The sequence below is a fragment of the Mustela nivalis genome (genome assembly GCF_964662115.1).
Source record: "Mustela nivalis genome assembly, chromosome: X".
NCBI lineage: Eukaryota > Metazoa > Chordata > Mammalia > Carnivora > Mustelidae > Mustela > Mustela nivalis.
Window position 1 is genome coordinate 28,889,684 of NC_139040.1, and position 128,011 is coordinate 29,017,694.

Below are 128,011 nucleotides of genomic sequence, written 5' to 3' on the forward strand. Positions count from 1 at the left end.
CAGGGTCCTGGGATGGAGTCCCGCATCAGGCTCCCTGCTCAGCGGGGAGTCTGCTTCTCCATCTCTGCCCCTCCCCACTGCTCATGCGTGCTCTCTCTCACTCTGTCAAATAAATAAATAAAATCTTAAAAAAAAAAAAAGAAGAGGAGGAGGAGATACCAGAGCCAGCCCTCTCCTTCTCTCCGCAGGTACACAGAGGAGAGGCCATTTGAGGACCCAGCGGAAACTCGGCCATCTGCCAGCTAAGGAGAGAGGCTTCACTGGAAACCAATCCTGCTGGCACCTTGATCTTGGACTTCCAGTCTCCAGAACTGTGAAGAAACACATGTTTGTTGTTTAAGGCACCCAGTGTGTGGTATTTTGTTATGGCACAGCAAACAGGCTAATACAAGGACGAATGCACACCGCAACATTTGTGAACCTTGTAAACACTTCTCTAAGTGAAAGAAGTTAATTGCAAAAAACCACATATTATATGATTCCATTTATATGAAACATCCAAAATAGGGCTGGGAGGCTGAAGAGATAGGGAGTTAATAGCCAAAAGTATGGAATTTATTTCTGAGGTGATGAAAATGATCTAAAATTGAATATGGTGATGGCTACATCACCATAGTTTGGCTATTTAATCATGCCAAAACCCACCAGTTGTACACTAAAAATGGGTAAAATTTATGGGATGTTAATTATATCTCAATAAAGCTGTTAAAAATATATATGTAGTGGTACCTGGGTGGCTTGGTTGGTTAAGCTTATTTATTGTTTGTTTGTTTGTTTGTTTGAGAGAGAGAGACCATGAGAGGGGAGAGGTCAGAGGGGGAAGCAGGCTCCCCACTGAGCTGGGAACCCAATGTGGGACTCGACCCTGGGACTCCAGGATCGTGACCTGAGCCGAAGGCAGCTGCTCAACCAACTGAGCCACCCAGGTGCCCAAATAAATAAAATCTTTAAAAAACAAACAAACTTGTTTTCACTTTAAAAAGAAAGAAATATGATTTTTAGACTTAGTCCCTCTAGGGGCACTTGCATGGCTCATTCAGTGAAACGTCTGCCTTCAGCTCAGATCATGATCTGGGGGTCCTGGGATCAAGTCCCGCGTCAGGCTTCCTGCTCAGTGGGGAGCCTGCTTCCCCTTCTCTCTCTGCCCCTCTGCTCCTGCTTTCTCTCTGTCACACTTGCTCACTCTCTCTCTCAAGTAAATAAATAAAATATTGAAAACGATAAAATTTAGCCATTCTAGTGAATGTGCAGTGATATTGCACAATGGTTCTAATTTGCTTTTCTCTGATAAAATTGAGGACATTTTTTGTATGTTTTTGGTCTTTTGGATTTTCGCTTCTGTGGAGTAACTTTTTGTGACTTCTTGCCCATTTTTCTTATTTTCTTATCACTTTCCAACAATTCTGCATATGTCCTAGAACTCTATTTGTGAGGCATATATTGCAAGTATCTTCCGCTACTGTATGCCTCAGTTTTTCATTCTCTTCATGGTGTCTTTTCTATGAACTGCTCAGTTTTATTGTGGTCAAAGTCATCCATTTTTTCCTTCTATGATTAACAGTTTTGCATACTGTTTAAGAGGTTCGTCACTACCCCAAAGTTGTGACTATAATCATGTAGGTTTTATTTTATTTATTTATTTATTTTTTTTTTAAAGATTTTTATTTACTTATTTGTCAGAGAGAGAGCGAGCAAGAGCGAGCACAGGCAGACAGAGTGGAAGGCAGAGTCAGAGGGAGAAGCAGGCTCCCTGTGGAGCAAGGAGCCCGATGTGGGACTCGATCCCAGGACGCTGGGATCATGACCTGAGCCGAAGGCAGCTGCTTAACCAACTGAGCCACCCAGGCGTCCCGGTTTTATTTTTTTTTTTTTAAGATTTTATGTATTTATTTAATTGACACACAGAGAGAGACAGCGATAGAGGGAACACAAGCAGGGGGAGTGGGAGAGAGAGAAACAGGCTCTCCTCTGAGCAGGGAGCCCAAAGCGGGGCTCGATCCCAGGACCCTGAGATCATGACCTGAGCCAAAGGCAGACGCTTAACTACTGAGCCACCCAGGAGCCCCAATCATGTACATTTTAAAAACATAATTTGGCCCTCTAAATTTAGACATATAATCTACTTGTAACTCATTTGGGTGCATTCGTTGAAGTAAGGGCCCGATCTCTTTCCATTTTTCCGTGTCAGTACCCAATCATCCCAGCACCATTTTTGAAAAGAACCATCTGCTCTGCTTGGCTCTTTTTTGAAGAAGAATTTGCCATCCAGCTGCCAAGAGAGCAGTGAGCAGTCGGCCTCAAGCTGCTGCACCTCGGAGGTCTGCTGGAGCATTCTTTAAACAGAAGCCAAGCCCTTCCCGGGTGGGCCCCAGCCACTGACAGAGTCTGGCAGGTATACTCCAGCCCCAGCCCACCAGCTCCCTGAGCAGTGTCCCTAATGCGCTCTCCTGGATGCCCAAACTCTCAGTCTGAGGTTCTCCATTCTCCATCTTTATTTTTCACAGATGTTACCCTCTAAGAAGTTATCTATTCCCCAGCCCCAGGCCCTCTGCCTCTCCACCCTTAGAAGCTGCACAAGTGCCCCCCTCCTTCCTTGACTCAGGGAGTCAAGAAGATTAACACAGTATGGTCTCTGGGGCCATAGAGATGGACAGCCAACAAGGGTGTGTGTATATATGCAGGGGTCTGGGCAAACTCTTATCCTTTGCTGAGTCTCTGGATCAGTGTCAGGTTTTGCAACTCATTGACTAATGGTCCCCAGAAGGAAGGACCCTAAGTCACCAGGACAATTACATACCATACACTAGCCCCGGTTCTTCCCCAAAGGGCCCTATGGCTATTTATATGGGTGGTTGTACGCTGGGGAAAGGGGGAACATTTAGAGGACTGCTGAACATTAATACCCAGGTCTGCTGGGCCTGTAGACCTACCAGGTGGTCATTTCCCTGCTCACTGAGTCTTCAGTGGCAATGACATGCTTAGCAGCTGGAGTAACCTCTGCTTATGTCTTTGTCATGTGTCATAAGAACTCCAGCAGTAGAAAGGCCAAGTCAAAAGTTCTGAAAATGCAGCCCATAGTTGGCATCAAAATCAATACTCAGCCCCCTGCCCTGGGACAGGGTATGGCATAGATCGGGCCACCTTTAAGGATCTCAATGATGAAGGGACAGTGTTCCCCATTCGATACACCAGTATAGACCCTGCAGAAACTGAATAGGCCTTGAAAGATAACTAGAAATGACTGCAAGCTCAAGAAAGTAGAAGCCAATCACAGCTTCTGTGGTAATCATGGTACCTTTGCTAGAGCAAATTAATTTGGCTTCAGGTACATGATAGATGCCCATGATTTGGCAAATGTGTTCTTTACTATCTCAATCAAGAGAGAGAATCGGACAGAGCTCACATTCCTGCCAAATGTATAACAATCTTCAGTTATAGTTTTGTCCAGGGATGTGCTATATCTCCTGCCTTCTGTCATAACATAGTTCAAAGAGATCTAGCCTTTCTGGACATCTGCAGAACATCACATTGATCCATTACATCGATGATCTCATTGTGCTGATTGAGTGGGATGAGCAAGAGATGACTAGCACTCTGGGGGCTTTGGTAAGACACATGTGCTCCAGATTGTAGGAGATAAATCCTGTAAAGATTTAATGATGTTTTAAAGAATCCAGTGGTCAGGGGCATGCAGGAAAATCCCTACCAAAGCAATAGACAAATTGTGGTATCTTGTAATCTCTACCACAAAGAAAAAAAGCACAACACCAGGAAGGACCATTTGGATTTTAGAGCAAGTCATTCCATACCTGGGAATACCTATCCACTCCATATACCCAGGGATGTTGAAATCTACCACTTCGCAGTAAGTCGCAGTAAGTCCTTCTTCGCAGGAACTCTGGGTGGTAGAAGCAGCCCAGCTGCTTAACTTGCGTGATCCAGCAGACCCTATGGAGTGGGAAGAGTAAGGGGTGAGAAGACACGCATTGTAGAGTTTCTGGCAAGTCCCAGTGGCCTGCCGTTACAATGGGGACAGAATAAAACAGGAATGGGGCTTCTGTAATCCGTTTGGACAACCCTTGGTGCTCCTTTTTCCTTGCTCCATTTTAATTGCAAATAGGCAAGGGCAGCAGCTCCAAACTGAGGTGTGTGTGGTTACTGGGGCTCGGGTTTCTCAGTAGTGAGGTCTTTACTCACTTCACCAAGTAAGGCACCGGGAGTAGCAGAGGCGATAGTGGAGGGTGAGAGTTGCTGAGGATGGATAGTGAGAGAGGAGACAATGGACTCCAGCTGTAGTTCTGGGACAGACTGTTATGGGTTTTTTCCACTAACTTCCCTCTTCTAAGTTTTACTCAGGAAGAGAATCCCATGGGAAATCTACAAAAACTTGTTCCCAAAAATGTATGGAGAAATTGATCCACTCAGCACCAGGGATGTACTATGGCAGCCATGGAGAAAGAGAATGGGAAAGAACTTGCCGTTGAACTTGGAGGGAGTGCTCCATCCTGGCAATTCTGCCCAATGTGGGGACCCCTCTAACTGGTCATCTTTGCTCTAGAGCTCCCTGTTGGACTGGCCAAAAATTGATCAGGTATGTATCACAGTTTGAGGCTCTTTGCTGCACAATCCTGCTTCCTTCTCTTTGATCTTTCACAGGTGATACTCACCCCACTCCCAATAAACGTCCCACATTTCTAACTCCACTTCAGCATCTGTTTATCAGGGGTCTTGAAATGACAAACCATCGTCTCTCCATTTCTCTGCAGTAGCATCTTTGTCATATAACAAGTCTCCATATATGTGGGTTGTTTTAGGGCTCTCTTTTGTCTGTCTGTGCCAGTATTATACCATCCTGTTTACTACAACTTTATAATATGTCTGATATTTGGTAAAGTAAGTCCTCTTACTTCTGCTTCTGCTTCTTTAAAAGCATCAACAATACCTTTTGTGTTTTTAGATACATTTAAAATTTAGCTTTTAAGTATCTCTATCCTTTCTCTGTGTTCTCTCTCTCTCTCTCTCTCTCTCACACACACACACACACACACACACACAAATCATGAGGGGTGGTGACTGTAATTTCATTGAATCTGTATTTGGGGGAACTGACATCTTTACCATATGAGTTTTCTTATATCTCTTCTATGTAGATCTTCAGTGTCTCTCAGTAAAGCATTATAGCTTTCCATATAGAGGTCCTACACACATTTTATTGAGTTTATTCCTAGGATTTTAAAAAAGGTTTTATTTATTTGAGAGAGAAAGAGAGAGAGCACGAATAGAGAGAGAAGCAGACTCCCGACTGAGCAGGGAGCCCAACATGGGGCTCCATCCCAGGACCCTGAGATCATGACCTGAGCCGAAGACAGAGGCTTAACCCACTGAGCCACCCAGGCATCCCTATTCCTAGAAATTTTAAAAACTTTTTATTTTGAAGTAATACCAGACTTATAGATAATGTGCAAGAGTGTATTCTATACCCTTCACATACACAGACTGCCCAAATTACCAATTTACAACATTTGCTTTCTCTTCCCCCATATATTTTTCTGAAACATTTAAAATGTAGTTGCAGATTGGGCGCCTGGGTGGCTCAGTTGGTTGAGCAACTGCCTTCGGCTCAGGTCATGGTCCCGGAGTCCCGGGATCGAGTCCCGCATCAGGCTCCCACCTCCATGGGGAGTCTGCTTCTCCCTCTGACCTTCTCGCTTCTCATGCTCTCTCTCACTGTCTCTCTTTCAAATAAATAAATAAAAATCTTTAATTAAAAAAATGTAGTTGCAGACTTGATGTTCCTTCTCCTCTAAATAAGTATTTCTTATAAACAGAACTTCTCATAAATAACTACAGAACAATGATCAAAATAAAAAAACTAGCACTGATATACTTTAATCAAATGTACTAATCTTAAATTTAAATTTCACCAATTGTCACCCTGGTCTTTTTTAGGGCAAAAGGAAAAACATCTGGTCCAGGATATAATCTAGAATCACACTGCATTTAATTGTCTTTTTAGACTCCTTTTAATCTTTCTTAGTTCCTCATTCTTTGTCTGGACCTTGACTTTTTAGAGAGTACAGGCCAGTTATCTTATAGAATATCCCCCAATTTGGATTCTTCTGCTGATCCCTCATTATTAGATTGAAGTTATGCATTTTTGCCAGGAGTAGCGGAGAGTGATGCTGTGTCTTTTATAGAACATCAAATTAGAGATACATGATAGTGCTTTGTGCTTTTGCTCACGATGTTTATTAACCGCAACCATTTGGTTAAGGTGGTCCCTAACAGACTTCTGCACTGTAAAGTTACATTTTACTCTTGGTAATTAATACATATCTTATGGAAAGATGCTTCAGTACTGTGTAGATATCCTTTTTCTGGTTATATTCTCACCCTCCAGTCTTAGCATCCACTGGTGATTCTTGCCTGAAACAAGTATTATTACGGCGGCCACCAAATGGTGATTTTCTAGTTCCATCATTCCTTCTACATTTATTAGTTGGAATGCTACTGTAAGAAAGGCTTTCTGTTTGTATCAGTTAGACTCATCAATGTTTGTTATATTCCATGGTGGGTTTTATTGTGAGTTTGTTTTTGTTTGTTTCTGTTTTGTTTTGATTGTTTTTTTGTTTTTGTTCTTATGGGGTTTTTTGTTTGTTTGTTTTTGTTCTTTGTTTTAGTTTTTTTTCCCCCCAGAACCTAGGCAAATCAGCATGGTAGCAAATCTGTTTATGGTTGTAGCTTGGGGCGGTTATTATAGTTCCTTTGGTAAAATCTATATTTCCTTTCTTTTTTTTTTTCTTGTTTACTGTTTTACCTAAATCTTACTATCTGCGCTCTCTCTCTATATATATACATACCCTACACACACTCACAATGTTTATAATAGTGCGATAGCAGAATGTATCTTTTTTTAAAGGTTTCCCTACTTTCCAATTTATTTAAAAATAGTACTTTTGAATGTACGCATTTCAAATACACGACTAAGAGTTTATATTTCATGGGTAGTTTACATCTGGTTGGAGCAGTCTGCAGACATTAGAGGTAGCTTAGCATTCTAGAAAAGGCTGTTGTCACAGTGTCTAGAGCAGTACTGTATGCTTCCTGGGCCACAGTATGATGAATTTGAAAGAAGCAAACAAGATATGGCTTTATCTTCTCCTTGACACTCCCTTGGACTAATTTTGAGCCTCAGTGGGAAGTCACTCAGTAGGTTCGTAATGTACATGACAGAAGTAAGCTTTACATACTGGTTTACCTTCCTTTAGCTTCAGAAATTTACCCTTGCCTTAGTTTGGAAAGTAAATTTTAGTCCTTTAATTCTCATTTGTAACAAACACATTAAAGACTACATTAAAATAATGCCTACAAGATTGTTCTTACTTAAAAAAGACTTGTTCCTACAATAAAAAAAATTTTTGTGCATATTCTATGGGTTACATTTCACTACTATCATTATTCTGTTCATCAAATTATCCCATATCAGAAGTCATTTCAAGCTAACTTCATTCTTTGAGTAGCTCCTTATTTTCTGGCACCACAAGATATTTCTGTTGTCCCAGCCTTGGAATCAGCCATTTCTCCATGTAGCCCTGGTTCTTTTTACTAAGGAAGAGTAGATCTCAGATTCTGGGCATTAGATGTGCCCAAAGTCATTAGAACATTATCAGTACTTGGTCTTACCAGTTGACAGAGCCAGAAAATATGCAAGTGAAACTTATTACAAGCCATGAGTTCAGACTGGTAGCTCGGATTGAAATCCAACACCACAGAGTTCATTCTAGCTTTCTTCCCTTCCATATTGTAGCTTGAGAATTTTTAACCTATACAACTGAAAAAAAGCCATACATACTAACTAGAGTATACTATTTGGTTACAATTATTTTGTTTGAGGGTATATAGTCAAAAAAATGTGTTCAAACGTTTCTTGGGTTAGTTTTTTCTCCACCCCAAACCCTAAAGCATTTATGTTATCTGTTTGAAATATGTCATATTCATTTGTTTCTTTTTGTATTCCATTTGGGGTTTCTGTCCTGCAGAGAGACATGCGAAGAAAAAAGAAAAATTGACTCATACAAAGGGGAAATAAGGTAGTCAACAGAAACTGTCCCTGAGAAAGCCCAGACGTTGGAATTACTAGACAAATGTATGTATTTTTTAAGTAGGCTCCATACCCAATGTGGAGCTTGAACTCATGACCTCAAGATCCAGAGTTGCATGCTCTACTGACTGGGCCAGCTGGGCATAGTAAGATGACTCATTATAAAGTGCTGAAAGAGGGGTGCCTGGGTGGTTCAGTGGGTTAAAGCCTCTGCCTTCGGCTTGGGTCACGGTCCCAGGGTCCTGGGATCGAGCCCCGCACTGGGCTCTCTGTTCATCAGGGAGCCTGCTTCCCTCTCTCTATCTGCCTGCCTCTCTGCCTACTTGTGATCTCTGTCTGTCAAATAAATAATCTTTTTTTTAAGTGCTGAAAGAAAAAGACTGTCAACTAAGAATTCTATATCCAGCAAAAGCTTTCTTGAAAAATAAGGGAGAAACCAAGACATTCCCAGATGAAAACTAATGGAATTTATTGCTGGATTGCTGGTAGCCCTGACCTACAAGCAATACTAAATGGAGGTTCTCAGGCTTGAGTGAAAGAACAGTAGATAGTAACTTGAATCCACATTTAAAAAACTGATAAACTTCATTATATAGGTAAATATAAAGACAATACAAGTGGGTTTTTTTCTTTATAATGCCTTGTCTTAATCACCTCTTCTTCACCCCATCTGTGAAGAATGGGTTCCCCAGTGTGGAATTATGAGGATGGCCAAACACATGACACCAGACTGTATGTAGATGAGACTAACGGTAGTTTCTAAGTCACATATACTCACAGTCCAGGGGAAGAGGACACCACTTGCCATGGATGGACATATGGGGTTTGCACTTGAGAACAGAGTGAACAAACAGGGTCGGTGGGAGGCAGACTTTCTAGTATCAAGAGGGTGAGGTGACCCTTGTTTCCCACAAAGGATGTGATTGGCTTGTTTGAATAATTCCATGGGCTGGCAGGGAACTGAGCCCAGGTACTCAGGGATAAACAAGAACTGTGCCAGCTTCCCCATGATGATAAGAAGTGTTTTGTTTTGTTTCTTTGGCTAGGGGACCTTATCCATGGGAGCAGAGTGGAGAGGTGAATTTGTGGTTAGTCTATTTGAGGCTTTCCTGATTTTACCAGCTGTCAGGGCAGCACAGAATATTAATTTTAGGACTGACATCACACCTGACCCATGAATGTCTTATCAATTTCAATCTTGGTTATGACTGAAGTCTTTAGGGAGTAGAAGAGCCTCCCTAGGAAGTGAACTAAGTACTTGACCAGGAGGAAGAGGGCCATGTGATGAAATGATGGTCAAAAAACATGAACTTTAGAGGGGTTCCCCTTTATGTCCCAAAAAGGCATTTGAGGGACCTGTGTGGCATTGGAACGGGGAGTGCATGCCCCCAGAAGCCATGAATTTAGACTAATCAATGTCTATGGATATAGTGACACCCAGTGGGGGGGGGGTCCATTTGCCACTCTGTAACTTAAATAAAAGTTATCTGAGGAGCCCATAATGCCTTTCAATTAAATCAACTCCCTGCGCCCTATAGGGGAAATTGCACTGAATGCCTTCTTTAAGAGCCAGCATTGTATATTCTGAGAAACGAAATGAGTGCCCTTGTCACTAACAGTAATATAACAGTAATATAACAGTAATATCACCAAAGGTGATAAGGAACATCCTGGTAAAGCCTTGCATTTTGTGTGGCCTTAGCATATGTAGAGGCACGTGAGCTTCATTTATATTTTGGATATCTGTGAGGGAAGAGATTTCCAGAGTTCTTTACTCCAAAGGGGGCAACTCTTTTTTTTTTTTTAAGGAGAGTCATATTTATTTATTTATTTATTTAAAAGATTTTTATTTATTTATTTGACAGACAGAGATCACAAGTAGACAGAGAGTCCGGCAAAGAGAGAGGGGGAAGCAGGCTCCCTTCTGAGCAGAGAGCCCGATGTGGGGCTTGATCCCAGGACCCTGAGATCATGACCTGAGCCGAAGACAGAGACTTCAACCCACTGAGCCATCCAGATGCCTCCAAAAGGGGCAACTCTTAGGCAGTGGCCCAAGGGTTTTTAAAAATGTGCAAATGAGGGGCACCTGGGTGGCTTAAGTTGGTTAAGCTTTTGCCTTTGGCTTGGGTCATGATCCCAGGGTCCTGGGATTCAGCCCCTGCAGGGCCCTGGGATCGAGCCCCGCATTGGGCTCCCTGCTCAGTGAGGAGTCTGTTCCTCCCTCTCCTTCTGCTCCCACCTCCTGTTTGTGTTCTCTCTCTCTGTCAAATAAATAAATAAAATCTTTTTTAACATGTGCAAATGGTACTATTTGCTGGCCAAGCATCCAATGTTAAAATGACTACCTGAAGTATGGCCAGTTGTACTGACTCTTGGTGTTGCCATCCTTTTCAGGGACTCTCCGTTATGGAATGAAAACGATCAACATTCTACTGAACTGCATCATGTATGATGGTGCAATACCATCCATAAAGTGTCTGGACTCCCATTCCTGGTCACTCAGTTGATCCTAAAAGAGTCTCTAGGTAGCCAAGGGTCTGGGAGAAGTTTGACCTCCTTTAGCACCATGGCCTCTAGCAAGTGACTGAGGATAGAGAAGGCCAGCCTCCTGTATGTGGGATCTACCAGAGGGTCCAGGGTTGGCTCCACCTAGTAGCGAGGAAGTCTCAGTAGCTGTGATCTGCTTGTGGAGTACTGCTTCCATGACACAAAGCATAATGGGCAGCTGGGTGTAGAATGTTACAGGCTAAGGGACTGTGAGAGCCTTGACTTTCAGGAGATCTCTGTTTGTGGCCAGCAAATTGCTGCCCAAATAGTATAGTGCATGGCTATGAAGGGCAGTTTCTTATATTAGAAGCCTATGGACCACTTACTGTCATCATAGGTTGTCTGGAGATTCCAGAAGGCATGAAAGGAGGCATGAAGGAGTGTCTGAGGACACTAATAGGAGTGCTTGTTGATTTCAATTTGGACAGATTCTGGAGCTTTTTGTTGGAACCAACAAGGTGGCTCCAGTTTGCAAGCAACAACATGAATGAAATAAAGTAAAATTTGTAAATGAAGAATATGGTATCTCCAGAACACCCCCCCCCCACAAAATCCTAGAAGATATTGGACTTGTATTAACATTGCGGGTGCTAAAGGGTCAACAGGTATTTTCTTAGGTGTCAGAGAAGGAAAAACCCTCAGTTTACTAAAGAATTTTCGGGAATGCAACAGAGATGGCGGGGCCTTGCACTATGTGTGGCAATGGTCTGTCGCCTTTTTGTGAAGTCCTTTATGAGTATTTGTATGTTGTTAGCAAATGTGTTAAATGAATCTCCCTGGAGGAGGTGGTCATCAGGGTAACATCGTGTCTGTGTTTCTAGAGAAAGGTGGTTGCAGTTAGGATCCCGCTAGCAAAGACCGTGTGTAATGGCAAGGCTGCTGAAGTACCCCATGGGTAGCCTGGTAAAGTGTGTCCTTTCAGAGGTGAAGGCAAACAGCAGCTGAGAGCCTGTTGAAATAGACACTTTACAGAATATATTATTCAAATCTAACTAGCAAAATATTTCCTAGTGGATGGAGTCAGTCATTCCAATAATCAGTATTGGCTACGGGGGTCTTGATGGATGGGGTCAGAGCACTGATGAATTCATTCCATTCATTCTTTCCAGGTTTAAGAACAGGCCAAACTGAGATGTTAAATGAAGAAGCAGTGGGGATAATCACCCCTTCACTAATTAGGTCTTCTATAATAACTTTTAATCCTTCAGGGCCCTGTTTTAAGTTGCAATGGGCCATCTTAACTTTTTAAACTGGGGAATCCATGGCATCTCACTTAGCCAAGCCAACTGATAAGGGCCAGAGACTTTATATAATTTTCACTTTACTCAATTGGTCAGAATGTCTGTTTTTAAAAACCCTTAGGACACTGCCTAAGAGTTGCCCCTTTTGTGGAGCTGGACCAGAGTGGGCAGAGATGGTATCCAAAGTTAGAAGACACTTTCACTAGCACACAATAAACCATCGTTGCATACTTGCTATGTGCCAGATGCTAGAAATAGATAAGATTCAGATCCTGCCCTCAAGGAGTAAACAAGTAGGGGAGAGAGATTTGTAAATAAATTAAAAAAAAAAAAGATAATTTCAGCACAGAAAACTAGATGCAGTGGTAAAGGTGTATGCTGGATACCGAGAAAGGACTGAGAAGGGGTTTCTAACCCAGGCAAAAGAGATGAGAGAAGTGGTGCCTGATTTAAATATTGACTTAAGACTGACTCATTCATCCATTTTCTAGGATGTAAGTCCCATGAGCTCAGGGACTTGTTTTGTTTACTGTTGTAAGTCTAATGCCTAGATCCGTACCCAGAATGTGGTAGGAGCTCAATATTCACGGAAGAAATGAATACATGCCTACTAAGTGCCAAGTGCTTGGGAGATTTGGGGGAGGGGTGATGGAAAGGGAAGAACCAAGAAAGATTTCTAGGTTTCTGGCTTGCGCAAAAGGATTGTGTTAAGTCTTCTTTAAACTTCTGGTAGCATTCACCAGTGATGCTTTCTGGTCCTAGGCTTTGTTTTGTTAGGAATTTTGACCCCCGGTTTGATGTCTTCACTTGCACAGGTCTACTCAGACTTCCGATTTCTCTGAAAGTCAGCTTTGGTAACTTGCATCTTTCTATAAATTCCTCCATTTCATCTGGTTATCTAATTTGTTAGCATACAACTGTTTATAGTATTTCTTTTTAAAAAAATTTCTAGGGGTGCCTGGGTGGCTCAGTTTTTAAGCAGCTGCCTTCAGTTCAGGTCGTGATCCCAGGGTTCTGGGATCGAGCCCCAGATCGGGCTCCTTGCTTGGCAGGAAGCCTGCTTCTCCCTCTCCCACTCCTCCTGCTTGTGTTCCCTCTCTCACTTCCTCTGTTTCTGTCAAATAAATAAATAAAATTTTTAAAAACATTTCTATATGTTTGGAGGTAATGTCCCCAACTATTATTATTGAATTGTTTATTTCTCCCTGCAATTCTTTTTTTTTTAAAGATTTTATTTATTTATTTGACAGAGATCAGAAGTAGGCAGAGAGGCAGGCGGGGGTCGGGGGGAAGCAGGCTCCCTGCTGAGCAGAGAGCCCTATATGGGGCTCGATGCCAGGACCCTGAGATCATGACCTGAGCTGAAGGCCGAGGCTTAACCCACTGAGCCACCCAGGCACCCCTCTTCCTGCAATTCTGATGGTGTTTACTTCACATATATGGAGGTGGCCTGTTTTTAGGTGTGTATATATTTATAATTGTTGAATCTCCTTGAATTATTGACCTTATTATTATTATTATTATTATTATTATAAAATCTCCTTCCTCGCCTCTACTAACAATTTTCATCTTAAAGTCTATTTTGCCTGATATTAGGATCTCCATTCCAATTCTCTTTTGGATACTATTTTCATGATACATCTTTTTCAGCCTTTTAGTCTGAACTTAATTGTGTCTGTGAATCCAAAGCACGTCTCCTGTAGACAGCAAATAATTAGATCATGCTTTTTTATCCCTTCTTCCAATCTCTGCCCTTTGATAGTAGTGTTTAATCTATTTGGATTTAATGTAATTATCAAAAAGGTGAAATTCACGTCTGCTCTTTTGCTATTTGTTTTTTCTATTTCATGTCTTTTGTGCTCATCAGTCCCTCCATTACTGCCTAATTTTGTGTTAAATGGATAATTTTCTGGTCTACCATTTTGATTACCTTATTGGTTTTCTTCTTTTTTTTTTTTTTAACTATATTTTCAGTTATTTTCTTAGTGGCCTCCCCGGGTACTGAAATGAACACATTGACCTATAAAAATTGAGTCAAAATTCAAGAACTTTGCTCCAAGAGAGCTCCATTGCCTCCTGCCTCCTTTGTACACTAGATGCCCATCAATACAGGTTAATCATGATTGTTTTGTGCAGTTGCCTTTTAAATCAGAAAGGGGAAAAAGGAATGAGATACATAGTCTAAAATTAATATTGCATGTTGCTTTGACATCTGGGAAACTTCGGAATGCCTCCAATGGCCTAATGGCAAATTTCTGTCCCCACTCTGCTTCCACAGCTAAGGACCTCTGGCCAAACAACCCTCCTTATCACGGAGACCAGGCAGGGTGCCTACTTATCCCCGAGTAGTGGGCTTTCATTCCCTGCCAGCCCATAGAATGATTTCAACAAGCCAATCACATTCTCCCATGGGAATCAGGGGACACACCATCCTCTTGATACCACCAAGCCTGCTTCCTTCCCACAATGCTTGGTTGTTCATTCTGATCCCACGTGCAAACTTCGTATGGCTCTATGTGACATACAGTGCCCTCCTCGCTCAGGCTATAAGTGTCTATGACTAATAAACAGGGTCAATCTCATGTGGCCAGTGTTGGGTGTTGTGTGTTCAGTCATCCCCATAATTCTAGGGAAGAATCCCTCCCTCATCAATGAGGTGAAGAAGAGGTGATCAAAACAATTGGCATCCTGAAGAGGATAGACCAACCATGACCATAGACAGCTGGTTAGTTTTAATTAAGGGGTCATGGCTAATTAACTGCTTCCATGATATGGCAAATGCTGTCTGGGACAGAGATGCCAATTGCTGATGAACTTACTCTTCAGCTTGTGGGACACTCTATGCTCTTTGCCAGGTATTGGTGCCTCTTCTCACTCGAAATGCTCCAATCCTCATGACAAGCATTGCTGCTAATTGACTTTACCCTAGTATGACATACCATCGGGTTTGGTCTGGGGTTGGCAGCCGGTACCTGAGACTTCTGACTGTGAAAGCAGCACACGCAGTATCCTAATCATTTGGCACTTGAGTCCCAACTACCAAGGATGAGGCTATAGCACTCTGGTGACTGTGTGTAGCCTGGTTATTGTCACTGGCTGCTTGGGCAGCCATGTCAAACTTGTCTGTGATTGTGCACTGCCAGGATGGGCCTGGGGACACCTCTTCGTAAAATTTCTGGAAAGGAAGGAGGCCACCATCCTGGGAGAATGAAACATGGCACCTCAGTTGCCTAACCATCATTGTTGTTCAGACGAGTATCTTTGTTTCTTTCAGGAGGTGCTACTTCCCTTGCTGTTGTCATGTATGATCTCCTGATCCCCCCAGAGATATTGAGGTGCACATCCAGTGGTAACCCATGGCCCGGGTACTGACTTTTAAAAAGGGAAGGGGTGGGGCGCCTGGGTGGCTCAGTGGGTTAAAGCCTCTGCTTTCAGCTTGGGTCATGGTCCCAGGGTTCTGGGATGGAGCTCTGCATTGGGCTCTCTGCTCAGCAGGGAGCCTGCTTCACTCTTCCTCTCTCTCTCTGCCTACTTGTGATCTCTGTTAAAAAAAAAAATCTTTAAAAAAATTAAAAAAAAAATAAAAAGGGAAGGAGTATGTTGGTACTTAATTGCTTTCCCAATGCATAAGCCCCCAGAGTGCCTGGACTTTGCCTAACACTGCTGCTCACCAGTGCGCCAGAGGGCTAAATTTGTGATCATGGAACTTGCTGGATCCCATGCAGGTCACAGACAAAATGATTTTACTCTATGTGTACCTCAACCCAGGGAAAATTCACTGGCATTCTCTGGAGGAAGAGAGAGCTCCCTATGGGGCAGGTCTCGGGGTCCCTGAACATTTCCCCAAACCACCAAGAAGGTCCACATCACAGATGAGTGGGCAGAAACAAACTAAAAGTTGAGGCTTTACTTGGCTAGAAATCTAAAAATTTTTAAAAAGATTTTATTTATTTAACAGAGAGGGAGAGAGCACACAATAAGGAGGAGGAGCAGAGGGAGAGGGAGAAGCAGGCTCCCTGTGGAGCAGGGACCCCCCCAAGGCAGAGCTCAATCCCAGGACCTCAGGATCATGACCTGAGTCAAAGGTAGCTACTTAACCAACTTAGCCACCCAGGTATCCCAAAATGTAAATTCTTACTAGGGACTTTTTACAGAGAGAAAAATAGGAGAACAAAGGGAAGCCCTTGTGGGGAAAAGAGTAGGATCATGGTGGAATTGTGTACCCAAAGCTCTTCTGCTACACCATTCTGTTGCTTATGGCTCGATGGCAACCAAGAGCTCACTCCTCAGAGCTACAAGAAAAAAAAACTAAATTGAAACAAAGGTACACAATTTGACACTATTGGAAATCCAAAATTTACTAAAAGAATTATATAGCAAAAAGACAAAAGGGCACTGATTGGTTTTGCGCCCCCATAATATAGGCTCTGAATTAATGTCAGCATTTGCTGAAAGGCACCAATTGGCAAACCTACATGGACTTGATCAATACTGAGACTCAAATTACAGTTATACCTGGGGACCCATTAAATTTAAACAAGGTACTCTCTATAATCTTCAGGGAGTTACTGAATATAAAAGAAAGGACAAATAGGTATGACTCACCTTAAAGATTAGAATTATTATTTTATCTAAATTCCCATGGTCATAGCACCTATTACCCTAAAATATCATCTAATTTTCTGTGCTGAAATTATCTTTTTTTTTTAATTTATTTACAAATCTCTCTCCCCTACTTGTTTACTCCTTGAGGGCAGGATCTGAATCTTATCTATTTCTAGCATCTGGCACATAGCAAGTATGCAACGATGGTTTATTGTGTGCTAGTGAAAGTGTCTTCTAACTTTGGATACCATCTCTGCCCACTCTGGTCCAGCTCCACCTCTAGGCCTCCCCAAAAGCATACACAACTTAATGCGGCTGGGAACACTCGTCAGTTTTTTGTTTTTCCTGGATTCCAGATTCCTTTCACATATAGGGTCCCAGGGTGTTGCCTCCAGCAAAGCCTAGAAGTGAGTCTTGCTTTCTCTCTCTCTCTCTCTCTCTTTCTTTCTTTCTTTTGAAATCCTTGTTTTATTCTTTGGCTTCCCCCTTTCTTCTTCAAAATAACTATTTTTCTGTCGCTCTCTCCTTTAATCACTGGCACAGTGGGAATTCCCACTCCCCAACCTGTGCATTGTCCCACCGGGGAAATCCTTCCCTACCGCCAAGACAATAGAAGGCAAGATAGCAGCTGCACCCACCTCCAGCGAGGGAAGCTTTCTCCCCCATGCATGGTAGCAGGAAGGTGGTGCTGGTGGAGGCTGTATTTTTCCTGTTGCTTCTCCCTTGACCTTTTCCATGTCTCATTCCTCCCTCAAGGCTAGGAGTCATAAAGTACTCTCAGCTACACGTGGAGAAGATACTGCTCAACGCTTTCTTTGAGCTTAGAGAGGGTTTGGGAGATGCTACCCATTTTAATCTTCTTGCTTCCAAAAGGCTACCCTTTCCAATGTAAACTGGGTCCTTAATAATTCCAATCACTGCCCTCATCCCGGATCGGATCCCCGTGGTGATATGAGAGTACGCTCTGGAGGGGTTGTATGGCCATTTTTCCAAACTAGGAACCAAAGATCAGCAAGAATTTGTGCCTAGGTCATTCAACCTCTTTCTACTCCTGGGGCAACATCTCACACCACAGATACTGTTGAGGACAGTGCAACAGAGTCAGTTTGGATGTAAAGCATACTGTGTCATTTGAATGGTGGGACATAGCAGTCACCCTGCAGACTCCCTGTCTGTTAGAGAATGTAATACTGATGACAGAATTTCTGCGAGTCAGTATAATAGCCTCTGTGCTTCTGATGGAAAAGTAGGCCAAGAAGGGTTAATTAGACCAGGGGACTCTGGCCATTTTATGAGGAGAGGCCATTTTTCATTCCACTGAAGCCTTGAGAACACCTCTGGGGGGGGGGGCGAAGTGGGGGAGGGACGCCTGTGTGTATGGGCGAGCGTGTTGGAGGAGGCTGTCAGGGAAGGCCTTGAAGCTGGGGAGGGGTCGCACGACAAATGACGGATCTGAGGGACCCGGGGAATGGGTAATAATGATAGGAGGGGGTTAAAGGAGCAGACAGGAAAGACCCCGGGGGTTAGAGGGAGGCTGACAGCCAAGGTCCTCGGAGCGGGCAGGAACTGACAATCTGACAGTGATGACCCACTCAAGAGCCAGAGGGGGGCTGCCGGTGCTTGCTGCATTTCCTTACTAGTTGATCCAGTGTCCTAGTTGGGGCCCCCTGGGCTGGACTAATAATGTACGTGCCCCACTACAATGCCAACATATCAAACAAGCCACCATTAGAACAGGATCATTTTCCTGCAGGCAGCTGCTTGCTGCAATCATTCTGCTGATTAAATTTCATTCTGGAAAGTACTGCACAGACATTAATCAGGTGTCACAGCCCCTCCATCCTATAGAGCCAAAGCCTCTCTGACCTTTAAAAATACACCCAACAGTTGCTAGAACACATCTCCCAGGGGAGGACTGGTCCTCGGGCCAGCTCTCAGAAATCCATGCTGTCCTCACCCTCCTTCCTCTTCCCTGGTGACAGAAAAGGGTAACAGAGACCTTTCTGACATTTTTGCCTGGGGATTCTGGTCAGTCTTCTGTCCTGGTGGTGCCAGCAACCCCCTGCGTATGTGGATTTGAAGTCTGGAAGGGTTTCCCCATCTCAAAATAGCTCCCCCCCCCCCCGGCCTGCTCCATGGCCTGACATTTTCGCTATAATAGGCACTCCTCCCTGTTAAAGCACTATAGTCTCCAGAAATCCCCTCTTCAAACAAACACAAAATAAAGCTGGCTTAGCTGGAGGAAGAATCCATAAATAATAACGGCACCTTATACCATCACGGAACACTGTTCCTTGCTTTCAGTGTGCTTTGCTGTACGCTCTCTCATATCATCGCGCATCAACCTTGTGAAGAAGGTACTTGTATTAGCCCCATTTTGCAGATGTCAAAATGGAGGCTCTGAGAGATCGAAGTGGTCCAAGGCCAAGGGCTAGAAAATGGTCTCCTGATGCCAAGCCTTCAGCACTGTCATGCTAACACAAATGAATCCTGGCAACTGAGAATTCTAAAAAAAAAAAAAAGAGAGAGATGGGCTTTGGTGGGGGTGCAGGCAATGATTGAGATCATCCCCAAATAGGGGGGCAAAGAAAAAGCCTTTTACATAGCCAGAAGGCATGGCGGAGACCATCAGCACCTGGGTAAGAGGAGGCAGAGGGGGGTGGGGGGTAGGAGCGGGGTGGCAAGAGGGGGCGGCAAGCAGCCTGATCTCCTACCATGCGGGTGTTGGCATTTGTGCTCCCCTATTTCTTTCCCTCAAGCCAGTAGGTAGGCAAATAAGGTGACTTGCTCTCTAGCTGGGCTTTCCTGCCAGAAGTCGTGGAGAGAGACTGGAAGTGAACGGAGGGAAGGTCACATATTTTGGTCCCCGGGCTGGGCTGCCCTGGGTGATGGTGCCGGGTCCGCCCACTCTCTTCAGCCTGTGCGCATTCAAGTAACCCTGCATGAGTAATGTAAGACTGCGCAGGGTCCTCAGCGCGGAACGTCGCTTAAAATGCAGAGGGTAGCAGACTGCAACTTAATTGGCAAGGATGCCTTGGACCATTCGGGACGCTACAGAACATTTGGCATAGCCATTAAAAACTGTTCTCCAGAGCCCAGGAAACTAATTGCAAATGGTTAGGTAATGCACAGCTGATGGAAAGAAGATTTCCCCTTAAATTGATTCCATGGTATATGTACAGGGATATTTACTGCAGTACTGCTTGTAACTATGAAAAACTGGAACTAAATTAAATGTCCAACCACGGGGGGTTGGTTAAATAAATCTGAGACGTTCACACGGTGGAATGTTAGGCAGCTGCTGGGGGGAAAAAATGAGGTACATCTATACAAACTGATGTAGAAAACTGCCCATGAAACAGAATTTTTTTTTTTTTTTAAAGTTAGTTGCAGCATAAGAGTTACAGTTTGGCTCTATTCTTGTTCAATACCTACGCGTGTAAATGTGTGTGTGTGTGCAGGTGCACACCTGTATATGCATAGGAAAAATGGAAAAGTCTGGGAAAATACACACCAGACTTTGAACAGAGGTTGCCTCTTAAAAGCGAGATGGGGAAGGGAAGGACTTTCCCCCTGTAGTTTATACACTTCTGGGCTGTTCAGCATGGAGGTGTCGGCTGTTTGCTCAAGGAAAGCAGGCTTTTTTGAACAACCCCTCCTCGTTATAGCGGGTCTCTGGGCTCCTGGGCAGAGCCGAGGGCCAGGTCTGGAGTGAGGGGCATTCCATCTTCAAGGGAACTTCTGACGGTTCCAACTGAACTGCAAAGCTGTGTTTCTTCTGAGCAGTCGGACGCTAAAATGCAACCTTACCAAAGGCGCCCTCGCTAATAAACAAAGCTGCTTCTTTTCTCCCTCTCTCTGTTCTGCCTTTGCCTCAAATTCCACCCACCCACCCCAACCCAGGCAGAGTTCCTTTTATCTTCCCAGACAGGTCAGTCTCTGAGAAAAGCTCTTCCTTTCAGGCAATCCGCAGAGTAGATAGCCCCCTACCGGCGTAATTTCAGGGGCATAGAAAGAGCTGGACCAGAAAAAGTACTTGGCCCCTGCCAGCACCAACAAGCCTTAATAATCATGCGATGAAAGGGAAATACAAATTTCTTTGAAAGAGGTGACAGGTATTGTCTGAAACTTGCACATTGTCTGAAACTTGCACTCGGGCAAGGACAACTGAAAGCAGAGCCGTGTGTTTGTGTGTCTGTCTGTCTGTCTGTGTGAGAGACAGAGAGAGAGAGAGAGACAGAGAGAGAGGGAACCAAATCAGGGGAGTCCTGAGCAGCCCCAAGCCCATACTGCAGGGAGGACAGAGTGTAATTTATGAAACATTCACAGGTCTATTTAATTTGTTCATAAACTAGAATTTGCAGGGGCGGGGGGGGCTCATGTTGATAATACATGCTCACTGAACATATTTGGAAAACACAGAAAAGTCTAAAAAAGAAGGTAGTCATCTATAATTCCACTCCCCAGAGTTAACTACAGTAAATATCTTCATGACATTCCTTCTGGTCACTTTTCTCTGCAGATATATGCAATTTTAAACAAAATTGAGTTCAAAATATACAACCCACTTTTTCACTCATTACTGGGGATATTTCTATGCCCTTAACATTGGAAAACACAATATTAATAGCTATATAACATATGCACCATATGGCTGTGTTATCTGGTTAATCATATCACTAACTTGGGGCATTTCAGGGTTTTTTTTTTTCAATTTTTTCCCTTATTATAAAGAACATTGCCATGGACGTTCTTGCACATAAATCACAGTTCAGACTTCTCCTTCCTTAGTGCAGATTCCCAGAAGTGGAATTAATGGGTCACGGAGTGTAAACATTTTTAAAGGCTCTGTGGGGCAGTTTGAATTGGGAGCAGATCTATTGATTCCCAGAAACTACTGAACACAAAAATCCTCTCCAGTTCAAACCTGAACCAAGCAGTTGGATGCCCCCTCCCCCACCCTGCCTGTGACAATGCCACATCTAATTAGATGTTTAATGGATATTTTTTGATGGGGATACAGGGAAAGGATGTACTCAGCTCTGTAATTAATTAGAGGAAGGAAACAGGGCAGTTACAGCTCAACTGAACGCTATTCCGCCGTCCCCAGCAACCGCCATTTCTAGCAGGTAAACCAGACATCCAAACTGTGAGACCCACCAACTGATCCTCCAACCCAGTCCTGTGGCCTTAAGGCCGCTCACTCTCATCCCCTGCCCTTTTCCCCCTGATTAAAAAGTAATGTGTGGTGAATTTTTCTGTATGGATTTTCCTTCGATAAATAGTTTACTGTATAAAATATGGTAATGATGTTTACCCACTGACCAGTCTCGCTCTAACCTTAACATTCGGTGACTATTAACCTCTGTTAAATTTATTCGAAAATTCACAAAAGCATTATTTAGCCTTTTCGAATATCAAGATTTCCCTAGAGTATTCATTGATGCATGCGTTATTGTTCTGTGTTGCTGGTTTATGCCTTCAAATTAGGGAAGTGTGAAATTCTGTGAAAAAACAGACTTTGATCTTAAAAAGAAACCCTCCCTTTGGTAGTAAGAAACAGATGTTTTTCTGAACTTTCCTATCAAGAATACACTGGAAGCATGTATACCTCTCGTATTTGGACGTTTTTGTTAATTTTCCAAGCAATGTGCTTTGAAATCACAACCATTTCTTTTTTTTTTTTTAAGATTTTATTTATTTATTTACAGAGAGAGACACAGTGAGAGCAGGAACACAAGCGGGGGGGAATGGGAGGGAGAAACAGACTTCCCCCTGAGCAGGGAGCCCTAGGCGGGACTCGATCCCAGGACCCTGGGATCATGACCTGAGCCAAAGGTAGGCACTTAACCCACTGAGCCACCCAGGCGCCCACAACCATTTCTTTATATTCATCTTCATAGACTTCATTTGATGCTCTTCATCACACATTAGTGATCAGATACGAGTTGTAATTTCCATTCCTCGCTCATAAGAGCTAAGTAGTTATTGTAACATAAATTGAAGAGAGTTTTGTTGTGCAAGCATCACTACTGTTGGGTTTGATGGACTGAAGATGAATGCAGTGTATTTGAGCACTATTAAATGGAACTTATAACGCTTAACAAAAAAATATTTTCTTTTATTATTGAAAAGTTTGCTTTTAAAAATGGAGTATTTCATTCTCAAACCGACAAAGGCATGCGTGGAGAAAAAAAATCAGGGAAATGCATCTTAGCCCCTAAATTGTTATCTCTGGAGAGTAGAATTGAGGGGAAGAGGGTAATTTGCTGCTTCATGTGCCTCTGCAGGTTGGAGAATTTTTACAGTGTCATGTTTTAATCCAGGAAGCAGAAAAAAAAACAACAATGATTTAAAGTGCCCTATATTCAGCAGGTATTTAAGTCCCTACTACAGACTAGGCATGACTAAGTGACCATTACAGAAATTCTGAAAGCTACGGAAAAAGAAGACTTTGGGGTGTGTGCTACACAGCACAGTGATGAACACAACAGGGAAAACAACTAAGCAGTTGGAGGTTTCTAAGGTTCTTGCGGAGGGTGACACTGTGTTTTCTCCCTACTGGGACTGCTCTCAGCCTCTGCCTCCTCGACCTGTGGTTCCCACCCAGTGTACTGGGCCGCTGAGCTCCCACCGAGCTTCCCGGCTCGCCCCTCCCATCGCTGGCTGTAACCAGGTGTGTCTTAAGTGCACAAACATCTCCTGCACAAGGCAAAGCCAAAGCCAAAGCCAAGAGACTGTGGGGATCCACACACGTGCTGGACATGCTGAGGGTGGGAAGACCCTTTGCTACAAAATACTTTGGAGGACAGTTTGGGAATATGGATGAAAAGCCTTAAAAACATTCAGCGCCTGGGTGGCTCAGTGGGTTGGGCAACTGCCTTCGGCTTAGATCATGATCTCAGGGTCCTGGGATCGAGACTACTTCTCCCACTGCCCCTCCGCCTGCGCATGCTCTCTCTCAAATAAATAAGTAAATAATCAATTGTAAATGAGCAGCTGACAAGGGGAACCAGTCAAGCCTCGAGGGGGAAATCAGACCCTCAAGCAGGCTCTCCTCGGTGACGATTCCGCTGTTTGTGGCATAGGCACTGGGGACCAGGCATTGACCTAAAGTACAACTCCAACCTCAATTAGGGATGTTTGGACTCTTTGAGGTTCTAAAGGATTCTGAAGCTCCCTTCTATTCTTACTCTACTCAAGCCTACGAGCAGAAAGGTGGGTGGTGCTAACCAGAGTGGACGGACAATGGCTGGGGCGTTTCCATGCATGTGCGTGCGTGCTTTTGGGAATACTTGTGTGGCCACCATTCCAAACACGCATGAACGCCCTGACGTGCATGTATCCCTGTGGACAGGACTCCTCCAGCCCACATCTCTCAAATTTGGAATCAGGAAGGCTCTACAGTGATTTGGTCAAACTGATCTTCAAAATAAGGCAGTGATGGAGCGCTGCGGCTACACCCAGAGTGAATGTGTGAGAGACAGAGCACCCTCTGGCATTTTTCTAGTGGTCCAAAGGCTTCCGGGGAATGCTCTCATCATCTGAAGAAGATGGAGAGAAGCAGGCGCATTTCCTCGTGCTATAAAACAGTTTGCAACCTAGGGCAACATCATATGCTTGATTAAGCTTGCAATGAAAAGGATTTATTTTAAGCCATTTTAATAATTTCTTCTTTATCAGAAGCTAACCAAGCAGTTTTAATAGTAGCCTTGTGGCATGAAAGACCTGTTCCTTCATCTAGGTGGCTCTCCTATTGGTAGATTTTACTATGAGCCTATTACCGTATAAAATATACATGCGTTCTATGAAAAAAAATCTATGAAAAAAAATCAGGGTGGAGCCCATGAAAAAATTGCCTCTTGCTTTCTAATTGTCCAGATCATTCAGAGTAAAATACACTTTTTTTTTTTTTTTTTTTTTGAGGAAAGGGGGTCTTTGTACCAGGCTTGGTTGAAATGTGGGTTGGTTTTTTTTTTTTTCCTCCTTTTCTTTTCCAAGCTCCCATTCTAGTCCCTCCCCTTATCCCAGATCCTCTGTTCAAATAAGCACACCATCTCTGGAGAGAGGACTGCCACTACTCACTGAGCGGCTGCGGCTGCAGCTGCCGCTACGGTCACTGCTCCTGGTCTCAAAGTCATTTTTAACTTGACTGAGAGCCTGCTGTGTTCCAAGTCCCATAAGGTACCCCAAGAGACAGGATGAAGGAAATATAAGTAGGCAGTTCTTCTAAATAGCCAGCTCCTCTCATACTTTTTAAAAAATACCTTTTAATTTTCATGCAGGATTTGGGAATACAGATGTTGCATAAAGCAAGCCCCCCCCCCTTAAGGGTACCTCACTCGTTTATGGCTTTGATTATGGCTTCAAATTACATGGGCCCTCTGTGTCATTTAATGGGCAGTGTGCTAAAGTTGGAAAGGCCTCTGTCCACCGACACCAGCACAGTAACAAGTTTCTATTTGGCTTCTTTGGGGATCTCTAGCTCTCTGGTTGCTAGAGGGGAGCCAAACTCTCCAAAGAATGTGGAAATCTGTCTTTCCCAGCCTGTGTAAACCCTCGTTTCTTTCTTTCTTTCTTTCTTTCTTTCTTTCTTTCTTTCTTTCTTTCTTTCTTTCTTTCTTTCTTTCTTTTAAAGATGTATTTACTTGACAGAGAGATACACAGCGAGAGAGGGAACACAAGCAGGGGGGAGTGGGAGAGGGAGAAGCAGGCTTCCCGCTGAGCGGGGAGCCCGATGAGGGACTTGATCCCAGGACCCTGGGACCATGATGTGAGCTAAAGGCGAATGCTTAAGGACTGAGCCACCCAGGCACCCCTAAACCCTCGTTTCTTCAAGACTAATTCCACAGAAACAAAACCAGTTAGCTATGAAGTACTCCTGAGAAATTAGCGCTGGTTGCAGGAGATCTTCACATTAGGTACATGAGATACTTAGCGTGAAGAGGGTGGGGAGAGATAAGTAAACAGGACTGAAGACAAACGTGGCAAAAATATAAGTACAGGACTGTTGTCTGCCCTTGTGGGGCTTACGGAGACTAACACTCGAGCCAAGCATGCTTAAGACACACATGTGTACACCAGTGGGCATCCTGTCTCTATCTAAGACATATATCGCAGATTTCTGAACCACATCTACAGTGTAAGGCTGCTGATAAAACCCTCACGGGACATTCAGCAGGACCCCCGGGGGCCCAAGTGTTTTACAAAGGGCTTCCTTTTTAACCTTTAGGAAGCATCTTCTTCCTTCAGAAGACGGGAAAGGGCAAGGGCTCTTGGTTCCTTTTGTGGATAAGGAAACAAAGCCTCCCAGTACATCAGTAAGAGCTGGAAAGAACCTGAGTTCTCTTTCATTCCACTGACTCTCAGGAGAGTTTTGTACTTGATTTCTTTCTTTCTTTCTTTCTTTTTTCTGGGAAGACATGGAGAGAGCGTTGCCCCAGTCATCAGGGGAGGTGGTTGGGAAGAGACCTGGCAGTGAGGACCTGGGAGCTCTCACTGAAAGAGAATGGATGCCTTCAAACAGGTAAATTCCGTGGGATGCGGGGCTCACAGGGCTGAGTTGCCGAGGGAACTGCCAGCCCGCTGTTAATCTCTTCTTCACCTTCTGCCTCATTCTGTTCTGCTGCTGTTTTGAGGACTCAAAGCCACCCTCTGGGCAGACAACATAGTGATTCCAGCTCAATATCCTAATAGGGCCTGGAAGGATCGGTTAGGAGGGGCTTTGCTGTCCTCCAAGATCAAGGACAGACCCCCTTCACCCTCAGTTTCCCTTAGCAATCCACAGTGGATACTGGCAGCCATGACTGTTTCACTTTTTCCAAAGCTACTGGCGTTTTCATCCTGTTGTCCCTCTTGGGGCTAGAGTACCTTGAGTTTTCAATATGCCATATAGAGTAATCTTCCTTTTCAGCTGCTATAGCAGCAAGAGCACTGACCTGGGAGTCCAACAGATCTAGGTTCAAATCCCACCTCTGCCACTTACAGGCTGAGTGGTTACAGGAAAATTTCCGTGCCTTCTCTGCGATTGAGTCTCATCATCTGTAAAATGGGATTATGGATACTTCCTCTTCCTGCCTTGCATGGCTGCTGCGATGAGAAAAACGAGACCCCTGACCTAAAAGCATCTTGAGCAAAGCACAGACTGGAATGGTGCTGATGCAAAGTCGTATCTGCTTTAGCTGAATCTCCTTCTAGCTCTTAGGGGGTTGTTGGTTCTAGAATTCTCAGATCTGGTGAATAAGGCTGTGTTCCCTCTCTCCATCTCTGCATAATTTTATACACTCTGGTCACATCCCTTCCCAGCCTTCATCTTTCTAGACTAAAGAGTCTGCGTTTGTTTAATCTGTCTTCATAAGGCAGCCCCCTCTCCCCTCCCCCATCCCCTTGATTATAGAGTGGCCCTTCTCTGGATCATCTCCAGCTCCATTATGTCATTCTGGAAGCACTAAGACCAAACCTGCACAAATGTGTGTGTGTGTGTGTGTGTGTGTGTGTGTGCCCCCGCGCGTGCGCTCGTTCGTGTGTGTGTGTGTGTGTGTGTGTGTATTCATCAGCTCTGAACCTCTGACTCTGCCCCCTACCCCAATTATAAATCCTAGAACAGGACGTTTGCCCAAGACCCTCTCTCCAAACTACAGAGAAGGCCGATTGGCCCCAGGCTGTAGCCTCCCTCTCTCTCTCTGCGCAGCCCTGAGCCCCAAGGGGCTAAAACGGCTCCCTGTCTGGCTTGGGAGGCTGGGAGGTGGATAACTAGGATGGGGGGGCCGAGGGGGGAGGGAGGGGGGGTCTTGCGCAAGCGCACGCCGCTGCTCGGACCGCCAATGCTGCTGCCTCCGGGAGCAGAGGGAGGCAGAAGAGGAGGGAGGGAGAAGAGGGGAAGGGAGGGGGAGGCGGCACTTGGGCTGCAGCTCGCAACCAGAGGCAGTCTCTCTCAGCTCTCGGAGGGACGGGGAGCGGCAGCCGCGGAGTAGGATGCTCTGCGGGGCGCCCTGAGCCGGAGGCGCGTGAAGCAGCTTCGGGGGCCGGGGCCACAGGGCAGCTTTCACCATGCATCAGTCCCTGACTCAGCAGCGGTCCAGCGACATGTCCCTGCCCGATTCCATGGGTAAGTCCAGCCGCCCTTCCTAGGGGCGGCGGCAGCTAGGGGTGAGTGCACTGCCTTCTAGACTATGAGCGCCGGGCCGCCCCGGGAGCCGGGAAGCGGGGCTAGGTAGGGGTCCGCGCACCCCAGCGTCTGGGTTGCCTACCAGAGCCCCAGGGGAGCGGCCCGGCGGGGGGCGGGGGCGACGCGCGGAGATGCGAGCGCCAAGCTTGCGTCGGAGTATCCCTGCCCCGGAGTGCGGGTGTGTGCGTGTTTGTGTGCGTGTGCCGACAGACTTGCAGCCAGTGGTAAATTCCAGCTGTCTGGGAATCAAAACACTTCCCTGCAACCTGCGCCTTCGCTTTCCATCCGACGCTCCCTCTTTGCAAAGTCCCTGTCACTTCTAAGAGCTCACGACTAACGACATTAGAAGAAGCAGAGTCCTTGCCCCCTCCCAGTTCTGTCGAAGGTGCCCAGAAATTCAGAGCTGCAGTGGTGGGGGGGGCGGACTTGCACCTCGCTGAAGGGGGGGTTTGCGCAACCCTGGGGGATGGGAGGGGGTGGGGGGAAGAAGAAAGGAGGGGGGCTGGCGGGAGGGGAATTCCTAAGGAATCACTCAAGACAGCCCAGCCCTGCCATCTGCAGCAGCAGGATCAACATTCCTTGAATTTGATTCCTATTCTGCTCCAAATGCATGGAATAAAAATGCGTGAGTGTGGAAAAAAAGGGGGGGGGGGACGAGTGAGAGCGCGAGAAAGAAAGAGCCAGAGCGAGCCCGCGCATCTTCTGAAGTCGCGCTTTCTCTCTCGGGGTAGAATGGAGGGGGAGGGGGGACCCACTAGCCTGATTTGGTTCAACACTTTTCCTCATCACATCTGGGGACAGCTACCTCTAGGCATCAACTTGGCTGCCCCTCGAAGCTGCTTTTTGGTAGTTAGAGACAAAACACAAACCCAGTCCCCCTCAGCTGTTAGGCACCTTCCCAAACCCTATGATTTCACTGGGCGGAGAAATTAATTTGGAGCCCGGGAGAGCGGGAGGGAATTGTCAAACCATGATCCCACCTAATCTTAAAATTCGCCTCGGACACACTCTAACCAAATCGGATTATCTCTTGCCAACATACTTTACATTCTGCAAATTTCCTCCGTCCAGAATTCCTGCTATCCAATCTGCTTAGGTCTCCGATGAATTTGCGGGAACATCTCAAGAGGAGGGGGCGGGAGGAGGGTTGAACCCCCTATGTGAGCTCCCTATTGCCTGCGTAAGACTGGATCTCAACAGAATTCGTTCACCGGAGGGGCCCCAGAAAGTGTCATCTCTCCGGTGGTGGGAAGATCCGTATATTCAACGCTTTTGCATATTCAGCATAAGAATTTTTTTGTAATTATTATTATTTTTAAGGTCTAGTTATTTGCAACGTGCTCCAAATGAGGCCAAGGACTTGGGTCCGAATCCAGAACACAGCAGTACCAGATTCTCTCCAGCTGTCTAACACAAGCGCGCAGGCACACACACACACACACACACACACACACTCACTCACTCACACAAACACACACGCACGCGCGCGCACACAGGAACACGGAATGCACTCCTCACCTTGGCCAGCTGTGGCGCCAGCGCAGCCCCTGGCTCCCCGACGCCAGACTGTTGCGCCGGGGAAGGTGGGGGTGGGGGGGGGGAGAGTGCGAGCGCCCGCGGCGCGCAATCCCGCGGCGGGCCACAACCACCTGCAAAGCGGGCCTCCCGCGCTGGGCCGTCTGCCTGTAGGGGAGCGGGCGGGTTAGGGGTCCAGCTTGACACACGGCTCTGTGGGTTGGGGAGCAAGACGAAGAGAGTTCTTTCTTGGGTTCCTAGGGGCCCTGGGCTAGTCTTGAGTTTTCTCGAAAAGTCTACGCAACAAGAAGCTGAGTGGGCTTCGCCCAGCCCAGACTCGATACTGCGGGAGGAGGGTCATAGAGCCCTTACAGACGCGCGAGGTTGCTCCACGCCTCCCGCTTTGTAAAGTCCGCAGACCGAGGGCACTAGCAAATTCCTGAGTCGAGTGGTAACCCTGGGTTTCCACAGTTTGGACAGGGGAGTCTCCCCGGAGTTCCCTGGCTCGGGGCCCGCACAACCCAGGCCTGAATCAGCGTCTAGGCTGTTTAGGAGCGACTCCCACTTAGCTCTGGCAACGCCACCTTCCCTTGCATGGCGGGGGAGGAGAAGTGGAGGTGGGGGTTAGGGTTTCAGCCCCCAAGGGACGGCATTTCTGAGGGGATTCCCCCCTACAGGCAAGACACAACCGCAGCCCAAACAATAACATTTAAAACACACAGACACACACTGCACCAGGGTGCCTGCACACTACGTTAGCTGGCTGCCTGGGGATGAGCAGTTAGTACAAGGCTGGGAGCAGAGGGGCACTTGGCAATATGAAGATGGTCATTTGAACAGCGCCCCTACGTCTCCCTCCCAGCAACCCCCGCCTCCCTTTTTGCAACACCGCCCCCAGGCTCTGAGGCACCTCTGCTACAGCGGGGCCCTCTTTTCCTCCCAATAACAATTCACCAGCGGCCTTGGATGCCTCTGGTTAAAGAACTGCAAGAGGGGGGAGGGGCGGGGGCGGTGCGGGATATCAGCACCTTTAAGGAAATGTTTGGGAGATTGGCAGAGTCTTGAGACTCTTGTGTGGGCAGCCACCTGTTTCCAGCTGCTTGAGGCTGGGACTTCCCAGGACCCTCCTTGTGTGGCAAAGCTGACTCAGGTAAGCAAAGCCTAATTGGTTCAAAAGAGGAGCCCCCCAAATTAGCCAGTCATCAACAACATAGTGTACAGGACAGGCTACTGGGCCCTTGTCCTGGCTGCACTCTGATAGCCATTATACCCTATAATCAAGGGGGTAATCAAGAACATGCACAAGGTAAAACATGAGTAAGCAGAGACAGTCATCCCACCTTCTGGCAGCCCACACCTTCCTTCTTGTCAGCTACATCATCCTGGAGCTGGATTTATCATATGGGCTGTGTACCAGACCCACAATTACAACGGTGATCGTAGCGGTTACAGTTAACATGTGTACTGAGCAAAGTATATAGGGACTCTGGAACATGAAATAAGGAGCGATTATAATACAGTAGGCTTGGGAAGAAAAACTTTTGGAGGAGGTGAGTTTTGAGCAGGTTTTAGAGGAAGGGAGGGACTCACATTCAAAGACTGCAGTGCGGGTGGGGACTCTGACCAAGGGGGGGGGGGACCAGGCTGTATCTGGAAGGGTGGAGACAGCAAATAATTGGGTGCTTCTAGAGCGTCACGGGGAATCTGGGGTGGGGGTGGGGCACTGCAGAGAGGGAGGGCTGCAGTAGCTCTGCAGGGAGGCTGCTGGGGGCGGAGGGGGGCAGGCGATGCCAGTGACGGGATTTCAGACTCTCCCACTGCTGTTGGTTGCAGGGGTGGCTGTTGTCCTTTAAACAGAAATGTCCTGGGCGCCTAGTAGGCAGGCCAGTTGAGAGACACTGGGGGTGTGTGGTACCAGGTGACCAGAAGCCTTTTAGTTCTGGGGACCCCGTCACGTGTGCCCTATTTTAAAAAATCATCTCAACGAACACAGCTTATATTTATTCATACAACCCCCACCGTCTTTTTGATTAGAAGGGAAACAATTCTGGTATGTTGCCTCTTGTTTATTCAACAAGTATTGACTGCTCGCTAGGTATCAAACACTGCGATAGGCACGCTTTTCAAGTACCTCCAGCTTTGTTTAAGCTTATGGTATCGGCTAGAGGTTTTTGGTGGGTTGACTAACTAGACAAAATCAGAATCAGATGTTCCTGCGTTCACGGGAACATCTAAGGCAGGCCCCAAATTGTGCCCTAATAATAGGGCTCCCTTCTAAAACGAAACAACCACCAGGAAAATGTCCTCAACAGACACAACGAGCTACCTTCTAGAAGCCTGAGCCACACGTTCAGAGAACAGGTGTGTCTTATTCTAAGTAGATGTGACTTTTAAGTCGAATTGACACTAAAGGTAAATGGAGAGGTGATTCTTCACTTTTTAAAAGCATTCGGCCCCCTCTCCAGGATTCCTTATGATGGTCAGCTCCCCAGGTGCCACTAGAAATAATTTTATCTTACACAATTATACTCCTTCTAGTGACTTGGGGGAGGGTGCGAAGGAGACAGGGAAAAGCTGTTCAACCTAGTGATGAGAGAGTTTTCTTAGGAATTTTCAAAGCAAATCCCATCCGGAGGCAAGGCCCCTGTCAATCTGTAGGATCTTTGCCCGAGTTTCTCAACTGACTGGATTTTCAATTCAGGTTCTAAAGCAGGGGGGAAAAAATAGATTTTCAAATGACACCATGTGGTTTGCTGAGTCACTTTTCTGACCTGGCTCCTGTGCTTTTAAGAGCTAGAGTGATATTTGCAAAGGAGACCCAAGAGCTGTGAATAGGATTTAAAGCCACTTGGCAGGGAAAGAGCAGGTGAGTGATACTGAAAAATATTAGAAAGACCATACACACGCTCCCCCGCCCCCCTTTAGTCTCTAAAGTTGTGTGTTTTCCGTGTGAGGTGTTGAGACACTTTTGGTGTCACAGAGATACCCTTGTTGTCTCCAGATGTTCCCTCACTGTCTTTTGTTCATTTGAGGCAGGGGAGCACTAAGATGGGGTGAGAGACAGAGGAGAAGGCAGGTGGAATGCGGAGGCGATGTTGATAGGTTTAGGTTAGAGCCCTCTGCGAAACCAACTCGCAGATTCACCGAGAAGCACCCATCATCAAACAGACTCGGGGCCCCTGGTTTAGACATTCATTTAGCCCGCCCCCCTCCCCGCAGATGCCGACAAAGGATAACTAAGCTTCAGGTGAACAGGAAATAAATCTTGGGTCCCCCTTCCCCTGCCCCACCCCTCCAGACCGCCTCTCCCAGCCCTGCTCCCAGCGTTTCGACCTGTCAGCTTGCCATTTGCATCCCAAACAGCCATCTTTCACCAAGGGCCCTGATGTCACAGGTGTCACTAGTGGTCCTTTATGGAGGCTGGACTCAGGCCCCACTGGAGGGGAGCCTCATCTCCCATCTCTCCCCACCTCTGCTCCCAGGTCGAGGTCTGGCTCTTTATAGTCTGTGGGTACCTATAACGGCTCCGGCTACGTCTACATTTCAATGTGAAATAGTCTCAGAACGGGATCGCATTAGAAATGACCCTGATGAGTCATGTCCCTCACTTTCCAGGCTGACGTCAGGGGAGACCGCCAGCCCCTCCCACCTCCCTTGGAGCCCTCGGCGGGGCCCCGCACTGGGGAAGACAAGATGGATGGTGGCTCGAACCCAGGGTTGGCACTCCTGGCACTCTGCGTCCACACCAGGAGGGCAGAGCGGCTGTGGGCTGTGCGGGCCGGGCCACAGCCCTTCCCTCCCCCACCTGGCCTGGGTCTCGCTCGCTGTCTCGCCTCCCTCCCCCTTTCTTCTTCCCCTCTCCCCTCCCTCCCAATGGTGCAGTCTGGGCGGCTTCAAAGGCGGCTGCTGCCTTGAGGCTGCAGTGAGGCCTTTCAGAATGACGAGGTCCTGGGAGCAGATTCTAGTGGCCTCTTTAGGCCCATAAATGCCACTCAAGCTGCCTGGGTGGGCGACCCCATCATAAGGCTCCCCGCTGCTTCATCCTTCTCGCTAGAGAACTGGACTCTCCCACCACCAACCCCCCCCCCCCTTTGCTTCTGTTTACAGAACTCCTAGGTGGGAACTCATGCCTGGTACTTCCTGCTGTGAGTCCCTTTCCCCAAGCCACAGAAATGCAGGCAGAGTGTGGGGCGGTGCTCGATTCCTTTTTTTTTTTTTTTTATTAAATTCAAAAGTGAGTCTAGATACCATTTTTCTATCTGACTTAATAAGCCTGTTTTCAAAAAAAAATATTGGTTTGCGCTATCGTGTCTGATAAGCACTGAGTGGAACGGGTTTCTTGTCATTTATATTTATGTCACCCTCACATAAGCCTAAATGTGTATAAGTTATAATCTTCCCCATCTACCTCCCCTGATACATATCTTTGTGGACTAATGGCCTCCAAACACTTACTTTATTACACACATTTATTATGTGACAGATCTTGCCAACACACCATTTTAAAGTTTATACATGAGGTGGCAAATGTCAGAAATAAATGAAAAAAAAAAATCCCAGTACCTGGCTTGGTTGTGATATTTACACTGAAAATGAAATTTCCTATCTCCAGCTTATGAAAAAACCCTCCTTGGTCGCATATTGGCTTTAAGATATTTTCATTTAATATCTCCACACGCACACTTCCCATTTATCATACACCTCATAATTTAGCCTAAAAAAACACTCTACTAAGTAGGTATGACACATCTTTTACAGAATGCTGAAAGCCCCTAAATTTGTTTTTGTTTCATTTCTATGGAACTGGTAACATTTCTTCTGTTGTTCATTTTCCAAATGGAAATATGGTTGTTGTTGGTTTTTTTTTTTTTTTAATTATAAACGTGGCACGTGACCATGGCAAAAAACCTGAAATGCCATCCTTTCCCAGTCATTCCTCTCCCCAGAGATAACCCCAGTGACCAACTGAAGTAGGAAAGGAAGACCTTCCTAATGATTTTTCCTTTAAGTCCATTCCTTCTCCGGCCGAAATGAGCAATTTCAGCTTCTCTGTGTGCTTTCAGGAGCCTTCAATCGAAGGAAACGAAACTCCATCTACGTCACCGTGACCTTGCTCATTGTGTCCGTGTTAATTCTCACGGTGGGCCTTGCCGCCACCACCAGGACCCAGAATGTGACCGTCGGAGGTTATTACCCGGGAGTTATTGTAAGTATAAAAGGCATAGGTAGGTCTTGGTGGCTTTCTGGCTCATCTTTCAGGTTCTACTCTGACGGTTTTCAATTCTGCTTGAGTTTCTAGTGTTTGCTCAGTTTTTCCTCCTTGAGGTTTCCCTATATGTGTTTAGAGAGGCAACTCTGGGCCCATTAAGAAGAGCACTAGAGGGGCACCTGGGTGGCTCAGTGGGTTAAAGCCTCTGCCTTCAGCTCAGGTCATGATCCCAGGGTCCTAGGATGGGGCTCTCTGCTCGGCAGGGAGCCTACTTCCACCTCTCTCTCTCTTTGCCTGCCTCTCTGCCTACTTGTGATCACTGCCTCTCAAATAAATAAATAAAATCTTAAAAAAAAAAGAGCACTAGACTGAGAATCAGAAGATTTGGGGCTCTGTCCAGAATAGTGGTTGATCCCAAGCAAGGCTCCTCATTCCTTAGGACCTTGGTTTTCCGGTCTAGGAGAGGTTACTAACTAGCAGTGTTAACCTTAGCCTAAGGTCCTTTTCTCTCGGGGCATCTGCTCTCCTATATATAATGGGGCTCCCCGGATCTTCCTGAAATCTGAGGACAGCTTGGTGCTCTGTGACCGACAGTACTGGTCTCCAAAGTACTCCTACACTGCTATCAGAAAAGATATGCAGAATATTTACTTCTAAAATGTATGTACTTATTCATTTGTAAGTTTTAGGCATGTTCCTAAAACATACAAAAATGGAAATCCAAAGATTAGATTAAAAACAATTTTTAATACCTTCATACTAACACTAAAATTTCAAAGGATGAACGTGAAAGATAGTGACTATAAATCCTTATTTGAAATACCCTACTAGATGATTTTGAATGTTTGGGGCCTACATATCAGATATGACTAGATTATCATTGGCATTGGTTAAAGATTTTTTTGTTAATTTGAGTAGAGTTGACACACCATGTTGCGTTACTTTCAGGCGTACAGCATAGTGATTCAACATTTCTAGACATTATGCTGCTGCTCTCACCACAAGTGTCGCTGCCATCTGTCCCTGTATAAGGTGGCATCCTTGTTTTTTAACGTCAGTCCCACAATGTGGCTGACAAAAAGCTCATCCTGAAAGAAGTGTCAGCTCTGCCATTTTCTTGTGGCTCGCTTCTGCTTACATTATTAGGGTCATCTTTAATTTGTGCTTTCTTAGCAGGAGCCTTTCCAAAGCACTTGCCCATTTTGTAGGGACTGGTTTAGTTGAAACTAGATCACACGATCCGAGTACACATTAAATGCTCCGCCATCAACAACAACTGGTCGCTGCTAGGATCTTGCTTTCCTCCTGGCAAGGTAGCCCACCTTGGCATCTCACAAGGGCGGGGTGGGGGAGGGGTGCCAGTGACAGTGTTTCTTGAAAATTTGCAAGGCTTAATTTCTTTTTTACCATTTTAGATAAACAATAAATGGGAAACGAGAGTTCAGGTAGTTTCTTCCATAGATCAGTGAACTGCTTTATCCATCCATCTCCGGGGCGCACGCAATCCGCTCTGGAAACCCCTGGACTCTTAATATACAAAAACCTCATTTTATGCCAGATCGTCGTGTTGTGTACTTTAAACACAGACATTTTCATTTGCCATTTATACCTCAATAAATCTGGGGAAAAGAAAAGAAAAACAAAAACAAACATGAACGTCGTTCAGATCAGCACATACTGCTTGTTGAACCCAAAAGCCTAACTCTAGAGGTTGGGTCATATTTCACTAGCAATCGTATGACTTCCCAATTATAATTTTCAATTAATTGTAGAGAGCGGGAAGGAAGTTTAGAACAATTTTTTTTTTAAAGTACAGCAAAGAGGTCAGATGTATTTGTGTTGTTGGGTTTTTTTCTTTTTTCTTTTCTTTTCCTTTTTATTTTTTTGGAGAGGTGGGGTTGGAGAGGGAAGTCAAGGGAGAGGAAAGGATTAAAGATGGATGCCTTTGACAAGCCCGCACTGTGAGTGACCAAGCCTGACGCGGGTTGCCTAGGCCACGGGTTCCACAGTCAGCCTCCTCAATAGCCCAGGTTAGCCAGACTCGGGCTGCGCCTCCCACCTCCCAGGAGCTGAAGGCTGCCCAGTAAGTTCCTTCCCCACTCTTGGCCCTTGGGCCGGCAGGGCTCCCCCCGGCCAACGGCAGGTGTCCCGCAGACACCATTCAGTGCCCTCTGTTAAACATGTGATATGAGAACTCACCCAGTCCACTTCCTGTGGTGAGGCAAGAAAGCCAGTTGTCAGCAGAATTGGGTTTTATTTTTAAACACAAGCAGGGGGGTGGGCGGTGAGGAGGAAAGGGGAGGTAAGATTGCACTTTGGTGGCTTGGAAAGGCAATTTATATAGGGTCTGTATGACTTTGCGTGCCTCAGGTAGCTGCGCTTTGTAGAATATTTCTGATGGAGGAGCAAATGCTCGGGCCAAGATTCATGGGTGAGGAAAAGGTGCTTTCTGTGTCGTTTAAGAGTAGGAACTCCTATTCTAGAATGGTGACTGTGAACCTTCTTTGTAGAATATGGGCCCATGGGTGGCTAGGTTAGAGTACATTAACAAAGGAAGGAGGACGAGTGATTGTTGTGATTGTTGTTATTCAGGTACCTGATGTTCAGCTAGCCAGGAAGCTGAAGCAGTGGTGTGTGTGTGTGTGTGTGTGTGTGTTTCACTAAAAGCTAACATAGAAATGTTAAGAGAAGAACCATCCCTAAAGGACATTGTGCCCCCACGGTTTAACCTTTAAAAAAGGTGCTCTCGGAGTTCCTGTAGATTGTTTCTTTTAAAATGGGTTTTAATTATCGAAAATGAATGGGGAAGATTGCAGATTGAAAAACGGAAAAATGCATTTGAGGTCAGATCCCGTGGTAACAAATACAGTAACCACCCAGGCCTGAGAAATCCAGATTTATCCAGAAATGGAGTGCTTTTACTAATCGAATCTTTTGGTTATCAGAGAGGTAGGTACTATATAAACTCTAAGCCAATGGTTTCCCCACCTTTGTGTGCATAAGAATGAGCAGGGGAAGCTGGGGAAAATGCAGACCTTAGCTCCCTGCGCCCTAGGGAATCTGATCCAGGAGGTTCAGGTAGGGGTGGGGAACCTGAATTTCCTTTTGATGAGCTAACTTTTGATTGAGAAAGTAATACACATTGAATCTGCATTTTAATAATAGCCCCAGGAGAACCTAATTTGAGTCAACCGGCAACAACCGGGAGAACTAAAACCTAAGAACTAAAATATGTTCAGCCATAAAACCTGAATGAACGTAGTAGAGTATTTTAAGATTGGTCACTTGAAATATAAATGATTCTTGTATAGAAATGTGAAAAATATCAGGCTACTTGGAACTCTGCTGTTTTGGGGTTAACTATCATCCTAAACTTCCTTTCTGCTCTCTCCAATTAATTTGCTGGTTAAATGTGTTAACAGTACACAAGAATTTAAATTTTTGAAACAGACAAATCAGGGAGCTGTTATTAGATTAAAAGAAGAGTTACCTTACATGCAATCCATTTAAATATTGAGATCTCGGGCATTTTAAAATGTAATTATATTTGCACAGCTTAAACTCAGGTGAAACTTTTCTAGGGCATATATATTTTGCCAAGCGAGATGCCTTTGTACAGTGAGGTGAGTTAAAATCGAGCCTAACCCACTCTCTCTGAGCTAGAATGTGGTACCATCATCCTAAGACACACGTACACACACGCATCTTTAAAGACGTGTGGATCTGTACAAGCTGAACTTTGCTATTTTTTTAAAAAAATGAAAACCGATAAAGACAAACTGGCTCATGGTTTTTACTGTCCTTGAATGTTCGAGACGTATTCCATTCCTGAAGAGTTTTCCGTGAGCTTTCTGCAGCGGAGGCCTAAAAAAACAGGGGGCTCGGTTGTTGTTGTATACAGCTGAAAAGGGCCAGAGGGAGAGAGCCTGCTCCTTCTCTGTAACGCTTTAACCTTAGATCCAGGAGAATGAAGCCTTGAAATGTGTTTCCCCAGCAACCCACAAGATGGGGTTGGCCACCTGATTAGCGTGGAAATCCTTTCATTCTTGTACCCTCTCCCCAGCTGTTGTTCGTACTGTTAAGGCCCATACCAGCCTGGGGTTCCTTTCAGGAAAAAATAAAATAAAAAATAAGAGTTTCAGCCCCGTTTCCAAGGGGTGTGTGTGTGTGTGTGTGTGTGTGTGTGTGTGTGAATTGAAAAATTGTATCAGAGTTACCATGGGAGAGTAGGAGACTGAGACAACAGGCATCATTTGAGGCAATAGCCCAGAAACTTTCTTTCGGCAAGTGTGGCTTGAGCTTCACATGTGAGAACCCTTGCTAAATCCAACAAAGTGTAGATTAAAAGAATTGACTGCTAAGGAAATGTACAAAGCTCTGGATAGGGGGATTTTGTGGTTTGTTGTGGACTGGGCAGAAATTTTGTCTACCTCTTGTTAAAAATATTTCTAAAATATAAGATCATTCTAAAATAAAGTTCCTACCTTAGAAGTCCATTTCAAAGATGAGACTCGAATCTGGATTTGCTCAATCAGATGTCTAATGCCGGCAAGTTCTGTCATTGGCTCCCTGTTGCCTCCTTACCATTGTCATTCAGGGTTCACTGAAGGTGCCCTTGGCCTGCTCTCCCATTCCCCTTCTTTTGCCAAAATTGTCAGTTCCTGGCCCTGAACATAACTTGGGTTTTTCTGCCTTGTTGCTGTGGTTTTCATTGTTTGCCCTGGTTTGGAATGTTCTCCCTCAGCTCTCTCTCTCTATTGATCCAGATGTTCTGTTCTATCCCAACTTCAAGACATGGCTGGGACGTTTTTTCAACCCCAGGCGTCCACAGTGGTGTCTACCATCTTCGAACTCCCTACCATAGAGTTCTCCTACTCATGGTTCCAGAAAATACCTACATCCCCCTTTATGGCATCTGTTGCACCATATTCTTTGGCTTTATTTATTCAGGTCCATCATCCCTTATCTGAATCCTTGAGCCAAATGTGTTTGAAAATGTAGACTTTTTTTTAATTTGAGAAAGATAAGACAGTGCATATATTATGTTATCTAACATCCCGGTGAGGTCTTAAGAACCCCCCCATAAGCAGCTCCTTCATATTTCTCTAATAAACTATGAATTTTTATACTAAGTAGATAAAGATTATAAAATAATCTCGCATCAGTCCAAGGTTTGCCACCAAGTTAGTTACCAAAAAACAAAACAAAACAACCTTTTGGTTTTAACAGCTTTGTGGATTTCAGGATTATGGGAAGAAATTGTGGACCAGTTTACTTAATTACAGCTTCTTGACGTTGGGTCTCTTTGATCATGGTATCATAACCCAGCCCCCCAACTTCTGGCCTCCAAATCACAGATCTAGCACAGTGCTAGGCTGCATAGTAGATGTCCAATTAACATGTATTAAATGACTAATCCTTCTGAGCGTCAGACCTGGGTGTCTGCCGCAATGACTGGGAATCAGCCTAAGTTACAGGGCCCAGTCCAAAAAGAGCCCTTAAATCTGACTTTGATTTCTAATGGTTTGACTTTTTCTTCAATGAGTGGAGGGCAGCCAAAACAAAGCAAATTGGTTATTTATTCAGGTAATGGGGAATCAAGATGGAGGTCCAAAGGTCTGCATTTCCCATGATTCCATGCAGTTCTTAAGGGGTGACCACAGAGCTTTCCTTTCCAAGGCCTCAGGAGAGTAAACAGTTGACTAGAAGTAACTGCCCACTTTCTGGAAGTCCTATTGATTTGTCCTTTTTAATTTTCAACCCCTCGGCTCTTCCTCAAATAGGACTTTTCACTCCCTCCTTGCAGGGAACTTCTTTCCTGGAGAGGGAGGGGCAGTGACGAAGGGCACTATTCTACTAACGCACCACAAATGCAGCACAGTGCGGCTGAAAGAACACCAGCTGTTGGTCAGGGGACCTGTGGACTAGTCCTGACCCTGTCATTAACTTGCTGTAAGCAGGGATAAGTCCATACAGTTCTCTCGGCCACCATTTTCCTGTCCATCAAATGGGAATGGCATCAGCTCCAGTAAACTTCCATAGCGTTACTGTGACCAAAATGGAGGACACATGCTTCTTTAAACTCGATGCGTTTCAAATGTATGGTAGTTTTAGCAACACTGGTGAGTTCATCAACCTGCCATCCAGGTGAGTGAGTTCTTCCAGCCATGACTCAAAAGATGTTATAGTTCCCTGCTTGGTGAACTCTACCTATCTTTGACCCCATTTAAAATGCCTCCTCCTTTGTGAAGTCTTAGAACTACCATTTATTTAGCATTCTACCTTATGCGACTCACACCTCATACTTCATTTTTTTTTTTAAATAAAGAGAGAGAGAGAGAGACAGAGATAGCAAGAGAGAGCAGGAGCAGGAAGGAGAGGGAGAAGCAGACTCCCCACTGAGCAGGGAGCCCCATGTGGGGCTCCATCCCAGGACCCCCTGATCATGACCTGAGCCAAAGGCAGACGCTTAACTGACTGAACCACCCAGGTACCCCCCACACACACACACACTTAATTTAAAAAAATTTTTTTTAATTTGGGTATAGTTGACACACAATGTTAAACTAATTTCAGGTATACAACATAGTGATTCGACTTCTCTGTACATTATGTTCTGCTCACTACGAGTGTCGCTCCCATTTGTCCCCATACAATGCTAGGACAATACCATTGTCTATAGTCCCCACTCTGTGCTTTTCATTCCCATGACTTATTTTTCCATAACTGGGAACCTGTATCTCCCACTCCCCTTCACTCACCGCCTTCCCCTCTGGCAACCATCCATTTGTGGTCTGTATTTATAGGTCTGATGCTACTCTTTGTTTGCTTGTTCACTCATTTGTTTAGGTTTTTTTCAGATTTCACATATAAGTGAAATCATATGGTATTTGTCTTTCTCAGTCTGACTTATTTCACTTAGCATCGTACCCTCTAGGTCCTTGCATGTTGCCACAAATGGCAAGAGCTCATCCTTTTATGGCTGAGCAACATTCCCTTGCATGTATATACACCTCATCTTCCTTATTTATTTGTTTATCAGTGGACACCTAGGTTGCTTCTATATCTTGGCTATTCTAAATCATGCTGCAATAAATGTAGGGGTGCATAGATCTTTTTGAATTAGTATTTTTGTCTTGGAGGGGTAAATACCCAGTAGAAGTCACACTACATATTTTATCTCCTTTCCTCTTCCTGGCAGCCCTGTGTGGTAGTTAGTTGTGATTCCCATTGTATAGATGGGGAAACTGACGCGCAGAGTGGGTAGGACTAGTCCAAGGTCACGCAGTTCACGGATAGTGGGGCCAGGGATGTAATACAAAATGAATGATCATCTTCTCCTATAGCACTATTTTATCCCTTTCTTGTGGCCCTTAACCCACGGTCCGTCTCTCCTTCATTGGACTACAAACTGCTGGAGGGCAGAGGTCATGTCTTATTATCTGACACAAGTATTTAGTGAATATTAAAAAACCAAATGAATCAGAGTGGATTTGAATGGAACGGAAAGAAAGGGAGGGAGCTGGATAAAGTCACTGGCTGACCTGAGACTTCAAGTCCCGGGTGCCTTGTCTTTCCAGTCAATTCCACGAGGCTTCAGCCACCTCTTCTGGCCACTACCATCAGGGAGTTACTTGAGAGCACCTGCAATGTCGGGCGTTTTGCTTCCCGTCTGAAGGCCAAGCCTGCTGTTGGGGTTCAGGAGACATTAAGCGAAGCAGCTGCGGATACTGATAAACCACTCAGACTTAACCACTCAGTTCCATGTGAGAAGCTGCCTCCGACCTTCTCTCCATCTTCCCAAGTGGTCCAGAATGGCACAAGCACAGGCTAGTCACAGAATTATTCCTGAAAAATAAAAGCTGTGGAATATACTGCAGGCAGGGGAAAGAGCAAACATGAAGCTCTCTTATGAAATTGAGCAAACAATGATAGGATTTTCCAGCTCAAATTAGGTTAGAGCTGCTCAAAAGGTAAATGTCTTCAAAAATAGTAAAAACCACGGGAACAATATGTACTGATTACTTACTGTGTGCCAAGCACTGTGCTAAGTTCTTGGGATGTGTCTTCCTGGTTCATGCTTGCACAAGTCCAATGAGGTAGCCCCTGCTAGAGTCCCCATTTCCCAGATCAGGAAACTGAGGTTGAAGGAGGCCAATCCGTCTGTTCAAAATCCCACAGACAAAGGTGGAAGAGCTGGGGTAGGAACCCAGGCTGGTTCGAGAACCAGGTTTTAATCAGTATACTTTACAACAAGACATTTAAATTACATTTAAAATAAGAGCCGGCGGCGAGGTGGGCGGAGTTTAACTGTTGAGTATGGATGTTCTCAGTAGAGTCTTGGGGGGCGTGGGATATACTCTCGTGCACATCGGCATCTATTTCCCAAGAAGTGTTGCTGGCTGAGTGGCCAAATGAGTCCTTGGAAATTTGTATTCATCCCTTCCGTTCATTCCCTTTCATTCTTGGGTTTCTGAGACCAGCACTCAGTGCCCCCACGTTGCCCCACCCCATTTCCCCACCCCGCCCTCGGTCCATTAGATTTCCAAGTTCAGCTGTAAGGCATGGGGGGCCTCAGATGGAAATAGATGCCCCTGTGAGCCACGGTAAAGCTGGAAACCTGGCCCATCCGGGAGGCTAAAGAGACCTGTAACTACATCACCGAGCTTGTGTTAAGATTTATTGGTCCGTGCTAACCACTTTTTACTTATTCCATTTTTATCCCTACCTACAGCCATCGGTTAGGGATTGTGTGCAGCTGAGCCTGGCTGACTCAGTCCACTAATGGCAGAAGGGAGAGGAAAGCGGGACCTGCTACAGTGAGCCATCATTCCAGCCACTTAGGGAGATTGTTTTTTTAGGGCTTTACACGGCCATTTCTGTTCACCCTCTAATGAATGCTTTCTGTCCATAAATGAAGCAGAGATGGAAGAAGAGGTGAATAAGTGCTAACATAAATTGCAGTGGGTCAGCCACAAATACAGGCTTTCAAAAAATAGGGTTTTTTTTTTAAGTCTAGGTTAAGGTGCTTGCTGATTTCTAAAGCACTTCCTGGGTTTGATTAGTGGGCCGGATGCATCAAAAATTGCTATTTCAAATCTTTACTTTGTAATCCATGTATCAGAGTAGATGATCTCCTTTCATATATATATATATATATATATATATATATATATATATATATATATCAGACTATAAAGTGTGCTTTTCACCATTATATGTCTCTTACTGAGTCTTACAGTCATGCGCTAGGTAATAAATATTGATATTGAAATAGGCAGACTCTGAAAAGCTCTGGTTGACCTTTGCTTTGAGTTTTTGGGCACATGAGTTTCTTCTTAGGTCTGATTCGTTTCTACAAGGAAAGATGGACAAACGGTGGGAGAAATACTCTTATTGAACACGTCGTATCTGTGTAACAGCTGCATGTGTCGTATCAGACCTTGTTCGTTGTCCTGAATCCCATCCATTGCGTGGGCAGGCTGATCACCTTCCCATATGTTTGCCATGTTGCCTTGCAGCTCGGCTTTGGATCATTCCTTGGAATCATCGGATCAAACCTTGTTGAGAACAAACGGCAGATGGTAAGTTTTCATCGCTATGGAATCGTACTCTTCATCTGGAAAAGCTCAATATTCATATGGGTAACTAACATGCTTCTTAAGGTTTCCCAGGTCAGGCCACAGAAGAAAATGCCCTTTTGCCTTTTCTCGTCAGCCACCAAGGAACTTACTCTAAAGTGACCCTGTGGTATGGGACTTGTTCCCGTCTTGCCCGACACTCCCTTGGTGCCCTGGTTAGTCTCCTTAGGTGAAAGTTATAGAATATTCTGGATCTTGCCCTTTGCTTTCCTCCTCCCTCTCTGATGCATAAATCTGTGGGAAGTTTTTGCAGAGGATTCCTGCCTTTTAGGATATTACCCTCTAGGAGACTTCAGTTACAACAAATGGGCCCGCCAAAGACAAAACAGCGAGCCAACCGAACGTATTCCCATTACCCAGAGCTCAAAGTGAAGTGTGTTGTAAGGTTCGAAGGCAGAATGAGCAGATAATAGGAGGTTCTATGTCCTAATGGGGGCCCACAAGGGCAAGCTGCTGGATTTCCTGGCACTGACCGAATTACAAGCATATTACAGTTGTAGACGCTTGTAAATGAGGATGCCTGGACAGTGGTCAGATGGTGCACTGATTAGGCTCCCCCCCCCCCCCCCCCCCCCGCACAAGCCTCTGTGGCATCTAGACTTTGATAATGGGGTCTATTTAACGGCAAGTTTAATCAGATAATGTAATAGCTCCAGGGAGAACTCCAACCATCTGTTCTCCCCCAGCAACGTGGGGAATTCCCTCAGGGGAGCGCTCCGCGTTCTCTTCTTCCATTTCACCTGGACTCCCCGCCTCTCCTGCCAGTGCCAGTCCTGTTTGCTCTCTGGGCTTACATTATTCAAAATAACGGGGGAGTTTTAATTGCAGGGCTGATCATCGCATAGCTAATAATGCCAATTTCACTACAGCGTTCATCCATTATTTACCAATTCTCTGTAGCGCTGTGAAGTGAGATTGATGGGCAGAGGCTTCTGAACAATCCTGAAGGAGAGAAGTATTTCCTCCCAGCCTGCTGAGAAGGAGAACCTTAGGGTAGCTTTGACTTTGATTTGATTTTGCCCTGGAGAGCAGTTTAATGCCATGCTCTTTTCCCCTTTTCCCCCAACAAACACCTCGAGGAAGAAAAGGACTGATTCTGTGTCCTTCTGAGGATCGACCCTGGGCAGATGGTGGGTTTAGGGGACACCTATCCCCACCCCCACCCGCCAGCCCTGGAAGCACCTTCCCCCACATCAGCTTCTGCTATCTCCCTTGTATCAGAAGCCAGATTATTAGGGAAATTTGTTATCTGACATCATCAGAGTATAGGGCCGTCTGGTGCAAGCAGACCTTTTTCTTAAAAATTTTCGTAAGTACTACACAGAGTTGATCGGTTCCAGAGACTTCCATCCTTAGGAGATGTCTTCGATATTTAAATCTTAATAAGTTGAATGTGCCTTCCTCAACCACGCAGAAGGCCAGGTGGGGTTGTGTGGGAACTCAGAATCGTCCCCATCTCCATTGCTACCCACAGTGAGGGGTTGAGAGGAATGCTGGCCTGGGGGTTGGTGGGCACCGGGCTCTTCTGTAGACTGGATGGGGACCCCGGGTGCACCACTTCCGCTCTTTGAGCCTCCAACCCCACAGTAAATAAAGCAGGGGTTTTGGCTACGAGAATGTCAAAGGTGCAACATCGTTCTGCGTCTGAGGAGGGAGAGACACAGTCAAATTCCTCCACAGGGAGAGAATATTCCTCCGCAGACAGTATGCTCGGTATCAGCAAAGCTTCCTCTTGATCCGGTGCTCACAGACTCACAGAGTGGATTTCTTAGCTTGCCCCAAAGATGTAAAAAATGCCTTCAGCGGCCCCTAACCCAGCCTCCCCCGGCTCCCACTCATCCTGAGAGATTGAAAAAAAAGCACCCCCGTGAGGCTACCGGCCACAGTTCGCCTTTGGCTAGCTTTCTCTTGGGGGTCCTGTAGTATCCGGGAGCAGCAAGAGTGGAAGGCTAACAGACACCTGTGTTGTGTCCCCCCACCCCCCGTAGCTGGTGGCTTCTATCGTCTTTATCAGCTTCGGTGTGATTGCGGCCTTTTGTTGTGCCATCGTCGACGGGGTCTTCGCTGCCAGACACATTGTGAGTACTTTCAGCCCTGGGTCGGAGGAAGCGTGCCATAGAGCAAGACTTCACTGAACGTGTGCGGGGTGTGTGTGCTAAGGGCTGTGCCGGGTCCAGAGGAGGGGGAAAATGGGATCCCTGTCTCAAGTCGCTGAGCGTCAAGCTGAGGATGCCGCTCAACCCCCAGTCATCTAGAGAACTGGGGCGAAGCTGGGGGTATGAACTCTAAGTGCCGGAGCCATTTCTCTTGGACTCCAGTAGCCAGGACAGGCTTCCCTGAATCACCTTTGACATGAAAGTGTGATTTGGAAAGGCAGAGGCAAAGGCACTGAGGCCGGGGAACGGCTTGGAAGGGATGCTGGGGGCAAAGAGGTAGGGAGAAGCGGGAAGGCGTATGAGTTCTGAGCGCCTTGGAGGTTTCAGTAGCAGCAGGAACAGACCCTGAGCACAGAGTCACCTCTTCCCAGATTCCTGAACGTTGCTGTCCCTATAACAGGGGTTGGTGTTTAGTGATGTGACTGTGGTCCAGAGAAAACCCTAGGGCTAGAAGCTGCCACTCAGAGCCCAGTCCTGGAGTTGAGGGCCAAATCCTCAAAGCTGTGCCTTGAGAAAGGCCATTTGACTCCTGAAACCCAAACTCGGGCTCTTCTCTGAGGAAGCCTGGGGTACAGGGCATTCCTAGTGGCTCTCGCACAGGAGCCCTTGCCCCTCTTTTCGTACTTGCCATTCCACACTATTCCAGACTATTCTGCCTTCTGGCTGACTTCTCCATTGGGCACAATGGGCACAGTGCTTATGACCCATGGTACTTCCAGGGTTTCATATAAATATTATCATTTCTTTTCAAATCAGTAGAAAAGGGATGAGTTTTTAGGTCAAGGAGAAGTTTTCACGTATAAATATATTTGTCTTTATACCAAAGCAGTCATTAGATATAATTAAAATAAAGAAAATAGAATTTTCACTATCTTTTAATGGAGAGAGGGGCCCACAAAAGCAAAAGTGCCTACGTCCCAGGGCAGTCATAGCATAGCCCTGATCACTCACAAACCAAAATCAAACGCAAGCCACGGCAACTTACTGGGCCCCCATGACAGACACAGGCCCCCGTGAGCTAGTTGGAAATGTTTTGTTTTCCGAAACAGCCAATTTAGATCAAACCTATATTACCCGAAGCTTCTCTGGATTAATGATATTGGCAAATAGTGCCGGTCGTCCTGAGGCAGTGGCCTGAGTATGGTCGTATGAACGTATGGCCATCGTTGGCCAGGATTAGAGGAACTCATGCGGTCAGTGCTGTCCCACAAAGAGTTTCTGAACTGGTGACTCAGGAGGTCATTTCTGGGCAGGGGGCAGAGTCAGGGGTGGGAGAGAGAGGCTCTTGGCCCAGTTTTCTTTTCGGGGTCAAGAATTTAAATGTAGGCCCTGATATCAGACCCAATCCTTCTGATCTTAGCTGAGGGCAGCCATCTTCTTCGTCTTTTTCTTCTTAGAAAGAAGAAAAATGACATGTGGGGAACTTGTGACATCCACAAGCCTACCACCTTCACATAACAAGTCTTAGCATTTCTGCATCTTACCCTCTGAGTACACACCTATTCGTTTAGTGAGCTTACAGCCAATCCCAGCGTGGGTGCTATGTTGCATTCAACAGGAGCCATTTTCGTAACAATAATGCCTTGTTTTTGTGGAGCGCATTTAGCTTTTCAGTGTGCCTTCCCATCTATTATCTCATTTGAGACCCACAGCAATCCTGTGAGATATGTAGGGCAGACATTATTATCCCCATTTGACAAGAAGTATTCACTCCGAGGCAGTCTCCATGGTAACAGAGGCCTAGTGGCCAAGAAGCCTGCAGTAGATTTTGACGGCATCATGTGCTAAAATGGCTTCCTCCTTTTCCCTCCTCCTCCCACTCCTGATGTGTATTTTTTTAAACAGCTTTATTGGGTCGCCTGGGTGGCTCAGACAGTTAGGCATCTGCCTTCAGCTCAGGTCATGATCCCAGGGTCCTGGGATCGAGCCCCACTCAGCGGGGTGCCTGCTTCTCCTTCTCCCTCTGACTGCTGCTCTTCCTGCTTGTGCTCTCTATCTCCCTGTCAAATAAATAAAATCTTAAAAAAAATAATAAACAGCTTTATCGAGATATAGTTCACATCCCATATAATTTGCTCATTTAAAGTGTACAATTCAACAGGTTTCAGTATCTTCACTGTTACAAGCAAACCATCACCACATCAATTTTAGGTTTTCAACACCCCATAGTCTGGGCTCTCACCTCCCTATGCCCCATTCCCCTCATCCCTAGGCAACCACTAGGCTACTGTTTCTTCTCTATAGATTTCCCTACATTAATTAGCCTTTCATATTAATGGAATCATATATATTATGGTCTTTTGCGACCTGACTTCTTTTCACGGAGTGTGATATTCTTGGGGCTCATCGCACTGCGCCATGTGATTCATTTCTTTTTACGGCTGGGTAATATTCCACTGTATGGATATACCACACTTGGTTTGTCCATTCACTGGTGGACATTTAGGTTGTTTCTGACTTGTGGCTTTTACCAATAGTGCTGCTGTAAGCATTCATGTACTGTGTGGTCTCATGTTTTCCTTGGGTATATGCCTGGTAATGGAATTGCTGGGTCATAGGGTAACTATGTTTACCCTTTTGAGGACCTACCAGACAGTTTTCCAAAATAGCCACACCATTTTGCATCCCTGCCAGAAGCGTATGTACAAGAGTTCCAATTTCTGCTCATCCTTGCCAACTCTTACTATCTGACTGTTTAATTCTAGCCATCCTGGTGGGAAGGACGTGGTACCTCCTTGTGGTTTTGACTTGCATGTCCTTGATCCTCCTCATGTATTTTTGATCACTGGCCTCTGTCCGAGGCAATGGGGAAAATTCCAGTTATATTTACTGGAGGTTTCCTCTAATGACCGCCTACCTGTCTCTGACTCCAGGCCCTCAGTACTTCCTAGAGTTAGTGGCCTGCAGTAGGGCTTTGGACTCAGAGATTTGGGGTAAGGCTGGATGAACCTTCCTGCTTATGCTGTATCTGTCCTTTGATATCTGCTAGTACTCACGGACACCCAGGGAGTTTTGAGGAAGAAGGTTTTGATTGACAGATGATGATATCTATTGGCCAGTTTAATGAAAGGCACTTTTGGACCCTAGCACTGCTTGGGTGGGCTAAAGCCAGCCTTTTCTTTTTCTTTTTCTTTTTCTTTTTTTTTTAATAAATAATGTATTTTTTTAAAGATTTTATTTTAAAGTAATCTCTACATCCAACATAGGGCTCGAACTTACAACCCGAGTTCAAGAGTTGCATGCTCTGGCTGCTGTGATGGCCAAGGCGCCCCTAAGCCAGCTTTTTCAGTTGTTGGAGTCCTTCAGTGCCATCTTGCCCTGTTCTTTGGCTTGGGGGGGGGGGCGTGTGCATTTCCTCTCAGGACCTACCCTTCTTACACACCCCTCTAAATGTGTCTTGTTCCTTCTCTCTTTCTCGTCTCCTATTTTCCTTCCCTTGCCCTCCCGATAACACAGCCATTAGCCAGCTGGGAAAGTTACTTTACCTTTTTGTGTCACAGCAACCTCCCTCTCAGGCTTCGTCTGAGTGCCAAACGAAATGATGGGTGGGAACCGCCCTGAGGGGGCCTGGCACAGAGTAGCCACTCACTATTGCTCATGAAGCAATTTTCATTTCTGTCTCTTCACTCAGGGATTGGTAGCCCTTCAGATTAAAAAGGTTGCCGAGCCTGAGCTGAGTGACTTTTTCCTACCTCCCGATGGGGGTCCCAGTGCGGCACGTGGGCAACCATCACGTGTGAACGTGTCTGTCTTCATTTAGTTGGTGGCTGAACACTTTCTGCAGAACCGGAAGGTCAGGAGGGCTGTGACCAGCACATCAAGCTTCCCCTTTCTCAAGATAATAAGGGCCTCTGCTACTTCCCAAGCATGGAAAGTAAACCTTGCTGTGTACGAGCACGAGAACCTTCATTCCTTTCCAGCCTGACTCCAGCCTAAACCAACGCTGGACAGACAGGAGGGTTCACGTAGAAGCTGCTGATGGAAAGTCCTGGGTCCTTGGTGGGGCTGCAGGCTGGGAGGCTGGGAGGCTGGAGGCCCTGGGGTACCAGGAACAGGAGATGGCAAATCATGTGTGGGGAAAAGCAACCGCCAGGGTTATTAAAATTGGTGAGAGAAGTGGGGACAGGAGGGAGGGTGCTTTGGCCAAACTCTACAGGTCACTTTGCAGAAACTGCTTGTCCCATCCTAGCCTGCTTGTGGCCAAAGCCCCCTACCCCTTGGGGGATGTTTAGCATCACCCCAAAAGTGAACAGCATCCCCTGCCTGCAAGTTCCCAGGCAGCGCTGGATCGTGTCTATCTGATCAACCCCAACCCCCATGCCGGAGAGCTCCCTCACCAGGAAGCTGGCCAAGCCAGGAGTCAACTGTCCTTGAGCCCCATGTCAGTCTTCTGGGCTTTCGCGGTATTTTCAGAGGTCACAGTCTTCATCTAATCTGTGTAGTTGAGTGAAAATGGCTCATAGTTCAGCTGAGTTAGAATCTACAGCAGTCTCAGCAGCTGCTCAGCCCTCTGGGGCTTGCTTCCTGAGCTCAGGTGATAATGAGACCTCATCTTGGGAGCCGGGCTCCCTCCTTTTGGGAATCCCATGTTGCAGGAGTGCTGCATCTTGTTCCCTGGGGACTCTGGGCAGGAAGATGGAGACTAGAAATAAAAGAAAACCAGACAGAAAATTTCAAGGAACTGATTTCTCACTCAATTTCCTAACTTCTCATTAACCAAGTGGCCCGGTGGAAAGCAGTTACGAGAACATTTGTCTCTAATCCTCAGATTCTTGGGCTACATAGATGAGCCGCTCAGAAACTAACCCAACCCGGTGCCTGCTCGTGTGCGTGTGCATGTGTGCGTGCACGCGCGTGTGCGCATTTTCAGATGTTTTATTACCATTCAGAGCACTTGCTGCTTTGTTTTCCAAAACCCAAACTCTTTGGTTTGCTGTTTCCCTTTCCAGGATCTGAAACCACTCTACGCTAACCGGTGCCACTATGTCCCCAAGACATCCCAGAAGGAGGCTGAGGAGGTGAGCCCGAATGAGGCTACGTGCCTTACCTTTTGGGAGGGTCTTCTGTTCTGCTGGAACCCCCCTTTCTTTTACTCCTTTTCACAGGCCTAAGGCTTGCCACTAGGTGTCTGTAGTTGATTTGCTCAGTGGGTCAGAGCACAAGTGCTAATGAGGCCACGGTCATAGGTTGGAGCCTCCTGAGACCTAATCAGATTTACTTTGCTTTGTGGCCACAGGCTGCCCCCGTGACCCCAGCAGGCAGCTTCTCAGTGTGTGGCTTCCATCCCAAGAGGGACAGCTGAGTTCAGGCCCCAAGGCAGGCCCCACCCCCGGCTCTGCAGATGATGGTTTTGTCGCTTGGATTAGGTGGCCAGCTGGAAGAAAAGCAGGAGCCCCACTAAAGCCCAGCGTCTGGACTAGGGAGGCAGAGCCTGAGTGCCACACACAAGACAAGTCAGGAAGCCAAATGAGGGCCATTGAGAAGTCTGGGTCACTTTGCATGGCAACTTCTCCCTTCTTCCATGCCTCACGCAGAACCAGAGGCAGTGGGCAGTGAGGGGAAGCTCAGCTCCAGGTCATTTTCAGAAAGTGACCCAACCCACTGCCTGCTCAGAGAACACATAATAATTGCCCCCCAACCCAGAGAGCCCTCAAACATGAAACTGCCATTCGACATAAAGTACTGTCTGAATGGAGCCCAAGGAATGGTGCCCTCCTCCCAAGGCACCAGGGCAAATACTTCTCTTATGGCAATGCCTTTCACCTGCTCCTCCCCGGCCCTTCCCCCCGCCATTGCAAATTCACCGTTTTTTCTAACTATCCTCGGGTTCGAAGGGAGGAGTAGAAAGGCGCGTGTGCTGACAGCTTACCAAAAAGGCAGTGAGCATTTACATGAAGGACCAGATATTTAAAAAAAAAAAAAAAAAAGTGTCCGCTTACAAGCACTTCATTGTATCCATATGGGGAAGGGAGTCTGGAAAGGTTCTTGAAAGATGGTAAATGGAAAAACTGATCTTTTAAATTGTTTGCAAACTCGAGATGTGTAAAAATGTCATTGATGTTCTCTCGATTTCGTGCTGATCGCTTTCTTATGTTAACTTGGTGACTGTGAAAATATTAATAATGACTTCCATAGGTTTGCTTGTAACCCTGCTCCCCCTAATCCTATTTTTCCTATATAAGGTCATAAGTTCCTCAACCAAAAATTCTCCTTCCGCGAGGGTTATGAGGAACCTTACCCAGGCAGCTAGAGAGGTACTATTGTACTTCAGCCTGCATGTGCTCCCCTTCTCCCCGCCCCCATCCCCTGGCTCCCGGTCCCCACCTGTCCTGTTTCCTACTGTCATTTGTTCTTCCATCTGTCCTTCCATCCACCCTTCCTTCCTCTGCATCTCTGACCTTAGGGATGGGGCACTGAGGGCGGTGGCCGGGGTTGGAATCGACCCCGGCTCCTCGGTGGCTTGTCTCAGGCACAAGTTCAGACAGCCCAGGACCCAGCCCCATCCCTCTCCCGAGCGGGGGTGTTCATCGGACAGCTGTCCATACCGTCCTTGCCGTCTCCATCAGTCACTAACTCATATTTCCAGTCCCGGAGGGTCATGTCCTCATCCCCGCCAGCCCGCCCCCTCACTGTTGTGTGTGCCCTCAGGTGAACTGCCCTCACCTCAGCCGAGGATTCTGCACACCTCGTATCCGGGGCAACACCTGCTTCTGCTGCGACCTCTACAACTGTGGCAAGTACGTACTGGGCGGCCAGGCTCCAGGAATGACAGTCTGACCCCAGTGGGGACTCTAAGGGGCAGGGAGGCAGAGGGGGTGTGGGCCGACAGAATGCAAGGGCACGCCGCTGTCCAGATCAGAGAAATGCAAGATGTTGATCTGTCAACAGATTTCGGCTAATAAGCGTTACTTGCCTCCCCTGTGCCAGGCGCCGTGCAAAGTGCTTTGGAATATTTGATCTCATTTAGTCCTGATGCATGTAGGATGATCTCTGATGCATGTAGGATGATCATCTCCATTTTACAGATGTGGGGAGTGAGGAGTGAGGCTCAGAGGAAGCAGACACCTGGCCCAAGGTCACACAGAACTCGAAATGGTAGAGATGGGGTTCAAATCCAGTTCTGTCTTAAGTCCAAGTTCAACAGCCCTCAACAAATAGTTACTGAGCGCCTTCTCTGGGGCTGGCCCTATTCTAGCCCCTGCTGATTCAGTAGCAAACAGAATAAAAGTCCTTACCCTGATGAAGCTGATATTTTACTAGGGAAGACAGCCGATAGCATGTGAATATATATGTCAAGGGTTGATCAGGGGTCTGAGAAAAAAATGAGCCAGGGGTGGTAGATAGATAGTGACAAGGTGACGAACCTGTGTGCTATGTGAGACAGAGTAGCCAGGGAAGGTCTCTTTGAGAAGGGGACATTTGTGCAGACACCTGAAGGAAGGCAGAGGGCAACCCAAGTAGATACCTGAGGAAAGAGTATTTCAAACAGCAGGAACAGCAAGTGCAAAGGCCCTGTGGCAGGAGCAGACTCGGTGCTAATCTTGTCACAACCACCCTGGCCTCTGCCCTCTAATTGCAAAAATATCACTTATTCCTTCTTTCAAAACACATTTAGGGGGTAGGAATACAGAGTCTACCACTGAGGAGCTCACAGACTAGTGGGGATGTGTGGACAACTGATTACATATGCCAGAGTGTGACAAGTAGAGTGGGGATTAGTAGGCACATTGGGGACCCTGGTTACCCAAATGACTGAACTCAGAGTTGCTGGGGGACAGTGTCAAGGAGGAGGTGATGTGGGCACTGAAGTTTAAAGGATGAGTAGGGAGTTAGGAAACAAACCAAAACGGGGTAGAGGTGGGGAGGGCATTCCCAGCAGTTGTGACCCCCTGTTTGGCAGGGGTAGGAAGCGACCACAGAGAGCTCACAGGCCATGGGAGTGACTTTGGACTTGACCCTGTAAGCAATTTAGACTCAACGCCAGACCCCATAAGCCACCAAATGCTAGAATGTGGAATATGGGGCTCTGAGGGCCTGGAGAGGGAAGAGAGGAAGGGAGTTGGCAGAGGGGGCCTGGCTGGAGCTAGATCCAGAAGGATCAGATAGATGCAGCCCCCCTCCTCACTCCCACTCCCTCCTCTGGGTATTGGCGGGGGCAGGGGTGTCACTCTGGTTTGAGAATCAAGACCTGGCGGACTAGAGGCACGGAGGAGACATGCGGGACTCACACAAGCCCTCTCCCCCCTTCCCGAGCCTCATTTCGTTAAAAGGTTTGGCGGGTGGAGGAAGAGAAACTTAAAGACTCAAATGAGGTTTGGGGATTATCTGGGAGGTTCAATTATTCATGTTGTAATAATAACTAACACTTGCAAAGGACTTCCGTCCCTCGCAGCGGTGATGGAGAGGCTGGCTATAATTGTACTTCCTGAGCTCATCCTTCCAAAAATGATCAAAGGAATGTAAAATAGGTCCCACGGGAATTGGGGTTATTCTGCTATCTTTCCTTTTCCTCCCCTTGCCCCCCTTGCCCCACTGCTGTCCTTCTCTCCCCTTCTTCCCTCTCTCTCACGGTCTCCCTGCTCCCCCCACTCTGGTCCGCTCCCCCTCTTTTCCCACTTCCTGGTTGGGGTTGGTGGGGGGGCGGGGCGGGGCAGGGTTTGGGAGCTGGCCAGCACCACAGGTCTGAGACGGAAAAGAGGGGAGGCCAGCTCAGGGAGGGCTGCAAAGTGATTCCTTGCGCACACACCTTTCTCTTTGCAATTAGGTGTGTTGCTGGAAAAGGTTTGCACAAACTAAACCCTACTTTAAATTACATTTAACTGAGTCCTCAGGTGAAATTTTTTTCCGAAAGTGGAGCCCCTGTATATCTTCCTGTCAATCTGAGCTTGATAATAACTGACTTTCTTACTTTCTTAGAGCAACGTAGGCCAGGATGGTCTTTAAATTCTCTGAAGGAATTTTATGAGGAGCGGTGCTAAACTCTGGGCTCTCTAGAGGCAGGGAACATGACTTCATCTTCTCTATATCCCCAGGCTCCAGCACGGGACCAGGCATTAGTAAAGACCTAATGAAACAGGAGTGACATTTTTGGGAAAGTACCAAAAAGAAGAACACCTTCCTTACTAGTAAAATAAAATATTGGCCTAGGCAACTAAGAGCGGTCAAGGGATATTGTCCCTAAAGATCTTCAAGCCTGGAAATGGTTTTTACCTACCTGATGCCCGGAGACCAGCCCCAGGCATCAGTCAAGGCCCTGTCGGCAGTGCTAAGTTTCCAACGGCAAAGCCACTAGGAAAAGACTTCCTGAACTTTCCATCGGGAAACAGTCTCAGTGGGGTCATAAACTAGGGCCACGAGATTTGAAGAGGCAACGATCCTACAATAGAGGGGAAAGTTTTTCCTTGTCCATAGGCTTTTTCCAGTCAGTGCCAAAGAGACCTGAACTCCAGGCCTAAATATAGCTAACAACAAGCATTCTGAGAGATGTGGGGACTTTAATTTTGCCGAGTGTGTATTTGTTTTCCTCACACGAAACCTATTTTTAATCAATTGCCAGCTCCTCCAGTCCATTTCCTGGAAAGGAGGCCAAGAAAGAAAGAAAAAAAAAAAAGTGGGAACAAAAACATCAGGCAGTCATTTGTATAATGCTATGGAAACAGAGTTTCTACTGTCCCCTCAAACCCACAGACCTTCTCTGACGTCAAGGCAGTGAGGTTTTAATACCAAACATAGATTATTCCATTTAGCCTTGTGCAGGAAGGTGGCTTTCTCTAGGACGCAGCTCCTCAAAGCCCTTCGCTCAGCTTCCGAGAGGTCAGGTCAATATCACTGGTTGCCAATGCGTCACCTAAAGGAAATGGAGGGATACGGGGTAGTCTGTCAGCTGTCTCCACTGGTAATAAAACAGAAAGAGATAGCTTACTTTCATTCATTCCTCCCTTCAACAAACTTTTACAGAGCTACTAAAATATGTGCCAGGGACTGTTTGAGAAGAATAGGTATGGAGAAAGCATAATTTGACCCTTTTGGAACTCAGTTTACCAGTGGGGGTTGTGGGGAGGGCAGCTTAGTCCTGCATGCAGGTTCCAGGTCCCTATGGAAGGGTAGAAGGATGTCCTGCTGCCTTATCCAAGGTCTATTGCCTCCTCCTTTGTTAAATGATGACTGAAACACAGAGAGGTTATCCGTTTCTCCACGCGCACCCAGCAAGTTGAGAGCAAGAGGGTGAAAGCCTATATTGGGCAATCAAGCTCATGATCAATGCTGCCATCAGTCTTTGAACTCAGTTACTCATTCACCAGGTGTTTATTGATGACTTAGAATGTTTCCACTACTGTGCTAGGCCGTGAGGGAGACACAACAGAAGTGTAAGAGAAGACCGTCACCCTCGAGAGGTTACAATTTAGGTGGAGATGTTATGTCCAACTTGACTGTAACCTCTGCACCCAGCCTAGCTCTTGGCACTGAATGGGCCCTCAATAAACATTGGATTCAATGACTAACTGAATTACTGTCATTTGCGAAGTGCCAGACTGAGAGGAACGTGCTGTCTGAGGCTGTGGGAGTCCAGGGAAAAAGCCAATGAATGGGGCACTGGAGTCCTTGTAGAAGACACTAGAGAGATGGTATGCAATCTTCGAGTAGTGGGAGAGGTTAGGACAGGCAGAGAACAGAAGGCAGCACCCTCCATGCAGGGACAGAAATCTGAGCATAGGTTTGGAGTAAGTAGCCAGCATGGCCAGGCTGGGGCTCCTGGGGGCTCAGGCTAGCTGGAGGGTGGACTCCCTTCTAGAGTCAGATTATGGCAGCCTGAGGAATTGGAACTCTTTATCAGGAAGGTAATGAATGGAGAGCCACAGAGGATTTTGATTAAACGAATAATTTAGTTTTCAAAATGTTCTAAGAAGCTTAATCGGGCAGTGATAGGGTCTGGTGAGAGGGCCTTACAGTCTAGAGACTGAACTAAGTGGAATCCGGAATCTCACAGAGAAACAAACCACATTCATTTGCTAAACCCTGAACCAGATCTAAGCATTAATGTTCTTTCGCTTCATGGTTAAGTAAAAAATACTTCAATAGCTGCTGAACCTGCTCAAATTGGAACCAAACATATAGTATCTAAAATTATTAAATATTTTTAAACAAACCACTAACCTATCACGGTGGTGTGGTCTGCGCCTTTCAAGTGTCAATGCTTCTAAGAACAAGAGTCTAAGGTTCATTGCCAGAGGCTGGCTCTTAGAAGCGGGGGAAGAAAAACAGCTACATATTTTATTTTGCCGGGGGCTCTTATTAGGTGCTGGAGTGGTGTTTTCGTGCATTCTCTCATTAAATCCCCCAAGCTCGGAGAGGTTAAGAAAGTTGCTGAGGGTCAGACAATAAACGACAAGAGGGGGATCCAAACGTGGTCCCACTCTAGAGCCTTCTGTGCAGTACTGCCTGTCTGTGTGTACTCCCAGCCTGCCCTTCGTGTGTTAGGAAGTAGACAAAGATAGCCTGGGGGAAGTCAGAAGCTGACTCTTCAGCCTCTCCTGGGCCCCGACAACCCCACACTCACCCTTACCCACCGGCCTGCCTTTCGGCAGTCCTGTCTGTGCCTCTTTTTGGCAGTAAGCTATCTTTCTTTTCACTGCATAAATCTATTAATAAGTGATACTCTTGAGAGTAATGCCTTAAAATCCCAATAAATACGGGATATGTTCATATTTTATATCAGAAGCAAGAATTTTTCAAGAAGATAATGAAATAGGTCTTCTTTCCAATGTTATGGCTTGTGGTTTTGTATTAGGTTCAATGAAAAAGAAAAGATACGTGCAAGTAATATCCAAAAAACGTAGCATGAAATATAAATCTGATTTGCTTGATTGTAATTCATAATGATAGAGTAACAGAATTCCACAGTGTTCTATGTCAGTGGCACTCAGTTTTGATTTTGAGAGGCAACAAAATGTCATGGTTAAGTACAAACTCAAGGCCAGAGTGTCCGAGTTCAAATCTCACCTCTACCTCTTAATTTCTGTCTCTGCCTTGATTTTTCTCATCTGTATGTAACAGGGATAAAACATAGCCCCTACCACATAGAGTTACTATAGAGATTGACTGAGTTAGTGTTTGCAAACTGCTTAGAGTAGAACCAGGTAATAGTAAGGACTATAGCCCTTTTTGATATTATAATTGCATTATTCTTCAGAATTGTAGATTTGATCGACATCTCTGATGATAGCTAGATATATGTATTCTTATTTGATACTCTCAAAAACAAAATATCCTACCTGCCATGAGTAATAATCACTTTGGAGTTACTGTGTTCATGGATGTACGCAGGGAGTCACAGGTCTTTAAGCTTCAGGCAATAAGATTTCTGTGTATCTCTTCCTGCTTATGGGTGGGTTCCAGCTTTGCCCTTGAACATACTGAAATCCAGTTCAAATTCTGATGAATGAAGACACCTTTAAAATCTTACTATAGAAGCTTACGATTTAAAACAGTGGGTTTCAGGGCACCTGGCAGGCTCTTGTCCAGGGAAGTGTGTGGCTCTTGTTCTCTGGGTTGAGAGTTGGAACCCAGGTAGGGAGTAGAGTTTCCTTAAAAAAAAAAAAATAAATAAAACAGTGGGTTTCAAACATCAGTGAGCTCATTAACACAGATCCCTGAGACTCACCCTAAGACATTCTGCCCAATTCTGTGGGACTGGAGCCAGGCCTGGGAATCTGCATGTTGAAGCATCTCTTTCTCCAAGACATATGCGCGCACAGACACACAAATAATGCACTGACACACATAGGCAGGCGCGCGCGCACTCACACACACACATAAACGCAGATGGTTCTGATGCATAACCGCGCAGATGGCAAGTCCTCAGAAAAAACACTGAAAACACTGATAGTAAAGAATCCTAAGATAAAATCATCTGTGATGCTGAAAAGTCTTTTCTGGCATGAACAATCCCTCCCTTTGGAGGTTAACCTTCAATTTTTTTAAGAGGCACAATACTGGAGATTCGTTAACGATTCCCAGGCCAAGTTGTAAGCTAGTTTGCAACATCCAAGAAGACAGGAACTTTCAGTGAATCAGCTCAACAAGTGTTTATGTAGCCCCAGCTACATGTCAGGAACGTTAGTGAACAAAACCGAGCTAAACAAACCGGGAGTCCCTGCCCTAGAGCTTCCATTCAGGTCCAAGAGATAGACAGGAACGAGTAAGTGCTGGAGACTAGCAATCCAAGGAGGGTAAACCTGTCAGGCAGCTCGGGCTGGGCTGCCGTGGTAAATACCATAGTCGGGGTGGCTTCAACAAGAGACATTCATTTGCTCGGAGTTCTGGAGGTTGCAAGTCTGAGATCAGGGTGCCCACATGGCGGGGCCTGGGGACGTCTCTCTTCCTGGCTTGCAGACACCTAACTTCCCCATCCCCCATTGTGTCCTCACCTGGCCTTTCCTCGGTGGGTACAGATGGAGAGCTCTTCCTCTCTCTCTTTCTCTCTCTTCCACTTTCTATAAAGCCATCAATCCTATCGGATTAGGGCTCCACCCTTCTGACCTCATTTAACCTCAATTACTTCCTAAAAACCCTGTCTGTGTCGGATTGCAATCATAGTGGGAGCTAGGGCTTCGACTTGCCAATGTTGGAAGGGGACACAATTCAGTTCACAGCAAGTCACGTAAGAGATGGTGGCCGGGCGGGGAGGACCTGGGGGTGAGATTCAGGTTTTGGGCAGCAGCTTGTCTTCAGTTTTTTCCTGGGACGATGTTTTTGTATTTGTTGCTGTTTTATTTTGAAAGAGGAAATGGGGAAACCTTTGAAGCCTGAATTCAGATGCCAGCTTTTCTACTTATGACTTGGGCAAGCCCCTAACCTCTCTGTGATTCAGTTTCTTCATCTGGAAAATGGGAATGGTGATAGGACTCACCTCATAGACTAGCGTAAGGATTTGCCGTGCTAATAGAACTTTTCTGCTCCAGTGTGGCTCTTAGGAGTGCGGCTTTTGAGCACTTTGAAATGCGGCTGGTGAGCCTGAAAACGGAATTTTTTGTTTTACTTCATTTTAATTAATTTAATTAAACAGTGCCACGAGCAGTAGCTACCATATTCAACAGCACAGATTTCATGAATTCACATACGTAAAATGCTTAGCACTGGGCCTGGCACGGACCAAGTGCCCACTTATGCTATCTAAGACTGAGCACTGTAGCCCTTTTTGCTATTATAATTGTATCATTTTTCAAAATCATGGATCTGATCGACATCTGTGATGATAGATATGCATACATGTTCTGTTAGTGATGGTGACAAGGGTTTCTCTGGTCAGTAGGAGGTTTTGTTTTGTTTTGTTTTTCATTTATCTTTTGGATAAACAGCAGTCACATTTTATCATAGCGCCTCGCTCCCCCAGCACATTCATGGCTGTGCTGTCCCTCACCAGAGCTCCCCACCTGCTCACCTGTCTTTTTGCTGAGCTGCTTGATAGCCAGAGCCCTGGGGGGGGGGGGTTGTGTGTGGGAGAGAGAGAGAGAGAGAGAGACAGCCTGCTCCCCTGGGACTGACTGATGTGTGCCTCTCCCCGTCCAGCCGCGTGGAGATCACCGGTGGGTACTACGAGTACATTGACGTCAGCAGCTGCCAAGACATCATTCACCTCTACCATCTGCTCTGGTCTGCCACCATCCTCAACATCGTCGGCCTGTTCCTGGGCATCATCACGGCTGCGGTCCTTGGAGGCTTTAAGGACATGGTAAGGAAGGAAGTGCCTTCCCATTCCAGAGGCCCCTGGTGGGGGCCAAGGTAGAAGCTAGGAGGCTGGAGGTGATGGGGAACTTTAAGAATATAGACGCCTTCAAACAACTCAAGTTGAAGGAGCCAGGCAATGTCGTTAGTGTGCAAACATTTCTTGTTAACATGAGTTGCCCGTGTTCTTGAGGCACGTTCTGGGGGCGGGGTTGAGGAGCTGGTGGCCTCAATTCTCCCGTTCACGCTGGTTATGTAAACATAGCCTTTCGTGCTGCCCCGCCCCGCCACACACAAATACACACTGTTAGCAGGAAACCTTTCCTGGGTAGTTTTTCCCTTAACAGACTGGGGAGAGATGGAAGAAAAGAGGGGTTTTTTGTTTTGTTTTGTTTTGTTTAGCTCAGGTAAGAGTAATGCTAGTCTCCCCCTCCCCAGGAATTTCACCCTGGAGTTTCTCCAGAAAGATCATGTGTGCCAGCCCTGGGCTAAGCTGCTTGCGCAGTCTTGCCCTCAGCCTCAACCTCCCTGAGTTCCCGATCTTCCCTCTCAACCTCTCGCCATATTTATGCATGCGTGTGTGTGTGTGTGCGTGCATGCACACGCATACACCATACAAAAGTGTAGGAGGACTCAGCCCCTAGGAAGTAAGTGCCCTATAATAATGGGCTTCTTCCTTCCTTTGCTTTTAAAGCATTTTAAAGCATTTCTTTGCTCATTTAACAAACCTTGACCTCTGATTATGGGGATAATAGCTTTAGTGCTACAGTTGTCAACCTGGCTTCCTGTTAGAGTAGAATCCCCTGAGGTGCTTAAAAGAGCCCAGATGCCTGGACCCCTCCTCCAGAGCTTCTAATTTAATGGGTCTAAATTGAGGACCTGTCATCAATATTTTTTTAAAAGTTCCCCCAGGTGGTTCTTTTCTGTAGCCAGGACTGAGCACCACCACTCTAGAGGGGTCCCACTTGTGTTTAGGGAATTATTTTGTACCTCAAAGAGGTTTTCCTTTGACCCCGGAAATGAGGCAGATAGCCCCTAAGCCCTGGGCTGTTTCTGTCCCATTTTGGGCTCCCTGAGGAATAGGAACCTGAAAGGCAGTTTGTAATTTGACCTTGGACGGTCACCTTGGACGGTCAAAGGCTCAGCAATGGAAAGTGAAAGGCGGGTAAGACAAGGGGAAAGAAAACACTCTAGAGCTGGACCAGGTTGTCAGGAAGTTGAATGTTCCTGCTCCTGACTCCAAGTCAGGAGAATTCCTTCCTTGCTCACATCCAGTCTGTCTGTCTGTCTGTCTGTCTTTTTTCCCTCTCCCTCTCTCACATACGCATTTCCCCTTTTTTTCCCCACTTTTTATTTTTTTAGGGAGAGAGAGAGAGAGTGGGGGTTGTGGTGGGGAGGAGGGAGAGGGAGACAGAGAATCTCAAGCAGACTCTACGCCCAGCGCAGAGCCCGCTGCAGGGCTCGATCTCATGACCCTGTCACAACCTGAGCTGAAACCCAGAGACAGGACCTCAACTGATTGAACCACCCAGGCACCCCTCATACACACATTTCTCATTCCTACACCCCTCCCCACGCCAGGGCAAGCTGAAGCATTAAGGGGTGGGGGACACATCAGCATAGGTGGGACCCTCGGAGGGAGGCAGTCTTGTAGGTCTGGGCCTGAGGGAGCTTTGGGGTGAGAGGGCTTTCAGGAAAGCTGTTTCTGGGTTGAGCAAAGAATACCCCATGTTCTTGGAGACTTTCCCCAAGGGGATGGGTGAAAGCTGAGGTGCCATGTAGAATGTGATCCAGTCTGGCTGGAGGAGAAGCACTGGGGTTGGCGAGTTGGGGAGATAGGACAGCGTGATGGGTGTTAAGGGTTCTCTGGAAGGTTCCTAGTGCTTTCAGACCTGGGCAGCTGAGCTGCCCTGAGGCTCAAATGCAGTGGGTGGCGGCTACTCAGCAGCCTCCATGGGGCTCCTGCAAGGAATCGGTTGACCTTCAATGTACAGATTTATTTCTGGAATCTTCATTTCACTGTGACTTTTGATCTTTAGGGGGAAAAGGGATTTGTTGAGGGTCTGTCCTGAGAGGTAGCAGTGATGGTCCTTTACTCGATACAAAGAGTTTTTGCACGATTACTTTCTTTACTTCTCCTCACTCTTACTACCTGATGAGGTAAGTATTTAACAGATGAGGAAATGGGCCAACAGAGGTCAAGTGACTTACCCAGAACTAAACAGCAGAGCTGGGAATGGAGCCCAGCTTTGTCCAATGCCAGAGCCTTTGCTTTTTCTACTGTACCCCAGCTGCCCAGGCCAACGTTTGGACATCCCTTTCCGGTTCTACAAGTGTTTTAACACACATTACCTCCTTTGTTTAGCTGCTTTAATTTAGAACAGTTGAAAGCGAGTTGTTTCCAGCTGTCCGGAGCTTCCTTAGGAGGGAAGGGGGCGGAGGGCCAGGGAAGTACAAATATCGGGCCTGGGAACTTGGTCAAGGACCAGTGGGGAAAACCAAAGACCAGAGCAAAGATCAGGGGCAAAGAATTCAATTCCTGAGATGGGAGAGGGCTCAATCAAACGAAGGGCTCCTTCTTGGGAGTGAAAGATGGGGGCCAAGACAGAGCCCTTCGTTCGATGGCTTTACTAAAATGAGACGTGGTGTAGGCCATCCTGGAACATCAACCAGGTGAGCCTAAATACAGTCCTTGGCCTGGGTCCAAACACGGTTGGGGACTTGCGGTGTGCCTCCCCACTGAGCAGCAGGCCCAGGGATCTGCAGGGAGGCCCACTGGGGGCTGGCGAGTGAAAGCCATTCCTAGGGAGTGAGGACCGGAGCCAAGGGCTGGGAGCTGGCAGCTGTCAGGAGGATCAGCTAGGAGCTGCCGCTTCCAGAATGTGCCCTCCTGAGAGGGACGCAGATGGATGTCCTCATTCCCTTACCAGAGGAGGCTTGGGGAAGAGGATCTTTGAGAAATATTTGATGAAGTGTCTTTTGACCCAAGATAGAAGTTGAGATGGGTCTTTAAAAGGTGACTGTATCTTGCCGTTTTCTCCTCATCGGTGTCTCTGGTTTGGAGGAAAGTGGGAGGCATAAAAGTGGCACGCTTTGCAAAGTCCACAATGTCTCGTCCAGGCAAGACCGCCTTCACCATTTCCTGGGCCGCCTCGTAACCTCTTGTTTCCCTGAAGCTCAGAATGCGACTGATCAGTAATGGGGAGTCTCATAACCTCGGAGCCCCAGAGATTTTTCTTTTAGATTTTATTTATTTATTTATTTGAGAGAGAGAAAGAGAGAGAGAGAGAGCACGAGGCGGAGGAGGGTCAGAGGGAGAAGCAGACTGGCTGGTGAGTGGAGAGCCTGATGTGGGGCTTGAGCCAGGGACTCCAGGGTCATGACCTGAGCCGAAGGCAGCTGCTTCTCCGACTGAGCCATCCAGCCCCCCATCCCCCAGGACCCCCGAGTTCTAACAGAAATACACACACTGCTGTACGCATACACAAATAGACACAGAGACCAGATCTGTCATAAAATCACAGTTAGCAGTGTAAGGCCTCACAAGACACTTACTTGGAGCCATCTCTTCGGCTCCTTCCCTGCCCAACCGTGTACCTGTCTTTGCTCCCCAGGCCTCTCTTGCCCTGTCCTTTCTGTCTACACTCTCTACCCTTGACTCTCCTCTCTCTTGTGCCTTTCCTGTGCTCACTCAGTCTTTCCCTTGTGCTGCTGTCTCTGTAACAGTCATCTTCCTTCCAAAGATGATCTCGCCTCCCTCTTGCCACCCCGCCGTCCCTGGCCTCGCTGAACACACAGACATTTTTATAGATAGAGTTTACATTGCATGATTGTTTCTCTCTGGCTAGGTTTAGTTTATTTGCATAGAAGAACTGGTTTCATTTGGCAAGAGCTGGAGGGTGTGCTTTTAATTGACAGAAGGCCAAGGGAACATGCTTTCTGGGACTTCTTTGGGGATGAAATTTCTTCTTAGCATTCTGGTGGAGAGGTAAGGGTGTTTCTGAGCACTCTTTCTCTATAAAGCGAGCCAGCCCTTGGAATGGTCAAGAATCTCAGCCCTCTCCCACACGTGGGAGGGGCTGACAAACATTTCTCTTCTTGTCTGGGAGCTGCATTGTAATGCCTGACGTTTGTAGCTCTTCAAACCTCCGGGAGATGTAAACAGTAACCCACTCCAAGGAAGAGAGCAGCAGAACTGTGTTGAAACTTGCTATAAGGAAGCTTCCTCTGCCAACACTCCCAACGTGGCTGCCTGTAGCCATTGCCAAACCTGCCCACACGTTTTCATCACTCCGGAGGAAGCTTCTGCTCTCCGCTAATGTGCAGTAGATAAGTACCGAGAATCGAGACCCATTGGTTTTGCAGACAGCTCTTGGTTACCCACACATATGGCGGCAGTATTAACGACACGGAAAATCAGAAAAACATGGACCCTACACCTTGACCTATGTGGCACACTCATAAGGGCCTGCTTGGGACAGCTGTGTTTGGGAACTAATAGTCAGTGGTCACTTCCTTTAGCGTGTATTTTGGGTCTTATTCTTTTGTCTTTCTTTTTTAATTGATTTCAACTTTTCTATAGGTTTGAATTTTTCAAAATATTAATTTTGGGGGAAAATGACGCCAGTAATACATATTAAAAAAAAAAAAAAGAAGACCACCTACATGGCTTAGTCAGTTAATGGTCGAACTCTTATCTCAGCTCAGGTCTGGATCTCAGGGTCATGACTTCAAGCCCCAAGTGAGGCTCCATGCCCATTGTGGAGCTTACTTAAAAAAAATGGGGCACCTAGGTGGCTCAGTGGGTTAAGCCTCTGCCTTTAGCTCAGGTCATGATCTCAGGGTCTTGGGATCAAGCCCTGAGTCGAGCTCTCTGCTCAGCGGGGAGCCTGCTTCCCCCTCTCTCTGCCTGCCTCTCTGCCTACTTGTGATCTCTCTCTGTCAAATAAATAAATAAAATCTTAAAAAAAAATGAGTGGTCCCCATATACCTCCTCATACTGCTCCCCTCTGCAGAGATAACCACAGTTGACAGTCTGTTGTGAATCTTCCCAGGTTGATTTCTTTTCATTTACAAACGTACATACATACATAGTTATTTGGGCCTTTGCTTTTATGTAAGTCAGGAATCATGTTATGTAACATAGTGGGATTTTTTTCCCCCCAAGATTTTATTTATTTATTTGAGAGAGACAGAGAGCATGAGTAGGGGGTAAGGAAGAGAGAGAAGCAGACTTCCTGCTGAACAGGGAGCCCTGCACGGGGCTTGCTTTCAGGACCCTGGGATCATGACCTGAGCCGAAGACAGATGCTTAACCCACTGAGCCACCCGGGTGCCCTCACTGCGGTTTTTTTAAAGACTTCTTTTAGGTTCACAGCAAAATTAAGAGGAAGGTATGGAGATTTCCCATGGCCTCGGTGCTGCCACCCCACACGTAGCCTCGCCCATCAACCACATCCCCAGCAGAGTGGTACATTTATTATCAAGGATGAACCTACATCGACAAGTCATTATCCTCCAAAGGCCATAGTTTACCTTAGGGCTCACTCTTGATGTTGTAATTCTGCGGGTTTGGACAAAAGTATAATGACACATATCCATCATTATACTATCATAGAGTAGTTTCACTGCCCTAAAAGCCCTCCACACTCTCCGCACCCCTCCCCCAACACACCCCCTGGCCACCCCTGATCTCTTTATTGCCTCCTTGGTTTTGCGGGTGGCTTTCTATTCTTCTTATTATTTAACACTGTCTCCCGGTGATGAACGTTTATGTTGTTTCGCATCTGTGTTCTTCTACAGAACCCTACTCTGCCGGCGCTGAACTGTTCCGTTGAAAATGCCCATCCGACGGTTTCTTACTATGCTCGTCCTCAAGTGGCGTCGTACAATACCTACTACCACAGCCCTCCCCACCTGCCGCCATATTCTGCTTATGACTTTCAGGTATGCTTTGAGAGAAAAAGAACTCTCCGTGACTCTTGCTGCTGTTCGTGCTGCCTTGTTCTCTCCCTGATTACGGAACCTCCCTACCATGGACAAAGTAGCTAGGCCCTCAGCCCGACAGCCATCAGCAGCCTGTGGGGACTAGTGATCAGCTTACGGACAACAGCAAGGCAAGATAGGAGAGATGGGGAGGGTGGGAAAAACACAGGAAACAGAGAGATGGGAGAGAAGGAGCAAGGATCGAGGTGTCCCAGAGCGCCTTGACTGGCACCCAGGAGAGGACGTCACTCATTAGTACATCAGTAGGGACCCCTGCCCAACTGTGGCTTTTCCCATTCTTCTGCCACTGAGAGAGGTCTAGTCCTGCTCTTTAACACAACAGACTCTGGCCAATGGATTGAATAGCATCTGTAATAAGGAACAATTCCCTGGTTTTCCTCCAGACTTCCTTAACTAGGACTATACAGAGAAAGGTTTTGTTTTTTTTTTTTTTTTTAATAACAAACCCTTCTCCCCTTTTTTGCCTTATTATCTCAGAGATCCGAAATAGAGTTACCAAATTTGCACTTTCCCTTTTCCTTTTGAGCTGAGACGAAGCACAGAGAAATAGAACCAAGAAAGACACTTAATTAAAAGGCCTTCATTGTGTGCCGAGCACTGGGCTAGGCACTTCAAGGAAACAAGCAAAATGGTCTTTTCAACATTTACAGTGATCGTCAACCCTTGACCATAGAAGAGCGGGATTACACGGAAATCTGGTTAATTGAAAATTTGAGAACCAAAGGAAATAACCTTTGAAAGGAGAGGAGCCCATAATGAATTTGCTTCTCCGAAGGGCCCCTGGGTGCTCCAAGGGGACATAAAGGCACGACTGTTTGGGGATACTTCCAATTAGCCAGCCAGTTTACAAACACAAAGCTCTTGGGCAACCTAATTTCAGCTTTAGATTCACAAAATAATTGAACCTGGAAAGCCCCGTTTTGTTGAAGACAGTGCCCTTTTGTTCAGCTCCGATGCTGTGCATGGAGGTCTAGGCCGGTATATTGCAACAGTAATACATGTGACCATGGACTTGTTCACTCTTATAAAATGCAGAACCAGAACAAGGAGGTGTCCATCAAAGCTTGGGAACAAATAGTGCTGGAACTTGTTCTAAAGCCTACGGTATTTACAGGTAGACAACAGAGGGAACTCATTCCCCAAATAGGTATAGACTGGGAAACACAAATCTGTTCAAAAAAGCCATAGATAATTTCAGCAGTGACAGAGGCAAAAGGAGTCCTTTAAGAGACTGCAGGGATGGGACCCCTGGGTGGCTCAGTCAGTTAAGCATCTGCCTTCAGCTCAGGTCGTGATCCCAGGGTCCTGGGGTTAGACTCCCAGCTCAGCAGGGGATCTGCTTCTCCTTTTCCCTCTGCAACCCCCTCATGCTCTCTCTTGTGTGTGTTCTCTCTCTCAAATAAAGAAAATCTTTAAAAGAGAGAGAGAGGATGCAGGGATGCTGAAATTAACACAGGAGTAAAAAGTAATAAAAAGTCATCCCCGGGGGGTACCTGGCTGGCTTAGTTGGTGGAGCACACAACTCTTGATCTCAGGATCTGAGTTCAAGTCCCACGTTGGGCATAGAACTTACTTTAGGAAAGAAAAGGTCATCCTGGGATGGAAGGGCCACAGATACATAGGTCCAGCCCCAGAAGCTGTCAGATTTTAGGAATTTTCACTTTCTAATGAACTCCAAAGTAGGAACAATCATCCCCCTGGTGATGGTCCTTGTACACTCTAAGATAGGAAGCCTGTCTATAGGGTATGGAGACATTTCTCTGTCCATTGTTCCTCATTCAGACACTACCCCAGGGATGAAAACAAGATTGACAATGCCAATGGTGACTTGGGCTGTTGGCTTCAGTCCCGTCACTGTTTACTCTGCTCCCATGTGCAGGCACTGTGCTAAGAGCTGTGGATATAAAGATTGATTGCATTAAGAAATCAGGGACTTAAGGGGCATCCGGGTGGCTCAGTTGGTTAAGTGTCTGCCTTTGGCTTGGGTCATGATCCCGGGGTCCTGGGATCGAGTCCCACATCGGGCTCCCTGCTCAGCTCACCCCCTGCCTTTGCCTCTCCCCCTGCTCGTACTCTTGTTCTCTCTTTCCTCTCTCACAAATATAGATAAATAAAACTGTAAAAAAAAAAAAAAGAAATCAGGGACTTGAATGGGGAATGGTCAGGGGACAGCAGTGGAGACAAAAAATAAATAGACAATTACCCAGAGTGCTGTGGAAACCCAGAAACAGGGTCCCTAACCCAAACCTACACTACTGGCAGGGATTTGTGGAAGCCTCCTCTTTTTAATAACAGCTCCCATTCCTTGAGTCCTTGTTCCGCACCAGCTGTGGTGCTGAGGTCTTCACGTATGTCATCCGATTTATATATCCAATACAAACATCATCCTTTGGGGGAAAGTTCTTGCCATTGCCCGTCCCTTGTCTTTGGAGTCTGTCTGACTCTAGATTGGCTTGAAGAATTCTTTGGGGGAAGCTATAAATCTGACCCCAGCATAGATCTTTTCCCCCAGTTATTTTAGGACACTTATTTTTTTTTACCAATTTAAATTACGGGCTCCTTAATCATGACTCAGAAGGAGTCTCTAGAGAGTAAACTCTCTAATAATTTAATTATTAAATTGCTCCCCACTCCAGGAGCTGCTGGGACACTTCTCATACCTCTCCTGGTTCTTTTTCTAGATTTGAGCGGTCTCTGTGTTTTCTCATTGGAGACTTCAGAGTCGGGTGGTGTGGGTTTTGAGTGATGTGGGTTTTTAAATTTCTTTTAAAGACTATATATTTTAGAGAGAGAGAGAAAGAGAGAGAGGGCACCTGGGCAGGGGGAAGAGCAGAAGGGGAGGGAGAGGAAGAGAGAGAATCTCCAGCAGATTCCGCACTGAGAGCAGAACCCATGTGGGGCTCAGTCCCAGGATCCCAAGATCATGACCAAGAGTCAGACACTCAACCAACTGAGCCACCCAGGCGCCCCAAGTGATGTGTTTTTAGGTAAACTGTTTCCTTCTGGAATTTCAGTGGTGTGCTTGAATTGAGCTTTCTTTTGTTCACCAACTTTCATTCCCTTCTAGTTTCTTTTTTTTTTTTTTTTAAGATTTTATTTATGTATTTGACAGAGATCACAAGTAGGCAGAGAGGCAGGCGGGGCAGGGGGGTGGTGGAGGGGAGCAGGATCCTTGCTGAGCAGAGAGCCCAATGCGGTGCTCAGTCCCAGGACCCTGGGCTCGATCCCAGGAGTCTAGGATCATGACCTGAGCTGAAGACAGAGGCTTTAACCCACTGAGCCACCCAGGCGCCCCGCCCTTCTAGTCTCATAGGAGGAAATACCAGTCTTTACCCAGGAAAGCCAAGAGGATGAGGGAACACCTTGCTTGCATTCCTAGATAAATAGAAAGCAATCAGCAAAACCGCACACCAGCTCTGACGATAAAACTTCCAGAAGGACAGACCTACCCCACTCTTCCCCGCCACCAAAAAAGAGCCAGAGCTTCCTTAGGATCTTCTCAGATTGAAAAAGGGCCCACATCGCAGATGACTTTTCTAGACTTTCTTCTAAATGACTTCCCCATTCGGGTCATTTCTAAATAGGACTATATATGTAACTTTGCGTTTGAAAGCTGTTGCTCCTTTTTACTCCAAGGCTGATAGAAGAGAGAGGGAAAAGAGGGATAGGATTTTATTTTAATCCCTCCAAGTTGTGCCCTTGTTGGGTAGCTGTCCAGTTAGGAAGCTTAGGAAATATTCCTTGTGGTCAGACATGACGAGGGCTTCGCTCTGGCCAGATGGCCCTGAGGAGGCTGTGAGGGCTGAGCAGGGAGAAACGGGACTCTAGCAAACATTGGACTCCACGGTGTCCTCGCTTCATGAGCTCCCCATCCCCCAAGGCAGGAAGGATCGAAACTGAGGCTACCTTGGCCTCCTCACTAACCTCCCCACTCACTTCCGTTGCCCCGACGACGCTCATTTCCCTCCTACCTGTACATTGGTTTTAGCCAAGTAGCCCAAATTCCGCAGGGTATAAGGCATCGGGTTCTACTTGCGCTGGGAAATTCAACCCAAGGGAGCTTTATGTAACAACTCAAGGGTTCCAGCTGTCCTTCCCAGTCCGGCCCACCAGGTGAGTCCCCCCCTTCACTCACGGTGAGCTGCCTCCTCTCCTGTCCGCCTAGTAAGCAAAAGTCTCAGCCTACGCAAAATGCAGGCGCCTGTGTTTATGCTCGTTATCAAAGCCTGTGAAGGTACCGTAGCCACCAAAAATGACCCACTAGAGATTGGACCCATTTAATGGGAGGATCGCTTTAGTCCTGGGGGAGGGGGTGCATGGCACGGGCTACCGAAAGCCTTAGAAGGCTGTGCTGCCCCAGTTTCTCTCTATTTCCCCCTCGTCTACCAAGTGTGTTCCACCAGGTGGTGGAGGGGCGGGCTGGGGGGTCATCCTCTGGTAGCACCCTCAGCCTGTGGCTCACCCCCCTTCTCACCCCCGCCTCCAAGGAGCGACTGGGCAGGCAGCAAGCTCGAAGTGATCATGGTGGCCCAGCAGTAGGCTATTTAGATGCTTTTCATGCTTTGTGGTGTGCGAGGATTCAAAGCTCTGTTCTGCTGAGCTGCCTGTCCCATTAGTAAAGTCGACTCCCACTCCCAGGCAGGAACCAAAAAGCACCAGGCCAGCTCCCCAGCTGTAACAAAGCCAGATCCTTCCCAAGGTGCCTGCTGGTTGCTAGGAAACTACGTGCGGGTCCTGTGGGCCTTGCCCTCCCCGCCCCCGTCCCCCCCAACCCCGGCCCCAAGGGTGTGTGGACTGCAGCCAGTTAGCTCCCTAGCTCTGCCAGGAGTCCTTCAAGTTTATCCTTAAGACTCCCAGCGTCCTCAAAGGGAAGTGAGAATCATACCACTCCCGGCCGCTTGAATTCTTCCCAAACAAGAAGTGAAAACCAAAGGCCATTGTGTCACACACACACACACACACACACCCCTTTTACTATCAAAGTGTGCAACTGCCACCCTCGGCGGCTGCTGCCCACAGAAGCTTCTCGCAGCACCTCCCGGGACAGAACTGCCTCTTGCTGCGCTGTTGGAAGCTTGCGCCTCCTGTCTGGGAGCACCTAAACCCGGCCTCCTCGTTCTCACCCTCCCGTGGCGCCTTTAGGAGGGCCAAGTGCCACGTCTCCAGTCCCTGGCATGGAGACTCTTGTCCCCACTGGGCTGAGAGGACAGTGCTCTCCCTTGAAAGCAACAGGGGAGGAGGGAAGAAGGGAGTCCTGTAGTGCAGGATGGAAAACTAGGAAGTCCTCCCAGAGTGGAGAGACAAATTGGGATTTTAGCAAGGAATCGGGCTTGTCTTAAGTTCACTGACTCAAGTTGTTTTGTCTTTAAGGGTTCTGCAGGTCCTTTGACCCTGTCCATTCCTTCACTCAGGGCTGGAAGAATGAATGGGGTGGGGCAGGAGGAGGGAGTGACGGGAGCCTCATCCCTTGTCGTCCCAGCACAATGTGGTTGGATATTTTAGTGCCATGGGCAAGACCTAGATACCTGGACAGCCCTTTCTAAGGAGTGCAGGGGTGAGAACTGGGGATTAGGAAACTCAGCCAGGTGGTCTCAGGCTCCAGAAATCTCATTATCAAGGCCAACTCTCGGTAGCCCCAGACCTTTAAAAATAACATGATTGACTCAGACTGGCCAGCCAAAGTAAAGGCATAACCTCCGGCAAACAGCACTCGAACTGTTGAGAAATTGTGGTGTTAAGTGGGTCTCTTTGTTTTTCTTTTAAAAGCCATATCTTAAAAATTATTTAGTTATGAGAGAGAGAGAGAGAGAGAGAGAGAGGGAGTGGGGGAGTGGGAGCGGAGGGAACAGATCAAGCCGACTTCCTGCTGGACCTGGAATCCAACCCTGGGCTCCCCGAGATCAGAACCTGAGCTGAAATCAAGAGTCAGTGCTTAAGCGACTGAGCCACCCGGGCGCTCCTTTTTGTTTTTCTTCTCAGGTACCAGTTCCTCCTAGAACTAAGACACACCAGAAAATTGCAGTTCTCCAACCCTGTTCATTGGCTTATTATGTTCACCCTTCCTGAGAGCCTAAAACCAGCCTCTGGCCCCCTGTTGTAGTCCCCTCCGGTCTCCAGGCCTCAGCCATGCTCCACCGCCAGAGCAAGGAGAGGTACCCACTAGATGTGACCGTATTCTTTGAAAATGTGTTTTACTTTTAAAAAAACATGCCAAGTTGGGGCACGTGGGTGGCTCAGTTGGTTAACTGTCTGCCCTCAGCCCTGGTCATGATCCTGGGGTCCTGGGATCGAGTCCCATGTCAGGGTCTCTGCTCAGCGGGGAGTCTGCTTCTCTCTCTCTCTCTCTCTCTCTCTCTCTCTCAAATAAGCAAATAAAATCTTTTTTAAAAAAAAAAACATACCAAGTTCATCTGATATACTCCTGAGGTTAGGGTCACTCATTCAACATTTATTGAGTACCTACTACTTGCCAAGCACTGTTCTGAGCTCTGGGGGATATATCAATGAACAAAATGAAAACAGGCCAACTCTCCTTGAGCAGGAAAGTCATCAGGGTCAAGGGTACACATGAGCCAGGGAAAGAGAAGTAGCAATGACTCCCGATGTGTCAAGTCACTCTTTTTAAAAAAGAAAAAAAAAAAAAATCTCTATCCTCTCTCTTCCCAAAGACTACCAAAATCAGACAACACGAAGTAATACTGAATCCTACGTCACTGCAACCTGGCAGGTTGTTCCTTGTTCTTACCATTGGTGTTCTTTTCTCTGCGCCCATGCTCCTCTCTGCTCTCCGACCTACCCCACGCTCGGGCGGGTGGGCCGCAGTTAAGATGAAACAGAAATTGTCAGACTTGGAAAAGCCCAGATCCAAGAAAGCCCAATGAACCTCTCTGACTTTTGTTTTTGTTTGGTGTTTTGGTCTGTGAGATGGGCTATGGGACCTATTCTGGCGGCCAAGACTTTCCCAGGCATTACTGGCTTAACCTCTGAAGTTCTTAAGGCCCAAAGTAGCTTTCCGAAGACTAGCGGGGATGCTGTTGCCATAGCTCGAGGGAGAGGCACTGAAGGCTTGGGCTGTAAACATGGACAGGGAAGTGGTGGACTGAAGGGACAACACAGAAGTAGGAGTGACCAGGTGACTGGATGCAGGGCTCAAGAGGCTGGGAAGGAGGACCCCATGCTCTCCGCGCAGGGGCTGTGCAGCCTGAGTGACTGCGACAGCGGGACCCCCCTGCTGATGCCCCGCAAACAGAAGCACACCTGGTCCACATTCGTTTTTTAAGTAACGATGGGCTGGGTGGGGGTGGACTGCAACCCAGCTGCTTTAACTGATATTTCGTTTTTATTACACAGCATTCCGGTGTCTTCCCATCCTCCCCGCCCTCCGGACTTTCTGATGAGCCCCAGTCCGCCTCGCCTTCGCCCAGCTACATGTGGTCCTCGAGCGCACCGCCCCGCTACTCTCCCCCCTACTACCCGCCTTTTGAAAAACCACCACCTTACAGCCCCTAAAGAGGAATGCCTGCTGGCTATTGAGATTATCGTGGCTTTTGTATTTCTGCTTTAGTGGAAGTGTGTAGGGTACAAAATTTAAAGTGTGATTCTTATGCATAAAGTTTTATGAAGGCCTGCCAAGCTAGGGAAAGATAGGGATGAAGCTTACTCATTTATCAGTGCAGAGCAGGGGTGGCTAGGCTGAACCCAGCGCTTCCAAAAAGGGCAGCGCGCACTCTAAGCAAGACTGGGGAGCCATCCCAGCAAGAAGCTTGTCCCGTTGGGACCTGGACCTGCGTTTCCCTATGGCTCCGCCTCGGTCCTCTGCGGCAGCGGCAGCGGGGCTTGCCACCTGTTCCACTTTGTGTAAATGCAATGTCGTCCTCAAACCCTCGACAGACCGCCACCCTAGCACCTTGGGTTAAGCACCCGGCTTATCTATAGGCCCTATCTTTCCCTATCACTGAAGTCAGTCCCTAAGGAAAATTTCCCAGCTGGAGCTACCCAGTGGTTCCAATGCAGAGAGTTTTGGCTAAGATTTTGTTTGCTTGTGTCTGGATGTCAAAAAACGCTGCCTGTATCTTGTACTCCTTTCTTCTCTGTGAGTATTGTAAAAATGGCTGTTGTGATCGTTCAGCTCAGCTTTCGTTATCAGTACCTCCCAAAGGGAAAAGTGCAATATTCCCTCGAGTAGTGGGAACAGGACTGATTGTTTAGGATGTGCTGAAATACAAAGACCAACGTGTGGGGTGTTCTGAGTCGATCTCAGTGACACATTCGATAACTTAAGAGACAGAGGTTCTGCTGCGTGGTGCAGTGTTACAGAAGACATTGGCTCTGGGAGATCTTACGGTTAAAATTCAGAGTTTAAAACGCTAGGCTAGGTTCTTGGGTAGTGATGATGAATTGTTACTAATCTTTGTGACTATTTAATCTTCAAATATTGTGCTTCAATCCCAGCAAACCGCACGTATCCCGCACCCCACCCCGAGAGAATCATCTGTATTTTAATGCCACTGCTCTTACTGGCCCTTTTTTCTGTTGAGACCAATCACAACAGTGTTCAAGATTATGAAAGTGTTACAATGCCGCTTTAAGTCTGCAAAACCTCAAAAGTAGCCAACTTGACAAATTCTTAGGTGTTACCGTAGATTTCACATCCATCTGGCACATTGTGGTAGGCGTTTGTATGGTTCTTTTAATTATGCATAGCTTTAAACCATCCACCTGACGAATTGAACACTTCGGCACCCATGCCTTCACTTCAGAAGGAACACTTTCACTGCGAGCTTATGTAAACCTGAGACTTGAGTGATTTAAAGGAAGATGGATAATCCTACACTTGTATGATGTAAAAATACAGGGGCTACAGGAGGGTAGACCTAATTAGTTCTGCAAACACAGAACGCATACTGGAAAATTTTCCGGCCGATTTCGCTACCTCCCGACTTGACGGATTAGAGGTAGCAGGCAAATGCTGGTGCTCCCATCTACCTTGTAGACACCCAGCCATCAAGAATTATCAAGGCACAAGTGCCCTCATTGTTCACAGTAAATGTTTGCAAAGCATTCGGTTTAACTTCTGGCATTATGAATGATGTCTCATCCAGAGTTCAAATCAGGAAAACTAGAATCCTTTTGCGTTATATAAAATTACTATTATTTTCTACAGTTCTGAGCATATTAAATTCTATTGGATTTCAAAAAGGGACTAACGACCAATTGACTTACTATACAAATACCAACTTGTAATAATGAAATTTCTTGCCATTTACACTCCCTTTTGCTTTAGTGAACGTGTATGAGTATTTAATTTTTTAAAAGGCACCATTACACAGTATATCCTACATTTATCACATTTCTTAAAGTGTTGAGACTCTGACTCATTTCTATGTATTTTTCTTACTTTACAAAATAACTTGAAACAGAATAGATTTTGTAACACTTAATTTGAGCAGCTTCTTTTTTTATTACATTGAATTATATAAAGTGCATGTTACCTTAGAAAAATTAATATTTGCTGCTTTACTCTTTTGCAGAACATTTGCTGTAATGAAGGAATTTGTATTTCCGATATGTACCTTGACTGCATTTTGTAATATTTACTGCTTTATTCCTAATTCTGCTTTAAAGTATTGAACTGGGCATGAAACATTAAAATATTAATCCAGAACCTCTACAAACTGGATGTTGCTTAAAATCTGTATCACTGCCATGTTGGAAACCCAGACTGCTTTTGTGATGTTTCAAATTAATAAAACTATCCTCCTCCGTATCCACTTACACGCGTCTTCATAGAACCCACAAAAGTATCACAAACACTCCAAGCAACTCTCAACAGCCCACTCACTTTTGACTATTATAGTTCAAGGAACAATGGGAATGCGATGACCCAACATGTAAAATCTTTTAGAAGGTAGAAGAGGGACAGTGAAGTATCCTCCAGACTGAGAAGGCATTTTGAGACCAAACAAAGCAGCAAGCCAGCGAAGCAAGCCACTCCATACCGCGGACAGTCTGATTCAGGGTAATTCACTGAGGCGGGTAGTTGGGGGCGGGGGGGGGGGGCGGTCACTGTGGTGTGGGCCACAATCCAGGCACTGCACAGCTGCTCTCCAAAGTCCAGACCTCAACCCAGAGATTTTTTTTTTAAAGATTTTATGTATTTATTTGGCAGAGAGAAATCACAAGTAGATGGAGAGGCAGGCAGAGAGAGAGATAGGGAAGCAGGCTCCCTGCTGAGCAGAGAGCCCAATGCGGGGCTTGATCCCAGGACCCTGAGATCATGACCTGAGCCGAAGGCAGTGGCTTAACCCACTGAGCCACCCAGGGACCCCTCAACCCAGAGATTTTACAGAGCACTGTGGTGAAGCCAAAGTATAGTTATCTAAAGTGGTGCCATCTGGGGCGTCGGTGGCTGAGCTGGTTAAGCGTCTGCCTTCGATTCAGGTCATGATCCCAGAGTCCTGGGATCGAGTCCCGCATTGGGCTCCCTGCTCAGCCAGAAGCTTGTTTCTCCCTCTCCCCCTGCTTCTGTTCCTTCTCTCACTCTCTCTCTCTCTCTCTCAAATAAAATCTTTCAAAATAAAAATAAAAAAATAAAGTGGTGCCATCTGTGTGGCAGAGGGGAGGGGAAGGAATTGTTAGCTCTCCTAGCTGTTTCGACAACTTTAGGAAAGACCAAAACAAGCCTTCCTACGTTCTGATCAGGGCATACGTTAACCTCCAAGGGCCCTGGAACGTGTAGCCCTCAGGGAGGTCACTGCGCAGACATGAAGAAGACGGAGAGCCAAAGATGGAGTCAGTACTGTCAGCACCCCAAGAAACCTAGTGGGGGACTTTGTTGTGCTGCCATCAGAAATACCCTCTGAACTGAAAAACAAAATAGTAGAGTCTATGTCATTTCTTTCCTTTTTTTTAAAGTGAGCTCTATGGCTAATGTGGGGCCTGAACTCATGACCCCCCCCCCGTATGCTCCACCAACTGAGCCAGCCAAGTCCTCCAAGTCTGTATCATTTCTGAAAGATAACCTTGTAAAAAATACACTCGAAAATCAGAATTATAACATTTTATTTTTGCCATAAGAAGCTCTACGAACTAATACCAGGAAATGGTTAATGAAAAGTAGAACTTAAAGTCATATGATAGGAAAGATTGTACAAGTATGAACATTACAGTACTGGGTGGAAATGAACATGGTTTCGTATGATTGACAGAGGTGAGGAAGCCAGTGCTGTTGAATTAACATTTAATCCTTTAGATTAGGCATGCCTTGACAATACGAAATACCTTGACCATTTTTAACCATTTATCTTTTTGGTACAATGGGAAAAAGACAACATCAATTCCTCATAGTAGTTGCATCTGGGGGATCAGTACCGAGATGACAATGGTTATTTAAAATCTATTTCAAAGTAAATCTTGCAGGATTGCTATGGCATTTTAAAATCTTTGCTTAGTTTGGGCATTTTCATTTTGTCATCTCTTTCAGCACATTGGTATTTTCAAACGGTTCCTATCCAGAAGGTTTACAGGTATTTTAGTGTAGGAGCAAATTTGCAGCCAACTTGAAAGAAAAAAGAAGGAATTTAGTAGCCAGAAAGCGAAGTACAAAATAGGAAAACACCATGGTAAGTTTTAAACAGAATCTTGCTACAGATCTCCAACCCAATAAACACGGGGAGTGAATGGTTTCAGCCCCAAGGGAGTAGTTCACACAAACTCTTAACTTTGGATATAGAAACTTCTGAAAAAACTGAAGACCTTGACATACATGCAAGGAAGAGTCTTCTGGCAAAAATACAAATTAACTTTCCAGTTTTCTTTCTCCCCAGAAAACTCTAGAAGACAGCTTCATTAGGCACAGAGTTTAAATTTTATACTCAAAACTGACACAGAGCACAGTAGCAGGGCATAATTCTGTTCTTATTCTTCAGAATGGACAGTTTTCCCTTACAGACTCAATACCTGGTTTGTCCTAATAGCCTTGTTAGAAACTCTTTAAGTTTTATTATGATCAACTAATTTTCCTAGCAGGTAAATTTGAAAGGTCTGGAAGCTCTGCTGGCTGTCAGTATCATTCACACTCACAGAAGTAATTATGTCTAACTGGTGAAAGAGCATTAATGAAACTCACACAGATTTCCACCGGAAATATTTCTGAGTGCACCTTATAGTCAGAGTAATGTTGTCAGTATCTGCACAGAACCAAAACAGATACTGTGATTCCAGAGATCCGAGTATTAAGTTCTAAGGTAACTTAAACTTTTCCAAGGATTAGTTCGCAAAATGGTTTGAATGTTAAGACTCAGAACAGAAAACAGACAGATGCACATCATTCTAGCCCTCGGTAAGCAGAAGATTATAGCATTTTTCTTTCTCGTGTTATTGCAAATACTGAGGCCTGATACCCTCCGCTACCAACTGAAACACTGAAACCGTTATCTTTGAATCTAGCTTACCATCAGAAGAATGATGTATACGTGAATTATGATTAAAGCTTTAAGTTCAAAGTCAAGAAATAGACTATTTTTAAAAATACATAGTTAAAGAGAAAGAAAATATCTATGTTGAGTTAAGAAATATTTAAGTAAGGTTACAAAGGACTAACAACTATTCACAACAATCTTTTTCAGTATCTATTAATTTCTTTCCTTTGCAAAAAGTAATTTACAGAAGTTCAACACATTAATCCTGTTATAAAGGCTAGGCTATATATTTGTTCCAACCTGCTTCCTTTTAGTACTATCACTTCAGTGAGTTTTGACTTTATTCTCTAAGTGTTTTAAATATGTGTCACCTGAAAAGGAAGAAAGGTACACGTATTGTTCGCAAGATAAACGGGAATCAACAAGCCTATATAACATTACATATATAGTTTCTGATTGCTATAATATTGCAGCACTTTGCAGATGGAATGGAACTTACTTTAGAAGGGGTAAAAACCTAAAAGGTCTTGTGAAAGGAAAATCCTAGATCATGAATTCAACTATTTTGAATGAAAACTTTCTATTAGAAATTCTAAGTAATATGAACATTTAAAAATATATACCGGTAGCCTCCTGCCTAAAATATGTAGGAGTCTCATTTATGGAATCTATCATTTATAAAGATTTATACATAATGAAATATTTATTTGGTGGCTTTCGGATTCAAACTTTGAAATTTCGGAAGGGGACCATTTTTAACCAGATGAACAAAAAGGGAACTCTCCATTCACTTCCACTCTCTATCACGTAAGAACACAAAATTCAAAACAAATGCAACAGAACTTTCCTCTCCTCCTGTCTGCAATACAGAGATGTGTTTTCCATTAACATCTCTGCCCACAGAGGCCACAACTGCGAAGGTATATATACAGTAGTCCAGCCACCAAAGTTTTTCCAGACAATGGCAATAAAAGCAAAACTCAATTCTAATTAGCTAAAACTCTTTCTTCAGATGAGACACTTGTCTGTGCGGCCATTTTCATGGCGGGAGGGAGGCAGGAGGTTGCTATCCATTTGGACTAGCAGAATACACAACCAAGCAGACTTATTCTGCAATTTTCCAGAACAACTTTAGAAGTTCTTGTTTACTTTTTATGCCACATCCAAAACACAACACGCATTTATAGTCTCAATATGAAGAGAATTGAGAATTCAGCAGTAAAGTGCTAACACGGAAGGGGAACGTTGTAAGATAAACTAGGGTATGCTAAGAACTCCAGTTATTTTCAAAAAACATTCAGACTGCTTCAAATTCTATTCAGGAAACTATCTCTCCAAGCTTTTTTTTCTTCTTGCCTCTTTAAAACGAGCTGAAAGCTAAACTATACAAACAGATACTCGGGCGGGGGTATCTCAATCTCTACTCAAACTTTCAGAATATTTTGCTTCTAAAAATTATCAACAAATAATCCAACTAGACTGCCTTCAGATGATGTGGCAGATCAAATAAACTCGTTTTCACCTTAATTTGTTTTACAGATCTTTTGAAACCCCTGCCCCTGAATGCAAACCCAACTTTTGGAGTTTTCAAAGTTCAGTAAGATTCTGGTATTATAAATTCAAACTCGGTACTGCCATCTGTTACATTCTGTTTAAAAATTGAATCATTTTCCTGCTGAATAAAAATATCTTCCCAGGTCATCGGCTTGTTCTGAGGAGTAGATGCGGTCCCTGCTGCAGGGTCTTTCCCAGCATCGACCTTATAGCCAACAGCATCATCCTTCATTACAGGCATAGTGCCTGACCTATCAGAAAGATACGCATATTGTCTGATCTGCAGGGACCTGCATGGATGTAAACGATAAAGCTTTGAGTCTCCAGAAGGATCTTGACTATGAACTGACTTTATGTGCGAAGACATAAACTGATAGTTGATGAAAGATTTGCCACAGGCCAAACACTGGTACCTTCGCTCCCCTGTGTGATGAATTTCGTGTTTTGTGCGATATTCTGCAAGAGGAAATACCTTCTCACAGTAACGGCAAGGGTACTTCTTCTCCCAGGAATGAATGTTAAAATGTCTCCGCAAGCTTGTCAGACAGACATAGGACCTTTTGCACACAATACAGATATAATAGACCCTCCCATCTACTATTAACTCATAGTGATCATCATGTTTTACTTTCATACGTTTGTTGGGCGTCTCACCGCTAGATGTTTTTGGTATCTCATTCTCAAGTCTGGCCTCCCCTTCGTCAGGGTCATCTTTGACGGGGATCACTATGTCATAAGTATCTTCTCCGATATTTGCATAAACCTTGCAACCCGTCGACAAGCCTTCAATCTCGGTAGCTGTGTCTAAGGTAATGATCTTCTGACCCTCCATTAGATGCTTTGATCCTAAACCTGTATCATTAGTGTTTCTAGTAATTATATCTGAAATTTTTAAAGAATTGGAAAGTGGCTCTTGCAGAAGTGTAGGAATCTGCATCTTCTGTACCAACGATCCATCAAAAGTGGCATTCTGGGGGATCTCAGCCTGGGGGACCAAAGATGTATTACTGACCGCCGAATCTGGACTGGAGCTAATAGTGTCATCATCATCGTCTATAATTTCCTCCTCCTCCTCTTCATTGGCCTTGTTTCCTGTTATAACAGCACTGTTTGGTGTCTGCTGATTCTGCACAAGCAAATTGATTGAAGGAGACATATGATTTGGAAGTGATGAAGTGACATTTGGTGGTGTAGTAAGTGGTGTCTGATTTAGCAAAATAATGTTGGGAGTCAGATGTGTCGGGGCTGAAGATACCAGCAATTTTTCACTTCCTTGCGTCTGGCTCAGAGTTGCCTGATTCACAGATGTAGGAAGTTTCTGAGTAGGTGTGAGATTTGGTAAAGGGGGAGAGTTATTACTAGCACCAGGTGCAACATCTGAAATGGCAACGGAACCTGGGTTGGGCTGGACCTGAGCCACTGCATTGGTACTCGGCAAAGTCTCCTTTGCAGGCAGAATCTCAGAGCAGAAAATGACATCATCGTCATCATCATCTGAATCGGTAACAATGATCTTTTTTGTCTCGTAATCTTCAGCAGATAAGGAAAAAGACTCGGTTATAATAGGCATTATAGTGGCCCCGTTATCTTGGGCTTCATCTTTTGACTTTTGTATTTCAAGGTTCTTGTCACCAGAACCAGGAGGTACGGTTTCTGCATTACCGTCCTGAGAAGTACCTGAGATGCTTTTAACCTGTGACAATGGGACACCAAGTTCTGCTATAAACTTAACCCCTAACAGCTGCCCTGATTTAATCAACTCATCAAGTAAATCCGATCTAACACGAACAATTTTAGAACTATAGATATAATTGAGAATTTCGGCAAAGATCTCTGCTCTTATAAAGCTCAGTTCAACAACTTGCCCGGCAACTGAGAAGAGCTGATGGAAGTAAGTACTAGAAGCTGAAAGAATATTCCTGTGGGCCCGGAATTTTCGGTCCTCCACGATAACGGTAACGTCACAGAAGAGTCCATGGCCACGCTGCTCATTCAGGGAGTTCAGCAGACTGCCCGAATATTGAATGTCTGTAGCAGAAATCAGTTTTCTACTCTCCATGCCTATAAGAGAAAGGGAGGAGGAAGGGGTAGGAGAAGATTAGAAAAGAAAAACAAGAAGTACTTTATCATTTCAGAATGTAAGCTGCAGCACCATTCGAAGGTGTATTCAAATTTTAACGGAAGTTCGGCATAAATTTCTGGCTTGCATATAAACTGTTCATACAGGCTGGCTTTTGTACCATGCGTCATATCTCATGACTTCCCCCTGAGAAGAGACAAGTGAGTTTTTAATTGATCTACAGATCTGAGCGGTAATCTCTTCCTCTGAATCTCAGATACATGTGTCACCACTAAGCAATTTTTTAAGATTAGAATTAATTTTCTTAGTTCCACTTTTGGGTTCTGTCCCCAAGAAGACTCAAGGGTTCATTTTTAACAATCTTAAAAATTTAGGGAAAAAGCCTTCATCGTGAACACACAAAAGTTATTGCACCTGTAAACGAATGATTTAAGTGTCAGAAAAGCTTACTGTGTGCAACAGCCATCCTATACTCTTCCTAAATTTTAACTGATCCTAAGAACACATTCACAAAGTTACTCCCTACAGCCAATGACCAAACTGTTTATAAACAATGACAATTATTACCTCCAGACTGCTGGTCAGTTTTCTGTTCTTATTTAAATCGGGGTGCCTCACCTAGATAAACTATGAAACATCTTTTTTGCCCTCTTCCCTTTCATCATCTCCTTGCCCCTTCCCCTCACCTCTCTACTCTTACAATCTCCAGAGGTGAAATGTTAGAGTGCCAAGCGAAGTCAACGGATGGTACTGTGAAAAAAATAAGACAAAGGAAAGGTCACCATTTCTTAATGCTTATTTTCATGAAAACATGAAACATTTCAATTTGTTGGTAAAGAATTATGTAAAGAATTACACACACTGGTATGAAAACTTTTTTTATACCAGATGTGTTAGTGAAAATGAAAACATAAACTTAATGGAGCAGAGCAGTTCCTCACTCTAGAAAAGGGGGTGGGGGTCAGTAAAGAGCAATGCTGTGTACCACTCCAAAACATTCTTTTTTTGCACGTCACAGAATACATTTGCAGTAACAAGGGTGCCTAGTAGCTTAAAATACATACATATATTATATATTTAATTTTTATGTATTTAACTTCTATAGAATATCTATACACACACACACACACACAATTGGCTGATAAGTACTTTAGGTAGAGAAACACTTTTATTGCTAATATTCTTTCCCTTTAATGTTACCAAAATAGTAGCACTGTCGTCACAGTGCTTAAGTTATATACACGTGGAAGGCGGGGTGTCTCAAGCATCTTCGAAATTTTCAAAACTGCAGCTTAAAAACAAAAAGTAAGCAAAAAGTCTAGAAATGAGGATTTGAAAGATCATTTGTTATAAGGCATTGCTCGTTTAACAGTACCAAGGAATTCCAGGTTACCCTAAAGGCACTCATCGGCAAGGGTGACCTTTGGACAGCGAGCCAGCCACCAAGGCTTCCGAAAGACGGGGATTTCGACAGAAGTCGCTTTTAAGTAGGTAGACAGGTTTTCCGAATACAATTTTTGTCGTTTGCAAATGCGCTCTCGGAAGGAGGCAATGCATCACACGTACGGGTCCAGGTGACACTGGGAATTGGTTTCATTTTGTTTAGATTTCCTCCCGCTTTTCCCCGTCAGGGTGGGCCCAGGAACCGCACAGATCGCTCTGAACCCACCCCGCGATCTGCGACCTGCCTCCGGAAAAGCCATTCCGCATCGCTGGGAGACAAACCCTTGACGGAAGGCAGGTGAAGGTGGAAAAGAGAGAAACGCCATCCGCGAGCGAGTAAAGCCAACCGACACGCGGCTCCCTGCGGCAGCTGAACCCCATCTTCCTTACTCCACCCCCTCTTCCTCATTTGCACCCAGCCGGCTGCAACCGAGGTGGGTTTTTTTTTCTTTTTTTTTTTTTTTTTTCACCCCAATTCACACGAAAAGGCAGCTTCCTGCAAATCCAGATGGAGGTAGGAACGCACCGCCAGGGCGGGGGTCCGCCGACGAGCCGGGGAAAGTAGAAGGTGGCGAACGGGAGGGTGGGGTGTTGGGAGGGGATGAGGCCAAGCAGGCGGCATTGTTGTGCCCAGAGAAGGGGACGCAAGGGGAGGATGGGCCGGGCAGAAAAGCTCTAAATCAAAGTAGGGGCTAGGAGGAGAAAAGGAGGCACAAAAAGGCAGGCGGAAGGCGAGGAAAAAGCCAAGTGGGTCCCCGCGGTGGGCTCCCCATGCGCCGGGCCTACCAGGGCACCGGCAGCCCCTCGGTCCCTGACGGCGGAGGGGACCGCGCCGCGGCCCTCGGGCTCGTCCCCTCCTTCGCTCCCGGGCCCACACAAAGAAAGGGCCGGAGCAGCGGAGCCTCCGACTCCGCGGCTTCCTGGTTCAAGTGAGGAGAATGCAAACGCAGGCGCGGCCCAGCGACGGAGGCAGCGGGCGCGCTCCCTCGCCGCTCCCGGCCCCGGGCCGGGTCCTCACCTGCTTCCCGGCGCCGCCGCTTCTCCTCGTCGGGCCGCGCGGACGGGTGGGAGCCCTCCAACGACCAGAAGCCGGACTCCGCGGCGATTCGGCTCCTTCTTTAAACGTCGCTCCAGTCTTGGTCGACGTCGACGCGGCTGCCGCCACCGCTGCTACAGCTGCCCCACGCCACCGACAGAGGGCACAGCGCGGGGGCGCAGCGCGGAAGCCGGAGGCGCCCTCCTCCTCCGAGCGCAGTTCGGCTCTTTCCGGAAGGACCCGAGCTCTAGGCGGCCGCGTTTCGGCGCCCGGCGCTGCCTTCGGCTCCTTCCGCGGGGGGCGGAGTGAGACTGGGAAGCTCTGGGAACGTTCGGCCCTTTCCGGAGGGCGAAAGGGTGGGAAAAAGGGAAGGGAAAGATGGTGTTATGCGGTCGGTGTCCCGCGGCTGGGATCCTAAAGTCGGCACAACCTTCTAGGGCATGAAAACTTTTGGAGACCGTACGAGTTTCATTTCTTTTACAAGTTTGAAACGGCTCCGTTAGCCCGTCTCTTAGACGATAAACCACCTTGAAATAGAATCTGAATAAATATCACCAAGTCGAATCGATGGACTCAGGATGACTCAAGTTCTAGGATGACAAGTTAACAGCGGCATCCCACTGTTTTTAAGAACTCAGTCTAGGGTTTGGACACCAGACTGCCTTCTAAGTTGAATACTAAATGATGCAGTGCTATCTTAATCCCTTCGTTTCAACTATCGTTTACTGACCACCTGTTTGAGCTATTCCAAATCTCCCGTTAGGTGCCGTGGAATACAAAAATGAGTAAGCCAAGGTCTCCTTTCCAAAGATCTCAGTAGATGGTTGCACCAACGTCGACAAAAGTACCTGTGCAAGGTTATAGAACACAGAGAAGGAAATAGCAAACTAAATGTTCCCATTTGAGCTGTATCTTGAAAGAGGAATAAATCAACACTTGCACTGGTTTCTTTTTTTTTTTTAAGCATTTAAAAAAATATTTTCTTTATTTGACAGAGAGAGATCACAAGTAGGCAGAGAGGCAGGCAGAGAGAGAGGAGGAAGCAGGCTCCCTGTCAAGCAGAGAGCCCGATGCGGGGCTCTATCTCAAGACCTTAGGATCATGACCTGGGCCGAAGGCAGAGGCTTTAACCCACTGAGCCACCCAGGCGCCCCTGTTTTTTTTTTGTTGTTGTTGTTGTTGTTGTTTTTTAAGATTTTACACATTTATTAGAGAGCGCGCGCTCGAGTGGGGGGAGGGGCAGAGAGAGGGAAAAACAGGACACCCCCCCCCACCCCCACCCCGGCTGAGCAGGGACCACACAGGGGCTGGATCCCAGGATGGAAGGATCTCAACCTGAGCCCAGCCATTGAACCACCCAGGCACCCCTAAATTAATACTTCATTGTTAATTTATTATTTTTATTTACATAGCATTTCCTTCTCAGGTGGTTTTGGTGTCTGACACATAATCGGTGTTCAATAATTGTTTAATGAATGAGTCCTGGTAATTTTTTAGATTTTATTTCTTTATTTGGCAGAGAGAGAGATCACAAGTAGGCAGAGAGGCAGGCAGAGAGAGGGAGGAAGCCGACTCCCTGCTGAGCAGAGAGCCCAGTGGGGGGCTGGATCCTAGGACTCTGAGATCATGACCTGAGTGGAAGACAGAGACTTTAACCCACTGAGCCACGAAGGTGCCCCGAGTCCTGGTAATTTTTGAAAACCCTCTGGTAATACACTTCTGACTGAGTACCGTGATGAACTGAGCAACAGAATGGGTGTTTGGAGAGCAAAATCTCTCCCTTTAGGCTGATTATTGCTCATATCCAACTAAGGAGCCAGAATATTAGATTTTGTCTTCAACAGTTAAGGCCTTTCACTACCTTCATTCTCTTTTTTAAAAAATACGTATAGGATATGTTCTCTATTTCCCAATACTTGAATTTGCCCGTTTATCTTTCAGTCGGAATCCCTGTGCCTCCTTCGTACAAAAACCTTGCTGAAAATGTCCATCAGGATATTCCAGAATGAAGACAAATCTTACTGTATCTAATTTTCTTCAACATGAAATCAGACAAGAATGTCACCATTGATCCATCCCTAATCTATTCTACATTGTCAATAAAGTAAAGCTCCATAGAAAAATACCAAAGTGGTGTAATACAGTTGTATTTTCATGCGGAAATAAGAAATCCACATGAAATTCCTTAGGCTCTTCAAGATTTTGTATTGTGAGAAAACAGTGTGCGAGTTACTGCATTATTGGGCTTTTTAAAAATTAGGACTTAAAATTATGAGTTTCATTGTTTAATATAAAGACATTTCACAGGAAATAACACAGGAGTCCACTGTTGTTAAAGGAAACTAAAGCAGGTGATTAGTATTTTCCTGGAACTGAGCACTTAACAAAATGAATTAGCAGATTTAACAAAACTAGTTAGGAGATTAATGACCATTAATGACCATTTTCCAGAGTCATCCTCACCCAAAATTTAGGAGCAAAAAAAAAAAAAAAAGACGTTTTTAGGAACCAGGACAAAGTACTTCTTGAAAATTTAGAAACTCTTTGCCTTTCAGTAGCTTAGTTGACTAAAACTAAAATGAGATGTATCTTTGAAATACAGGTCACTGTGGTAGTAGCTGCACTCTTGATATAAAATGTTTTTTGGTTACCTCTCAGTAAACTGGAAGACATGATGTCATTTCTTTTACACCAGCATTACCAGCACCAAGGTGGCCAAGAGAATTGCCTTGCCTTTTCCCCTTCCCTGAAAGGGCTTTAAAAATGTGGAGCCCTGGGCGCTTGGGTGCCTCAGTGGGTTAAGCCTCTGCCTTCAGCTCAGGTCATGGTCTCAGGGTCCTGGAATCAAGGCTCACATTGGGCTCTCTGCTCAGAAGGGAGCCTGCTTCCTCCTCTCTCTCTCTGCCTGCCTCTCTGCCTACTTGTGATCTCTCTCTCTCTCTGTCTCTCTCTGTCAAATAAATAAACAAAATCTTTTGAAAAAATTTTTTAAATGTGGAGCCCCAACTAAGGTATAATGAAAACCTGATATTTAAAGGCAGGAAACCTTCTCTTCCCTTCTAGTCATGTCCCTCACCCGCCCCCCAGCCCAGCAAAAACTAAATTAAAATTTAAAAGCTACCTATACTCAAAGGGGATTCAATGATCAGGAAAGGAATTTTATGGTAGGAAAGCAAAGGACACCAAGAAATTTGAGTGACCTTCACGATTGCCTCTTGGACAAGATCACTGAAGAGTTTCATCAATTTTCTGTTTCTTGACCAGTCATTTCATCTTTCACTTTCTTTTTATCTGTAGGCTTAAGCCTACTTCAAATAACCCAGTAGATTTCAAAGGTATCAAGCATTTCACATTCTTGGGAAGGTTTTTGATTGGCTGATAATGGAATCAGTTAGGTTTTATAACCACATTGTCAGTGTTTGCTTGCCTTGTTTCAACTTGATTATGAATTTTTTGAGGCCAGCAACTGTCCTCTCCTGTATTAATATGCAAAGAATCTTGTGGGCGCTTAATATATATTCAATGGATGATGATAAAAGATTTTAAAAATGGCATTCATTCGGTTCATGCATAATAGAAATAATACCTTCCCACAGAATTGTTTTGAGTTTCAGTTCCCAAACCATGACATGCTGTTGACTGCTTCCATATCTATGCCTGGAACCCTGAGTCTGGAATAACCATTCATTTCACATCCAGAATTTGTCTCCTGTTGGTTGGCAGGTGCCTGGTTTTCCAGAAAGATGCAATTCCTCACTAACTTACTCGTGAAGCCTGACTTGATCCACTCAATGGTAGATAAATATGGCTACTTAATGTTGAATGAATGAGCGTCTGGTATGGAATGAGAGCTGGATATACATTTGCTTGTTCATCTCTCTCCCCTTTTCTACTTACTCCTAACAATTTGCTCTTTAAGTGACTTGATACGGCTGCTTCTCTTTTTCTTCTTAAAGCCTTCCAAACTCAATTAGATAGGGACAGATAACACTCCAAATGGGAAACAGGGAGTGGACAATTGCTAACAATAATAGAATCTACAGAACAACACAACAACAACCAGGTAGCTTATTTCAAATATGAAAAAAATCGAGGGAAAATACTACCCATGAGTTCTTTGTGAAAAATTACTTGGCAATGTGAAATAAACTCAAATAAGAAATGAGTCAAAATAAAAAATTAAGAACTGACATTTTGCAGTAAGCCAATCTATTTTAAATGGAGGACTAAGACCAAACAATGACTATGTGACAGAATGAAACCATTATAAACCCTGACACAATAAAAACCCATTTGTTCATATGTTCATTAAATACATATCATTTAATACCTGCTCTGTGCCAGGCAATGTTGTAGGCAGTGTGGATACAGTCAAAAGGATAAAGTCTCAGTCTTCGTAAAACTTAGATTCTAATGGGAGAGACATATGATAAACATATATGCATATATTATCTAAATGTATAATATCAGTTAATAATGAATGTTGTGAAGAAAATAAACAGTGTTAAGGGATAGAGAACTACCAGGTGCCACTGTAAACAGTGTGGTCATGGAAGACCTCTCTGAAAAGATAATGTATGAGCAAAGAACAGAATAAGGGAAAGAGCTATGCATATATCTGGGAAAGGACATTCTAGGCAGTGGAACATGTCAATTCCCCTCAACCAAAGATCACCAGGAACATGCCCATAGTTGACAAGTTGGGTTTAGTATTCTTTGCAGGGAGGGAGAAGGCTCACCATAGGGAACTGTGGGGTTGTTTCAGTAAGAAGACATTAGAAAGAACCTATTGTAGTATTTGGGCAATTTAGGGGATGATCTAAGGAAAGGGGAGCTCCTTCTAGATCAAATGCTGTCAGAAAGCAGCACTGTATGATTGGGCATCTCAATAAATCTTATTTCTAGGGAAGGCAGAAGAGAGCAGGAATAAAGCTGTAATTGATAAAGTAGCAGTAACCCATTTTGACCAAGAGAGGGGATATCTGGTGTTTTCTGAGTGACACAGTGACCTTTTTTAAAAAAGTCTATGATTAGAAAAAATTACAAATTGGTCTTGTTTTGCCTTAGTTCAGTCTCCTAGTGACTTTGTCTTAGGTTAATGTTATGTCCAACAGAAGAACATGGCCTGAATGCCCTGCTAGCTTCCAGATATCAGGGCTGCCTCCCCTTCCCCATTCTCAAACAGCAAGTAAAAAGCTATAAGGAATAAAATTTAGAGGATGTGGAGGAAGTACAACAGTGTTCTTCTCATCTTCAACCAAAAATAGTCATTTAATACTGCATTATTATTGTGCATGACATATTTATATTGGGTTGGCGGCCCTGAGAATGCAGGAGGAACAATAAAATGGCCTCCAGGCCGCCATCTTCCCCTACCCAGGACTTTCCTGCCAGAAGAACATCTGTCAAGGACACATCACCCTGAGTAAACCAAACCCTATGCGAGAATCAGAAACTTAGCCACTTTGGGACTTTCTAACCCCCAACCTCTAACCTTACCAAATATGGTCATGAGCCCCTGCCCTGCCCTGGCCTAATAAAAGCTCACTCAACCCCTTCCCCCGCGCGACTTCCCTGACTCTCTTTTCCTGAGTCGCGGAACCTCGCCCAAGGGCGCCTTTAATAAACCTTGCCTTGCGCCTATCTCGCCTGGTGTCGTGTGTATCTCGCCTGTGAAACCTTACTTTTGGTGCCGAAACCCAGGAGGAGATTGAGCCCCCACTTCGGTGAGGAGGCTCTCTCCTGTCCCTATCTGGACCTGGACCTGCCTCTCCAAGCACCACTTCCGAGACTGTGGTGAGTTTCCCCTGATTCCGAGTCTCTCCGGAAAGCCCTGTCCAAATCGCGGCTGCATCAGGGCTGACCCCGCCGGTCACCAGGTGACCCCCGTGACTCCGGGAGTTGGGAGACGTCCTAACCTCCACGGCAGTCGATACAGTCTTTCCGCAACCCAGTGTTGGACGAGGGGACGCCTTCCTCCAGCCCTTGGATTGCCCAGCAACAAATCATGGGGACCTCCCAATCCAAATTCAACTCCAAAACACCCCTAGGGTGTCTACTGGCTAAACTTAAGACCCTGGAACTGGACCAGGACCTGCGAAAATGACGTCTCATACATTGCGGTACTGTTGCTTGGCCACAATACCGATTAGACAATTAGTCCCAATGGCCTTTGGAAGGCACGTTTGATTATCAGATTCTCATGGACCTAAATAACCTCGGCAGACACCAAGGCAGATGGGCAGAGGTCCCTTATGTTCAGGCTTTCTGAACCAGTGCCCTCGTCTACTCCTACCCCTCCCCACTCCTACCCCAACTCCTGGAAAAAACTTACCCCTTCCCATCCTGGTATTGCCCCCACCGACTCTCCCCTTTCATCTCCTTTGAGGCCAACCCCAATAACTACATAAAGGGATTCAAATATCTGGCCCAGGCCTATGACCTCACCTGGCATGACCTACATGTGGTCCAAACCACCACCCTCACCACAGAGGAGAGGGAGCACATTCAGGCTGCTGCTTGAGAACATGCTGATCAGGTCCATCCCCCTGATGCCACCATGCCCATTGGCACTCAGGTGGTCCCAGCTGTAGAACCCGGATGGGACTATCAGAATGGCCAAGGTGGCTGCTGGTGCCACAACCGCATGGTCCAGTGCCTCACTGCATGCGGGCAGCCTCCAACAAGGCCATCAATTATGATAAAATTAGGGAAATCATTCAGGAACCAAATGAAAACCCAGTCATATTTCTAAACAGACTTACTTAGGCGCTGACTCAATACACTCACCTAGACCCGGCCTCCCTGGCAGGGGCGACTGTTTTAGCTACCCACTTTATTTCTCAGTCAGCCACCAACATTAGAAAAAATTAAAGAAAGCAGAGGAGGGCCCTCAAAATCCCATTTCTGATCTGGTGAAAATGGCATTTAAAGTCTTTAACTCCTGAGAGGAGGCAGCGGAACTTAAGCACCAAGCCGGGCTCCAACAGAAGGTCCAACTGCAGACCCAAGCCCTGGTAGCAGCCCTGAGGCCAGCGGGTTCTGGGGGTCAACAGAAGGGAGCACCTAACTGTGCCCCTCCAGGGGCCTGCTTCAAATGCGGAGCCGAGGGATACTGGGCCCGTCACTGCCCCGATCCCAAAGCGCCTACTAGGCTGTGCCCTCAATGCTGCATGATGGGCCACTGGAAATCGGACCGCCCCAGCCTCGGGGGATCCCCGGTACCTCCACACGGGGGTGACCCTGAGACGGTAAGTCCCGCCTTCCAACTACTCGATGGGAGGATGATTGATGAGGCGCAGACTCGGAAATCCCTCTCACCCACACCAAGCCCAGGGTCACACTCCAGGTAGCGGGTAAGTCCATTTCCTTTCTGTTGGACATGGTGGCTACGTATTCCGTCCTGCCTTCCTACTTGGGTCCTACTCGTTCCTCCCCGGTTGCAGTCATTGGAATTGACGGTACTTCCTCCACTCCAAAGGCCACCCTCCCCCTCGCATGCAGCCTGGATGGATTCCCCTTCTCACACTCCTTCCTCATCATCCCTTCCTGTCCTGTTCCCCTACTAGGCAGGGACATCCTCCACAAGCTTCAGGCCACCATATGTCTCTCTCCCTCTCCTTTGACTTCTCACCTCATCCTTCCCCTACTCACCTCTGACTCACCCTCTATCCCGGACTGCCTCCCCTCTGTAGGCCTGCAGGTATGGGATATTTCAAGACCTGTAGTAGCAACCCACCACACCCCAGTTAAGACAGGACTCAAGTAAGAGTCTACATTTCCATCCCGCCCACAGTTCCCTGTCTTGATGACTCACCTGCGAGGACTTAAGCCTATTATGACCGCCTCCAGCAGCAGGGGCTCCTTATCCCCATTAACTCTCCATGCAACACCCCCATCCTTCCCATTAAAAAAACCCTCAGGAGCCTATCGCCTGGTACAGGACCTAAGACTCATCAATGAGGCAGTAGTCCCACTCCATCCAGTGGTTCCCAATCCCTACACCCTCCTTTCCAGTGTCCCCCCATGCACTACCCACTTCTCGGCCCTGAGTCTCAAAGACACATTCTTTACTATCCCCCTCTATCCAGACTCCTATTTTCTCTTTGCTTTCACCTGGGAGGACCCTGAAATACATATCTCTGGACAATTAACCTGGACGGTCCTGCCCCAGGGCTTCTGAGATAGCCCCCATATCTTTGGTCAGGCCCTGGCCACAGACCTCCAACAAGTGCACCTTCCCCTCCAACAGTGGACCTTCACGGCCAGCACTCTCCTCCAATATGTAGATGCTCTCCTCCTCTGCAGCCCCTCCCTCCCTTCCTCCCAGGAGGATACCGCCACTCTGCTCAATATCCTGGGCACCAAGGGATACCGAGTGACACCTTCCAAGGCCCAACTCTGTACTCCCTCAGTCACCTACTTGGGAATATTACTAACTCCCACTTCCAAATCCCTCACAGGAGATCGTATCTGCCTCCTACAAGATCTACAACCCCCTCAGAACGTGGAAGACGTACTGTCATTCCTAGGAGTGGGGGGGTTTTTTTAGACATTGGATTCCCAATTTTGCTATTCTGGCCCAGCCCTTATACCGGGCCGCCAAAGACACACCACAGGGACCTCTAACCGACCCAGGCTCTGTCAGACGCCTGTTCTACCAGCTCAGGAACCACCTCATTTCGGGACCGAGTCTGGCCTTGCCCAACCCTTCAAAGCCTTTTCATCTTTTCACAGACGAATGGTCTGGGCTGGCCACCAGCCTCCTGGCCCAACCAGCTGGTCCCACCTACGGGGCAGTGGCCTATCTCTCCAAACAACTAGATGTCACTGCCCAGGGATGGCAGCCCTGCCTCAGGGCCCTAGTGGCAGCCGCTTCTCTTACAAAGGAGGCCCTCAAACTTACCTTAGGACAGCCCCTCACGGTCTTCTCTCCCCATCGACTGGGAGACTTAGTCAGCCACAAGTCCTTGACACAACTCACTTCTTCCCGTCTTCAACTCTACCACCTGTTGTTCATAGAAAACCCCCAGGTCACACTCTGTCTCCCCTCACATAGATCCCACCACTCTCTTGCTGACACCCTCGTCTACCCTCACTCCTTCCCACTCCTGCTCTCAACTCCTGGAAGAATTTACTCACTCCCATCCAGGACTTTTGGATCGGCCACTGCCTGACCCGGATCACACTGTTCGTGGATGGGAGCTCCCTTATAGCATCGGATGGACGCAACACGCTGCCTATGCAGTGGTCACTCTAGACGCTGTCATAGAGGCAGCCCCTCTTCCCATTGGGACTACCTCTCAAAAGGCAGAACTTGTGGCTCTCACCAGGGCCCTTCACTTATCTAAGGGCCAATGGGTCACCATCTGTACTGACTCCAAATATACCTTCCTTATTATCCACACCCACTCTGTCCTTTGGCGAGAAAGGGGATTCCTCACGACCAAGGCAACCCCCATAATCAATGGGCCTCTCATTCCCAAACTTCTTGAGGCCCTCAATCACCCTACTGAGGTGGCTATCGTCCACTGCCATGGCCATCAGACCTCCAAGGACCCCATCTCTTTAGGGAGCAACAAGGCCAACCCTACTGCCCGATAAACGGCCTTAAACTCCTCACCAGACCCCCTCCTATTTCTCAACACTCCCTACAGTCCCTCGTACACTGATGAGGAGATTCGGGCCCTTGAGACATTAGGTGGCAGGTTAGGCGACAAGGGATGGTATTATGTCCAGGACAAAATTGCCCTCCCGATTGGCCTAATCCACACCCTCATTACTGACATCCACCAGTCCCTTCACATCGGTCCAAAGGCCTTATACCAATTTCTCCAACCTCTCTTTCGCCACCCCCTCCTCCAAAAGACCATTAAGGATGTACACCAGGCCCCCAAAACCTGTTCTGTGGTCAATGCCCAGGGTGGCCTCCGCAGACTGGGACCCACCCATCAGCTCCCTGGACACCTTCACAGGCTGGATCAAGGCATTCCCCACCGCTAGGGAAACAGCAGACGCGGTCACCACAATTCTCATCAAACACATTATCCCAAGATTTGGGCTCCCTGGAACCCTACAGTTGGACAACGGACCAGCCTTCATTTCCAGCAACACACAACAAGTCTCTGCGAGCCTCAGCATTACCTGGAAACTCCATATCCCCTATCATCCCCAGTCCTCAGGTAAGGTCGAGAGGGCCAATGGCCTCCTCAAGGAGCAACTCACCAAATTCACACTCGAAACTTGCCTCTCTTAGGCAACCCTTCTCCCACTAGCACTCACCCGACTCAGGGCCTCTCCTCGCGGACCATCAGGACTCAGCCCCTTTGAACTCTTGAACGGCAGGCCCTTCCTGCTCAATCACAACCTCCCTGCTTCTCCTCCACCCCTCCTATCCTATCTTCCCCATATGACCCTCCTAGGAGTCCTTTTAGGGCCCCATGGTGATGTGACCATCCCCGCCTCCAACAGCCTGGGTGGAGACTTCCCCCAGTCCCTAAACCCCGGGGGACCAGGTTCTTCTACCAGAATTTCACCCCAAATCTTTACAGCCCAGGTGGACTGGCCCCCATATTGTTATTCTTACAACCCCCATCATGGCAAAACGTCCGGGACACCACCCGTGGGTATACATTTCCAGCCTAAAGTGAGCTCCACCACAGGATGGCTGGACTTCCCAGACCCTACGGCTTACACGGTTGCAGATTTCCTACACCACTTTTCCTCACACTCCTCCTTCTACCCCCTCATAGCCGCCTCTCTGGTGACCCTGGTTTCAGGTGGTGCTTCTTCCTAGTGGAAACTTGGACTCATGGGAATACTACACGGTCTAGTCAGCTGGTCACCACAGATTGCCAGCCTGGAGGGTGCCAGCCCTAGCGGAAATGGCCATCCTCACTACCCCCCTCCCCCAATAGAAAAGGGCTGAATTACTTCCCCTGGTCATCAGGGTCTCCTTAGCATCTTCCTTAGTGGCCACCAGACTGGGCACTGCGGCCCTAGCCCACTCCATAGACGCTACCCAAGATTTATCTGAACAGCTCTGGACAGCTGTCGAGGCCTCAGCCGAGTCCTTGGCATCCCTACAGTGGCAGATTAACTCAGTGGCCCAGGTAGCTCTACAGAATCGAGGAGCCCTGGACCTTCTCACCGCGAACAACGGAGGAACCTGCATGTTCCTCAATGAAGAGTGCTGTTACTATATCAGTGAATCCGGTATAGTCGAAACCAATATTGACACCTTGGCAAAAGTCCGTGACTCCCTCCATAGCCAGCCCTGCCCCAGAGCAACCCTCTCTTAATGGCGGCTCTTCCCCTTGACGACCTGGCTCCTCCCGATCCTATGTCCTCTTATTCTCCTTTGCCTCTTATTACTAATCATCCCCTGTGTTCTTGGCTTCATTCAGGCTCGCATACGTGAGGTTTCCAGGGTCACTGTCATCCTGCATCCCTACTCCCGCCTGCCCACATCCGAGGAACCCTATGGCAATGCCCCCCTGCCAGCAGGAAGTAGCCAGATCTGAGTCGCTGCCCCTATTACACCAAAAAGGTCAGAATGTTGGGTCGGCGACCCTGGGAATGCAGGAGGAACAATAAAATGGCCTCCAGGCCGCCGTCTTCCCCTACCCAGGACTTTCCCGCCAGAAGGACATCTGTCAAGGACACATCACCCTGAGTAAACCAAAACCTATGCGAGAAACAGAAACCAGCCACTTTGGGACTCCCTAAACCCCAACCATTAACCTTACCAAATATGGTTATATGCCCCTGCCCTACTCTGGCCTAATAAAAGCTCACTCAACCCCTTCCCCTGTGCGACTTCTCCCACTCTTCTCTCCTGAGTGTGGAACCTCCCCGAGGGCGCCTTTGATAAACCTTGCCTTGGCCTATCGCCCCTGGTGTCGTGTATCTCGCCTGTGAAACCTTACAACTTATACTAAAACATTGTTCATTGTTTATCAGAAATTCAAATGTAAGTTGGTCTACTGTATTTTTTCTTTTTGCTAAATATGACAACACTATAATAAATACTCTGTCAGCTGAGTAGAAGTACCTTGACTACTTTGTGCTTTTTCCTCCCATTCCCCATTTGGATTTTTAATTCAGGGTAGACTCAGAAAAAAAGATGTGATTCGACTTCAGCCATTCCTATATATCATATATGTACATATATACACGTATATCTGCATATATTATGCATACATACATATATACACATATCCATGAGACACACTAAGTGCCCAATATTATAGAATATGTTACACAAAGAGACTCACAGAAAGCACCTGAAACACAACGGAACTGACTGTGTTGTTGATATGGCCATTCTGTGAAATGTACCTTGTGGCCAGTCATCCTTCCCCTCATTTCAAGTGTAAGGCTAAGACAAGCTCTGATCCGAACGAGACCCGCAAGAGTCTCCTGCGGAACTGGAAGGACGGTCGCTCCGAGCTCATTGCAGCAGCGGCGGCTTATTTACACGGATACACCACCCGTTTCACATGGGCTGGACGCCACGTAGCCCCGGGGAAGGGTTTTGCCGACGTACCCGGAACGCTTTCCACGTTTTTCTCAGCTTCGGGCGGTTGCGCAGGTGGCTTCTGGGAGCCAAGGCAACAGAGATTTTCCCAGGCTCCTGAGCGTGTTCCCTACTTTGGTGGCAACGATGGTTCCAGTGTCCCGCTCTGCGGTCCGGAGACGGAGACGTCGGGATCCGAGGGGAGGCGTCGCGGTTGTTCGAGAAAGAACACAGAGCCGGGCAAATCCGCCCGTGCGCCGTGGGGCCGCGGCTCTCGCTCGCACTCTTGCTGGCTGCGCGGGCCCCGGAATGGCCAGCGCCGTCAGGGGAGTGGTCCCGACCGAGCATCCGAGGATCCCCCACACCAGCCCTGCAGATCCCGTTTGCTTTCTCGCTCTCCAGAGAGGCGGTCTGCACACACGCCCCCCCCCCCCCCATCCCCCTGCCGCCAACTTCGCTTCTGCCTCCTGGTCCGCTCCCCGCGCCCCTCCGGGAGCGCCCGTCCGCGTGGCCTGACCTCCGGGACGAGGAGAGGGAGGAGGTGAGTGAGACGGACGCACCTTCGCCCCGAGGAGCCCGCCTGCCTTCTTCGTCCATCCCGCTAGCACTTGTCCCCTTTCTCCCTTCCTTGCGCCCATTTTCATCTTTTTCTTCAGTCTGCGCACCGCAGTCGCTTATTTGCCTCTTTCCAACCTTTAATGCTCGCTCATCCTTGGGCGCCCTCCTCCAGTGCCCCTGGTGTCCCATCACCTCCTTCCACCCCAACTCCGGTCCCCAGCATCGTAGCGGCGGTGAGCAGGGGTCGCAGATTTATGTGTAGCATTTATTCGCGTTATGTCTCATTCATGAGCATTATTCTCTACTGGACTGAGTTCGTGGGAATGAGGATTTTATTCATTACAGAATACACAGCGTCTAGCACTTAGTGAAGAGCTCAACCACGGTGGGTTGATTGAATGAGCAGATCGGTTTGAGATGATAACAGGATATGTAAACGGAAATTCTTTGTAGGTACTCGGGAAGGGTTGAGATTATGGTGATTTTTTTTTTAAGTACTTTCTATGCTCCAGCTGACAACCCCATGATCATGGGCTTTACCCACTGAGCGAGCCAGGCGCCTGGAAACGGGTTTAAATTGTAAAGTTAGAAGAACCTCCAAGAATGTTCTCTAAAAGAACATTCCTGTAGAGTGATTGGGTGAATGTAGAAAAAGTGATGTGCTCTAATGGAGATGAGTCTACCTAGAAAGATCTTGTTAAAAGGTGTCTCAATCTTGATCTTGAGAAATGAAGGGAGGGTGAGATTCAGTTTTCCTCTAATGTAAGTGAGTATTGGAGTGGAAAAGTAATTTAAGAAGAAGGAAAAGAGAACATTATGGTTATGTGAGTGTTCATTGAGTGTGTCATGTACTATACTAACGGCCTTCCTTGAATGTATTAAAAAATTTAGGGGTGCCTGGGTGGCTCAGTGGGTTAAGCCGTTGTCTTCAGCTCAGGTCATGATCTCAGGGTTGTGGGATCGAGTCCCGCATCGGGCTCTCTGCTCAGCAGGGAGCCTGCTTCCCTATCTCTATCTCTCTGCCTGCCTCTCCATCTACTTGTGATTTTTCTCTGTCAAATTAATAAATAAAATCTTTTTAAAAAATTAAAAATTTAAAAAACATTACAGGCATTGAGAGGTAGGTTGAAATTACAACAGCTGGGCGATGTCTTGATTCTTTTTCTTCCAGCAGTGGAGGTAATAAGGCATAGGAGGCTAGTCCCTGGATTCAGACTGCCCGAGTTTGAAGCCGTATTTTGCCACTTAATCCCTGTGTGGCCTTGAGTGTGGAGAGTTTCTCCAAGCTACTCCATGGTGCTGCTGCCTGGGCATCCATTTTGTTTGGCCAAGTGGCTTGCAGAGACCTTAAACCTAACACTAGCCACTCCCGACCCATGCAAGCACGTGCCCTAGATAGCAGCCCCAAGAGTCACAAGCAAATGTTAAGTTCCTGATAGGATTTTCCCAGTAGCCCTTGTGATCAACAGTCTCCCCTGCCTCCCAGTGCTTGTATGGTCCCTAAGATAAGGTCCCTGTGGGGCTTACCAAAACTGCACTTCTCTTTTGCTTTAGATTGACTGATCTCACCCTAAACTGGGAACTCAGAAGCACCACACCCGCAGACCCTAATGAAAGCGCATACCCCAGGCCCTGTCTCCATCTGCACTCTGCTTTGACCTCCTTGTGTGGCCTCTGGAGGCATTCCCTGTACTTCCTCCATGTCTTGTGAGTAATTAACTGCTCTATTTTAATTTCTCTTGTGGTCTGTTGTTGAACTTGGGCTCACCATCCAGCACCCTGTGCCCTACTTAACAAATGTTATTTGAATTCAGAGTCAAAACATCAGACAAATTACTTCACCTCTCTAGCTTCATTTATTCATCTATAGAAAGGGGATAAAAATAGTGCTGATATTTTTAGAGTTGTTGCAATGAGTTAGTACCTGGAACAGAATATACATTCCTGTTAGCTACTAGGGTTTCATGGCCGGGAGCAGAGAGTAAAAAGAGTTCTGAGTATACTGAAGACATACCTCTTCCAGTTCTATGTTTCATAAGGGTACTCTCAAATGTGTGTGCCAAACCAAATAGCTTCTTTTATTCATATATATATATATATATATATATATATACACACACACACAAAAAAAAGAAAAATCACAGCTTCATAGGTGCAACTTTATATATAGATATATATAAAGATATGTGTATATCTTTATATATGTGTGTGTGTATATATCTTTATATATGTGTGTGTGTGTGTGTGTGTGTGTGTGTGTGTGTTATATCTATATATAAAGTTGCACCTATGGGGCGCCTGGGTGGCTCAGTGGGTTAGACCGCTGCCTTTGGCTCAGGTCATGATCTCAGGGTCCTGGGATCGAGTCCCGCATCGGGCTCTCTGCTCAGCAGGGAGCCTGCTTCCTCCCCTCTCTCTCTCTGCCTGCCTCTCTGCCTACTTGTGATCGCTCTCTGTAAAATAAATAAATAAAAATCTTAAAAAAAAAAATCCTGTTTTAAAAAAAAATAAAGTTGCACCTATGAAGCTGTGATTTTTCTTTCTTTTTTTAAAAGATGTTATTTATTTATTTGAGAGAGAGCATGGTCCGGGGGTGGCACAGAAGGAGAGGGAGAAGTAGACTCTGCTGAGCTGGGAGCTCGACACAGAGCTTAATCCCAGGACCCCAAGATCATGACCCGAGCTGAAATCAGCTACTTAACCAACTGAGCCGCCTAAGCACCCCAACCAAATAGTTTCTTATTTTAGAATTCTAAAAGATGCAAGAACAGCTTGGGTGAGATTTGCGTTTGGGCATGACTTATCTTACTAGTGCAGATGAAACCAGGTAGCAACAGGGACTATTTTAATGGTCTCCTATTCACCTTGTTGGTCAGGGAGGGCTTTCCCTCCTAGGTTATAGGGAGGCCGAACACAGGACACCTGACACTGGGCAGATGAGATCCGTATGCTGGCAGAGTACTAAGACCCACCACTCAGGGATAATCTGGAACTGTGCCTGTTCCCTATGATGAAGAGGGTTGTTTGGCTAGGGGACCTCACGTACAGAGGCAGAGTGGGGAGAGAAATTTGCAGTTAGGTCAGTGGAGGCCTCGCTACTGGTTTTCCGAGATGTCAAAGCAGTACATAGTAGTGGGCTTTAATTTTAAGCCTTACGCCACAAGAGCTGCCACAAGAGCTGCGTGCCTTTACAGGCTGGCAGGCATCACTGGCCCCTGTACTCCTCATGTATTCCAAGAACTGTTACTTGTATGTTTATTTTTAGATTGCTCCTCAAAGTCGGAGACCTTCTGAGTCCCACTCTGCATAGTTCTAATACCTTTTCTCCTGAAGAAAGAAAGAAAGAAAGAAAGAAAGAAAGAAAGATAGATTTATTCAAACAATGAAACAAAATACATTTATTTGTAAGGATTTTTTGAAAAACCAAATGGAGACACAAGCAGCTAAATTTTGGAGCATTATGCCCCCCTTTTTTTCTTCTCAGTTTATGCATAACAACAAAACTTGAAACAGAAGGAATTACAAACAAAGAAAATTATTTTGGTGTCCTCCAAAGAGCTATAGACAATATACTTTTCCAAAAAGGAACTAAAGGGAAAGCATAGAGCGGGAACAGCCTTGAATCTCAATGAATATAACTTTCGTGACCTAGAACTTTTCTTTTCAGAACTCCCTTTATTGTTGTCTCCTTCTAGTGCTTCATTTTTTTTTTTAATTGTCTTTACTGATTCTTGGGTTTCTGAAAACTGAAGTGTTAACCAAATTGAAATAGACTTCTTCCTCTCATAACTATGTATAAACAAATGAAGTTATTTCCAGGTGTAAAACTGTTTGTGTCACATATTGCAGAAGACAAAATAAGCAACTAGGAGCTATGTAATGTGTGAGGCAGAAGAAATGCACCTGACAGCTTCCCAGGTTTCATTTCTAGCCTGGTTGCTTAGGCTGACTGCAGTCTGGACCATTTGCACTATCAGAACATCAGATCCTAAGTGTTGAGTTTACATTTATGCCAAGTTTTTATTAATTTAAAGTTTAAAATGTAAAGGGAAAATAGAACTTAAAGGGACCTATCAGATTAGAGACATATATGCAAGCACCTTACAATCTAGCCACTGAGTTAACAATTTGCATGCCAATATCTTCTAGGAGATTAGAGTGAGAGAGGATTGAAGATTTGGGAGCTCCTAAAGTATGAAGACTATTTCCAGAGAATCCTTGTTGTAGACTGAATTGTGTCCCCCCTCCCCACCCCGGATTCAAATTTGAAGCCCTAATTTTCGAAGTGACTATATTTAGCAGTAAAGCCTTTAGGGGCACCTGGGTGGCTCAGTTGGTTAAGCATCTGCCTTCCGCTCAGGTCTTGATCCTGGGGTCCTGGGATTGAGGCCAGCATCAGCCTCCCTTCTCAGCTGGGAGTCTGCTTCTCCCTTTTTTACATGTGCGCACACTTGCTCTCTTTTTCTCTCTCTCATATGAATAAATAACATCTTAAAAATGAATCTTTAAAAAAAGAATTAGGGGCACCTGGGTGGCTCAGTGGGTTAAAGCCTCTGCCTTCAGCTCAGGTCATGATCTCAGGGTCTTGGGTTGGAGCCCCACATCAGGCTCTCTGCTCAGCAGGGAGTCTGCTTCCTCCTCTCTCTCTCCCTGCTTCTCTGACTACTTGTGATCTCTCTGTCTCTATCAAATAAATAAATAAAGTCTTTTAAAAAAAGAATTAAAAGAGGTAATTCAGGTTAAACGAGGTCATAAGGCTGGAGCCTGAATTCAGTAGGACTGATATCCTTAGAATAGGAAGTGATACCAGATATCTACCCCCCACCTTCTTGTGTGTGCACAGAGGAAAGGCCATGTAAGGACACAGGGAAAAGTTGCCAATCTACAGGCCAAGAGAAGAGGTCTACCAGAATTCAGTTCTGATGGCACCTTGATCTTCATCTACTAACCTCCAGAATGGTGAGAAAATAAAGGCCACCCAGTATGTGATATTTTGTTATGATATTCTTTTACTTTACAAAATAGAAAAAAAATCATTTAAAAAAAAAACGTGGAACATATGTAAGAATTAAAACATGTTGCCAGTGGATTTTAGCTAAATGTTTTCTTTAAATTATAATTCATGGGGTGCTAATTTCTTCTTCATAGAAGGGTTCAGTGTTAATGATACATATCTATTATTTTGAATTTCTCAGCTAACTCAGTAGCAGATTGCTTGTCATATTTTAGCATTACAAAGGGATTTCTTAAAATGAATATACCAGTATGGCTTGGTTTAGTTAATTTTCCTAACATCAGTAGTCTCTGAAGGCTTAATGCTGCTGCTTTTTCCTTCTTTCTTCCTTGGTGCTATTCATAAGCATTTTTTTCCCTCTCCTCTATTTTTATCCCCCCTCAGTGATCTTTATGTCTAACATGGGCTTCGAACTCACCACCCTGAGATCAAAGGTTGTGTGCTGTACTGACTGAGCCAGCCAGACCCCCTACCTCTCATCTATTTCTGGGTCTACTTTAGGTTGAGTTGAAACAATGTGCTTTGACAGAATTTGTAATTTGTGACAGGGTGATAAAGGATTATCAAAAACTTTTTTCTTTCTTTTTTTTTTTAAAGATGTCTTTATTTATTTATTTGACAGAGAGGGAAATCACAAGTAGGCAGAGAGGCAGGCAGAGACAGGGAAGCAGGCTCCCTTCTGAGAAGAGAGCCCGATGTAGGCCTCCATCCCAGGACCCTGAGACCATGATCTGAGCTGAAGGCAAAGGCTTAACCCACTGAGCCACCCAGGCGCCCCAGAAACTTGTTCTTACAGGGCACCTGACCAGCTCAGCTGGTGGAGCATGCAACTCTTGATCTCAGGATTGTAAATTCAAGCCCCATGTTGGGCATAGAGCAAACTTAAAAATAAAATCTTCTAAAAACAAACTGGGGGCTCCTGGGTGGCTAAGTTGTTAAGCATCTGCCTTTGGCTCAGGCCATGATCCCAGGGTCCTGGCATTGAGCCCCACATCGGGCTTCCTGCTCAGTGGGGAGCCTGCTTCTCCCTCTCCCTCTGCCTGCCACTCTGCCTACTTGTGCTTTCTAGCTCTCTGTCAAATAAATAAATAAAATCTTTTAAAAAATAAAAATAACAAACCAGAAAACTTTTTCTTAAAAGAAATGATTTTAAGAACCTGAAATCAGGGGCGCCTGGGTGGCTCAGTGGGTTAAGCCGCTGCCTTCGGCTCAGGTCATGATCTCGGGGTCCTGGAATCGAGTCCCATATCGGGCTCTCTGCTCAGCAGGGAGCCTGCTGCCTCCTCTCTCTCTGCCTGCCTCTCTGCCTACTTGTGATCTCTCTCTGTCAAATAAATAAATAAAATCTTTAAAAAAAAAAAACCCTGAAATCATAGAATTTGAGTTGGAAGAAACCCTAAAAATAATGTTATAGGCAATACCTAAATTATTCCGGATATGATCTCCAGAAGAAAAGATTATATGATATGGAAATTCCCTTTTTAACTATTTTGGAATTTTAATAATACTCATTTTCAGAATTCTCTACAACAGAATGAAATCTCTTTTTCCTGTAGTGTGTTAGCTTCTTGCTCTGGGGAGAGAATGGTTGCTGCTCTACCCTATGTCCTTGCAATCATGAGGTCTTCCTTCAGTCTTCCCATCTCTAGTTTTTTCTCCATCTTTCCTTATAGTTTCCTGTATTTGCCCTGTGGTTTCATTCTGAAAAGATAAATCACTTTTTTTTTTTCTTGAGCAGTGTCCACAGCAAAACTAAGCACAAAATACAGCGAAATCCCACATACTCCCTGCCCCAAACATGGACAGCCCCCTTAACTGTCAGCATCCTTCACCAGAGTGGTACTTCCGTTACAGTCGGCGAAACCTACACCAACACGTCATAATCACCCAAAGCCCATAGTTTACGTTAGGAATCGTTCTTGGTATTATACATTCTGTGGGTTTGGAACAGCTGTATAATGTGCTCACCATTATACTATCATACACAAGAGTCTGACTACCTTAAAAAGTTTTCTGCTCTGCCTATTCATTTCTCTCTACCCTCCAACCACTGACCATTTTACTGTCTTCACAGTTTTGTCTTTAGTAGGATGCCGTATAGTTGGAACCATATAGTATGTAGGCTTTTCACATTGGCTTCTTTCACTTAGCAATATGCATTTACGATTCCTCCATGGATTTTTTGTTGTTGTTGTTGCTCAAGTATAATTAACATATTGTATTATGTTAGTTTTAGGTGTACCATATAATGACTCAGCAATTTTACTTATCACTCATCTCAGTGGGTGTACTCTTTTTTTTATTTTTAAAAGATTTTATTTATTTATTTGACAGAGAGAGACACAGCAAGACAGGGAACACAAGCAGGGGGAGTGGAAGTGGGAGAAGCAGGCTTCGTGCCGAGCAAGGAGCCAGATGCGGGACTCGATCCCAGGACCCCAGGATCGTGACCTGAGCTGAAGGCAGATGCGTAGGCAGATGCGTAACAGACTGAGCCACCCAGGCGCCCTGGTGAGTGCACTCTTAATCCCCTTTATCTATTTCATCCACTCCCCTACCCACCTTCTCTATGGCAATTACAGTTTGTTTTCTGTATTTCTTTTTTAAGATTTTATTTTTAAGTAATCTCAACATCCAGTGTGGGGCCCAGACTTAAAGCCCCAAGGTCCAGAGTTGCATGCTGCACTAACTGAGCCAGCCAGGAGCCCCCGCTCTCTGTATTTAAGAGTCTGGTTTTTTGTCTGCCTCTTTTTTTCTTTGTTCACTCTGTTTAATTTCTTAAACTGCACATATGAGTGGAATCATATGGTATTTGTTTCTCTCTGACCTATTTCACTTAGCATTATACCCTCTAGGTCTGTCCATGTTGCAAATGGCAAGATTTCATTCTCTTTTATGTTTGAGTAATACTCCATAGTGTATGTGTACGTATATGTATGTGTGTGTATATACACACATACACACTTACATGCACGACATCTTTATCCATTTGTCATTGGACACTTGGGCTGTTTCCATAGCTTGGCTATTGGAAATAATGCTGCAATAAACACAAGGGTGCACATATGTTTTCTAGTTAGTGTTTTTGTTTTCTCTGGATAAAAATGGTGGAATTACTGGATCATTTGGTAATTCTATTTTAAATTTTTTTTCTTTTAAGTAGGCTCCACTCAGTGCACTCATGACCCTGAGATCAAGACCTGACCTGAGACCAGGAGTTAGACACTAAACTGACTCAGCTACCCAGGTGCTCCTCTATTTTTAATTTTTTTATGAACCTCCATACTCTTTTCCATAGTGGCTATACCAGTTTGCATTCCCACCAACAGAGCATGAGGGTTCTTTTTTCTCCACATCCTTACCTGAATTTGTTATTTCTTGTGTTTTTATTCTAGCCATCTGACAGGTATAAAGTGATACCTCATTGTGGTTTTAATTTGCACTTCCTGATGATGAGTGATGTGGACATTTTTTCATGTGTCTGTTAACCATCTGGATGTCTTCTTTGGAAAAATATCTGTTCAGGTCCTCTGCCCATTTTTTAATTGGATACTCATTTTTTTGGTGTTGAATTGCTTGAGTTCTTTTTTTTTTTTTAAGATTTTATTTTTAAGTAATCTCTATACCCAGTGTGGGACTTGAACTTAGAACCCCTAGATGAAAGGTCACATGCTCTACTGACTTAGCCAACCGGGCACCCCAAGTTCTGTGAGTTCTTTATATATTTTGGAATATTAACCCATTATCAGATCATTTGCCAGTGTCAGAGAGGCTACTGCCTGTGTTATCTTCTAGGATTTTTATGGTGTCAGGTCTCACATTTAAGTCCTTTATCTATTTTGAGTTTATTTTTGTGGATGATGTAAGAAAGTGGTCTAGTTTCATTGTTTTGCATGTAGCCAATCAGTTTTCCCAACAGCATTTGTTGAGGTGATTGTCATTTCTCCATTGTATATTCTTGCCTACTTTGTCATAGATTAATTGACCATAAAAGTGTGGGTTTATGTCTGGACTCTCTACTCTGTTCACCTGATTCATGTGTCTGTTTTTATGCCACTACCATACTATTTTGGTTACTATAGCTTTGTAGTAGATCTTGAAATCTGGGACTGTGATACCTCCAGCTTTGTTCTTTTTCAAGATTCCTTTGGCTGGTTGGAATTCTTTTGTGGTTCCCTACAAATTTTAGGATTATCTGTTCCAGTTCTGTGAGAAATGCTGTTGGTATTTTGCTAGGGGTTGCATTAAATCTATAGATTGCTTTAGGTTGAATGCTCTTTTTAACAGTATTTGTTCTTCCAATCCATGAGCATGGGCTGCCTTTCCATTTGTTTGTGTCATATTCAGTTTCTTCATCAATGTTTTATAGTTTTCAGAGTTCAGGTCTTTCACCTCCTTACTTAAGTTTATTCCTAGGAGGGGCGCCTGGGTGGCTCAGTTAAAGCCTCTGCCTTTGGCTCAGGTCATGATCCCAGGGTTCTGGGATTGAGCCCCATATCGGGCGCTCTGCTCAGCACGGAGCCTGCTTCCCTTCCTCTCTCTGCCTGCCTCTCTGCCTACTTGTGATCTCTGTCTGTCGTATAAATAAAAATTTAAAAAAAGTTTATTCCTAGGTATTTTATTATTTTTAGTGCAATTATAAATGGAATTGTTTTCTTAATTTCTCATTCTGCCACTTCATTATTACTGTGTAAATGCACTGGATTCCTGTTGTGTGAGTTCTTACTGAATTCATTTATTCATAAAAGGCAGATTTTCCTTGTGTACTGTGGTGTCTGATGCAATGCATCCTGAACAAACTAGCAATTCGCTAGTTTACTCTAATGACTAAACATGGTCTGGTGTGTGTGGTCTTTCTCATCTTCTAGTATCTTTAAGGATGAATCCTAAGACTTGGACGCTTGTAATAAAGGAATTTTCTTTTAACCCCAGGTGTCTCTGGATTGGTGACATACACATATTTGTCAACATTTCCAGTAGGTGGAGAGGCAGGTGTTTGAGTTCTGTTGTGTACAGCTTTGAACTAAGACTGGAGTTCCTTTCTGGGTGCCTCTTTCTGAAAGGTATAGCAGTTATTGGATAACTGGCTTTTTGTTCTTATGTTCTCTTTGGAATGTAACAATAAAAATATTTTTTTAAACCAAAAAAATGGAAAATAGGCACCCCTGTTAGTTGTTGTTTTAAAGTCTATTTTGTCTGGGGCCCCTGCTGGCTCAGTTGGTAGGATGTGCAACTCTTGATCTTGAGGTGATGAGTTCAAGCCCTATGTTGGGCATATAGATTACTCAAAATTTTTAAAAATTTTTTAAAATAAAGTCTATTGTCTGATATAAGTATTGTTACCTCAGCTTTCTTTCCACCTCCATTTCCACAGTAAATCTTTTTCCATCCCTTCACTTTCAGTGTGCATGCCATTAGGTCTGAAGTGAGTATCTTGTAGGCAGCATTGAAAATATCAATCTTACAGGGCTCCTGGGTAGCTCAGTTGGTTAAGTGTCCGACTCTTGATTTTGACTCAGGTCATGATCTCGGGGTTTAGGATCGAGCCCTGCATTGTGCTCTGCATTAGGCAGAAAATCTGCTTGGGATTCTCTCTCTCTCTCTCTGCCCCTTCCCCCCTTCTCTCTGTGTCTCAAATAATAAACTAAGTCTTTTTAAAAAAGATTTATTTATTTATTTGACAGACAGAGATCAAAAGTAGGCAGAGAGGCAGGCACGGGGTTGGGGGGGGCACAGGCTCCCTGCTGAGATTATGACCTGAGCTGAAAGTAGAGGCTTAACCCACTGAGCCACCCAGGTGCCCCAATAAACTAAGTCTTAAAAGAAAATATAAATCTTACATGTTGCTTTCAGTTTGAATAGTGTTTTGTAAATGCTAAAGCATGCAAATGTAAATGATTATTATGTTATTTTGAAGGTGGTACACTCTTGAACTGTACCTTTACAAAGTTATTCCAGTGTTTGCTTTTAATGTTCTTAGACAACCGGGGTCATTACTGAAATTTTTTGATTCTGTATTTTTATACTCCGTGATTCACGGTTTATCAGTTTTCTGATTCTTACAACCGTCTTCTTCAAATTCAGCTCTGATGAACACACACCAGTGGAGGACGATGAGCCAAAGAAAAGCACCAGTTCAGCTTCTACTTCAGAAGGTACTTTTTAAACTACTACAGAGCTGCTGTATTGAGAAGTTGAAAAAAATGTTTATAGTCCAACAGTAGACTTTGCTTTTACAAATCAAGTTGCCTGTCATCTGTTCTTTTTCAGTATTTCAGATACAGTAAAATTGATAATCGTAATACTTGCCTAGAAGTTAATTTTGTATTTGTACTTCATGTAGAAGAAAAGAAGAAGAAGAAGAAGTCTAATCATTCAAAAGAGAGGTCCAAGAAAAAGAGAAAGAAGAAATCCTCTAAAAGAAAACACAAGAAGTACTCTGATGACAGCGACAGTGACTCTGACTCTGACTCAGACTCCAGTGGTAAGAAGGCCGGCATCGCTCTGCAAGCCTGGCTTCAAAACTCGTTTTACTTCGTAGAACTGATTTCAGAGGAAGGTTAAGGACAGTAGCCGAGAGGTGCTGAGCGCTGGCCGTCTCGGTGCCAGGAGCCCCACTAAGCGCTGGGTGTTCTCAGTGCTGTTCAATCCACACGTGGCTCCAGACTACGTCTTAGAGATGGGGAAACAGGGCACAGAGCAGGTTGTGACACCGCACTCAGGCCCACTCAGCTGAGATGCAGACCCGAGCGCTGTGACCCCAAATGGGTGTTGTCCAGCCGTAAGGGGCACGTCATGCGGCAAACCGAACCGAGGCGGGGTCGGGCCGGGAGACGTGCGGCAGCAGAGCCAGCCCCATGGGGCTGCTTCAGGCCTGGGGAGCAGCTCTCTTGTGTCGTCCTCACACTCAGCGGGCACCTCTGTGCCATTTTCCAAAAGTGACACCGCAGAGGACCCCCTGCCGGCTGGCAGCTGATTTATGGAGGACACCCCTCCTCCCAGTGGCATGGTGCCTCACAGAAAGCCACCTTTTGTGCCTTCTCCTGGCCGATGATTGACAGGATGATTGACCCCCTGCCTCTGGGGACATTGCATAAAGGTGTCTTTTCCCCTCATGTCACTGGGGTTTCCTGGCTCCTGTTGTTGCTTTTCTTCCTCACTGCTGGAAGAGTAAACTACCTTTTTTTTTTAATAAAGATTTATTTATTTTGGAGAGCGTGTGCAGGTGTGCAGGTGGGAGGGAGGGGCAGACGGAGAGAATCTGGAGCTGACCTCCCCACTGACCATGGAGCCTGACAACAGGGCTGGATCCCGCAGCCCATGAAATCGTGACCTGAGCTGAAATGAAGAGGCAGCCGCTTAGCCGATGGGGCCACCCAGGTGCCCCTGATGAACTTTCTGAGAGCACAGATGTGAGCACATCTGTCCCCTACTTAAAAGTCCTTCAGCAGCTCTCTGTCGTGTTCAGGGTGAAGTTCGGACCCTGACTGATCCCTCTCTGATCGCACATGCCCTCTCCCTCTTGCAGCATCCTCTTATCCCGAGAACGACTGTCTCCTCAGTCTTCCATGTTCTTTCTCTTGCTTCTGTGACTTGATACAGAGTCCATCTGCCTGCAGTGCCAGTCTCTCCCTGCATACGGCTTGGCTTACTCTCCTCAACAGTGGGCATGCAGTACTTTCGTAACAAAACTGATTTTGTTTTATTTTTACTTTTTGAAAAAATTTTATTTATTTATTTGACTGAGAGAGCATGCAAACAGGGGGAGCAGCAGGCAGAGGGAGAAGCAGGCTCCTCGCTGAGCAGGGGGCCCAACATGGAGCTCAATTCCAGAACTCTGGGATCAGGACCTGAGCCAAAGGCTGACACTTAACAAACTGAGCCACCCAGGTGCCCCAAAAGAAATGATTTTTTTTTTAAGATTTTAGTTATTTGACAGAGAGTGAGTGAGCATGAGCAGGGGGAGCAGCAGGCAGAGGCAGAGGGAGAAGCAGGCTCCCAACTAAGCAGGGGAACCCGATGTAGGGCTCAATCCCAGGACCCCAGGATCATGACCTGAGCTGAAGGCAGACACTTAACCGACCGACTGAGTCACCTAGGTGCCCCAGTAAGATTGATTTGTAAAAGAACTAGCTTAAGAGTCACCATTCCTGAAGCACCCTTCCTAAGCAAGCTGGCCTGATTATGAGACTTCTCTGTACGCCCAGAGCACCCCCATGCTTCCCTGTATCACTCCAGATTCCGATTATTTCTTTACCTCTGTCTCCTCTATTAGACTGAGTGTCCCTGACCCCAAACACATAAGTTATTTTTCTTTTCATTATGAAAATACTCGGGAAAGCAAAGGGGATAGTATAAGTAATACCATATACTTACCACTCAGGTTAGACATTTGTTAGCATTTTGACATAGTTGTTTCAAATATGAGTTTTTTGCTAAGGTAGCCAAAGTAAATTATAAATATACTTTGATGCTAAATATCTCTATATGCAGGTCTTTAAAAAAAAAAAGACATTTTCCTACTTAACTACAATACCATTATCTCACCCAGTAGATTAGCCCTGGGTGTTGTGGGCCACAGGGACACCAGAATAACCCATCTCCATTTGGGTTCCAGGACACAAATGACATTATAGGGTCAATCTGAGATTATGATGACAGCATGACCCACGGCGATGGGAGTCATATTTCTGAGAATTAAGACTTTCTGATGTCTCCAACACTTGGCCCTCCTATTCTTAAACCTTCAGTTAGAAAAGAGGGATTTGTTTGGTATATTGAATAGTTAATGTCTTAATAGAAAAACACAGCATACCAATTTATATGCTATTGAGATTTTAAACCACAATGGAGGAGAAGCTTTTTCATTGTTGCTGAAATATCTTAGGAAAGTTCATACTGCACTCCCTTCATTCAGCTCACCCTTAGTGAGCGTGAACTATGTGCCAAGCTCTGGTCTAGGCCTATTGCTTTGTTTTTATTCTCCCACTTTTAATGTTCTTTTTTTTTAAAGGTTTTATTTATTCATTTGACAGAGAGAGAGAGAGAGAGGGAACACAAGCAGGGGGAGTGGGAGAATGAGATGTTCCCTTTTGAACATCTCATTAAGGATGAGATGTTTTCCTATCTTAGGTTTCCTATATTAGGAAAAGATGTTTCCCTATCTTTTTAAAATTTAAATTCAATTTAATTAACATACAGTGTATTGCTAGTTTCAGAGGTAGGTTTAGTGATTCATCACTTACATACAACACCCAGTGTTCATTACATCAAGTGTCCTCCTTAATGCCCCTCACCCAGTTACCCCGTTGCACTCCATCTCCCCTGCCAGCAACCCTCAGTTTATTCTATAGTTAAGAGTCTCTTCATGATTTGTCTCCCTCTCTGTTTTACTCCTATACTTATTTTCATTTTTCCTTCCCTTCCCCAATGTTCATCTGTTTTGTTCTTTAAATTACACATAAGAGTGAAATCATATGGTATTTGTCTTTTTCTGATTGACTTATTTTAATTAGCATAATACCCTCTAGTTTCATCCATGTCACTTGAAATGGCAAGATTTCATTCTTCTTGATGGTTGAAGTCATACTCTGTTGTATGTGTATGCCACATTTTCTTTCTCCATTCATTTGTCAGTGGACATCTGGGCTCTTTTCATATTGTGGCTATTACGGACATTGCTGCTATAAACATTGGGGTGCAGGTGCCCCTTCGGATCACTGCATTTGTATCTTTGGGGAAAATACCCAGTAGTGCGATTGCTGAATTGTAAGGTAGCTCTATTTTTAACTTTGTGAGGAGCCTCCATGCTGTTTTCCAGAGTGGCTGCACCAGCTTGCATTCCCACCAACAGTGTAGGAGGGTTCCCCTCTCTCCACATCCTCTCCAACATCTGTCGTTTCCTGGCTTGTTAATTTTAGCCATTCTGACTGGTGTGAGGTGGTATCTCATTGTGGGTTTGATTTGTATTTCCCTGATGCCAAATGATGTTGAGCATTTTTCCATGTGTCTGTTGGTCATTTGGATGTCTTCTGCCCATTTCTTTTTTTTTTTAAGGATTTTATTTGTTTATTTGACAGAGATCACAAGTAGGCAGAGAGGCAGGCAGAGAGAGAGGGGGAAGCAGGCTCCCTGCCGAGCAGAGAGCCCGACGCGGGGCTCTATCCCAGGACCCTGGGATCATGACCTGAGCCGAAGGCAGAGGCTTTAATGCACTGAGCCACCCAAGCGCCCCCAGAATCCTTTTATCTTGATGAAGTCCCAGTAGTCATTTTTGCTTTTGTTTCTCTTGCCTTTGGAGACAATGTCAAGCAAGAAGTTGCTGTGGCTGAGATCGAAGAGGTTGCTGCCTGTGTTCTCCTCAGGGGTTTTGTGGATTCCTGTCTCACATTTAGGTCTTTCATCCATTTTGAGTCTATTTTTGTGTGTGGTATAAGGAAATGGTCCACTTTCATTCTTCTGCATGTGGCTGTCCAATTTTCCCAGCACCATTTGTTGAAGAGGCTGTCTTTTTTCCGTCGGACATTCTTCCCTGCTTTGTCAAAGATCAGTTGACCATAGAGTTCAGGGTCCATTCCTGGGTTCTCTGTTCTGTTCCATTGATCTGTGTGTCTGCTTTGTGCCAGTACCGTGAGATCTTGATGATTACAGATTTGTAATAGAGCTTGAACTCCGGAATTGTGATGCCTCCGGCTTTGGTTTTCTTTCTGAACATTCCTCTGGCTATTCAGGGTCTTTCTGGTTCCATACAGATTTAAGGATTGCTTGTTCCAGCTCTGAAAAATGCTGATGGTATTTTGATAGGGATTGCGTTGAATGTGTACATTGCTTTGGGTAGTAGAGACATTTTAATGATGTTTGTTCTTCCAATCCATGAGCATGGAATGTTTTTCCACTTCTTTGTGTCTTCCTCAATTTCTTTCATAAGTGTTCTATAGTTTCTAGAGTACGGGTTTTTTACCTCTTTGGTTAGGTTTATTCCTAGGCATTTTATGGTTTTTGGTGCAGTTGTAAATGGGATCGATTCTTTGATTTCTCTTTGCTCTGCTACATTGTTAGTGTAGAGAAATGCAGCATTGATTTTATGTGCGTTGATGTGCACATTATTTTATGTGCATTGATTTTATATCCTGCAAATTTGCTGAATTCCTATATCAGTTCTAGCAATTTTGGGGTGAGTGTTTTGGGGTTGCAACATAGAGTATCGTGACATCTGCAGTAAGTGTAAGTTTGACTTCTTTGCCAATTTTGGATGCCTCTTATTTCTTTTTTCTTTTCTTTTTTTTTTTTTTTTTGTCTGTTTACTGAGGCTAGGATTTTCAGTACTATGTTGAACAACAGTGGTGAGAATGGACATCCCTGTCATGTTCCTGATCTTAGGAGAAAAGCTCTCAGTTTTCTCCATAGAGAATGGTATTTGCTCTGGGTTTTTCATAGATGGCTGTGATGATATTGAGTATGTAGATAGAGTACCCTCTATCCCTACACTGTGAAGAGTTTTGATCAAGAAAGGGCACTGTACTTTGTCAAGTGCTTTTTCTGCTTCTATTGAGAGGATCATATGGTTCTTGTCCTTTATTTTATTAATGTAGTGTGTCACATTGAATGGTTTGCAGATGTTGAACCACCCTTGCAGCCCACTTGGTCATGGTGACTAATCCTTTTAATGTACTGCTGTATTCAATTAGTTCGTATCTTGGTGAGAATTTTTGCATCCATGTTCATCAGGGATATTGGTCTGTAATTCTCCTTTTTGGTGGGGTCTCTGGTTTTGGGATCAAGGTTATATTGGCCTCATAGAACGAGTTTGGAAGTTTTCCTTCCATTTCCTTTTTTTTAAATTTTATTTATTTGAGAGTGAGAGAAAGGGCACAAGCAGGGGGAGTGGCAGGGAGAGGGAGAAGCATATGTCCCGCTGAGCAGAGAGCCCAGTGTGGGGCTTGATCCCAGGACCCTGAGATCATGACCTGAGCTGAAGACAGACGTTTAACCAATTGAGCCACTCAGTTGCCCCTCATTTCTATTTTTTGAAACAGTTTCAGAAGAATAGGTATTAGTTCTTTATTTTTTTTAGGACTTTATTTATTTGAGAGAAAGAGAATGAGAGAGAGTGAGCACTTGAGCACAGGGGTGGAGGGTGAGAGGGAGAAGCAGAAGCAGACTTCCCACTGAGTAGGGAGCCCAATGCAGGGCTCAGTCCCAGGCCCCTGGGATCATAACCTGAGCTGAAGGCAGATGCTTAACTGACTGAGCTACCCCGGCACCCCAGTATTAATTTTCTTTAAACGTTTGGTAGAATTCCACTGGGAGGCCATCCAGCTCTGGACTCTTTGTTAGGATATTTTTGATTGCATATTTCAATTCCTTGGCTGGTTATGGGTGTGTTCGGGTTTTCTGTTTCAGTTTTGGTAGTTTATCTGTTTCTAGGAATGCATCTGTTTCTTCCAGATTGCCTAATTTGTTGGCATACAATTGCTCATCATATTGTCTTATATTTGTATTTCTTAGGTGTTGATTGTCATCTCTTCTCTCTCATTCATGATTTTATTTTTTTAAAGATTTTATTTTATGTTATTTATTTGCCAGAGAGAGAGAGAGAGAGAGCACAAGTAGGCAGAGCAGCAGGCAGAGGTAGAGGAAGAAGCAGCCTCCCCACTGAGCAGAGAGCTGGATGTGGGGATCAAGTCGCACAGGATCCAGGACCCTGGGATCATGATCTGAGCCGAAGGCAGATGTTTAACAGACTGAGCCACCCAGGCGCCCCTCATTCATGGTTTTATTTATTTGGGTCCTTTCTCTTTTCTTTTTGATAAGTCTGGCTAGGGATTTATCATGCTAATTCAAACAACCAGCTTCTAGTTTTGTTGATCTATTTTTTTTCGTTTCTCTATCATTGATTTCTGATCTAATTTTTATTTCTCTTCTGCTGGATTTAGGCTTTATTTGCTGTTCTTTTTCAGCTCGTTTAGAGGTAAGTTTAGCTTACACTTTTAGCTTACACATTTGAGCCTTTTCTTGCTTCTTGAGAAAGGCCTGCATTGCTATATACTTCCCCTCCTAATACCTCTTGGGCTGCTTCCCAGAGGTTCTGAACTATCGTGTTTTCATCTTCATTTGTTTCCATGTATTTTTTCAATTCTTCTTTAATTTCCTAGTTGACCCATTCATTCTTTAGTAGGAGGCTCTTTAGCCTCCATGTATTTGTGTTCCTTCCAAATTTCCTCTTGTGATTGAGTTCAAGGTTTAAAGCACCTTGAACTTAAAGCCACCTTGTGGCCTGAAAATATGCATGGTATAATCTTAGTCTTTTTGTACTGGTTGAGACCTGATTTGTGACCCAGAATGTGATCCATTTTGGAGAATGTTCCATGTGCACTCGAGACGAATGAGTATTCTCTTGTTTTAGGATGGAATGTACTGATATATCTGTAAAGTCCATCTAGTCCAGTGTCATTTAAAGCTGTTGCTTCCTTGCTGTTTAGCAAGGATCTTCTGTTTAGATCATCTCTCCATTGCTCAGTGGAGTGTGAAAGTCCCTTACTATTATTGTATTATTATCAATGTGTTTCTTTAATTTTGTTATTGATTAGTTTATATATTTGGCTACTCTCAAGTTAGGGGCAGAACTGAGATCTTCTTATTGAATAGACCTTTTTATTATGATATAGTGTCCTCCTGCATCTCTTTTTAAGTCTTTGATTTAAAATCTGGTTTGTTAGATAGAATTGCCACCCCAGCTTTCTTTTGATATCCATTAGCATGGTAAATGGTTCTTCACCCCACACTTTTAATCTGGAGGTGTCTTTGGGTTTAAAATGAGTCTCTTGTGGACTGATGGGTCTTATTTTTTTAAGATTTTATTTATTTATTTGAGAGAGAGAGCAGGGTGAGGGGGAAGGGCCAGAGCAAGAGGGAGAAGCAGGCTCCCCGCTGAGCAGGGAGCCCAATGCAGGGCTTGATCCCAGGACCCAGAGATCATGACCTGAGTCAAAGGTAGATGTTTAAATAACTGAGCCACCCAGGTACCCCTGGGTCTTGTTTTTTTTTTTTAATCCAATCTGATACCCTTTATGTTTTGATTGGAGCATTTAGCTGATTTACATTCAGAGTAATTATTGAAAGATATGAATTTAGTTCCATTGTATTACTGCGAAGTGGCTGTTTCTGTAGATTTTCTCTGTTCCTTTCTGGTCTTTGTTACTTTTGGGCTCTCTCTTCACTCAAAGGATCCCCTTTAATATTTCTTACAGGGCTGATTTAGTGTTCATGAATTCCTTTAGTTATTGTGTGTCCTGGGAACTCTATTTTGAATGACAGGCTTGCTGGACAAAGTCTTCTTGGCTGCATATTTTTTCCACTCAGCACCCTGAATATATCCTGCCAGTCCCTTCTGGCCTGCCAGGTCTCTGTGTACAGGTTTGCTGCCTGTCTAATGCTCTTACCCTTGTCAGTTATAGACCTCCTGTCCCTAGTTGTTTTCAGAACTTTCTATCTCTGAAATTTGCACTGTTATATGTTGGGGTGTTGACCTATTTTTATTGATTTTGAGGGGATTTCTGTGTGCCTCCTGGACTTGAATGCCTGTTTCCTTCCCCAGATTAGGGAAGTTCTCAACTATAATTTTTTTTTTAAAGATTTTATTTATTTATTTGACAGAGAGAGATCACAAGTAGGCAGAGACACAGGCAGAGAGAGAGAGAGGAGGAAGCAGGCTCCCTGCTGAGCAGAGAGCCCGATGCGGGACTCGATCCCAGGACCCCGAGACCATGACCTGAGCCGAAGGCAGCAGCTCAACCCACTGAGCCACCCAGGTGCCCCTCAACTATAATTTGTTCAAATAAACCTTCTGCCCCAGTCTTCATTTTCTGGGACCCCTGTTATCCTGATACTATTTTACATTTATGCTATCGCTGATTTCTTGAAGTCTCCCTTCATGATCCAGTAGTTGCTTTTCTCTTTTTTTCTCACCTACTTTATTTTCCATCATTTTGTCTTCCGTATCACTCTCTCTTTTGCCCCATATTTCCTTGGTGTTAGAGCCTCCCCCCTCCTTTTTTTTTTTAAAAAGATTTTATTTATTTATTTGACACAGAGAGAGAGATCACAAGTAGGCAGAGAGGCAGGCAGAGAGAGAGGGAAGCAGGCTCCCCACTGAGCAGAGAGCCCGATGCAGGGCTCGATCCCAGGATCCTGAGATCATGACCTGAGCTGAAGGCAGAGGCTCAACCCACTGAGCCACCCAGGTGCCCCAGAGCCTCCCTTTTTGACTGCATCTCAGTAAGGGCTTTTTAAATTTCAGCCTGATTAGATTTTAGTTATTTTATTTCTACCATAAGGGATTCTCTAGTGTCTTCTGTGCTGTTTTCAAGCCCCGCTAGTACCTTTATAATTGTTGTTTTGAATTCTAGTTCTGACGTCTTACTTGTATTTATATTGATTAAATCCCTGGCATTGAGTATTTCCTCCTGTTCTTTAGGGTGAGTTTCTCTGACTTGTCATTATGTCCAGAAAAGAACAGAAGGAAGAGAGAAAAGACAAAAAGAATAACACCACCAGAAAAAAACAAACCAGAAGAAAACACAAACAAAACAAAATAAGAAAAAGCAAACAAGAAGTAGAACAGAGCAAAACAATAAACTAGGTCCTGGGTGTATTTTGATTTGTTTGTTAAGGGAAAGTAGATCCCAAAATGGGAAAAAAAGAAAAACTAATAAATGTACAAAAATAAAATACAATGAAAGGAATCCCCCCCAAAATACACACACACACACACACACACACACACACACACACACACACACATATATCCCTGATATATTGCCCCAGGTTCACGGCTCAGTACCGCCTGCCTTCCGAAAAGCGGTTCTTGTCTAGTTGTAGAATTGCATTTCTTTTCTCAGATCTCCAGTTGGTTTTTGCAGGTGTTCAGAATGATTTGGTAATTACCTAGTTGAATTCCAGGGACCAGATGAACTTAGGGTCCCCTACTCCTCTGCCATCTTGACTCATTCCCAACAACAATACTCATGGTTTTGTATGCTTCAGCATTTCTCCACATCTGGGAGTTCTGTGAACCTAGTTATGTAGCCCCCTTCCTGTTTCTCCCTACACAGCCCTGCCCATCCTGGATGGACCTCCAGAGCATTGTGCTCAGTTAAGTCAGAGAAACAAATATGGTATGACCTTATGTGTGGAATCTAAAAAAACCAAGAGGTGCTTGGGTGGCTCAGTCACTTACGGACGACTCTTGATTTTGGCTCCAGTTCCTGGGATCAAGCCCTGCATCAGGCTCTGCACTCAGTGGGGAGTCTGCTTGAGGATTCTGTCTCCCTCTCCTGCCCGTCTCCACCTCTCCCACTGATGCTTGTTTGCTGTCTCTCTCAGATAAATCTGCAAAAAAACCCCACAAAACAAGAAACCAAGCTTTAGATAACAAACGGATTGGCGTTTGCTAGAGGTGGGGGGAAGTGGGAGATATGGGTGAAGAGGGTCAAAAGGTACAAAGTTCTGGTAATAAAATAAGTCATGGGGATATAAAGTACAGCATGATGACTAGTTAATACTGTACTGCATATCTGAAAGTTGCTAAGAGAGTAGATCTTAAAGCTCTCAGCACAAGAAAAAAAAATTGTAACTGATGACTGACGTTAACTAGACCTACAATCATTTTGCAGTGTATATGGATCATGATGTTGTACACCGGAAACTGATGTTATATGTTGGTTATGCCTCAATAAAATCAATTTAAAAAAAAACCAACCATGTCAGTTGATCTCCTTGTCCACCCAGCATCTGGCATCCTAATTAATGGAATTTATATTGTGTTTAATCCTTCCAGAAGTTTTCAAACTATAAACTGTGACACTGTGGGCCTCCTCTCCCTACCTGACTCCTCACTTTTGCTCTCAGATTCAGGGTCTAGGATCCTTCCTCTGCATGAATACATAATCTTAAAGAAGGCTGGTTTCACAGAGCTCATCTATGGAAGATTCAAATGTACCTCCATCAACACGCAGAGCCCACAGTGGGCTGTCATTTGGGCCAGTATTAGGTCCCTGTTCCCAATACTGCTTCATAAAAAGGTCAATTATATTTGCAAGAGAGAGGGAAAAGCATATAGAATTTCTTGGAATTCATGCTGTAGAGTTTGAAAGTAGATGAGCCCATTTTCTTTCCTTTTTGTTTCTTGTGGCTCTTCTTTCAGAACTTCATGAACAGACTGTTATGTAAGCCCAGCAAAAGCAAGTCACCAGGCTTTTTCTTTTTCTCTGAGTTTGCTTTGCCTGTTTGAGAAAGCAGAGAGGCCTGGGCCTCCCAAGTCCTGGCCACACGTGATTGGTGAGCCCAGCTGTGGCCGTAGGGGGCCAGCCCTCGGTGGGCTGCTCTCTCGAGCTGCTTTTCGGCTCTACTACCCCACCGCTAGTTCTGCAGCCTGTTTCCTATGGTGCGTTCACACATGCTCTGCAGCAAAGCTAATAAATAATTGTCATCCTGATTTTCCCCTGCTAATACTTAGATACAACTTTTTTATCATCTCAAGTAATCACCTTTTGATCCCATGACCTACAAATAAGTCAACACTGCTTGAGAAAATGAAAAAGTACTTCAAATTAACCCAGGTACAAATCTACCTTGCATCTATCTACCACACAAATTCCGTAAAACCCACCTGTTTGTAACTGTACTGCCAAAGGGGAAAAAAGTCCCAAGACATCAGAAAATCCTCAAGAGAATACTCACGTAGGCCTTAAGTAGTCTTACAACATTGAATTGATGTGGTATCTGCAACCTCTATATTAGAGCTCCCATTTTCACCCTTTATTTTATTAAGATTTTATTTATTTGACAGAGAGAGACACAGCAAGAGAGGGAACACAAGCAGGGGGAGTGAGAGAGGGAACATAATAAGCAGGAGGAGTGGGACAGGGAAAAGCAGGCTTCCTGCCCAGCAGGGAGCTGATGCAGGGCGGATCCCAGGACTCTGGGATCCTGACCTGAGCAGAAGGCAGATGCCTAATGACTGAGGCACCCAGGCATCCCTATTTTCACCCTTTTTAGGTCAGTGGAAGTTTATTCATTGTTTTGGTCTTTTGCTTTGTGGTTTAGACAAAATTTAGGGATGCCACTCCCTACACTGCTTTATCAGATGCTTAAAAGCAACAGTAGGAGAACTTGGACTTGAAGCCCTCTTCCTCCATCAGTCTCAACATGATGAGGCCGACATTAGGCACTCCTGTCCTGTATTCTGTGGACAAATGACTCCCTGGCACCAGTGTCCGCATACTTACAAAATCCCTCATTGTAGCTCAGAGGTTCTGCCTAGTTTTAAATATTTTAAATAATTGAGTACAGTTGAACTCTCATAACTCAGCTCCTTAGTGCATTTATGTAAATACTTCTAGGTCAGGCCGGGTCTCAATATGACTGCACAGGAGACAGAAATACTCCTTTACAGAGGGCTGCCATCTACCCTAAAGGATTTCTATGTTAGGTGTCACGCTTCATAGAAAAAAAAAATTTTTTTTACATACAGTATGGGTGTAGGAAAATGGTTCTGTACTTTTTTTTCCCTCTATGAACCCCTGTTGCCACCGGCAATGGGCAATTTCCATAATCTGGAATTTATCCCATTTTCTATCCCTTAAAGCCTCCGAATTGAAAACTTATTTTCCAATCATGGAAAAAGCCATAAAACCCAGTGCGAAAATGTCCATGACAAAAGTCCTAAAGCACGTTTTAGAATGGCCGCCCACCCGGTTCTGAGGTTGACTGGCTTGCACTGTGGCTTCACTTACATCCATGCTGATCCCAAGCTCCTTTCTGAGAGGAGAAAACCACCAATGCCCCCTTTTTAGAGACATGGATGGCATTAAATACACGGAGGTTATTTCATGCTTGTTTCAAAATTTCTATCCCCTTCATGCCACTCCCCTCAGGACACTTTTCTGTAATACTCAGTTTGAGGCTTGCTTTAGGGGGATGGTTTTTGCCTCCCACGCAAAATATAATGTGGGGCCAAAGAAATCTGTAACCAGGATACATGTTTTAGTGCGGTACTTAACATAAACATCAAAGTTATTGCAAAAACTAACTCGTGATTTTAAAATTATAAAAATGTAAATTGAGGTAGGACCTGATCCTGTACTTGCTTCACCGTGCTCCGATAAAAGGTAATTTACAAAACAGGCTTCTGGCCAACGGTTCCCTACTTGGATTTAAACAGCGCATGAAGATATTTACCTTGATGCCCCGTGGGTCTGCCCCCACCCCGAAGTCTTGCGGTGTTGGGGGAGGGGGCGCCTGGTGGCCCTGGGCCTGCTAGGTGGCTTTTGGCTCTGAAGAAGGGGGTGGTGGGGAGAGGGACTCCGGAAGAGATCCAGAGAGGACCGCAGCCCTGGAGAACTAGCACCTCCAGAAGCAGCCGCATGGTGGGGGACACGTGGGAGTGTTTGGAGCGGCGTAAAATGCTTTCCGTCCATAGCTGCCAGGGGGTGAACGGGGTGCGGCACAGGAGCTGCCGCCTGTCCCCGGGCTGCCGCCCTTCGGGAACGGAAGGACAACTCCAGCTCCGGGTCGCCGCCACCACCGCCTCTTCGCCCTCCCCACCCCGCCTTCACCCGGCCCACTTCGGACCATATTTCCTCCTCTTCTGCTACCTACACTGAGATCCCGGGAGCGGGCAAGGAAGAGGGCAGAGCGCGGGGAAGGGCTGCGACCTGCGAGCAGCGACGGCGGCCCGCATCCCGCGTCTCCAGGGGAAGGACGCTCCCCTGACGTTATCCAAAGCACCAGTCTGAGCTCGGGCTCTGACCGCGCGGCACTCCCTGGTCTCGCCGGAGTCGGGCGGGTGAGAGCTCGGAGAGCAGGTGTGGTGGGCGGGACTTGCCGGAGCGAGCACGCGGCCGAGGCGTGGCCACGAAGTAGTCCCAGCGTTTGCCGGAGGAGAGCTGCCGCTAGGGGGCGCGCGCGGGGCTTCTAACTCGCCGCTTAGTTAACTCCTCCCCGCTCCCGTCCCGCACTGCTTTGGGGAAGGGGCTTTGGTGGGTGGTGCCAGCCAGCCGGGGGCGGGTCGGGGCGGGGACGCGGTGGGGAATGAAACTCCCCACCCCTCCCCCGAGCCCTGGGAGACGGGTTAGGAGAACTTCTCACCGCCTGCCCTCGCCGCACGCGGGTCGGTACAGGACTGTCGCCCCAAGACCCTCCAGGGCGAGAGACCCAGAGGCAGGACTGGAGAAGGCCCTGGCAGCCCCGGCACCAAAGCGACGGTATCCCCCTCGCCGATTGGGCTCAGAACACACCTCTCCCCTCTGACAAGTCAGTAACTAATGGATGCGACTCTCCGGTTGGGTTCCGTTCGCCCGCCCACGGACGGGCTAGGGATTCGGACGAAACGATTAGCTCGGGGGCTGCTTGCTTGCTCTGGGTTTTTGCCATAACTCGCTGAAAGCGGAGCCCTCTGGGTGCTCAGATGCACCCTACAAGAAACCCCACATGCCTCTTGAGAAAGTCCCAAGTTCTCCATGCTTTTACGAATAAACTGGCGTCAAGGTGCAAGTGTAACCCCCTGCCCTGTACTTAGTGCGTTCAAGAACGCTCACAGTCCAAGGGGCCCTTCCTGTGACTTCGGACACAGCTGTGGAGCACGCAGCGTTTGCCAGGCTCCGCTCTGCGCCAAGTTTGCCCTTCGCCAGGCCTGTGTCATGGACCAGGGAGAGTTTCCATATTCCCCTCCACTCGTTCCCCACTGAAAAGTGTCAAATGAGAGACAGGCCAGTTTGAGGACTTTATGGTTCTCGGAGAGGTGTTTACAGGTACCCTGGGATGTGTTAATATCCTGAATATTGAGAACGGCTTCCAACCCCCGGCGCCAGCGAGTGACAACCGGAATGTCACTGCCCCTATTTCCCCCTGCACAACTACTGTTATCGTCGTCCCCTTTTAAAAAGAAATTTAGCTGGTGTGGCATGGCTCAACCTGGTGGAGTTAATTTTAGAAAATATACTTTGAACCTGCAGGCATGAGTCTGGAGGCATTTGCTGAAACGTCAGCCTCCGCTTTGCCTCAGCCCCTCGCAAGTGATGGTGTTGGAGACAAAGCTCTCAGGACTCTTAGGAGGCTCTAGGGACCAGGGATAATTACAACCGATCTTTCTTCTACACGTACTTTCTGCATAACTGCACATATCCTATGCATGAGTTCCTAGTAATGTTTAAAAGCAATAGCTCTCCTTTGTTCTAAGCCCTCCCTGCTTTAAAGCTCTTTGATGAATCTGTTACTATTTTCAATAAAAATTGTGTTTAAATGTGTGCAGTTGCTGTTCTTCTTCCAGTGTGCAGGGACACTGGCTCAGTCACAGACAAGCCCTCCCCTGCCTGGATGAATGCGGGGGATTCTGCTGGTCCGACTTGCAGACGGTGTCCTTCTCTCACTAGCGAGTGGGAAGAGAAAAATAAGGGCAGGTAGACGGAGGCTGAGCCTGCTGTGTCAGCAAACCTGCCTTTGAGGGCTCAAGGGAATTCGATTAAACAGCTACTTGGGTACCTTTATCCTGGGACGTATCCATTAATCATTTCTGGCCATTAATTAATTCCATTTATAAATTCTTCCAAGTTGTGCTCTCTCTCTCTCTCTCTCTCTTTTTTTAAGAGGCAGAGGGAGACAGAGAATCTCACGGGATAGCGCTGAGATTCTCTGCTGAGTGCAGAGCCTATGGGCAGGGGGGCTCCATCTCATGACCCCGAGATCATGACCCCTAGACCCTGACCTGAGCGGAAACCAAAGAGTCAGACGCTCAACTGAGCCACTCAGGTACCCCTTCAGTTTCTCATTTTTTTTTTAAGATTTTATTTATTTATTTGACAGACAGAGATCACAAGTAGGCAGAGAGGCAGGCAGAGAGAGAGGAAGGGAAGCAGGCTCCCTGCTGAGCTGAAAGCCCAATGCAGAGCTAGATCCCAGGACCCTGAGATCATGACCTGAGCTGAAGGCAGTGGCTTAACCCACTGAGCCATGCAGGGGCCCCACAGTTTCTCACTCTTCATGACACTCTGGTGCTGGTGTGGCTGAGAGGGCGTAGTGTGAGGTCTGTGCGCCCATCCTCGATGGGCTCTTTGGAGGTTTGTCCTTGAGAGCAGTAGTTGCTAACATCACGGGCAGTAACACTCTCGGACTGAGTATTTCCAACAAAGCTTTGAAGATGACCGTGCCACACAGCTTTATATTTACGATTATGGCCACTTTCTAATTATTTATTTATGAGGGCCCATGAGAGCAGAGAGAGAGATTGCTATCCTTGGCGGTCTGCCGCAAGGACAGGCTGTTTTCTTGTGAAAATAAGGTCCCTCCCACACCTTTTTGTACCTGGGACCTTCAGTCAATAAGCCTATGCCGGCTGCTGGGTGACAGGGGCCATGTGCCAGGCAGTGTGGGGACTGTCACGATGCCTGAGCCAGCCACCCTGCCGTGGGACCAGAGAAAGAAGCCACGAGTTACGGAGGCAGATTGCTCAGCCCCACTCTCTACTCCCTGTGGGACCCTGGGCAAGTTGGCTGAACTTCCTGTGTGCCTCAGTGGCCACATCTGTAGAACGGTACCTGCCCCTAGCCACAGGTTAACATCCTAAAGGCCCATGGCGAGCACGCAGCCAACAGCAGCTGGTCCTGGAGTTAAGGAGTCAAGGGCGGGGGGTGGGGGTTCAGTTTGTACAAGGGAACCCGCAAGGATTCCCTTGAACCCATGAGGACAGACTAAAACCTGGGAAGACACTGTGGAACCTCTATCCACCCCTTCCCGCCTCCAGCCTGGAGAAGGAGCTGCGCGCCTTAGAAGAGATACTGTGGAAGCTCCAGCTGTCTGGGCCTACTGGCGGCGCGACCCCAACAGGCTGTGCCAGAGGGTCCCCGCCGCTGTGCGCAGGGGACACCAGCCCTGGCCTGACACCAAACTCCAGAACCTCGTGGCTGTTGCTGCTTCACTTTCACCTCCCCAAACCTGCCCGTTTCTTTGAGGCACCGGGACACTTGCCGGGGACAGCCTAGAAATCCCACTGCTTTTATGGGATACGCGGGGCTTTGAGCACTTTGCAAAGGACCAAGAGTCTAAGGTGGCTCTCTTTATCACAAAACGGCTGAGTTTTACTCAAGAGCCTTTGCTGAGGGACGCCTGGGTGGCTCAGTAAGTTAAGCATCTGCCTTCAGCTCGGGTCATGATCTTGGAGTCCTCGGATCGAGGCCCGCTTTGGGTTCCCTGCTCCGCGGGGAGTCCGCTTGTCCCTCCTCCTCTGCTGCTCCCTCTGCTTGTGTGCTCTCCTGCTCTCTCTCTGTCAAATAAATAGTCTTCTTGTTGTTGTTTTAAATAAAATCTTAAAACGAAAAACTTTCGATGAAAAGCTATGCTTTTCCAATTTGACTAGCATTAAACTCTGTAACCAGAACATGGTGAGTAGCTCAACTGCCCACAATTCACTGAAATTTATTATTTATCCTCTGGAGAAACTGAGTTAGAAATAGGAAATATTAATTTAGCTACCGGAGTTTTATACCTAAAAAGCTCCTTATGAAAAGAAACTGATTACTCTCTTTTACAGAGTAATAGAAGGCGAGGGCGGGGGCGGCACCTGGGTGGCTCAGTTGGTTGAGTCACTGTGTTTGGCTCAGGTTATGATCTCGGGATCCTGCGATCGAATCCCGCAACCAGCTTGCTGCTCAGCAGGGAGCCCGCTTTTCCTTCTTCCACTCTCCCTGCTTGTGCTCTCTGTCAAGTAAATAAATAATAAAATAAATAAATCTTTAATCAAGAAAAGGAAGAAAGAAAACGAAGGGGGTTGTGTTGACGAACTAATCTTCTTGAGGCACTAACACCAGCTATTACAGATTCCGGACTTGCTATGTGCTAGGCAGTAACTAATGATTTTACATGTATTACCTCATTTAATCCTCCCAGCACCTCCAGCTGAGCTGTAGTATGACTGCTCCCACTTAAAGATGAAGAAATTGGAGCCCAGAAGCGTTGTGATGTGTGTAAAGACACACAGTAAATTCCAGAGCCGGAGCTCACAGCCACCCCACACCACAGCACTACATTCCTACAAAAATACACACCTATCAGTAAAGAGACACAACTTCAGCAACAAAGGTACAAACAAAAATCTTTAATGCAGCATCTTTTGTAAGAGCTTAACATCTGAAAAAGCTTATATGTCTATCATAGGGCACTGATTAAATTAACGAAGGTACATTCACTCAATACAATAAGTTAAGCATCTGTTACGAATTACATTACAGAGAAGTATGCACAGTGTGATCCAATTTTAATAAATACAGCATTTTTGCCAGGATACATATACATTGAAAGATCTGGAAAATTACACAGCAAAAATACTAACAATGATCATTTTGAAGTGGTTAGGACTCCAGAGAAATTAAAACACTAAGTTCTTCCAACTTCTCTTACAATAACCGTATAACAAAAAATAGAAGAA

The 128,011-nt window shown here is 45.8% G+C and overlaps 2 protein-coding genes and 1 long non-coding RNA gene across 6 annotated transcripts; 2 read left to right on the forward strand and 1 right to left on the reverse strand.

Annotated features, from left to right (window-relative positions):
* The first annotated feature begins 27,308 nt into the window (after window positions 1-27,308).
* TMEM255A (transmembrane protein 255A) lies at window positions 27,309-76,679 on the forward strand. 2 transcript variants are annotated; one of them, XM_082716273.1, is made up of 10 exons: window positions 27,354-27,601; window positions 34,240-34,382; window positions 43,907-43,969; window positions 46,015-46,104; window positions 51,132-51,200; window positions 52,365-52,436; window positions 52,831-52,919; window positions 60,751-60,913; window positions 66,709-66,852; window positions 74,263-76,679. In XM_082716273.1, the coding sequence occupies exons 1-10, from the start codon at window positions 27,544-27,546 to the stop codon at window positions 74,419-74,421; spliced, it is 1,050 nt and encodes a 349-aa protein (XP_082572399.1). In that variant the 5' UTR covers window positions 27,354-27,543; the 3' UTR covers window positions 74,422-76,679. The 2 variants fall into 2 exon arrangements, with proteins under 2 accessions (XP_082572400.1, XP_082572399.1); XM_082716274.1 differs by lacking the exon at window positions 52,365-52,436 and having other exon boundaries at window positions 27,309-27,601.
* A 1,277-nt stretch (window positions 76,680-77,956) lies between these two features.
* Window positions 77,957-85,606, reverse strand: ZBTB33 (zinc finger and BTB domain containing 33). The gene is made up of 2 exons (XM_082716573.1): window positions 85,427-85,606; window positions 77,957-82,946 (listed from the first exon to the last, which is right to left on the reverse strand). Exon 2 carries the CDS (start codon window positions 82,942-82,944, stop codon window positions 80,926-80,928), a length of 2,019 nt encoding a protein of 672 aa, XP_082572699.1. The 5' UTR covers window positions 82,945-82,946; window positions 85,427-85,606; the 3' UTR covers window positions 77,957-80,925.
* A 12,407-nt stretch (window positions 85,607-98,013) lies between these two features.
* Window positions 98,014-111,019, forward strand: LOC309855735. Of its 3 annotated transcripts, XR_014306963.1 has the most exons (5): window positions 98,014-98,502; window positions 100,074-100,226; window positions 105,872-106,044; window positions 109,618-109,688; window positions 109,877-111,019. It is a non-coding gene; the product is annotated as an uncharacterized lncRNA (long non-coding RNA). The 3 variants fall into 3 exon arrangements; XR_014306964.1 differs by lacking the exons at window positions 98,014-98,502; window positions 100,074-100,226 and adding an exon at window positions 103,400-103,478 and having other exon boundaries at window positions 105,868-106,044; window positions 109,877-111,015; XR_014306965.1 differs by lacking the exons at window positions 98,014-98,502; window positions 100,074-100,226; window positions 105,872-106,044 and adding an exon at window positions 108,578-108,596 and having other exon boundaries at window positions 109,877-111,011.
* Window positions 111,020-128,011: the final 16,992 nt, after the last annotated feature.

Bases quoted from the DNA above. Each gene is read 5' to 3' on its own strand.
- TMEM255A (XM_082716273.1), top strand. From the start codon at position 27,544: ATGCATCAGTCCCTGACTCAGCAGCGGTCCAGCGACATGTCCCTGCCC. The intron at 52,920-60,750 runs GTACGTACTGGG...CTCCCCGTCCAG, and splicing joins GACCTCTACAACTGTGGCAA to CCGCGTGGAGATCACCGGTG. The intron at 60,914-66,708 runs GTAAGGAAGGAA...GTTCTTCTACAG, and splicing joins TTGGAGGCTTTAAGGACATG to AACCCTACTCTGCCGGCGCT.
- ZBTB33 (XM_082716573.1), bottom strand. From the start codon at position 82,944: ATGGAGAGTAGAAAACTGATTTCTGCTACAGACATTCAATATTCGGGC.